Here is a 137,122-nt window from a genome sequence, read left to right as displayed (position 1 = left end):
AAAAACCGGGAGACTGTCAGAGAAGGAAAGACACTGTAACCTCTCCATGGTTGCAAAACAAATCCTTGGGTCTCTCTGCCAAAGAGAATGTAATGGTAGGAGCGGCAACCCAAATAGTCGGGGCAAGGCTGAACTCTGCATCTAGACAGGGATTGCATCTATTTTGCAACCATTTGTCTGATTTAAGCCCTCAAACTACAATTTACTTCCAGGAACTTTAAGACAAAGAACCCCGTGTCACTAACTGGGTCTTGAGGAGCAAGACATGGAGAGAATTGTCTGGATAATTCGGGTGGAAATAATTCTCCTGCTGTGTATTTGTACGCTTATACCATCCAAATGAGCTGTGTATTTGCCCTTGGCTATCCACCCAGTTCGACTCCACTCTGACCTGAACAGACAACAGCCAGGGTATTTAAGGCAGCTAAGAGAGAGCGGGCGGGAGATGGGCCCGGCCAGTCCCGGTCCCGTGGATGCTAATGCAGCCGGAAAGCCGGAGCGCGATCGATGGCTCAGACCCAGAGCAGAGCAGGGACCGCCAGCTCGATCTACGAACAAAGCAAACCCCTGGGACCTTGGGTTCCGGACTGGCCAGAGCCCCCGCCCATCCTCCCCGCCATTACCAGGAAAGCAGGAGCTGTTCTTGGGCCCCGGGCCCGCGCGGGAAACGCACCCCGAAGCCCCCAACCCTCTCTGCGCGGCGGGCACATGGAGGCGCCGAAGGGTCCGGTGTAATTGGGGGCGGGGTGGGCTGCAGGCGGCGGATCCTGCAGCCGCGCGGACGGCCGAGCCTTAGAGCCCCGCGGCCGCCTTCCGGCGTCTGCCTGGGTCGGGACACAGCTGCGGGTTTCCCGTGGAGAGAAGCGTGCGGCTGGCGCCCGCCGACCCGAACGCCGCGCACCGCTGCAGCCCGGCGCCGAGCTCGCGGTCGCGGCTCCCGGGGACGCTCCGAGACAAAGGCGCGGCGGCCGCTGGTGGATGACGCGGGCGCCTGGAGCTCCCAGTGGCCCGGCCCGCTGGCGAGGGCTCTGGGAAGTCGGTCCACTTCGCCGGCCGGCCGGGCCCCGACTCCGGCCCGCTGCAGGGTCCCGGGGAGAGGGGACCCGGCGCGCCTCTCAGCCCCTGCTGCTCCGCGCGGCTCCCCGCCCGGCAGCGCCAGCAGCTCTCTGGTCGGCGCCCGAGGGCCGCCGGGCCCCCGCAAAGGACGGGATGACCCCTGCTGGCGGGAGCAGTGGAGGCTGCCGAGCCCCGCCCCGCCCGGCCGCCCAGCCCCGAGCACCCTAGGCCCGGGGGCGCCCCGCGAGTTTGCGGGAGACCTGGAAGAACAGCCCGAGTTGGGGCGCTGCCGGGCGGTGGGAACCAGGCCTCTCTGCTAAGTGCCCTCCCTCTGCTGGGCACGCGGCGTCCCCACAGCGGCGGGCCGCCCTCCCGCTGGGCTTCTCACCGCCAGCGGCGGAGATTCCTGAAGCCCGTGCCTCCTAAAGGAGCCGGGGAACTGGGCTTGGACGAGCCCAAACGCGGCGGACCTTTAGCCCGTGTGATCTAGCCGGCCGCCGGTGGGTGATCCGTCCTCTCTGAGCCAGAGCCACTTCCTGGAGACTAGGAGACAAGCCTTCACTTTGTCAGTTTCCACGTCCCGGAGTGGAGAACTTCCTTCGAGGACAGGTCTGCGGTTCCTGCTGGGAGAGCTCCCTGTGAAAGATGCAGGGTCCGTATGCGGGGCGTGAGAAAGAGGTTTCAGACAATGCATTCTCGGCGGTACTGCCAACGTAACCAACATACTGGGATAGTCTAAAATGCACACATATCTATATTATATGTACATACTCGGCATGGAAAATATGTTTCTCTAGAAAATATACATACAGAGGCACTTTTATTTGGACGGGATAGCAACCTTCTGGGAAAAGGTTACACATAGCATGGATGAACACCACGTGTAAAGATTCATTTACATAAACAGTACACTCGCATATCTATCCTACACAGGGACTACACAGCCCCTGCATCTATTTAGCTACATAGATGTACACACTCCATAGGACGTATAAAATCATGCGTGGAAAATGCATCCAGATATTAATGCGGCCACATAAAAAGTACATGGAAAATGCATCATTGTTGTATATACAAATTGAATGTCTACCCGATGCATGAAAAATATGTCCTGTAAATTAATTTGTTTACATGGTGTGCATGTACCAAACACAAGGAAGTAAATTCTTTGAGCTCATCTGTTATTGTATTTACAATACACGTTTATTTGGCTATCTTACAAACAGTGGCTAGAGGAAGCTCACGCTTTGTCAATGACAATCTCCATCAACTGAGCCTCTTTTCTGTCTTTCTGTTCTTTTGTTACTTCCATCTTCCAAAAACCCCTTCTATGTCTACATGGATTATTTGTGTAAGTGGTCTCCGATCTCTATTTCCCTGTTATACCTCTTAAAGTCAGAGTCTATATTTAGAATCTTAAGTCCTGTTTGCAGCAGGGTCTGACTGAATAATCACAGCCTGTATGGAATTAACATTATATAATTAGGTAAACCCTCCCCCCCTTCCCCCTGCCGTGTGTCTCAGGATTTGTTCTTTTAGATCTAAGGTAAATATATTACAGAGTTACTCTAGGCTGCCAGTTGAGAAGGTGGGGGGGTGGGAGGCGCAGTGACCTGATAAGGTGTATAACAGCCAGGTTGGGGTAACAGGCAAGTTTCAGGTGGACAGTGGGCACACAGGGTTCCTGAAAGCCAAAGTCTGTTTAAATTTTTTAAAATTTATTTTTAAAATCTGGAGTCTGGAGAGACAGTCTAAAGCAATGGCTGGACCTAGTCTTTCCTTCCTCTCAAACCCCAGAGCAGCTCCACTCCCTCTCAGCCAACCAGGAAGAAGATTCTGGCCCACCTAGCCCCTCAGCCCCGCTTCCCATCCCTAAAACTGGCCAGGTCTACACAAGCAGCAGGGAAAAGTTACTGCATAGCCCAAGTTTTCTGCAACAAAATCCACTCCTAACACTTTCGAAGAGGCAGTAACCGCTTAAAACGTTTTCTGACACTGAGCTAACTCTGTTTCCTCCCCGGAAAAATTAGTCCCACTTGGGTCTTTCCTTAGTAGCGAAAAATCCGCTACTTGACACACGCCTGTGGAAAAATTTTTTGAGAGACAATGCACTCACACCCCGCAGAGATATTGTTTATGGGTTCCGTGTAGACGCTGCCATATTTTACTGTCCGAAGAAATCAATTAATTAGTGCCTTGCTAGTCCCCGTGCCGGCCGATGCTTGGCTGAGCGTAAGCGCTGAGATAGATGTGCGTGGCCAGCTCGCTGGTCTTGTTAACAAGCCTCGTCATAAAGATGGAGATGATAAGGAGAGTGAGGAAGCCCTGGCGGCCGCGAGGGGGGGCTTGGAGGCCCCAGCCCACGGTGTGTAGGGCAGCGGTGGCCCGGAATCGGAGCCAGGGCCAGAGCCCGGTGCTGCTCTGGCATCCGCACGCCTTCATCCAGTCTTCTCCCCTTCTGGGGCGTTCGTGCTTTGACCTGGAAAACTCCCTCTCCTCTCCACTCCCCGAATTTTCCCTTTTCTTCAATGAGCCCCAAATTTAAAATAATAATAACAATAACAATAATAATAATAATAATAATAATAATAATACGGAAACCTCTGTCTGTGAGTGCCTGTCTCACTCTCTGCCACGTCTATTCTGGGACCTGCTGCCTCCTCCTTTCCCTGCCTTACTCCGCGTGGTTCCTTTTCATCGCTGTCTGGAGCTCTCTTCCCTCTCTGGCTTCGTGGTTGCTTTTTCTACCAGGTTGGTGCTGGCACAGGCCCCAGTGAGCTTGTAAAAAAAAATAATAATACAAATAACCCCTGGTTATTTGCGGCAGAATGAACACCCCCAGATAAGCCAGGCCCCATAGGGAAAAAAAAAAAAAAAACCCTTGGATGTAATTGCTGGTTTGGGTTGCAACACTTAATTCTGTTTATTCTCACCGATGTGCATACTTAACGAAGAGATATTGATATTAAAGGGCAGGGGGGAATTAATTTTACTTTTACAGTCATCTATTAAGAGCACAAGATGATCTGAGTCTCCTTTAAAGGGACCAAAAGAGGGGGGGAGGGAGAGAGAAAGAAAGGGAGGGGGAAGGGAGAAATATGACTGAAGGAGAACAAAGATCTTTGCCTGAAGAAACAATGTAACACTAGACAGAACTATAAAGTCTGGGAATGTAACAACGCAGGACCCTCTCAACTTCCCCCCTTTGGAATCCTGTCCCCTGTGCTTCCTGCTGAAATCCCAATCCTGACGACACAGCAGTATTCAGGGAAGAATTCATGCAATTATCCGGATAACTGTAGGGAGGGAGAGAAAGCATTTCCCTTTTATTGTCTGATCCTCTTTAGTGTCAGCGCGGGGGGGCGGGGGCGGGGGGGAAGAGCTAGGTAGGATATAGAGGAAAAGGAGGTAGTTGGGTCTCCCAGTGTCACCTTTTCACCCACGCCATGGCTACACCTAGACCAAGGAGGTCCTAGGCAGAAGCTTATAGATTTTTAGAGATTTCGAAGGCCTCAATGATCCAGTTTCATTTTTCCAAACTACTTTTCTGGCTTTACTTTGTCTGTATAGACCTGCCTCATCTAGTATTGTAATTATCACAAGTAAGCGAATAATAGATAATTATAGGGGTGTTGATAATATCATTTATTTTATAGCCACACAAGATATGATTAGAGTTAATGTCGGAGGCTCCGCTGGAACTTGGTAGGCAGCAAGAGGCAAGGTAGAGAGGCCTGATAGTCTTTCTCTTTCCTAGTTTTACATGAGTGTGAATCTCCAGAAATCCCTAATTCTTTCAATTCCCTGTCCAGATAGATGTCTTAAGGGAAATCTCTAAGATTTTAGGGGTTGGGAGCTCAGAGAAGGGCAAACAGCTATTTGGGACTTAAATCTCCCCTTTAGTCTCAGAAGCAATGGTCTCTGCTCTCCCCGTATTTCCCCACAATGAAGGGCTTCACCCTCAGTTCAAGACTACTAGGGTCACAGAGACTTGGCAGCTTAGGCCAGTGGGGGGAAGACAGGGTCTTACCAAAACCAAGTTCACTGTCATCCTCAAGTGGGCACTGGATCCAGAGCAAATCCCCCTTTGATCCCAAATTGGCCTTCTTTTCTAGACCTCTTCCCCAGGGACACCTGGGTGGGGGGGCAGAAGCCAAGCTAGGGCTGTGGAGGTTGGCTGGGATGGGGATGGAGAAAAAACTGAAAACATGCTTTATTGTGTCTGGTATGCAGAAGACCAGAAGGCTGGCGGGGGGCGGGGCGGGAGGAGATGGTGACAGAGAGCCAGGCAAGAGGGAGTCAAAGGAAACCGTGAAACTGGAAGGCAAGAATAAAAGGAATGAATGAAGGAAAAGAGCAGGAGAAACCTTGGGGGGGGGGAGGGGAGAAGGAAGGAAATGAAAAGGAAAAGGTAGAAAAAAGAAATAAAAGGAAGGAAAAAGAAGGGACATTTGAAAAGGAAAGAGAAATCTGGAAGAGAAAGAGAGGAAACAGGGAGGCAGAGGGCAGGGTCGGCTGGCCGGGCACTCGCTGCATCAGGCTGCCTGCAGCAGTCTGGGTGGGCGGGGGGCGCCATGACAAAGTGAAGGTCAAGTTAGCATCGTACCTTATAAGGAAGGCGTCGTTCCTCCATTTCAGCCTTTCTTTCTGCCAGGTCGTGGCTGTAGCATTTCTAGTCTTGTAAACACCGGACTCTTTGGGGCCTTAGAAAAAAATAAAGACCCCCTTCCTTCCTTTATTGGGAGTGAGCCTTGCCGGCTGGGGGAAGCAGCAGACAGAGAAGTCAACTAATGAAGACTCCGGGAAACTTTTCTCTCCTTTTCTCTCTCTCTCTGGCTCTGCTCCCGCCAGCTGGGGCTCCCTCCCTCCCACCTTCCCTCCCTCCCTCCCTCCCTCCCTTTCTCCCTCCTCTCCCCAACCAAACGCCTCTTTTGCTCTCTGTATCTCTCCGTCTCCGGTCTCCTGTATCTCTCTCGCCACTGTCGGTAACTCTGGGCTCCATCTCCCCACACCCCCTCCCCTACTGCAGACTTCTAAATCCTTTCCACTCCACCACGACAAACAGCAGGACGTAAGAACTCGAAAGAAAATTAGCCATCTCAAAGAAAAGTTCATTTACAGCCTGTGTCTATTAAGATTTCCTTCTGAAAACAAGGCGGTTCGCTCGGTAAGGAGGAGAAGTGAGGCAGCGCCAGTGGGGAGGGCTGATGAGGTAGGAGACTCGGATTTATTTATTTTTCAGACCCAGAAGCGTAAAGAAAGGGGGAGACGCAGGAAAGCGAGGGAGAAGTGTTTGAACCCGGCAACTGGCAGGGAAGGAGGCTGCAGCCCGAGGGGTTGGGAGCAAAGCGCGCGACCAAGGAGCTGGTCCTCCCGCAGCGATCCTCCAGCCTGAGCCGGCTCAGCCGAGGCCTGGGGCGCGGAGAAACGAGTATAGCAGATATTTGTTAGCCTGGGAAGTGGGGGAGACGCAAGGACGGAGGGAGGCAGGGAGAGACAGAGGCAGGCGGCGCCTCAGCCGGCCCGCCGGAGGGAAAGTGAGTTCCCGACGTGCAGCCGCAGTGGCGACCCCGGCTGGCTGCCGGCGGGGGTCAGCGGGCTGCTCAGCCAAAGGCGAGGGCGCTGGAGAAAGGAACCTGAAGTGGAGTCCTCGAGCTTCTCCCTGCAGGGTAGCACTGAAAGAGAGAGAGAGAGAGAGAGAGAATATAGCATAGGGGTGTCTGTGAAGGGCTCACCTCTTTTTTCCTGGACCTGACAGTTTGTTTTCTCCTGCTCTGCACCCACAGAGCCCCTTTTAGGGCTAATCATTGCTTTTTCAATGGGAATGCTAATGGCAAGGGAAAGGAGGGATGCCCAGAAAGCAATGCTGGAGGCTTCTGTTTCAATCTGGTGCTCCACAAAGTCCTAATTTTGTCACCTCTGCCCTTCTCAACTGGAAGCCAGCCTCTAGGATCAGTCCCCTCCCACTTTACCTACCTGGCTAAGGTGCTTAAGGGCCACTGGGACCTGAAAGAGGGCCTGGGACCCTGGTAGGGGCAGCCAGGAGCCCTGAGGATGGTCAGTGGAGCTCCAGGCCAGGCCCAGTGACTAGAGCCCTCCCACCCTGCATTCTGATAATGAAAGACAAAGGGGGGGGGGTGATTTGATGATTTCTGACGGTGTTAAAGGATCCAGGCTTTCAAAAACAGACCCTGACCCTGAGATCTAAGGTGATAGGCATCTCTCCTGCAGACACTTAGTCTGGGCAAATGTCCTACTGCCTGAGCTCAAGAGGCTGAAGAAGGTGGCCAGGCTGAGGACATTTGCTGCCAGAAAGCCCCAGAGAGGGAGAAGCAGGCCCACTTTGGTAGTATCTAGAGTTGTGTCGAGAGTATTTAAAAAGGTCAGAATGAAATGGGGAGGCCCTTTCCGATGTCCCTCTCAGCCCTGGGAAGGGGAGCCCCAGGAAGTAAGAGTTTATGAGCTGGGACAGTTCCCCCTAGTTTGGGAAAGACAGAGATAGCCAGACCTCATCTTGCAAAAATGTGTTTCATCCCCGTGACAGAAAATTGGTAGCCACTTCTGGACTTTCAGGGAGTAGAGCGAAGCCAGACGCTCTGGTAAAGGCAGGGGCTGAGGTGTGGTTTAGGGTAGGTGGAGGAATCTGAGGGAGCAAGACTAGAAAGGTACCACCTAAATCCGTTCCCTTAAGAGAAGCCAAGCACGTACACAATGGGCCCCAATATTGAAAAACGCCAGATGATCTGCTTCGAAGGGACATAAATAGGCCAAGCGGATGCAGGTTAATAAAACCTGCAAAAACCCAGACAGGAACACTTAAAATGCCCCAGAAACAAAGCACACCGTGACAAATTCTCACCCAACACAAAAGTACATGCACCAGAATGTTCCCAGGCACAGAGAGACCCTCCCCACCCTGGACCTCCCCCACTTGGACACCCAGGTGTACCTGCCCAGCCCCAGGAGCACACACAAATTTGTGCACTTTCTAAAACCTACCTCCCCAAAACCCTCCGGGGCAAGGGGCAAGCACTCAGCCACACACACACACACACACACACACACACACACACACCCCACACAGAGCCAGAGCCATGTCTCCTGAGCCTCAATAATGCACGATCCATACCCGGAGATAAAAGTCTAGACAATAGATGGCTGTTTATGACAACGGGGCTCTCCAAGTTTGGAGCCAGGCGATAAATCTCTGGTGAATCTTCCTGTAACTCAACTTCTAGCTGCAGTGACCACGAAGAACCACGAAGACCGCAGAGAGAAAAGCAGCAAAATGGGAGAGACTTTTAAAGCGTGAGCCGAAGGCGACTTCCCCGTTGGGGCAGGAGAGTGCAGGCGGCCACACTCGCCCCACATGGTGCGTCCACACTGTGGAAGCTTTCGGATCAAGCTTCAGATCACAGGCGAGTCAGGTTTCCTGGCCCCCCGGATATCGGAGCGAAGTGTGCAGGCAGATGGCGGGGCCTGGAGGCTGGGACAGACCCACACACCACTCCTGCTGCGGGCAAAGGGTCTTTTTTTTGTTGGTGACCAGAATCACCTGAATTTTCCCCTCACTCCCCTCTTCTCCCTATTTCTCCCTCTCTCTCCTCTCTCTCTCTCTCTTTCTTCCCTCTCTCTCTCCTTTTTCCTTTTTGGATTGATGGGCTGTTCCCTTTTGCATTTTCGACCCAGGCGTCTGATTACAAGTAAAGAGCCGCTGAAGTTCATCTCATAAAAATGCCGCGAGCTCACTTTGATCTGCGCGGACTGGGTCGGAGCCTAAGTAGGCGCTAAAGCCAGGGAATGGCGGCTCTGGCCAAGCCAGCCTCCGCTCAGGGGCGGCCCGGCCAAGGAGCCGGGTCGCCCAACGGGGCACTCCCACCCAGAAAAGGCATTTCTGTGCTGCTGCGACTGGGTTTGGATACCAAGGTCCAACGGTGGTGGCTCCATTTCAGACGGCTTTTAAGAGATTTCGCTCATTTTAGAGCATTTGGTGAGGGGCCCAGTGAAACTGGCTCATAAAATGGGACTTTTATGGGGAGAAATGGGGTCGCGTTGCTAGCCTCCTGGGACAATCCCTCAGTGGAGGAAGGTGGGTGGGGCTGCAGGGGCGGAGGAGCTGCCCTTCTCCCTTCCTCTATCCTTTCCGGGAGCCCGAAGAACCTCGGAGCAGCGTCCGCCGGCTCGGGTGACCTGACTCGGGCCCCTGGCCTTGGGGCGATGGCCAAGGTTGAGAAGAGGTGGGCGCCTAGAACCGGCAGTCCCACCGCTTTCTAATTCTCTGGCTGGGGGTGGGAGGTGTCCCGGGTGCAAGGTAAACTGCTCGCCTGAAAATCTGCGAGCACACTAAAGGGATTATTAAACGCCTCAGTATTGCTCTAAGGGAGAAAAATTCACACAGAAGGTCCAAGCCGATTTCTAATGGAGGCTGCCTCATCCTGGCCGGCCAAGCCTCCAACCACTGAGGTTGTTCACGCGCCCATTGCTTATCTTTTACTGACTCCACATGGGACTGAAGTCAGGTCAAAGCTCACCGGGAGGTGGGCAAGCCGAAGGCCAGCCAACACTGTCTGCGGGGTGTCCCAGGTGGGAATTGGGAATTCAGGAGATACTGCCCCCTTCCGAAGGCGCCTCTGGTGTCCGTGCGTGGACTGGAACATCACTGGAGTCTGTCGCGGCCCCGGTCGGGGTATCGCATCAGCTGCCCAGACTGAAGCTGCCTGCTAGGCTGGAGGTGCTGACTGAGGCCCCCAAGAACCGGTGAGGTAGGCAGAATGGTCCTGCCCTGGAGGATTTCGGGTGAAAGATGGAACTCTAGGATTGTGGAAGGACCACAGGCACCCACGAGGTGGGGGAGGGGAAGCCACTTCCGCGCCAGGGAGCGAGGCTTGCCAGGGCTCTTAGGAAGTGATTTGAGGCCACAATTGAGTCTCATGTTGGGAGACGCACCCCTGGGGTGCAACGTGGGGCAAGCAACTCAGTCTACGCTTTGGAGTGGGCCTGGACCTAGGGCTGGGCAAGGAAGGGGTCAGCCCACGCCATGGGCATTCTTGCCAATCAATGCCTTGCTGACCTCAGTAACTAGAGCCTTCTTTCCTTGACCCCAGCAGCAACCTCCAGCTGCTGGGATCTTTAAAAAGTTGCTGAAAACTTACAAGTCAGACCAAGACCAGAAAAAAAAAAAATGGAACTTCGTGCCTTACTTTTAGGGGGAAGAATATTAATAATTCTCAGAAGCCTCTGTTGGGAGACCCTGGAGTTTCCTGGACATCAACTTCTTGAACATTCTTTCTTGCCTTCGTTTTTTGTTTCAAGGAAATAAAGCTGCCTGTGGCTCTTTGCAGCCGCCTTGCTCACTTTTATGGTGGCCCTGGAATAAACTTTGGTGGTCAAATTCAAGTGCTCAGGCCCACAGCTGGCTCCTCGCAGGAGGCGTACCCCCTCCCTACAGTCGGCCCAAGCAGAACAGAATTTGCCTTGGGGGCTTAGGCCCCACAATGCCCTGGAGACCAGGATGGAGAGGGAAGCATGGCCCTGGGGGAACTGGGGAAAGCCGAAGCTGAGACTCGGATCCCTTATCCATGCCTCTGCAAAGGATAGGGGTACCTCTCACTTCCCTCTTGCTGGTTCCTATCACTGTTTGGGGAACATTTTGCCTCCAGTAAACTTGAGTTTAATGAGGTCAGCACGAACCCCATAAAAGCCATAGTCCATAGTTCCCCATCATTATAATTAAAAATGCTAGCCCCAGGTCACCCTATAAAAAGGGGTAGAGGAAGGAGGAAAAGCAACCGAATTTTCTTCTTGCAGTCCCTCACTGACCGGAGAAGTCCTCCACTTTAGCAAAACCCCAATCTAGTTCCTCTTTACCCTCATTTAAGATCTGGCTGGGACTAAAGAAGAGCTCCGGAAGAATGGGCCAGCAATTAATGGGTAGAGGGGTGCTGGGGGTCTATCCTTGGGTGTTCCAGAGCTACCCCAACAATGGGACCCGTGGTCAAGGTAACTCCACCCTAGGTGATGTTCTAAAGGCTGAGCAAATCTGGGGAGGCGAGAGAGTTGAGAAGGAATGGATTTGGGGGATTATATTTGGGGACAGGATGCAATTTTTTGTGTCTTCTCCATCTGGTTTTGGGGTCACAGTACCTCACCAAGATCAGCAAGGAAAATAAAATCCAAATAATATTTTTAAAATAGAAATCAATTTTAACCAAGAGTCAGGGGTAAAAAGAAGAAGAAGAAGAAGAAGAAGGAGGAGGAGGAGGAGGAGGAGGAGGAGGAGGAGGAGGAGAAGGAGAAGAAAGAGGGCTTGGGCCATTTCTGGCTTTCCCTGAGTCCTTGGGGACTTTGATCCTCCCCTCTTACCTGAACAAATCATGCCCTGGCAGTCCTTCCTTGGATCCAAGGGTGCTTTCTGCTTGTGGCGATTGCTCTGGCCCCCCTGGATCCAGTCCAGAACCTTTCAATAAAGTGATTCACAGCTGCCTAACTGTCCCATGGTGCCCAGAGGGATGACAGGCAAAGGGAGAAAGAACCATTGAGCCTACCTCTTGGGGCCACAGCTATCTAGGAGGCTGGCAAATGTGGATGAGGACAGGGAAGGGCTGAGAAATGGGAAAGAAGCACTAAGGCCTGCCTACAGCCCCCCTGGGAGCAGGGCTGGGGGCCTCTACTAGGGAGAGGCCCCCAGCCCTGCCCTGCCCACCCAGGTTCCTCAGCTCCTTTCCACTGCCCTGCTGGTCTGTCCAGTAGACCCACATCTGGCCCCAGTGGCCACCTCCCAGCCCCCAAGTCACTCAAGGATAGGAGCCGCAAGCCCAGTTCCCCATCCTGTCCTTCCTGATCCTGACTCCGGGCTTCTTTTCAGCCCCCAAGCTGAGGCTGAGCCCCAGACCCAAAGGACCTGGGACAGAGAAAATACATAGATCTCATTTCAATCTTTATCTTTGGGGTTTGAGATTAAAAAAAAAAAAAAAAAGATCCACAGTGGATGTAGCTTTCTGCACATTGATTGACAATAAAGGCAGGCATGAAATATTCACCCAGGGCCACTCTCTCATACTAAATATTTAACACAACATTAGAGAAGGTTTTTCCCAGACTTCGCCAGGCACCGGCTGGGCGGCTGGCGCACTGCTTACCACTCATTTATGACTAATCTGAGTCCCTAGCCGCCGGCAGCACAGTGAGCCAGACAAAGTTGGGACACTGGCTTGCTGCTGGGCTGCCTCACCTTTGGAAAACTTCACATACTCTTCTGGGGAGTCTCTCCAAAGGGGAAAAGTAGTCTTGACATACAGCCCTGGCCAAGAAAAGAATGGACTTCTTCAAACTCTTGTAAACAGGCACTGACCCTCTGCGGGTTGGCGGGGTAAGAGTCCCCGAGAGTTGGGGGGAAGGATTCACATCCCTTGTGTGGGACCAGACAGTGGGGCAAGAGGTCTTCATCCCCACCTCAATCTTGGACTCATCACCGGGAGGAGGCAAGGACCCCCCCCTCACACGTGGGAGCCCTCCTCCTTCCCCCAATCCTGGGGGGGGGGGAAGAGCAGCGACTAGAAAAAAAAATTACAATTACCCCCTCCCAGCCACCACCCCAGCCCATCCCACCGCCCACCCCACCCCAACCCTCTCTCTCCTCCTTTGCTCGCTCTGTGGAATGGAGAGGAGGGGAGTGACGGGAGAAAAACGAATACAAATCTGCAATTGATTTTCATAATGTTTCTGCGGTGTTTGCAAACCAATCGCCTGAACGTCCCCATCTTACCTAAGAGAGAACCCCTCCTACGTCTGCGAAGTGCTCCGAACTGATATATGACAATATCTACTTTGGATCACGTGCTCGGGGAGAGAGACTAAGACGGATAACGCGTCATCTCGCCTTCCCAAATTTTCCCCCCTCGCTAGATCGGGTCCAAAACCTCCATCTGGAGCCGGCAGGAGAAGAGAACGATGTTTAACTCGGTCAACCTGGGCAACTTCTGCTCGCCGTCGCGCAAGGAGAGGGGCGCTGATTTCGGCGAGCGAGGGAGCTGCGCCTCCAACCTCTATCTGCCCAGTTGCACTTACTACGTGCCCGAGTTCTCCACGGTCTCCTCCTTCCTGCCCCAGGCCCCCTCTCGTCAGATCTCCTATCCCTACTCAGCCCAAGTGCCCCCGGTCCGGGAGGTCTCCTACGGCCTGGAGCCATCCGGCAAGTGGCACCACCGGAACAGCTACTCCTCCTGCTATGCGGCGGCCGACGAGCTCATGCACCGGGAGTGCCTGCCTCCTTCCACGGTCACCGAGATCCTCATGAAAAACGAAGGCTCCTACGGCGGCCACCACCACCCCAGCGCCCCGCACGCAGCCCCCGCCGGCTTCTACTCCTCAGTCAACAAGAACAGCGTCCTGCCTCAAGCTTTCGACCGTTTCTTCGACAACGCCTACTGCGGTGGCGGCGACGCGCCTGCCGAGCCCCCCTGCCCAGGCAAGGGCGAGGCCAAGGGGGAGCCTGAGGCGCCCCCGGCCTCGGGACTGGCGTCCCGGGCTGAGGCGGGGGCCGAGGCCGAGGCCGAGGAGGAAAACACGAATCCCAGCTCGTCCGGTTCAGCCCACTCGGCGGCGGCCAAGGAGCCGGCCAAGGGAGCCGCCCCCAGTAGGTAGCAGCGGCCGGGATACAGGCGGGCAGCGAGGGAGGGAGCGGGAGAGGGAGGGCGAGAGCAGGGGGGAGGCGAGGGGAGCGGGGACGGCCTCGTGTTTTGGGTCAGTCCGATTTTATGTGGAGTTTTATAAGCATTCAAAGGATTTTATTATAACCTACAAAGCCCTCTCTCCCAACGACTCGACTTTTTACGATGGAGAAGGGGTGGGGAGGGAGGGAAAGGGGCTCTTTGGAAAAGCCGGGTGAACCCCCCTCCCCGTTATCTCCCTCGGTCTGTGAAATTTTTAAAAGCGCCACCATCGCGAGCGATATTAACTTTGATCGTGAACTTAGAAGAGCATTTAAGGAAGGATGGGGAGCCGGGCTGCCGGGGGGTGGGACAGAGGGGAGGGGTGGAGGGGGAGAAAGGGGAGGGCGAGGGAAAGACCGGGAGAAACTCAGAGAGGGGGAGTGGTGGGGGAGAGGCAATGGAGCAGAACCTGAGACCGGAGAGGCCGGCCAGGAATGCTCTGCTTCTTTTAAAAACTATTTTTGAAATGTTCAAACTATGTGTTCACGGGTCCTTGAGCTGAACCCCAGCGAGCCAGGGGTCCTGGCAGCAGGGGGTGGGGAGAGGCGGCTCGGGGCTCCCCTAGGCTCCAGGCCTGGGTCTCGGTGTTTCACCGCGGTCCGCGGCCTCTGCGCCGGCCTAGCCCGGTAGCTGGGCAGGCGCGGCCCCGCCGGGCGTCCCGGGGCGCCAGGGCCCCCGGAAACGGCTCTCGGGTGTCTTTGGTGCCTGCTCGCTCGCTTCCCCTCCGCCTCCCGACTGCTCCCGCCCGACCTCACTTCTTCGCGCCTGTTCTCCGCGGTCCCCCCAGATTTCTGGGGGAGGGGTGGTGGGTTCTCGGAGCCACTAGGAGGGCAGCGCAGGAAGGGGCAGAGGACCGCGGTTGGGCAGGCGCCCCCCCCCCCGCCCCGGGACGCACTTGGCCGGGGCTGGCTTCCTTCTCCCCCAGACTCCGTCAGCCCAGGCGCTCGCCCGAGGGGAGGGGCGCCGACCCCGCGGAGGCCGAGATCCGCCGAGCCGGACCTGGCGGGGGTCCGGGGCGGCCCCGGGCGAGGAGAGCCGGCTGGCCCGGCGGGAGGGCTGCCCGGCGGTGGGGCTGGGAGAAGGGCCGCTGAGCGCTCAGCGGGCTGAGGTCGCCCGGGTCTCACGTGTCTTTCTCCCCTCTCCTCGCACTTGCCCCCTCCCCTCCCCTCCAGACGCCCCCCGCACCCGCAAGAAGCGCTGCCCTTATTCGAAATTCCAGATCCGGGAACTCGAGCGAGAGTTTTTCTTCAACGTGTATATCAACAAAGAGAAGCGGCTGCAGCTGTCCCGGATGCTGAACCTGACGGACCGACAAGTGAAAATTTGGTTTCAGAACAGAAGGATGAAAGAAAAAAAACTAAGCAGAGACCGGCTGCAGTATTTCTCGGGAAACCCTCTGCTGTAACCGCAGACCGAGCCCTTTGGGGGGTGGGGTGGGGGGAAAGGGGGAAATTATTTTATTTTATTTTTATTTTTTATTTTCTGACTCGCCTTCTTTCCGCGGGTGGAAAACTGGACTGTGGCCAGGGCTGGCCCCCACTGCCGTCGCCCGCGCTTCTTTCTGGAACCTCCTTCACCTTCCGTCTGACTCTCGATGTGGGACAGGGACCGAGCCTGGAAAGAGGGTGAAGGGAAGTGTCCGACCCACGGCGAGTGGACATAGTTGGCGCCGAGGCCAAGACTCTTTATTTAAAAGAAAACACACCTCCTCGCGACAATGTCTTGCTGCTCGGATTGGGGGGGGAGGGGCGAGAGTCGTGGGCGCCTGAGCGAACAATCCTTGAACCAAAAGCCTCCCCTTGCCCAAGTGAAAAGATCTGCTAAGACACCGTGTCTGCGAGGGGAGACATCGGGCTCCCCGCTCCTATCCCACCTCGCCCCACTGCTAGGGGGCAGCTAAATGTGATCCCGCCTTGCTGTGAAATTTCTGTACCTTCGACCTGGTGTTAGGTGTGCAAAGCCCTTGTCCTACCTCCGTCTGCGCCCAGGCCCCGCCTGAGCCTAGTTGTTCTCCCCGTGAACGTGTAGAGTCCTTTTTTGAAATTTCTTAACTGGTGCATTGAGGTTTCCTAACCTATTTCCAAGCGTGCCCCACTCCATGGATTTATAGCTATAGTCTATGCAGTTGTTAATTCCCCCCCCCCCGCTTTTTTTAAGGAAAAAAAAAAAAGATTGGGGTGGAGGAAGCAGTAGGGAGGTGGGATTGGGCGCCTCCCCCATGCTGGGGCCTGAATTTTTGTAAATAAATTTCACAAGCAGTTGCTTTCTACCCAGAGGGGATGGGGTGGGGGGAGGACTCGCCTGGAATGAGATTCCAATCACCCATCTCTCTCCATGTGCTGAGTGCGCGTGTACGTGTGCAATCCCCACCCTACTCCTGTCCCAGAGGGATTGCTGTGAATTTTTTTTTTTTGGTGGCAAATAAAGATATTTCATTCTGTTCAATATTATGATTTTATTTGACCCTTTTATTAGCCCCTCTCCTCTTAAAATCCTCAGTGCTCCCAAGGCGGAGGAGGAGGAAGGCGGGGAAAGCCCAGCTGGTGAGGACAGGCCGGCGATGGTGAGGCAGGCCGGAGCTGGTGGGTCTGCACCCTCTCTCCGCTGGCTGGGGCAGAGCCTGGCCGTAGCTTCCTCCTGCTCTCAAGCTGAGGACATTCCACTGCTACTCTTAAAGCTCTCCTTTCTCTCCTGTGGCCCGAGCTGCGTCCAAACGCCCAGCAACGCTTTCCGTTTAAGTACACGTTTGTTGTGGAGTTAATTGTAACCATCATCGAATTTAAATTTATAGGAATTTTCTTGGCTCCACCGCCCTCCCGCCAGATGTCTCCGTCTGTCGCAGTTAAATGTGCAGGGTTGAGGGTAGGGCTTTCATTTTTTTTTTTTCCTCCATGAGAAGACTGTATTGGAATTTTTATATACAGTTTTGAAGGAGGGAGGGGAGAGGAGGAGAAACCAGCCCCCTCCCTTTCTTCGCCAAGACTGGCCCCCGAGGGTGGGAATGTAGGGCTGGGCCCCCCTCCTCTCAAGCACAAATGGCCAGGCTCCTCCAGACACAACAAGATGCTAGACTGGGGCCACCCTGATGTTGATACATTGGGTCTCCCAGAGTAGGAAGCCCCAGAGATCTGTTGCTTCATGTGGGGCACTGGGTAAGGAGGTGACGTGAAGGACATTCCCCACACCCCTCTATTTTTGTTTTTTTTTTTTTTTTTTTTTTTTTTTTTTTTTATTTTTCCACAGTCCTTTCACGTGCTTTCAGTGAGGGTACTCTGGCAATCTCTGTTCCAGATTCATTATTTAGGGGCAAAGATTTCGAGCTCATTCTCTCATCGTTTCCCTCTCTTCGGAACTGTTCTTGTGGAAGTCAAAGAAAATGTTTTTGGCAATATAACTCTGTGGAATGAGAGACAAAAGCACCTTGATCACCGACAATCACATCCGGGCTCCGTCGTTGTTTTTGATGACTAGGAACCACCATGCAGCTGAAGTATCTGAATCTGTCGTGTGTACGTGTGAGTCTTCAGATGGAATTTGAAAGCTAGGGTATATAGGCAGCCCCACAATTCCCTTATGTGCCCACACACAAGTATTTTAAGTCAGTGTACCTATGGGTGCACAGGAGAAGGACAATTGTATGTATGCTTTCTGCTGTAGGATGGAGTAAACCTGACCACTGGCACATTAAGGGCTTGTGTCCTCTGTGGTGTGTGGCCACTGGCGGTGTTTATGAGTGCCAGCAAGAATGCAACTGAGGTCCTCTGCGTGTGTGTATGTGTATGCACAAGCCCCCTCTAGCCATGCTGTTTATGCCCCAGTCGTATGAAGGAGTACTGTTGGCCTGCTGGTCATGTTTCCTACAAAATAAAATGGAGATAACTCTTCAAACGGATAGTGATTTTGGAGAAAAATATTTAAAACCTACAACTACCACTTTCCCTGCAATATGCATCCCAGGAAAGACCCCTGGCCCCAGAAGGGATTTCAGAAGGCTGTGTGTGTGTGTGTGTGTGTGTGTGGTGGGGTGGGGTGTGGTTTGGTGGGGGTGGGGGTCATAGTGAAAGAAAAACAAAGGCTTCTGCGACCCGGTCCCAGGAAACTGCCAGTCCTTGGCAACCCTCTAAAAAGAGAAAAAAGGGGTCTCTGTCCCCCAAACAAACCCACCTTCTTGCCCCTAGGACATCCAACCCCCCTTGCCGGTCAGGGGCACTCTGGGCTCAGCCTCTCCGGGTAATCCCCTCCCAGCCGAGGCGCTGCCCGGGAACAAAAGATCTTCGTCTAGACGCCGCCATAAAGCAACCCCCCCACCCCCCGCGCCTCTAAACCCGGTTTCATTTCGCCCTTAACGACCCAGTCTGGCCTGTGTTAGAAAATGCTTCCGCTCTAAATAGTAAACAAACCCACAGCGGATGGTCTTGGCTCCCCCAACACACCCCAGACCCCCACGCCATTACCCTCTTGCCCCGCATTTTCCCCCTCTTCTCTTCCAGCTTTTCTCAGCTCCCAGCTCCCCAGCACCCCCACCCCCAGTAAATAAACCCGAGGCCGAGTTCAAAGTTTCTCAGAGCTAAGGAGGAATGTTGGTTGTAAAAATCCAAGTTTATAGCGCACGTGGGAGTTTACAAGGGTATTAAGTGGTGTGGGCTGAGAGAGAGCACTCTGGGCCCCTCCCCCTCTCACTCTGGGCGTTAGGGGTGCAGGGGGAACTTTGGGGATTTGCAAGGAGAAATAGGTTGGGGTCAGCCTTGCGCTGGGGTTTCTTTGTCCCTCAGACCCCTGAGTTGCTGAGGAATTGGGATGCAAGGGCCTCTTGGAAGATAGCTCACTCAAGCCCCACTAAGCACCTCTGAGAGAAAGCCCACAGGTTCTAGGTGTCCCGGATGGAGAGGACGGGCAGTTCTCGCTTTGGGGAAGCGAGAAAGTTGCAGACCAGGTGTCTGGAAGGGAAAAGGACATGGGCCTACCTACAGCCAGTTCTCAACCAGTGGGAGAAAAACCACCTGGGGCTCATTTCTCGAGTGGGCTGAAGCCAGAGAGGGATTTTCTCACCGGAGCAAAGAAGAACTTTGAACTTCAAGGAGTCAAGGGCACCACCCCTTCCCTCTCCCCGCCCCTCTCAGGAATCTGCAGGGCAATTCGTTTCTGGGCCAATATTCCCTCAAGGGGGCAGTCCCAGGGGTTTCCTGGTGCCCCGGGGCTGGAGAATACGGTTTACTGAAGCTTCTCTACTCGGAGCGCCGGAACCGTGTGCACGCGACTACACTCTTTATTATTCATATAAACCTTTGGAAAAGGCAACGCCCTGGAAGTTTTTATAACTTCGTTTGGCGTAAAAGTTTTACACGATTCCTCCTTCCTTAAAAAAAAAAAAAAACCTTAAAGTTTTGGTCATGCCATGGCATGAAATTTCGGGATATTTGGGAGGTTGTGGGGAGAGAGGTTTTGGGGCCCCAGTGTGAGAAGTGTTGGTATCTGAAGTTGCAAACCTAAGGCAAAACAAGGCTTAGATTGGAGTCAATCTCCCCCTCTCCCAGACCCACCTTGAACCCAGCTTTGGGGGCTACCGGCTGACAGAGGCTGTGGGCCTGCAAGAGAGTCCCGGCCACTCTGCTCTTGAGACAGACCCTCAAAGACCCTTAAAGTTTGGGCAATGTCAGCAGGACCAGACCTTCCCCATCATACCCTCTTGTTCTCTTGCAGGCATTATGCTCTCTCTCTCTCTCCCTCTCTCTCTCTCTCTCTCTCTCTCTCACACACACACACACACACACACACACCCCAAACACTCCCTCAACCCACTGCACAAAGTAGAGACCCATAACCTTGACTCAGACCGCCGATTTGGGAGAGTCTACACACATAGTCTTGCATCCCTGTTTCTTGCAAAGTCCACGGTGGGTTTGAAGAAAGAATTCAAAACGCCAAGAAATTCCTGCCCTCAGGTTCCAGTGGTTGCAGTGGCTGCAAGACTGAAGGAGAAGGAAGGCCAGCAGGCTGCAGTCCGGAAGCTCAGAGAACAAAGGTGCTCATGTGGGAACAGGCTTTGGGCTGCTAAACCCACCGGTGACCCCTTGGATCTGCCCCCCCCCCAATCTGGGACTGACAGAGCCCCACTCTTTCATTTCCCCGGACTCCAGCCTTGGGGATGCCAGTTGGGCTCAAATCAAGGCTATGTTACTGTTCAGCTCTGGAGGTCAGGACAAAGAGGGAGCTATTTCTCCAAAGACAGACCTGGTGGACGAGAGCCTCCTTTGCGGTGATGGGATTGAAGATACCTGAGCCCTGGAACCGAGGGCTTCAGGGAGCGATGGGAGTCAGTAGGAACGCGCCCCAGCGCCCGCTTTTCTTTCCCTCTAATGGCGACTCCTGAGGCCTGGCCACTGACCGCCGGCAGCTGTACACTTCGCCTTGTGAGGAGCCGAGTTATTAAGGCTGAAGGCAGGAGAAGGTCAACTCCAAGCCTGAGCAGTGAGGCTGGGGAGAGATGAGACCGAGCATGGTGCTTTCCCCTCCCTGAACCCTGCACAACAGAGAAAAACAAGGAAGGCTGGGGTGGGGGACAGAAAGTCAAGGGGGAAGGAAAGGCCTTGAGGAAGGAAGAAAAGAGCAAATAACAAATCGTGCAGTAAAGGAAGAAAAAGGGAAGAAGGAAATGAAGAAAACAATGAATTAAGAAAGAGAAAAGATCAGGGAAAAAATGAAGGAAAAAATAAATTGCAGGGGGGAAAGGAAGGAAAGAAAAATAAAGAAGCAAATAAAGAGAAAGAAGCATGAAGAAAAAGGAAGGAAGGAAGGAAGGAAGGAAGGAAGGAAGGAAGGAAGGAAGGAAGGAAGGAAGGAAGGAAGGGACAAAGAGGAAAAAAGGATGGAAAGCAGAAAGCAGATCTTCGAAAAGGAATTTAGCCGGTAAGGGAGGAGCGGGGTTTTTCTCCGAAGCAAGGCGGCCCAACCACAACCCTGACTTCCCGCTGGAAACCCAATCTACTGGGGCAACTTGGGAGCAAATCACTAAAGTGGGGGGCAAGGCATCCCCGGACCAAAACATACTCCCCTCTGTCTCCTTGTCTCAAAGCTTCTTTCCAAAGTGTTTTTTTGTCTGGTTTCGATTCAGGAGGCAAAGTGAAATAACTGGCCAGCATCGGCAAAGCAAAGACTGCAGTTGTGCTGGCTCAGGTTATGAGACTTCAGGATGTGGGGATTGCAGGGAGCATGTGTTTTAGGTAAAGGTGACTATTTGTGGCTGTGCGCACATGATTAAACGCAGTGTAGACAAGTATGGGAACGGTAAATTCCATAGCATTTGGGTACGAATGTGTACAACGTCCAGTTGTGAGAGGTACTCTGGCGGCCGGGCTGCCAGGGTGGCTGTGAGATCCGGAGTAGACTAGAGGCCCCTCCAAGTGTCCTGGGTCTCCCACATCTCTCGCCAACCTGTTTGAAAATCTCTTTCCTGGGCTTCTGAGCATTCTTCAGTTTGCCCAGGATGTTGCCCGCTCCTGGGTCAGCCCGGGCCGAGCCTTGTGTTAGTGAAGTCAAAAGCAAAATTTTCCTTCAAGTTTTGGGATGGGAATGACATAGCTGTGCCTCCAAAACAAGAGGAAAATCTGCCTGCAACTTTCACCACTGGGTGATTTTGTTTTCCATTTCACTTGAAGAGATCTCTGTACACGAACTTTATTATTATTTTATTTTATTTTATTTTATTTTATTATTTTACCCCAAAGGGAGAGCCGCTCTTCTGTTGTTCATTTCACCCCTGGAATTCCCCAGATGAGTTCCTGAACCTCTTTGGGAACCTCTCCTAATTTTCCTTGGAAAAATCGGGGTGTTTCTGGGGGCATTTGGAGGGCTGGAGCCTGGAAGACAGCCGCGGTCCCTTTCTGTTCGTTGAGCACTACGTTTTCCTTCTTCTGTTTTCACATGGGGACCCCTAGTGCCCCAGCCCTCAGCCTGCCCTCTGGAACCGCCGATCTTTCTGGAATATGCAAGGAGCAAGCAAGGAGCACCCTTCTCTGCTCCCTTGCGCCCAGTCCCATAGGCCCAGCCCCCCATCCCTGCTGCCCTTCCAGGTTCTGGGTACCGGGAAGAAGCGTACACAATGCCAGGGTTCTCGGGGTGAGTGGGATTGGTCGACAAGTAGGCACAGCCTGAGCCCTGGTCTGGCCTGCAGCCCTTGGATTTTCACATCCCCAAATTGAGGCAAGAAGGGGAGCCCCGGCGTCAGATATAGGCACAGGTCTCTCCGCACTCCCAGAAAGTTTGGAAAATGGTCTAGTAGGGTGAATACAGCAACACAGGCTTCTCTTGACCCCGATCCAGTTCCCGGGGGCGCAGGCCTGAGGGTCTTGGCTCTGTGGGGTAGGGCCGGTGGGTGCCTTGCGGGGCAGCGGCAGCAGGCTGGATGGCCGTGGCAGCCCGAGTGCCTTTGAACGCCAGGCCCGGACAATAGGACGGAAACGGCCTTTGCTCGTGGCCTCGGGAAAGACCGAGCCCAAGGGGGCAGGGCTGGGACCCACACCCGACTGTACTTTCTTGGACCCGCTCAAATGCTCCCCTCACCCCATCCTCACCCTCACTCCTTCCTTTCTTTCGCCTCCACGGGGGCAGAATCCCAAAGTCTGCAAAAACCCAACAAGTTATTCAAGTCTGCGTCCGCTCAGGGTCTCCTTTAACAGCTCTGGGTTTGCGTTTATCCTGCGTAATTAGAGGCAAACGTTTGTCCCACCGGGGGTCCCACTTAGGCTGATGAATTTGATTTCTTTTTTCATTAATGGGCCGTGTTTATCATACTTTTAATTATTTCAACTTTAAACACTATTCGTTCTTGTGAGGAGGTGCGAGCTGAGGCGGGAGGCTCCTTCTCTGGGGGGGAGGAGTTTATTTCCATTGATAATGGCAAGAATTCTGAAGCGACTCCTACCCCTAACATGGCTGAGGTAGGGAGTGAGTTTTGGGTGGGTGCCGGGCTGGCAGGGAGAGCCGGTCCAGAGGCAGAGTGACTCCTCTCCCGTTAGTTCTCCAGATTACATCTTGGGGCTGGCTGTTTTTGAGAGGTAATCTGGAGTTTGTCTTCTTCACCCTCCGCCACCTCCCTCGCCCCCTCCCAGGCTGGGCTCCGATCCTTCCCCTGAAAGGCTCTTGGCAATCCCCCCCCACCCCAGCTAGATCCCAGGCTGGCCGGGGCAGAGGCTCCGGGCGCCCTGTCCCGGCCCCCAGCTACGGACACCAAGACAAAACCCAGGAAAAGCTAAGGTTGGCCAAGCGGTACCTGGGTGTGACGGAGAGAGCCCAGTAGACCCCAGAACAGGGGGCAAGGGCAGGGGACTGGGACGCCAAACTCCAGGGACAGGCACACCAGGCGGGAAAATAATGGAGATGTGAAAGAGGGGGGAGGGAACCCCCCAAAGCCATATAATTCTCAATTGCTTTGGTCTTTAATTTCATCGCCCCATAAATGAGGAAATATCAGTTCCCATACTAAATTTTTATCCCCGGCTGATAAATATGACGGGGAATTTTCGTTGGGTCCTCGTAAAAGCGAACAGTTTCGATCAAACTGGTGGGGAAAGACTTATGCAGATAATACAAACAGAGTGGCCATAAAGTCTCTGCCGTTTCCCGCGGGGTGGGCGGTGGGACAAATGGCTCCCTGGATTGAGTGCCGCCCGGGCTGTCCCAAGTCTCCTCTGGGGCCTAAACAGCCTAACCTTGCCCCGGCCAACCCCTGCGCTGAGCCCACGGCGACCCCTGCAAATGAAAACACAAAACCATTTTTAATCTCCCCTGGCTGGCCCTGCCACCAAGTCACACATTACACATATTCTTCCAGGATTCCCGGGGTCCAGGCACCCCTCTGCCTCCTCTCTTGCCCCCTGGATGAGAGAGAGTTCGGCCGATTTCTTTCCGAAGTCCTTTCCTAGCAGCCGCTGGCTTGGGCCTCTCCAGAAGCGATCCAGCCTCCACACTCCACGCCAGGGCGCCCTGAGCACCGGTCCTTGCCCGGCCGGGGCTCCGGCCCTTTGGAAAATCGAAACAGGAGGCTTCGTCCGGGGGGGTGGGAAATGCGGGGCGACCGGAAAGACAAGTTATTCTCCAGATTCCGTTTCCTGAGGAAGGGGTGGAGAGTTTAGTTCGCTTTGGGAGAAAGGCGATGGAGAAACGGAAAGAGCTCCTTAAAACATACCTCGTTCCTTATTTCGCGTTTCCCTTTCTTAAAAAATAAAAACCCCAAAAACAAGCTGGTTCCTCTTCCCCATTGAAAAATGCCCCCCCCCCATCTCATTCGCTCTGTAAAGGACACGTCTCTGGGTAGGATTTTGTCGCGTCTGGTGTCCTAGTTTCCCGTGTGATACGTGACTCCCCACAAACCCGCGGAGGCCCCGCAGACTCCCTCTTTCTCTCTGGGAATATTCCCTGTTTTAGTGGGGGGCAAGGTCAATTGGAAAGCGAGGGCCGCCGCGGCCTGCAGCAAAGCAGCCGAACCGACTCCAAGGCCAAAGCCTTCCAGCCCCTGAGACGGTGACCCAGGAGCCACCCACCCTGCAAAGGCCAGGCTGCGCTCCCGGGGTCTGGGGTCGGGAGCCGGTGCCTCTGGTCTCCGGCTTCCTCCTCCCCCGGATCCCTAGATCCGCTGCAAACCTCCTTTAGCCTCCTGAAGCAGTCCCGAAGTGATGGAGACCCTCTCTTTGGTCCCCTCCAGACACTGGAGGCTCCCCCCCTCCCCCCGCCAAACCCCACAGGGCACTTCAACTCAACCAGCTTTCATGAGCTGAGGTCCCGGAACTGAGCTCCCGGGCCAAGCCCGGCGAACCGGGACGCAGGAGAGCAGAAAGTTTAGTTCTCTTTGGGATTCCTTAACTTTTTCTCCCTTATCTCCGCCCACTGGAGCCCTCCCCACAAACTTCACCCCGCACGCATCCCAAGGGAAGAAGCGGGGCCGAGGGGCCAGGAGAGGAAAAGGAGAGGTGAAGAGAAGGAAGAGGTACCTGAATCGCGTCTTGACCTTTTACTTTGAATTTGACTGTTTTGAGCCCCGAGTTGCCTTGCTCTCTCGCTCTCTCTCTCTTGCTTTCCCCCCCTCCCCGCCCCACTTTCCCCAAGAGTTACAGGCTGGTGCCCGGGTAAACAAACCCCATTCTGCCTAGAATCTCCCCCCCCCCCCACCTTCCTCCACCCCTCTCTTGCCCCTGCTGCCCCGGGGGCGCTTCCTTTGTTCGCGGGGAAGGGCTCCGGCGCCCCTACCCCAAGGCGGCTGCTAGGTGGCGCTGTTACTCCACGCTGCGCGCTCCGCCTGCCGACAACTTGACCCCACTGACGTCACGGCCGTCTGAATCATCAAGGCCATTTTCAAATCCCATTGGTCTAGCCGTCACATGGTGAGGACCGAATGCGCGGATAATTATGGAGCTGATATTTCCCCCCCCCTCCCCTTCTTTTCCCTCCCGCCCCTCCAACCGCCCCCCCTCCCGGATGGGGAAAAAAAAAAAGATGTCAGCTCCTCCGCTGTAGTATTGCTCCTTAAAAACCCCTCTCTCTGAAAATGACATGCCCTCGCAATGTAACTCCGAACTCGTACGCTGAGCCCTTGGCTGCGCCCGGCGGAGGAGAGCGCTATAGCCGGAGCGCAGGCATGTATATGCAATCTGGGAGTGACTTCAACTGCGGGGTGATGAGGGGCTGCGGGCTCGCGCCCTCGCTCTCCAAGAGGGACGAGGGCAGCAGCCCCAACCTCGCCCTCAACACCTACCCGTCCTACCTCTCGCAGCTGGACTCCTGGGGCGACCCCAAAGCCACCTACCGCCTGGAACAACCTGTTGGCAGGCCGCTGTCCTCCTGTTCCTACCCACCTAGTGTCAAGGAGGAGAATGTCTGCTGCATGTACAGCGCAGAGAAGCGGGCGAAAAGTGGCCCCGAGGCAGCTCTCTACTCCCACCCCCTGCAGGAGTCCTGCCTCGGGGAGCACGAGGTGCCCGTGCCCAGCTACTACCGCGCCAGCCCGAGCTACTCCGCGCTGGACAAGCCGCCCCACTGTGCCGGGGCCAACGACTTCGAAGCCCCTTTTGAGCAGCGGGCCGGTCTCAACCCGCGCGCCGAACATCTGGAGTCGCCCCAGCTCGGGGGCAAAGTGAGTTTCCCCGAGACCCCCAAGTCCGACAGCCAGACCCCTAGCCCCAGTGAGATCAAGACCGAGCAGAGCCTGGCGGGCCCCAAAGGCAGCCCCTTGGAGAGCGAAAAGGAGCGGGCCCAAACCGCGGACTCCAGCCCGGACACCTCGGATAACGAAGCGAAAGGTAAGGCCGCCTGGGCCGCGGCCCGGCTGGGACGCTCGGGCACTTGGTCTTCGTGGCTGGGGCGGGGGCAAGGGGAGGGTTGGGCCGAGGAGGCCCTGGACGGCCCCGGGAATGCGATCCCGGCTTGCGACTCGTGTCTGCTGAGCGCCAGGCTGGTGGCGCGTCATTTGGCTAAGGAAGGTAAGCGGCGGAGTGGAGGGGCCGGGCCGGCAGCGGCCGTGGGCGCCGAGACCCGGGAGTCGTGCGCACCGCGGGCAGCCTGCAGGCGCCTTGTGCTGCCCAGGGCTGATGACGGCTCCCCGGCGCGTGCTGGCTGTGGTTTGCTTGCTCTACGGTGGTGACTGGGGGGCTGATGTCCCCCCATTCAGGTCAGAAGCTTGCAAAAAGCTTAAAATGGCGATCTTGGGCCAGGGACTAGGGAAGGCTTGAGAGAAGCGGGATTTCGCTTTACTGCGTTTTCCCAGTTGAAAATTGTTCCCTTCGAAGCGCGATTTGTTGTTTGTGAGTCTGATCTGTGCCTGCGGTTTGGGCTCCTGCAGTTTGGGCTCAGCCGGGGGGGGGGGGGGGGGCTCAGGCCTCGGGGCTGGGGCGGAAAGAGGTGGAGGTGAAGGGCTGACCGCCACATCCCTCCCTCCCCCAAACGCCTGGCCAGGGGTTAGCGTTGGGACAGGGCATTTGGGATGTTGCAAGTTCCTTTTTTGTCTCCCCTGTTATTTTTTTTTTCCTTTTCCTTTTTCTAGTTAAATTTAAAAAAAATTTTTTTTTCGTTGTTTTCCTAAAGCAGCTTACAAATGAGTGGTTGCGAAATTTCTGCGTGCGTGGCAAGCGGTTTTCTCCTGAAAGGGAATGTTGCTTTAGTTGGATTTCATTGTGATTTTGGTTGGAGAGAGAAAGCCTATCCAGAGTTCAAGCTCAGGGTTCAAGATTCATTTCTGCTGCAGGAACAGGGGGCCTCTAGGACCTTTCTCTGACACCTGGAGAAAGAATGTGGAGGAAATGGGAGCCGTGGAGGGAGCCTGAGGGGGCCGACTTGCCCTGAAAAGTTAAAGCAAAAACATCAGAAAAGGCCCAACGGGGAGGAGAGGAATAAACCTGTTTCCCATGGCACTGGCTCCTGGAGGCTGTATATAAGTGGGGCTCCTTGGGTGTAGACCAAGATGAAATACTGAGAGCTGAGCAGATTGGGGGCGGCCTGGATCTTATGGTGCTTTGTATATGGATGCGGCGCACACGCATGCCTGGCGGCGACCCGTGTCACACTCACACACACACACGCCTCTCGCATGCTTCGCACACACTCACGCATGCCCGCTCTCTCTCTCTCTCAAACACACACACACACACACACACACTGTTTTGGCAGGCAAGGGTAGAGTTTTACCCTCTTGGGTCTCCTCTGCAAAGGTGGCCTTGGCAAATCAGCCTATGGAGACCCCAGCTGGAGGAGGAGCGCGGGCGTGTTCATGAGGCTGAAGGAGAGAAGGAGGTACACACACGCACGAAGGCTTCCCTGTGGCACACGTGCAGCAGGAAAGTTTAATTTTGTGCCCTCTCCCCAAACCCTGAGCTTTGTTGGGACACAATTTTAGGAACGGAAAAGCTTCGTCCTAACCCCCACCAAAAGCAAAGTCAAGGTTAACAAGTCTACCTCCTAACTCGGACTGCCCCCATTTGGGTAGGCACCCCTTTCTCTCTTGCCCTCTCTACAGCAAACCTAAGCCCCTCCACCCCCAAGTAATCCTTCTAAGTCTGCACTTTGCCTGTGCCCTTCTTGCCTCCACCCCCCCCATATGGTGCCTTGACCAGGCCACAGCCAAGAGGGCTTTTGGCCAGACTTCCTCATTTGTAATTTCTCCCATCCCCCAAAACCTAACAACCCCAATAAGAAAATAAATAGGACAGGGTTAGATGTGGAGAGCCTCTAAACAGTTTGGCAAGAGGCTGCAGGTGCAGAGGCCAGAGCAGAATTAAGGACATTCAAATGTCTTAAACTACAGCCTCAAGTTTGCTTTTTTTTTTGTTTTTTGTTTTTTTTGTTTTTTGGTGCCTCTTGATTCCCGTAGGGCCCATGTCCCACTCCCCATCGAGATAAGAGAGAGGAATCTGGCAGTTTCATTTGGCAAAGCGGGGAGATAGAGCACAGAGCCAGCAGCAGAGTCCTTTGCTGGGTGCCCTTCTTGAGTGTCTGGACTCTGGGTTTTTCCCTAGAAAAGATGGCCAAGGTCTCTTCTGCTGCTTGAGGAGCAAGGCTGGTCCATCCCAGCAAGAATGTGTGCCAAGGAGAGAAGCTGTCAAGAAGATCATGAGAAAGACACCCTATGTCTGTAGCATCTCCTTATATAAATAGACACATGTGTCCATGTCTATGCGTGTGTGCATATGTGCAGCCATGTGTATCTCTACAGGAATTCACATGGACATAGAGCCATACATATCTCTAGAGACTAGGTGGAGATTTCCAGGAGGCTGCATTTCCTCAGGATATCTCTCTCCCTTGACCTTAGGTCCCATGGCTAGGGCAGTTGTCTGAGGACCCCTCAGCACGCCCCAGAGCCGTTGCCCCTGACCTCTGCCGCCTGCGCCAACAACCCTGCTTCGGCTACTCACACCTGGGGGCAATGGCCAGGAGAGGAAGAGCTGGCAACGGGAGATTGAAAGGGGCAGAGTTGCTCTGTGGCACTCCAGGTGGGAACAAGGGCTGGGGGTCTGGTGCAGGGACAGCTGCAGTGGCCTCTGGCCACAGAGACTAAGGCGACATCCCTCCACCGAGTTGAAAGGGGTCAAAGCTCTCTGGGAATTGCTCTAGGCAGCAGGGGGGACCCTGCAACCCAGTATGGGGCCTGGGAGGTGCTTTGCCTTCCAGTTAGATTTTTCCAGAACCGGAATGAAATGGGGGGGAGTGGGGGGTGCTGGTGACGTTGAGATCGCGTGCCAGGGTCAGGAAGCTGAGGGAGAGTGGGAGTACTCAGAATCTGTTAAGTCAAGGTGGATTGGGGTAATTTAATTCATAAATGCTCTGGAGGCAAGAAGTGTCTGTCTTTCCCCCCACGTAAGTCAGGACCCCCAGAGAAATTCTAAGAGCCCTGAGCCCAAGAGGACCCCACCAGCCAGGCCTGTGGGGGTGAAAACAGCCCCCCTGTGCTCCCTCAGCCGCCCCCACAGCAGGCTGGCAAGAGGCCGCAGCTTTCTGCGAGGGTTTGCCTCTTCAAGGGATACTTATGTAAATAATGTTATTTTTAACAGAGGAGATAAAGGCAGAAAACACCACAGGAAATTGGCTGACAGCAAAGAGCGGAAGGAAGAAGAGGTGCCCCTATACTAAACACCAGACGCTGGAATTGGAGAAAGAATTTCTGTTCAATATGTATTTGACTCGAGAGCGCCGCCTGGAGATTAGCAAGACCATTAACCTTACAGACAGACAAGTCAAAATCTGGTTTCAAAATCGCAGAATGAAACTCAAGAAAATGAACCGAGAGAATCGGATCCGGGAACTGACCTCCAATTTTAATTTCACCTGAGCGCTCGGCCTCCCCTCCCCCTCCCCCCTCTCCCCGCTCCTTCCTTTCCCCGCCCCTCCTCCCTTTGTGCCTGGTGGTATATTTTTTTTCCTCCCTGAGTATAAATGCAACGCGCCTGCAAAAAAGGCAAAGACCTCAGACTCTCCTTCCAAGGGACCTATGGTTCGTGCTGCGAAGATGCGTCCACCTAAAGCATGAGAAATGGGGTGCCGGGGCGTGGGGTGTGGTGCGCCCTCATAGACGAGGGTGGGAGTGTGGCTGGTGTGTGTGTCAACCCCTCACTCACCCACGCACTCACACACACCATCCTGTCCTCCATGCAAAGTTAAGGTCGAATCCACCCGATCATAGGGGGGGAAAGAGGGGAAAAAAATCAACCAGAGAAGGTCTGTAATCTCGCAGAGCACAGTCAGAATTGCTCCTTCCTCGCTGCATTTCCTCCTTAGGATAATAGACGTTTTGGAAAGTTCGGCTAGTGTTTGTGTGTTTGTCGTAGCGCCCAGCGCCTCCACCAAACCCTCTCCGTGTCTTTACCTCCCAGTTGCTCTGAGAATCTGCTTGAAGTCTCGTATTTGTACCGCTTTCTGCTTTTCTCCCTTCCTCCCAGCGCCCCCGCATCCCCCCGCCACCGACACCTCAGAAATTCCATCCAGAGGAATACAAAAACATTTAAAAATTTAAAATAGAACATAGTGAAGCAAAGACAGAATGCCCCCCCCCCCCAAATATCGCCCTGTCCCTGTCTGGGAGTTGTGTTATTTAAAGATATTCTGTATGTTGTATCTTTTGCATGTAGCTTCCTTAATGGAGAAGAAAATCCTAATAAATTTCCAGAATCGTAATCCTCAAATGGGTGGTTTTTTGTTTTTAAATGTTTTTTAGCAACACCCCCACCCCCAAAGAGGCTGAGTGTGTGGATGTGTGTGTTTTGTGTTTGACTCATCTCCTAGAGCCTTTCTAGAATGTCTCTTGGCGGGTTTAATGTAAGTGAGAGACCATAACGTTGATTTAAATATTATCCAGGTGACCACAATAAGTCAAGGTCATAAAACAGTAATGTCAGGACGGTCTTGGTGCGCGCGAGAGGTGGATTTTATGATCTGCAAATATAATGTGGTGCTGCAGTAAAAGATGCATTTAAAGGTGACTGGAGGAGGGAAAGAGGCAGAGAGCAAACTGCAATCTTAAGGAGCAGACGGATCTGATTGCCTGGGGTGCTGGGCCAGGCACACCCCACCGCTGCTGGGGGAACCCCAAGAGCCCCCCACCTATCCAAGGAGAGGAATAAACTTAACCGCCGGAGGGGGACGAGGAGCTCAGCCACCACCACCACACACACACCCCCCCCCCCCACAGCAGCAGCAGAAGCTCGGGCAGAGGCAGGAGGAGGAGGAGGCGGCGACAAGGTAAGAGAAGCGGTTTCTTGTTCTTCTCTTGGCGGCGGAGTGGGGACTAGTGGCGTCCCCAGGTGCCCGGCGTGCCGCGGGCACAACAGGGAGGAAGGTGTTTCGGGCGTCTGAGCGTGCTGAGAACCCAGGCTTGCCTTGTGGCCGCTCGCAGTGGAGGGCAGTGGCCGGGAGCTCCCTCTCCTCCCCTCCCCGACCCGCTGCCTTGGGGTTCGGCGGTTAGAGGGGTAAATTGGTGGTTTTTGGCTTCTTTCGCTACACGGGCACTTAGGGTCGCCTTGAGGTCGACACATGGGTCTAGATGTCGCTCAGTCTGGTCGTCGGCTGGGGGAAGCAGGGGGAGGGTGGGCTAGAGAGGGCTGGAGCTTGAAGCTTAGGTTTCCTGCTTTCTGCTGGTTTGGATGTAAGCCTTATTCAGGCTCTCGGTCCCCACGCTCCCGGCCGTGGGGCTTTGCCAGGCAAGTGGCCTGATTGGAAGAGGCTCTGGAGCACAGGCGCCTTGGTTCGGCCACCCATAGATGCAGGGGAGCGAAGCAGAGCAGGGAGAGGGAGAGGATCAGAGGGAATCCAGGAGGAGAGCACAGGAGAGCCAGATGGACAAGACAGGGGACCCAGCTCAAGAGTGGAAGGACCCTCCAGCCTCCCCCAGGGCCAGGGCCAGAGGCAGGGGAATAGCTCCACTGCGGTGCTGGGGGCGGGGCGGGGGTTTGGCGGCTGGAGGTCCCATTTCACCACAGTTTCCCTGAGCAATTTGCTTAGACCAGAAGCTGATGAGGCAGTCAGACCCCCTACCCACCCAGCCACCCAAAGTCTACTCTCTAGTCCTTAGGGAGGTTGTGGGGGCGGAAAGGGGGACGGGGCTGAATTTCTTCCTTCCCCAACCCCCTTCCCTTCTCCTCCCGAATCTCCCGCCCTGCTCGCTCAGCTGATCTGTGGCTTAGGTAGTTTCATGTTGTTGGGATTGAGTTTTGAACTCGGCAACAAGAAACTGCCTGAGTTACATCAGTCGGTTTTCGTCGAGGGCCCCAACCCACCTACCCCGCTCCTTCCCTCCCCAGTGGGACTGCCCCACAGCCCCCTCCCAGATAGGGCAAAATGGGTACAGACTGATGGGGGCAAGCTGTGAGTGGGGCCACAGGACAAGTCTGGAGAGCCCCGTTTTATACTGTCCACCCCTCAGCCTGTCCCAATCCCTGCGAGTGGGGGAGAGGAGTTTTTTCCTGCAGCTATTGTTTCCTGGGCCCAGCTGACGGAGACAGACAAAGAAAGTCTAGCCAATTCCAAAGAAATTCAGGAATTTGAGTAAGAGGTGGCCTGGAGGGCCAGCTCAGTTGGGTAGCTGGGTGGGGCAGGGTCAGTAGGAGAGAGGAGAGCACAGAAAGAGAAGGGATTCTCTGGAAGGGCTAGTTTCTCTCACCTGCCACCTCCAAGGACAAAAATCTGGCTGTGGTCGGCTAGGGCTTGAGCTTCCCCTTAGAAAAGTGGGGTGACTGATGGGGGGGGTCCCAAGAGTTGGGGAACTCTGAGCGCCAGCTCTACCACCTCCCCTTCCCTTTCTACAGTTCCATCCCCAGTGAGAAAGGGCATATATTTAGGGTGTTAGTAGGTTAGAGGAAAGCCATCAAGTCCAAGTAGAAACCTCCCCCCCCCACACACACCCTACTGGGAAACATCAGGGCAGGAACCTGGCTCTAGTGTCCGTTTAGCTGTCCCATAGGCCTGGGTCTGTTGTGTCTGTGGCTGTCAGGCAGCTGCCTGTCTTCGCGCTGTGTGGAAATGCCTGGGTGAATGAGGATGCCAGCGCCCACCATTGCCATATTGTTGGGAAGGTTGTTGGCTGATGCCAGGGGGAGGAGGGGAGGATAACGGAGTAAGGGAGAATCTGGGCAATGTGAAACTTTGCAACGCTTCTTTCCCTCCTTTCTCCACCTGGTTCCTCCATCCTGGCCCTGGTTGCTAGAGAGAAAGCCCTCAAAAAAAAAAAAAAAAAAAAAAAAAGGCTTCTCTGCCCGCAGAGAAAAATGGGGCGGGGGGGGGATCGGGGAGAATGGGGAGATACACCCCCGCTCTCAGAGAGACTGGGAAAGAGAATGCCAAAAGGAAAAGCACAGGCTGTTGGTTCTCTTACTTTGGAATTAGTATGGTTATTAACACATTCTCAACTTGGAGACAGGAATAAAATTGTGTCCTGTCACAAAATATCTACTTGGAGTTCTATATTCTTACAGTGGTCTGCTGGGGGGATGTATCTACCCTTGTATGGGTGTGAGTCTCTGTTTCTGTATCTCTGGCTCCTCCAGGCACTCTCAAATCCCAAGTATATTTTTATGTGAATACTTCATGTATTTTCCTCTCTCTCTCTCTCATACAAAGAGATTTCCTCTGACCCCAGGGAGGCTAGAGGAGAAAATGGGATAGAGCCTTTCTTCTCCCTAGACCCCCCCTCGAATCCTCCCTAGAATTTGTTAGTCTGTCTTTCTGTCTGTCCCCCAGCCCTTTGTGGGGGAAAATAATCTCTCCCCTTGAAGGAAAATGCTCAAATCTCTCTATGGCTCCCGGGGAAATAGGGAGGTTTTCAGAGAGGAAGGCCAGCTGGTGCGAGGCAGGCAGGGGCTCCCCTGGTTTGGGAGACCTTAGCAGCCTCTGAGTTTTCAAGCTGTCAGAATCACAGGGCCAGTTGGAGTGAAGGGAGTCCCAGGCAGGGGCGGGGTGCTCAGGAGTGCCTGGCTTGGGGAGACCGTCCCTCATGGGCCGAAATTCACCAATGAACGACTTTTGCGCTTTGGGTCTCTCTCTGCCCCCATTTCCGTTTCGAAGCTGGTGGGCTTATAGGGGGGTAGCCACAGAGCCATGAGTCTGGGGTGTCCCCCTCCCCAGATCTTGGGGAATGGGGCGAGTTCTCACCCGGCCAAGGTGAGGGCCAGCCTGGTGGCCAGAGTCCACCCCGGGGCCCTGGGACTGTAGATTATGGCTAAGGCGATGGTGGTTATTTATTCGCTTCGCTGGAAGGGAGTCTTCAGAAGAAACAGCGTGAAGAGGAGGGAAAAAATTATCTCTCTCGTCTGCGGATATTAAGATGGATTTTTATTTCTTAAAGGACCCTCCCCGCCGAGAGCGCATAAGCGTAAACTTAATATATGCTCCGCAGCCCAACTCCAGAAATCGCAATAAAAGTTAAAACCTCCCCTACTGGTTTTTTTTAATTATGATATGGGAAAGAGGAGCAGGATTTATAGAGCTGAACTCTCGGCGTGTGAGTGTTTAAGACTTGCGGGAGACGGAGGAAAACGCAAGAGCTCGCCAAGGAGAGAGCCTTGGTCTCTGAGATAATCTCGCGGGCTGCGGGGGCTCGGGCTTCGCCCGGCGGATCTTCTGTAGCCTCCCTGGGACCTCGGCTCCCGGTTCCCCCGGCACCCTCCGCCCAGGCCCACGGCCTTGCCTCGGCTCGGAGATGCAGCCTTTCTCGGGAACAGGTGAAGGGCAGCAGCGGCTGGGGACTGGGGTCTGCGGCTGAGAGCGTCAGGGCACTGGGCTTTTGTGTGGGTCCCGTGCAGGGGAGGAGGTCTGCAGTCCCGGGCAGGGCCGTGGGCCGCGTGTGGCCCGGCGGGCGCCTTGGCTAGGAGCGGGTGTCCGGGCCCGGCGCGAGAGCACGGACAAGGTGGATGGTGTGTGGACTTTGGCCGCAGACGGAGCAGAGCGGGCTCCCGGGCGGAGGCCAGCCTCGAGGCGGGCAACCGGATGTTGAGTCTGTAGGAAGGACCTTGAGGTCTGTTTGGTGTTTGGGCTGCCGGGGGGCGGCGGCCCAGAGTGTGGAGCGCGCTGTGCGAGGGGCGCGGCGGGCCGCGTGGGCGAGGCAGCAGGCCGCGCACACCTCTGCAGCTGCACGGCCGCGTCCAGGGCGTCTGATCAGAGGCCGGCCGGTGGTCAGAGCTTGGAAAATAAAAGCGGTTGAGGGTCTTTCTTTCTTTCTTTTCCACATAAGAGATCCTTTTCTCTCTCTCTCTCTCTCTCTTTCGGAGATACCTGGATTTGGTCCAGAACAGGTTGCCCGCGGGAGGGCCCCGCGAGCGGCAGCGCGCGAGGGAGGGAGAGAGGGAGGGAGGGCGAGGAAGAGGGAGGGAGGGAAAGGAGGGCGGGCAGCGGCGGCTGCGGTGGCCGGGGCTTCCCTCCCCCGGCGGGAGGCGGCTGCCCTGCATCTGTGGCCGTGGGGAGCCGAGGAGCAGGTAACGAAGGCGCTTCCCGAGGCGGGATTGGACCAAGCCAGCGGGACCGAGTCTTCCGGGTCTCTGCCCAACGCCCTGGAGGGGAGAGAAGGTAGGGAGATCGGCGCCCGCCCGGCCTGGCAGAGAGGCCTCGGGAATGTTGAACCTGTATTTGATTTTAGGCTCACACTCATGTTGTGAGTCTGTCTGCCTCCGGAGTCGCGGTTTGCCTGCCTGTCTGTCTGTCTGTCTGTCTGAGATGTCCCAAACCCTAGGCTCTCCTTCCAAGAGCTGGGGGGTGGGGAAAAAAACCGGGAAATTTCGTCGGAATGTGCACTTTCATTCATTGGATCCTCTGCAACTCAGCGGGGCGGGTTGCTGCGCCCCCAAGTTGGAAGGGAGCTTTCCTCCTGCGTTCTGGATGCCGGATCCTCTGGTTCCCTCCGCCATGGGCTGAGTTTCCGGCTCCAGGTTCGCGGGTTGCCCTGAGGTTTGAGGCCAGACAGCTCCCAGTCTGGCAGGGAGGGCGGGGGAGAGACTAGCGGCTCTGGCTCCTTAATTGTACTTCGGACCCGTATTGTCTCTCCTTTCGCCACCTCCGCTTGCTCAGTCTGGGCTCCAAAGTCACTGCAAATTTCCTTGCGACACACACACCACACAAAGATCAGGTAACAAGGCGCCCAGAGCCCCCGGGGGCTTCGGACAGAGGGCACCCCTAGTTCGGGGGCCGCTCCTCCTTCGGCCACTCCCCAGGCTGGGAAACCCGGCCGGGCTGGGGGAGCCGGAAACAGCCCCGTTTGCTGCGGGGCGGCTGGGCGGGGGGCCGGCGGGAACGCAGGCCGTGGCGTTGAGAGGGCCACGTTCACAGGCCCTAGGGGTTTCGCTCCTGCTGGGCTTAGGGGCCTGACTCCTGGCATGTAGGGGTCCCGGATACCCACCTGGGGTGGGGGCAGGACGCGGTCTCCTCGCGGCGGGCCAGGAGAATTCAGTTTCTGCTTCCAGCGCAGGCCTTAGCCAGGAGGAGTTGTGTGTGGGTGTGTTTTTCCCAACAAAGAGGGACCCGGAGCGAGAAGGGGGGAAAGAAGAGGGGAACCGTGGAGGGGAGGGGAGGGGGAGAGGGCAGCGGAGAGGTGAACCGAGCCTATTTCAGGGGGAGAAGGAAAATGAAAGCAAATGGAGCACGGCCTCCTCCGCGCGGGCGGGTGCCGACGAGCCGGGGAGCGGGCTCCCTGCCTGCGGCGGCGGCTGCGGACCTGGAGAAGCCTGTTTTAAATTTAATCCGAACTTGACGGTGTGGATTGAACCGGAGGGAATTGAAATCCCCGAGAGGGAGGTGCAGAGCAAGGGGAGGGGATGACGCTAACCTGTCTGTCTGTCTGTCCTTCCCACGGTGGCGCTAGCTTGGTTGTGGTCGCAGCTGTGCAGGTCTGAGGTGATGGAGTAAAGGTGCCCCTCCCCCTTAGGGGGCTCTCCGGTGCCCAGTGTAATCTTTGGGGGTCGGAGGCAAGCTCTAAGCACCAGAGCGCAGGCAGAGCTGCCAGCTAAAGCTGGGGTTTCCCCCCCTCCCCAGCAGGGACTCCCAGTGTCCTCCAGTCCCCCGGGTTTGCCCCATCGGTGCTGAGGAAAATTGAAGGCAGTGGTGGGGGTGAGAGGGAGTCTGGGAATCTGGCAAGAGATTCAGCAGGAGTGGGGGAACCTGGAAAGAGGAGCGCGTCCTTTCTGGTGCCCCCCACGTCCTTTGTGCCCCCACGTCTACAGGCCTGGATTTGGGGGTGGGGGGGGCGCCTGAGGTTCTGCTTCAGAACCCTGACCCGCCATCCCACCTCCAAATGCAGAGACTAGGGGTGCAGCCCACATGCAGCTGTGGAACCCGAGGGACCTCGGCCTGGTGAACTCAGGGGCTCCCAGGCTCTTTCAGCCCCCTCCTCAAGGCCGCTGCTCTCCGCAAGGCCTAGGCAAGCCGGGGCGTTGGTGGGGAGGGGGCTGTGGGCGAGGCCTGCTTCCTGATCCACAGCTGTGCCTGTGCCTGGGTGGGGAGGGTCTGAGTTCATGCTCTCAACCGAAGGTGACAATCTCCCCTCAGTTGCACGGGGAGTTTGACGGCAGGAGGGCGCCTGGGCTGGGGGATCCCGGCTGGCCCGCTGCTGTCGCCTCTGCCGGGTGGGCAAGCAGGGTGGGCAGGCAGCTCAAGAGTTGAAAAGAAGGCAGTGGCCAAAGGGGGTAGGAGAGAAAGGGGCATCTGTTTACAGCCACTGTCTGAAGGGCTCTCCCAAGTAGAGGCCCCGTGAAAGACGGTCTTTAGGGGCGCCTTTCTTTCTAGGAGAACTGAGGTTGGGGCAGATGGGCCCTGTCGACTGGCGAAGACGAAAAAGGAGGAGCGGGGCGTGAGACCTTCTCCTTCGCCATGTCTTCTTTGCTCTTTGACTCGAGCGTGGCTCAGCCCCACAGCCGCCTAGGTGGCTGCCTGGGCGGAGATGGGGTTCCACATCCCGCCGGAGGCCTAGTGGGCCCACCCCAGCAGGTCGCCCGGGAGGGGCCAGAGAGGAGGCCTCTTCCTCCTTTGTGTCCGGACAGAAGTGGCCGCCGCGCCCGGAGCTGGTCCCGCGGCAAAGGCCCGGCGAGCCAGCGGACTGCACAATGCCACGGCTGCTCCCGGCTCGCGCCCTGCCCCGTCCTGCCTGCCTCTCGCCGCCCTTCCTCCCTCACACTCTCTGCATGCCTTCCTCTCCCTGCTCTCCCATCTCTTTTCATCTCGGCCCCCCCTTTCCTTTAATGCTCCCCTCTCCTTTTTATCTCAACCCTCCGTTTTCTTCTCTCTTCCCCTCCTTCCTTCCCCCTCCGTGGGCCTGGCGCCGCATGTCAGTTGTTGTGTCTCAGGCTCAGTCTCTCTCAGGCTCTGTCCCCTGATGTCCTCTAGGTCTCTGTCTGGCCCCGGGCCCGCTGAAGGCTACGTGTCCTGCTCATTGCTGCCAGCAGCCGCCCAAGAGCCAGGCAGGGTCCCCAGCCTCCAGGGCTGGGGGAGGTGCTGACGGTGCTGGGGATTTGGAGAAAGCCTCGGCAGGGGGACGGGAGGGCACCTCCAGTCTTTTCCTTGAACTAGTGAGGGAGAAATTTTGATTGACAGCCAACCCGACTCCATCAAGGCCAAAGAGATATTCTGTTTCTTGCAGTAATTTGGATTTCCCACACCAGTCCAGTCCGAGGGAGGGGAAGACAATCGGAGCTGAGGGCGAGGAGACTGAGGCCCCGGGTTGTCTGTCCCCAGCCAGGCACTCCTCACACACCCCCCGTGCGTCGAAATCGCAGCCCCGCTAGACCGAAAAGGGAAAGAACCCGAGAGGGGGAGGAGCAGGGACTGGGGAGGGGGTCTGGAAAGCTGGGGTCAGGGCTGTGGGCTGTAGATCTCCCCTTCCCCCCTCAACTTTCCTCAGCCCCCCAACACACATGCTGCGCCCTCTGGGACACGTCTCTCTAGCCCTTCTCCACCCTAGAGGAGACAGGTCGACAGAGATGCAGGAGAAAACCATCCTCCACCCCCCACCCCTGGCGTTTGGTCCCCTCCTGGGGACAGGAGTGGGAAAGAAGGGCAGGCGTCTCATGTCTGGGAATCCTTGTCCTTCCCTGCTGCCTCAGAACCTGCATCTCAGCCTCAGCTCCTGCCTATTTCCCATAGCACAAACTGGGACCCTTCTTTTCTGACCCTGAAATTGCACCCCTCCTTCAGACTCACTCTGCCATGCCTAGGGTGCATTGTGTCCCTGGGGACGTCACCTGCCCTTCTCCCTTACCCCCAGCCAACCTCCCTGCCCCCTCTCTTGCACCCACACTGAGAATTTCCTGCCTGCTTAAAGCCCACCTTTACTAAGCCACCGTGGGGCAGTCTGATGGAAAGCAGAGGGCTGGGCAACAAACCCCAAATTCAAGGAGGAAGGTAGCAACCAACTTATTGGGGGGAGGAACCCAAGTTGTCTGATCTTCCCTACAATCACACTGCCCCCTCCGGAATTCCTGCGTCCGACCCCAAAGAAATTGCTCTCTCCCATCCCTCCGTTGCTTTTTTCCCGTTCCAAAAACAGCCTACAATTTTATTTAATGAAAGACACATTTATGAACAATCAAATGATCCTCATAAAAATTTTATTGAAGGACGTAAAAACAAGCTACTTGCCCACGACCGAGGTCGCTCTCTCTCGCCTTGCCCGCACTCACCCTGGCTCTCTGCAGACAGAGCCCTGGAGTGACTTCTTTTGGGGGGGCAGGGTGTCGCAGAGATGGAGTTGGGGGCAAAGGAGGGTGAGCAGGAAGACGGGATGGGGACGCCCCACTTAACTTGTGCTGATCTCTCTCCTCCACTTCTTCAAGCTGGCAAAGAAAGATAAATAAGATATAGACAATAAATTTAAAATAAAGGAGCTTGCGTATCTGTGCCAAAGCAAAGAGAGGGCTTCTGAGGATAAAGGTGTAAGAGGTCCCGAGGTCCTACCCCTCCCACAGGCGGACCACCTTCCCCAGGCTGCCCTACCCCAGATTTGGGGGGCTGAGTTGGCCAGTGGCAGAAGGACGCTCCCCTTTCCCTCCTTCCCTCCCTCCCCCCAGCCTCCCCAGTCCCCTCCCACCCTCCCTCCCTCGCTGCTGCTGCTGCTCCTGAAAGAAATACATACATACACACTATTTAAAAACGCATTTTTAAAAGCCACGTTCCGAACTGACAATCGCTGATCTCGGCTCGCGCAGAGACTGCGGGAGCGTCGGGGCGACAGAGACGGATTACGTCAAGAAATAGTTCCTCCACCTACCTCAGCCGGCCTCTCCGCCCCTGCGGGGCTCCCGCGCCCAGCTCGGCCCTGGGGGGGTCCGGGAGCCCTGGCTTCGGGGACTGGCATTTTCACCCCATTAAGAAATCCTCCAGGGTGTGGGGGGGGGGGGATGCGGGAGGCCATCTGCTTATGGGTGGACATGGGCAACGGGGTGCTCTGATGAGATACGAGTTGTCCTGAGGGGGTGGCCGATGCCTTGGGTCCAGAGTTCCGGACCCCCAGGAAAACGCAGGTCGCGGGGATCAGCAGAGAGAAGGGGGTGGGAGAAGGGAAGGGGAAAAAAAAAAAGCAAGGAAAAAAAAGCCCCTGCGCATTGATCCGCGCCGTATTTTTGGGTAAATACGATCACGTGGGGGCCCGGGAACCAATGAGCTGCGGGGAAAAGGCTGGAAAAATAATTACCTGCCTTGATTGTTCTGTGAGCAGATAAAAAGTACATATACAGTTCATACAATAATCTTATGTATGTAAAACCCTGTTACGATGTCGGCGACGGGGCCCATCAGTAACTATTACGTGGACTCGCTCATCTCTCACGACAATGAAGACCTCCTAGCGTCCAGGTTTCCGGCCACGGGGGCTCACCCCGCCGCCGCCAGACCCAGCGGTTTGGTGCCGGACTGTAGCGATTTTCCGTCCTGTAGCTTCGCGCCCAAGCCGGCAGTGTTCAGCACGTCGTGGGCGCCCGTGCCCTCGCAGTCGTCCGTGGTATATCACCCGTACGGCCCCCAGCCCCACCTCGGCGCCGACACGCGCTACATGCGGACTTGGCTCGAGCCGCTGTCCGGCGCCGTCTCCTTCCCCAGCTTCCCGGCCGGGGGCCGTCACTACGCCCTCAAGCCGGACGCCTACCCCGGGCGCCGCGCCGACTGCGGCCCGGGCGACGGCCGCAGCTACCCGGACTACATGTACGGCTCGCCCGGGGAGCTGCGCGACCGCGCCCCGCAGACACTGCCCTCGCCCGAGGCGGACGCACTCGCCGGCAGCAAGCACAAAGAGGAGAAGGCCGACCTGGACCCCAGTAAGTTGGGAGCAATTTTCCTTTACAACCGGCGCGGGAGGGGAGGAGAGGCCGGGCGGGGGGGAGCCGGATTACAGCCCCTCGGAGCAGCGCAGGGAGCGCGGGAGAGGGGCGAGGGCGAGGGGGCGAGGACTCAATAAAAGCGAATTACCTTGGGGAGCTTTCAGGGACAGGAAGGTCTGAGAAGGGAGCCCAGGGAGCCAGGTTGGGAGAGGGCTGAGGGGGGCTCCTCTCCCTGGAGCTGGCTTTGATGAGGGACCCCCCGCCCCCCACCCCCAGCCCAGGCTTTTTGGCTCAGTCGCTACTTTCTAAGAAATGCAGACAGGGCCAGGGGATGGGGTAGGGTTGAGGTTCATTTTATGGTTTGAGGTGGGACTGGGAGGGGGGGGGAGAGATGAGGAGGACACTGGGGACAGAGAGGAAATACCCCAGGGAGAAAAATCACCCCTACATCACCCCTACCTCCCAGCCAGCATGGGGAGTCTCACCCCACGAGGGATTCATTAAACAGAAGGTGCATGGACTTCTTCTATCCCCAGGAGCAGTAGGTGAGGGGTCTAGGGGATTTCACAGCCTGGGAACTTGGAGAAATCAGGACTTACAGAGTTGGGGAAGAGAAGTGGGGTCCCAGTCTCCTTAAACTTGAGAGCCCTCTTCTGAGGGTCTGCAGGAAAGAGGGTTGAAAACCCGGCTCAGGGATGAGGAATGGGGGGGGGGGAGTGGAGGCATCTGCCCAGATTAGAGAATTATACACACACACACACACACACTCACACTCACACTCACACAAACACACACTCCCCATCAAGGAGACTGGAGCCTTCTGAGTATTGCAGAGAAGGGCAGGGGTAGGTGTGGGGGGGCTGGGGGGGCAGGTGGGAGCTGCTGGGCCAGAGAAAGGGGAAAGAAGGGGCAACAGCAGCGTAGGGGGTGCAGCCCCTGGGTGTGAGGAAGTGTCTGGGGGAGTCCCAGGAGGGGGCTGCAGGAAATCCTTTCCTCCAGCCCCATAAGGGGCCAGGGCCTAATTATACCCCTCTGAAGGCTTCCCTCCTTGCCCTCAGCTACTCCCATAAACCTGAAATTGGAGGCTTAGCTCCTGCGGAGCCTGTCCTGGGGCTGGCAGGAGGGGGGCACTGGAAGCCAAACAGGGGAGCTAAGATATGGGGGAGCCTGTCCCAAGGCCAGCAGCTGTCTGGGGAGAGGAGAAAGGCTCTCCCCATTCCAGCATCACTCTGAGAATTCGCCTCAGCAGGGTTGAACTCCGGGAGCAGAGACGGGGCGCTGAGGAGGGTGGTGAGGGGCTCAGGGACCTTCAGGGTCAGGAAGCAGAACTGCTGAAATTTCAGGACTTGGTCGTGGGCTGGGAGGATGGGAGGGGGCAGAGGAGGAGGGAAGTGGGGAGGAGAGAGACCTTGCTATAAAAATAAAAAACAAGAGAGAGAAGCGTTTATGGGCCTATGAAACAGTTGGGAATTTGGACTTTTTATGAGCATATTCTCGAATTACTGCTCTTGAAGCTGAGGACCAGACTGTAGGGGCTTTGGTAGCTTTGATTTCCTATAGTTTTAGGTGCTAGAAACTGAAGAGGGGGAAGGTGGGGAGAGGGCAGAACGCAAAAGGAGTCAGGGAGAAAATTCCAAAACCAAAACGTGTCCAAATTCAGGTTCAGTCATTGCATCTGGGGAGCCTGGCTCAGCCTAGGGGTAGGGTGTCAGGGGTCCTGGGCTAGAAAGGGGCTGCGCTGACCCCTGCCTGTGTTTGGCCCTCCAGGCAACCCCGTGGCCAACTGGATCCACGCCCGCTCTACGAGGAAGAAGCGTTGCCCCTACACCAAGTACCAGACGCTGGAACTGGAGAAGGAGTTTCTCTTCAATATGTATTTAACCAGGGACCGTCGGTACGAGGTGGCCCGGGTTCTCAACCTCACCGAGCGGCAGGTCAAAATCTGGTTTCAGAACCGGAGGATGAAGATGAAAAAGATGAATAAAGAGAAAACCGACAAGGAGCAATCCTAAACCCTGCCCCAGCCTGCCGCCTCGGCACAGCCAAGGGAAAAACAAAACAAAACAAAACAAAAAAAAGCCCACAAAAATACCCCAACCCAGGCGGGAGAGAGCACGGAAAGAAAAGGAAAGAGCAAGATAGAGAAAAGCCCATCAGCTTAAAAAGAGGGGAAAAAAAAAAAAAAAAAAGGAAGGGGAAAAGGAAAACTCTTGCGATTTGGGAGGGTTCAGTGTTGAGAAATTGGTGTTTTAGAGTTAGTTCTACCCAGCAAGGAGGAGGAGGTGGGGAGAGAAACCGCGTTCTCTTCTCCCAGCGCAACTGAAATAAATGACACACACAAATGTGATTTTTTCCCCCTCCTTTCTTCAGAGAAGCCAGTACTTGAATCGCTATATTTCTATTTTTTGTTTCTGTATCCTATTTGGTCCGAGCCATCCCTCCCCAGGCCTGGGGTGCTCTGCGTGCAGATTTTTGTACAAAAAAAAAAAAAAAAAAAAAAAAAAAAAAAAAAACACAATAACAATCCCCAGCCCAGGAGCTGAGGGGCGAGGGCCCGGACCGTGCCGCAGGCTGGGTCCGGCGGCGCAGGCCAGCGCCTCGGGTGTGNGAAGCCAGTACTTGAATCGCTATATTTCTATTTTTTGTTTCTGTATCCTATTTGGTCCGAGCCACGTCTCCCCAGGCCTGGGGTGCTCTGCGTGCAGATTTTAAAAAAAAAAAAAAAAAAAAAAGACACACACATACACAATAACAATCCCCAGCCCAGGAGCTGAGGGGCGAGGGCCCGGACCGTGCCGCAGGCTGGGTCCGGCGGCGCAGGCCAGCGCCTCGGGTGTGTACATAGCAGTGTTTCTTCTCATCCCCTGCGTCCGTCCTGTAATGTGCTTCTGTTTGTTATGGTAGAACAGCTCTGTGTTAATATATCGAAGTCACTTAAAAAACCAGAAACCCAACTGCATCCAGTTCTCGTTATTTCTCCTCCCTGTGGCTCCCAGGCTGGTGTCGTGGAGGAGGAAGCAAGTGCTCAGGTCCTTTGGGGGGAAGCTGGAGCCAGGGAAGGGGCTCCCTCTACCTCGGAAGGGCAAGTGCCTGCCATTGCTCTCCAGGCAGGGTGGGGTGGGCCTGAGGACTCCAGGGGTGGGGTGGGGGCTGCTGAGGCCCGGGCCCAGCTCGTGCCTGCCCCGGCTGGCTGCCTGTGAGTTTTCCTGGGAGCTCCGACAGAGTCCAGAGGGGTGGGGGCATGGCATGAATGGCTTTCCCTGGCTGTAATTAATTGTAATAATTTATGAGTACATGAGATTGGAGGGAAGAGATAGGTGAAGATGAAAGTTGGGTGCTGGGTGAGGGCCCGGGCTGGATTCTTGCCTGCCTGCATTGGTGCTTCGAGGGATGGCTGGGAGGGAGGGAGGGTGTGCGGTGAGCGGTGAGGAAGAAGGCTGAGCAGGCCTCAGGGAGCAGAACAGGCACTGGGGAATGTGTTGCGAGTGAAAAAAGGGAAAAGAGAGAGAGAAACGGAGAAGAGGGAAGGCGAGAGGGAGAGAAGGAGGGAGGGAGGAAGTAGGGAGGGGAAAAAGGAAGGAAGGAAGAAGGGAGAGAGGAGAAAGATGGCAAAACCAATACAATCAGAACTAGATCCAGTTTCAACTTCTCAATGCGTTCTCAGCTTCTCTCTCCCTCTCCTAGTTCTCTTTTCTTCTCAGTCTCTCTCTGGTGTTTAGTTTGAATGTTGGTTTGGGGGTAACGGGGTTATGATGAGTGGCTGCAACGTTTCTGGGAGATGACGTGGCCAAGGCCCAAGGAAGCTGGTTGGGGATTAGCCAGGGGCTGGGGTGTTCCCTGATGGTGGGGGGGGGGACCCCAGGCGCAAGGGTTAGGGGGCCATGTGTGTGTGCAGCAGCCGGAAGGGGCTGGTCAGTTGCACCGCACCCCAGAGCGCCTTCCCCAGAACCGGCAGTTTTCATCTGCTAATCAGAAGCAGACACAAGTTGCTGGGTATGCTTTGGGCCGGCGCCCCCTTTCTCGGAAATCCCCCAATCTGGAAACTATTAAACTCGGACTGCTTGAAATATAGCCCTTTAATATCTCAGGCTGCCCATTCTGGCGAGGGTGCAGGGTGTTGTTCTGAATACTTGGGGAATACCACCGTAAAAGAAAATAATTGGGGATCCCAGTCCTTCTGCAGCTTCCTCCATCGCATCGCCTTACAGGATTGGTGAGGCACTTGGAGGGACCAGCCCCTTCCCGATCATTTGAATCTGCTGCCCCCTCCTTCCATCCAACAGGCCAGTTTGGGGGGCCGGAGGAAGGTGGGAGGGCACAAACATTTTGTTTGGGTGATATTTTGAGGGGGGCCGTCAGAAGTCGCAAATGCTGGTTTTCCCAGGGGCTGATGCACCCTCTCCTCTTCCCCACTTAAGGGGACCTCCTCCCCAATTCCAGAAGCAGTTGTTCTCTTGGTCCTTTTGAATGGTGCTTTGCCTGTAGCTTTCTCTCTTTTCTCAAATCCTCACTCTCCCCTTTGGCCACTGCGCTGTTCTGGGACCCTGGCGTCAGTTCCGCGCGGGGCGGAGGCCAGGGCGTCCGTGTCCCTGGGTCCTGACTGCCGGTCCTGACTGCGGGGATTCGGGCTTTTCTCCCAGCCCGGTCTCCGCGGCGTTGCCGGGCTTCCACCCCGCCCCTGCTCCAAGGCCCTGTCGCCTCCCCTCCTCCGTCAGCGCGGCCTGCTTCCTGCAGCCCGCCCGAGCCGCCTCACTCCGGGCAGGAAGGAGGGCCGCAGGGCTCCGAGTGCCCTGGCGAGAGCGTGGGATCCAGAGCCGGCCCACCCGGCCCAGCCCACTGTTCAGTTCCAGCTCAGCCTCCAGTCTGCAGGTCAGGATTGGATTCGATTTTTATTTCTTACAATGCGTGAATTTAAACCACGACGCAACACAACCCACATCTAGGGAAAGAAACGAAAGCTGGGGGAACGAGGGGCTAGCAAACGCCCTCCTGCCCTGATCTTCCCCTCCCACCTCTCCTCTGCTCCTTTGTCAGAATCACAAAACCCTAAAGGTTGTTCCACTTGGGAAGGCAGCGGATAGGTACATTTCCGCAGCCCCGAAATGCCACTTTTATGGCGCTGTTTGTCTCCCTGCGCAGGATTCTGAATGGGGCCGAACAAAACAGCAGCGCGGAGCTGGCTAGACGTCTGGGCTTAATTGTTTTATGGTTTAAATAAGGTGGACACTCTTTCCTTTGAAATCGGATTATAGGAATGTTTTGTCTATGGCCCACGGAGAACGGGACCTCACTGGCTGGGAGGGAGAGGTGGAGAAAGAGCGCGCGTGAGAGAGAGAGAGAGGGATGGGCTACAAACCAGGGGGCAAACAGTCGGGAGAAGTCAGAGTCCCACCCAAGTCCTGCAGGCGGCGGCGGAATAGGCAGTGCGGACCCAGCGGCAGGGTAAGAGGAGCGAGGAGTTTAGGGTGCGCGCCGCGGGCAGGAGGTCGCAGGAGCCTCGGAGCGTGCATCTGCGTGAGCGGAGGTGTTCCGAGCCCAGAAATGCGCCTGAATAGGGGGGGCGGGGGGGAGCCGGCAGCAGTTCCTTTGCATCGTGTCTCTTAATGCGGGAAGGGAGGGTGACAAAAAGAGAAATTTGTGTGAAACCTCAGGCAAGGTTTATTTGGAAAACAATAGGACAGCGGTCCCGGGGAGACTCCCTTCTGGGGACCCCCCCCCCTTTCTCTCTCTCTCTCTGTCCCTCTCGCACCCATTTGGAAACTCCTTCATCTCACTTCCCACCTTTGGGCCAAGGCTGGGACCTGCTTGCTCTATCTGTTGGCTTTTTCCTGGCCGGACTGCATTGGAGCAAGTGGACGCGAGGTGGCGCTATTGCTCAATGTTAGAGGCGGCGGCAGTGTCCCTGGCCGGCCTGGCCGCACTGACATTTGAGGCCCAGCCCCGAGGAGCGGCGGGGAAAAGGCCCCGCGCCCCGGCCCGGCCCGGCCCCACTGGCTCTGAGCAAACCAATCCTCTCACCTGCGAGGTGTAAATAAATCGCGAGTGGCGGCGGGAGATGGGCCCTAGCTCTGGCAGCCGGCTCGAGAGGCTCAGGAGGGCGGGCGTCGAAAATAATCGCTTTGCGAAGGAGATAAGCACCAAGCAGGCAGCGCGTAATTAACACAAAAAGGCAGAATGACCCGGACGAACGAACATAAATCCATGGTACCTAGGAGGGCGGAGCAGGCCTCGGGGCGAGGGGCAGAGACGCCCCAGCGAGGATGGCTGCTTGCGATTCCCTTATATCCAAGCTCCGGGAGCGAAATCAAGCAGATACGTGTAAAAGAGAAAAGGGGGGAGGGGGGAGGGAGTAAAAAGGGGGAAAAAAAGACAATCAAATGAAAAACAGAAAAGGCAAAGAACTCCCCCCCCCCTCCAAAGTGGAAATCGAGTCCAGCCAGGGGTTTCAGGACTGGTGGGCTCTCAGAGCAGACGGTGGTGGCGGCACACTCGGGGCAGTCGCATTCCAAGACACAAAGGCCTGGAAGAATAGCTCTGTGGCAGGGTTTTCGCTGGACCATAAAATGTCGAGATATCCCCCCACCCTCTAAAAGATAAGGCGCAGGCCCCAGAGCGGATCTGGCCTGCCGAGCCTCCTCTTTCCAGGCGAGGAAGGGAAAATATTTATGACAGTCCCCAATGACCCAGATGCTGGGAACCCAGAGCCCATCTCCTTCAGCTTGGTACTCTGAGGCTCAGAGACCGCAGGGCTGGGACCAAGGCTGGAGCTGGCTCTGGTCGTGAAGGAGACCCCTGTCATGCCCCACAGTGTCCTGGACCCTAGGGAGGCCTGCTGCCCTGGTGCAACCCTCCTCTAACCCTCCCCTCCTGCTGCTCCAGGGCCAGAGTTCCGGATGGTGCAGAGTTTGGGCAGCCCCTAATTCAGGTGCAGGTGGGTTCCTCCAAATTCAAGGGATCCTGGAAGTGTCCTTTGCTGGGGCACCAGGGGATGTCCTTTGGGAATTTGGCTGAGAGTGGCCATTTCCCCAGCAATTATTTAGATAATAGAGGGACTGGGGGGGGGGGTGTTTCTACACCATCCTTTCCTGCACTGCCATTCCTTCATCCATCCCCAGAGCTGGGCTCCAGGTGGGAAGGCAAAGATCCGGATTTTTAACAACCTCCTTCCTCATCCACCCGGGGAACCCCAGGATGTGGAAAGAAAATAGGTAGCGATTTTCTTCATGATGCGAAAAGCAAAAGATGCATGTGCGTCTATCAGGTCTTATTTTCCTATGTGCCTGAGTGCAGAGTGTTTGAGAGGTGACGGGGCGCTTCTGGGCAGGCATGACAGTTTAGGGAGCATGCACTCGGTGTGTTGCAGGGTGGAAGGTAGCACGTACAGTATGTGTGTATCCTGAGTGTGCCCCAGTACCGCCCTGTGTGTAACAACCCCGCACAACCGTGGAGGGGGAAGACCGGAAAAATCCTTCTTGTTCCTCTTCCTCATTCGTATGCACACAGCACACGTATCCGCAGCTCTCTCTCTTCTCCCTTTTCTCCCTTTTCTCTGTCTGTGTTAAGCCCCACGTAACTGTACACACTTACAGCCAGAAAAGGGTGCTGATGGACTAAGGTTCTTTTATTCGTTAGAATTACCTTGAATTTACCCAGTCTGGGGGTTGGAGGGAGGAACCCCCTAGAGAAACTGTGGGTAAATATTTAAAGAGTGTCTGTTGACAGTTCCCATCCGCATCTTGGCCTGGGGAGCCTGCTTGGGGAAGTAGGGGGTGCAGTGAAGCCAGGGGGCCCCTCCAGGCTGAGCTGGCATTTCCTATAGGGTTAGAGTATGAGAGGACAAGTCAGAGGCCTGCTCCAGTCCCCTCCAACCCAGACACAAATAGGCTCCTGAGAAGAAACATCCTGGATCATCAGCCCAGCCAGGGAGCCAGGGACCGTCCAGCTGCCCTGTCCCCATAAACTGCTTTGCTGTCAAAGCCCCCAGCCAAGTCTCGGGCAGGAGCTGGTGTCTGAAGGGGCAGTGCCGCCCTGACTTGGGTATGTGGAATGAGCCCCACCTCCGGCCCTCTCCCCTACCCACAGCAGACAGGCAAGAGAATCTTCGGGATGGTGGGAGACAGGGCGGCCTCCCACCCCAGGAGGGGCAGGAGACTCGGAGGGGGGAGGGTCGGATGCCAGAAGTATTGGGGGATCTGATGTGTTGATGTGCTAGCCCCTTCTGAGTGCCAGACTTAAGGACCCCCTGGGGAGCCCATCCTTTGGGTTAGGGGACCTGCTCTCTCTTACTGGCATCCAGCCTCCTGGGGGGAGAGTCTTGTACCTGTTGAGGTAACCTGAGTTGACCTGCTGGCTCAGGTATCTCTAAGAGGAAGGAAAAGGGAAGGGGGGAGAGGCACCTTCAAATCTGAATGCGCACCTTGGAGAAGCTGGCCTCAGCCATTAGCTGGGGCTAGCTCACCAACACCCCCCCCACACACACACACATACACCACACCCCCTCCCTCCCCCTTCCTCTCCTCCCCTTACTCCAGGTCCCCCCAGCCCTGAACCCCTCAACCCCCCGCCACCACCATCCCTCCTTCTCCCTCTCTCTCCCTCTCCCTTTCTCTCTCTCTCTCTCTCTCTCTCTCTCTCTCTCTCTCTCTCTCTCTCGCCTGTCTTCATGTCGTGGATTGATGAACGCGAATCGCGTGTAAGCGCCGCCACCGCCGGGAGTCTGAGGAATTCGCCTGGGCTGTTAAAGGAAAGAGCTAAGTGCGAGAGCGCGAGCTCTACCTACCGACAGTGAAGAGAGCCGCCGCCGCCGCCGCCGCCGCCGCCGCCCGCCGCCCGCCGCCCGCCGCCCGCGCCCGCCGCCGCCGCCCGCGCCCAGCCCCGGGAGCCGCGCCGGCCGGGCCCGGCACCCAGGCGCCCCCCACCTGCCCAGCCCAGCCCCGGGGAGCCGGCCGGCCCGGGGTTCGCTCCCGGGGGGGAGGGGACTTTCGGGGGTACCGGGCGGGGGAGTCGCGAGCCAGAGGGGAGGGGGCGGCGGGTTTTCATGTGCCCAGCATGAGCTCCTACTTCGTCAACCCCCTGTTCTCCAAATACAAAGGCGGCGAGTCCCTGGAACCGGCCTATTACGACTGCCGGTTCCCTCAGAGCGTGGGCAGGAGCCATGCGCTGGTGTACGGGCCCGGCGGCTCGGCGCCCGGCTTCCAGCACGCCTCGCACCACGTCCAAGACTTCTTCCACCACGGCACCTCGGGCATCTCCAACTCGGGCTACCAGCAGAACCCGTGCTCGCTGAGCTGCCACGGAGACGCCTCCAAATTCTATGGCTACGAGGCGCTCCCCAGACAGTCCCTTTATGGGGCTCAGCAAGAGGCGAGCGTGGTGCAATATCCCGACTGTAAATCCTCCGCCAACACTAACAGTAGCGAAGGACAAGGCCACTTAAATCAAAACTCGTCTCCCAGCCTCATGTTTCCATGGATGAGACCCCACGGTGAGAAGCCTTTTCTCTTTCCCCCTTGGTCTCCCGCGCTCCGGGGTCTTCCCCCCCTCCCTCGCCTCCTTTTTGTCTGCCCTCGCCTTCCCTCCTGGCTTTGGGGTCTCTGCGGCCCCACCCCCGGGGCCTGAGTGGGTCTCTCGAGGTTGGGAGGTTCGGCTGGGGGGTGGGGCGCGGGGCTCGCCTGGGATATTTGGGGGACTGGGGTGAAGGTGGTGTCCGGGTGCAAAGGGTTAAAAATCGTTTTCTCCTCCACTGTCTGTCTGTCTGCCCGTCTCCCCCCTCTGTCTCGCTCCCTTGCCATCTCTAAAGTCAAAGTTGGGGAGGTGGCTGGGCAGGGGCCCCTAGGACCCTGAGCTTATCATCAGCCTCTGGAGCAAACCAGTCTCTCCATAAGGCAGCGAGGAGCCTCAGTCCAGAGCAGTGGCCAGGCTTTCTGGGGGCAAGGGGAGACCCCTGCTTCCCTCCCCTAGCCGGCTCAGAGGGTGGCAAGACCCCAAGGGCAGGTGCCCCGGCTCTCTGGGGTACCCATTGCCTCCTGTCAGAGAACTAGCCTTAGGGCCACCACCCCAACTTTGCTTTACTTCCCTCAGTTGGAGAGAAGAGAGGGAGCCAGAGAGGAGAGAAAAAGAGTGCATGAGAGGGGGCCATGCAGATTAGAGGGCTCTGGGCTCCAGAGGACCCAAGCCCAGCTGCCCCCAGTCAAAGGTTTGTGGGCTTTCCTCGAGACCTTCAGAGTGGCTCAGGCCATGAGCCCCTCCAAGGGTGGCCCCTCATGGCCCAATTTCGAAGTAAAAGGGGAAGCGAGAAAGCGACAAGTTCCAGCGGGGATGGCCCGTGATTTATTTGCTGGTCTCCAGTTAGCAATCAGGCCAAGCAGTGATACATTCCAGGAGATCAATTATTTTCCTTCCTGGCAAGGCATTAGGCAGAGAGATTCGAGGAGGGGGCAGTGAGCAGAACCCCTCTTCTTCACCCCCAGACCTTTTGCCTTTCTTTTGGAAACAGACTTGTCCCCAGCTCTGCTCACCAAATGCCACTCTGCACTTGTAAACAAAGCTGCAGGGGCCAGTCTCCGGAGCCTGCAAGCCTGGGGGGACTCTGCAGTGCTCCCCTGGCCCCTGCCACCCCCCAGTTTCCTGCCAGACCCCAGTCCCTGCCCCCACCCCCACCCCACCTCCCAAGGTGAAACCAAACCAAACAAGCCCCCAAACTTTCCTGCCCTTGCCTGCTCCCTGCTCCCTCGCCTTGTCTTCAGGAGGGAGAGGAACTGAGGAGATCAGAGGGGGGACTTTTGGGGAGGAAGAGTGGCAGGGGAAAGCCGAGCCCCCACCCAAACATAACCAGACTGGGGTTCTATTCTGTCCAGCTCCGGGGCGGCGCAGCGGAAGGCAAACTTACAGCCGGTATCAGACCTTGGAACTAGAAAAGGAGTTTCTCTTTAATCCTTATTTGACACGAAAGCGCCGGATTGAAGTCTCTCACGCCCTGGGACTGACTGAGAGACAAGTGAAGATCTGGTTCCAGAACCGAAGGATGAAGTGGAAAAAGGAGAACAACAAGGATAAACTGCCCGGAGCCCGAGATGAAGAGAAGGTGGAGGAAGAAGGAAACGAGGAAGAAGAGAAAGAAGAGGAGGAAAAGGAAGAAAACAAGGACTAAGCAAAAAAGAGAGGAACCCCCCCCCCCCCTTAGCAACTCCCTTGAAGTTTCGTTTTATGGTAGCGGATAAATTGAGAAGTTTACGACTGTCATTTGCTTTTATAGAGAATAGAATGACACTCACAACTCTAACTACCTGTCAGATACTTGCAGCTCTGGTTTTATTACCTTTGGACTTCCCCCGATCTTTATTTGTTTGGGGGCTGGAGGGGGGAAGACTGAGACACAGCGAAAAGTTCGGACTCTGTCTCAGTCGTTGCCCCAACACACACACTTGTCCCTACCCCCACCCTTCGGAGTACTGCCTGGATTTTGAGGTCTGAGACCTGGCCTCTTTGGCCCTCTCACCCCTTCTTGCCTCTCTCCCACCTCCCTGCTTCTCTGGTATTTATTTTAGAGGGGAGCCCTCTCAAAATGCAGAAGAAGACCTGAGGCTTTGTTTTTATGCTAGGGTTAGTGTCTTCGATTTACTTTTTATTTTTTCCAAAGGAGAAGAAAGAAAAGTGAAGGAAGGAAGGGAAGGAAAGGGAAATGTTTAAAGAAATGGTAAAAAAAAAAAAAAAAAAAAAGATAGCAAGGAATATCCCTTCCCCCTCCCTGGGGCTCCCCCACTTAGAAAGACCCCCTTGACTTTCTCTAGAAACCTGATGGAAACCTGAAGGAGTTGCGGGTCTCTCCCCTCCCCCCTCCCCTCGGGGTAGATAGGAGCCTGCAGCCGCCGTTAAAATCCTACCTAGCCATCCCATGGTCACTCGGGCCCATGCCTTCCTCCCCTTCGCTGTCTGATTTCTGTCGTTGGGCCCAGCTTCCTCTGAGCTATACTAGTATTAGTGCTCAGAAATCACCATACTCATGAAAATAATAAGAATGATAATAATAATAATAATAATAATACTGATAATAAATCTTTAACATACTACCTAAAGGGAACCTGCAATAATCTTGAAAAAATAAAGACATTTTTGAAAGTCCTAATATGCAAGAAAAAAAGAGAAAAAAATTAAAATTAAAAAAAAAAGAAGGAAACCTCCGACGTATTTTATCACTACCTATAGAGAGAAATCCTGCTTTGAGAGTATTCGTAATGCGGTTTTGTTGTCGTTTGTTGCTGCTTATTTCACTAAGAAAAACCCCAACAACTAAGACTGCCTAGCCCGCCGGTCCCGTGCGCTTTTATTGTGCTTCTAACCCCAGTAGAGTAGAGCTAAATTGCACTGAATGTATAGTTAACTCTGTCTTGAATTCTCTGTTTATGCAATGTGCTCGAAAGAAAAAAAAAACGTTAAAATATATCTATAATAATAATTTTTGGTCATTTGTCTTTATGTCCAGCTATGAATGTAGATTTTGTGTCCCGGCAGCCCTGTTCCTGGTCCAAGTACTTTGTATTGTATACGTGAGTCATAATAAAAAAAAAAAAGGAGAAAAACATATCTGAAGCTGGAATGACTTGCTCTTTTCCCAACACCCCCTCCCCCCCAATTCTGTTCTCCTCCTTCCCTCCTTATCCTCCTCTGCCAAGCCTGTGGAAAAGGTCTCTGCCACTGATCTGTGGGGTGGGGGAGCTCACGTGGAGAGGCGCCTAGGAGTGGAGAGGGTAGTCTGGGCTGGGAGGGCAGGTGAAAGGTGGGGGAGGTGTCGAGGAGGAGGAAGAAGAGCAGTTTGCTCCAAGTGTGATCTTGGGAGAAACTTGGCTGCAAACACAGTGGGTTTCTGGGTCCCAATGGGAAGAAAGCGGCTCCCCACTTACTCACCTTCCTCCTCCTCAGCCTCTGGGCTGGGCCCAGACAAAGAATCTGTCCCCATGCCCCTCCCACAGCTAGGCCCTTTCCTTCCAGGGACTAAGGATGAGGCAGGGGGGTCCTTTCTGATCTCCATGTGCCCCTCGTGGCCAACCCTGGGCACCCAGCACCCAGCACTAGAACAGTGAACAGGGTGGGAACAATATGAGGCTCAAGGCAGCCTGGAGGACTTGGCTGGAGGAAGATGGCTAGAGGAGGGGAGGAGGAAGCTGAAGCCTTGGGGTGAGGGAGAGGAAAGAAGAAGGGGGAGGTGAGTGAGTTGGTACACCCAGCAGCCTGGGTCCAGAGTCTGATATTCAAATTCTGCCAGCACAGAGCTATTACTGTCACCCAGGCTGCTAGCATCTACTCCAGCCTCTGTTCTGGCTGTTTCAAACTGGCCCCTGGCTTCACCTTGGCAATTGGGCGGTCTGACCTGACCTTATAGTGTGGGCCATTGGCCTGGGGGGTGGGGAGGATGGACCTGCTGAGTGGACAGTCCTCCAGCCTGGCCACAACAGGGTAAGGAGAGTCTTCACTGGACTCCTCATTCCCCCAAATAAGGAGTTGAAGGCTAAGGGACTCAGGGGGCAAAGGGGTCTCTCACTCCTCCGTAGAGCGTCCTAGATAGAGAAATCTGTTTATGCCAGTAAGATTCTGGTGAGGTAACACCAAATTCCAGAGATACAAGTCTTCTGACTCAGTCAGGAGAAGGGGGAAAGAGAAGGAGATGGGATCTTCTGGTCCTTAAAACCAGATCCCCCCAAAGACTGAAATATTTTTGAGACCACATCTCTCTCTCTCTCTCTCTCTCTCTCTCTCTCTCTCTCTCTCTCTCTCCCTCTCTGTCCTAGTCAATTATTTCCCCATACTTAGGCCCAGGCTGACTGCTGGTTTTGTATAATTCCACCCGCATCTGGGTCCCTGGCCCCCACGCAAAGTGGTCTTAAATACAGGATTGGGTCAGGCATCCTTGATAGGGGACTCCTGCGGCCGGAGAGAGGCTGCCGATTAGAAGCACAGGCTGCAGGCAGCGGGGAACAGCGGGGAACAGCTCTGGGGGAAATCTTTCGAAACTTGGGGTCCCTGCTGCGAGCCGCTGCGCCAGCCAGGTAACCCCGTTTGCTGTGCGAGGCACCGGCTGCCCACCGGGGAGGCCCGATAAAACAGCGTTTCGCTCCGACCTCAGGCCTTCCCAAGGGCGCCCCTTCCAGACTCCGAGGGCCGGCCGCGGGCTGTTTTCATTTTTTTATGTGTAATTATGATTGCTTTTAATAAACATCGCCGGCCCCGTAGCCAAGTTGCTTGAACCCTCCACTAAGTGGCTCCGAAGAACCTTGCCGAATTTCCCGCACACCCAATGCCCCATTCAACCCCTGGACTGCTCAGCAATGCCCGTGGCCCCAAGCCGGGCGTCGGAGGGCGGGGTGCGTCTGGCGCCCGGCATCGCTCGAGACGCAAAGCCTCGGGTGGGCCAGACCGTGAGAGCTCCAGCCGCCCCTCCGTGCAGCACCCGCTCCCCCACCCCTCTGCCCACCGCCTCTTTTTTTCTCGTTTGGAGAGAAAAGGAGGTAAAACCCGTTTTATGGGGGAACTTAATTGTGAGCGGGATGCGCTCTCTTTAGAAACGCGTCCTCCCAAATGCTCCCGCCGTCCCATTACCGGAATGGAGACCATTCGGCTGCAGCAGATAGGACTTTCTCCCATTCTTTACTTTTTTATTAGCCAATCAAAGTGGCTTCCGAAAGCTATTTGTGATTTGTGAAAAATAGTATCTTTCGAAATGCTGAGTTGAAGCATCTCGCTCATTTCGCCTTGAATTTATTATTCTAATCTCAGCCGTAGAGACGGGATAATGCAGCTATTAAGTTGGGGGGTAAATTCGTTTCTCTGGATTTTTTTTTTTTTTAATTCTCGTCATTTTATCTCCCCTCCCATTTCATTGCAGAGGCCAAGGGAGGTGTGGGCCTGCAGGGGACCTGGGGGGGGTGAGGGGGGCAGTGAGTGCTCTAAAGGGCTTTGGGGGGGGGGACCCTAGGATGAGAGAGTTGACTGGCCTTCCCTAGCCTCATCTTCCTCAAATGAGCTTCCCCACTGGCTGCTTGGCGGCTGCAGAAAGTTACCTCGCCCCAATTAGAGTGAACTCGGGACAGGTTGGGCCACAGACTAGAAGTAAAATTTCCGGTGAGTGGCCGGCAGCGCTGTCCCATTCTCCCAGTGGCCCATTGTGAAAAGCTGGCCCAGGGCTTCCTCGTCGTAATTTTTAACTACCTGTTATAAAATTTATGGGTGGGTTTGTAAAAGAAACTAGGTCTCTGCATCCGGCTGAGGGAACTGCTTCCCTTACTGAGGGAGGAAGTTTGGGGAGGGGACGAGGGACCCCCCATGGGTTGGGGTGGGGCACCCAGCCCTGGAAGTCCCCGTGCCAGCTCCAAGCGCCATGGAGGGGAGAGCTCTGGGCCTTCAGATCTCCAGCTGGTGCAGAGTGTATGGGCTGTGGCTGGGCTGCTGCGACTGGTCGGCAAATGATCTCTATGGGGGAATTTATCCTGGGCTCCCCCACATTGGACTCATCGCCAAAATTAGGGGTCTGGAGAAAGGTGGGGGGACACCTTGGGTGCTTGGAACTTAGCACAGAAGGTGGGATTTGGGGAAGGATAAGTTTCTTGTTTCCTGGCCTCCAAGGTGTATTCCAGCTGTTGGGGCACCAGAATTTTTCTGAAAAAGGCAGGTGGGTGTGGGTCACCTGACAAGACAGAAAAGGCTTCAAACTGCCTTACACTCAAAGGAGAAAAAGATAAACAAACGTGGGAACCAAGATCTTGGACCTTCATTTTATTTTTAATTCTAAAATGATTGGGAATAAGCTGCCATCTGAACCTGGGAATTGAGGACAGTTGACACTATGGATAGTCTTTTAGGAAAAATGTTTGAAGGAAAAATGTCATTTTCTCTGAGAAAGGAGCCTGAGGACGACAGGCTCTTTGGGGGTGCTGGAGGCGGCCCCCAACTCTCACCCCTCCTGCTGCCTCCGCAGGGCTGCCCAGTATGGGTCTAAACCCTCGCTCTTCAGACCACGGCCAAGTCAGGCTTGGTTGGGAGGCTTCAGCGGGCGTGTCCCTCCTGTTCCCGTCTAGGGTGGAGTGGGGGGCTGCCGGGGCTCCCCACTGGGAAGGATGTAGTTCTCTTGATAGAAAAAAACCGGTAAGAGTAGGAAGCGCATCCCTGCTCAATCGCGTCACCCGTCACTGCTCCACCAATGCCACAACCCTTTGCAAAGCTTCGCTTTCCCCAGATCCAACCTTAATACCCCATTTATTAAGAAAAATATTTAAAATTTGGTATGGCAAAGGGAGGCGGCCGACTCAGCGCCAGAATCCTTCCTCGCCTCCTCTCGCGTCCCTCCTTTGCCCTTTCTGCGCTAGCCTGGAGCTGCCGGGCCCGTGGGGAGTGGGAGGTGGGTGGGGGTGGGGTGGGGGTCGGGGGATGCTCCCTCTCCGGGAGAATTGGGTAAACATGGCGACCGCGGCGCCCATTTGCACACGCTACACAAATGCATCGCATTCCCGGTTGTTTGCAGAAAATTTACAGCTGAGTAATAAAAGTTTACGATCGACTCACAAGTTGGATTGGCCACAAGAAGTCATGTGGATTCCATCCATGAACGTGAACTTTTTATTGTGGTTTGTCCGTTCGGAGCGCTCCGCAGAACAGTCCTCCCTGTAAGAGCCTAACCATTGCCAGGGAAACCTGCGCTGGGCGCTCCTTTCATTACCAGTATATTTTTTTTATTAATCTGATTAATAATTATTTTCTCCCCCCATTTAATTTTTTTTCTCCCAGGTGGAGTTGCCGGAAACTGGGGGCACCTGGGGAGGGAAGATGGGGGGGGAAGGGCAGGAGTTGAGGGCACCTCTCTCTCCCTTCCCGATCCTCTAGCCCCCCAAGGGGCAGGAGGCCTGCGGGGGGCAGGAGTTGAGATAGGGAGCTGCAGACGCCTCCGCCCCTCCCCTCCCCACCTTTCCCTCCTGCCCCCTTCTTGCAACTCTCCTTAATTTTATTTGGCTTTTTCATCATTGGGACTATTCTTTTTTATTTTTACATTTATCTAAAGTGTACATGTGTGTGTGGAGCTGAGACAGGCTCGGCAGCGGCACAGAATAAGGGAAGACGAGAAAGAAAGAGTGGGAGAGAGAGAGAGGCAGAGAGAGAGAGGGAGAGGGAGAGTGACAGCAGCGCCCGGTAAGTGTTTCCTTATTGGTTCAAATATGTAACTAATGGTCCGTAGCTGGGTGGCGGTTTCAAGATAAGGACAGCAGCGTCTTGTCTTGGTTAGAGAGGAGAGGGGGGCTGGCGAGAGGGTGGGCGTGCGGGCAATTAAGGGGAGGAAAAGTGGGAGGGGGGGTTGGGTTAAGCCGTAATATGGTAGTGTGGGAAGTGTGTTGTCCTGATGTCACTGTGCGCCGAAGTTGGGGGTCGGGGGGCAAGAGGACTGCGCCCGTGGGGCTCAAGGCCGGGGTCTAGTGCGCTGACCGCTGCCTTATGCCCACCCTGCCCTTACCTATTATAGATCTGCGGCCTCTTGGCTAATGGGACTGGGATGGAGGGGGCCGGGAAGCTCAAACTCCAGGGCAAGAGAGGGAACCTGTAGGCTGTGACCATGGCCCCCGGAGCGAAGTCAGCCCCCCAACCCCCAAACAAACTTTCCGGAGCCCCCTCCTTGCTCGCAGCCCCCTCCCTCCCGGAGAGCGCCGCCGCTAGAGCTCACACATGCGCAGTGCGGGCCCAGGGCCGGGCTGCGGAGCAGGAAGAGAGCGCTGCTAAGCTGACGGCGGGGCCTGTTAATTGGCAATTAAGGGGGAGGCTGTTGGCTGGTGCGCGTCAGCGGAGGGGAGTGCGTCTGCCCACCCCCAGCTCCCGCCCCCACTCGAGCGGACGGAAAGATGGGAGGTGCCCTGCACTGCGGGTGGATGGGTGGGGGTGGGGGTGGGGGACGCGGTACTCAAAAGCCATCTTGTGCTTGGAGAAAAGGGGCCAATCTGCCTTCTCTCACCCGGCCCTGCGTCCCCCACCCCCTCCCGCGGCCACCGCACCAGGAATACCCACTGGGCTGCTTCACCCCCTCGCCTGGCTGCTCTGAGCTAGGATCTGCCTAGTCTGGGGCGGAGGTGGGAGTTGAGAAGGCCCCAGGCTGGGTGGGGACGGGCCTAGGTCTCGCTGGCGGGGCTTCTTGGGTGCCTGGAGGCAGTGAGGACTCCAGGCGCGGCTGGCTCCTGGGGTAGGGACGTCAGAATTGGGCGGCCCGGAGGGTCCTGGGCGCTCGGGATCTTTCTAATAATTGGTGCTAATGGCGTGTTGTATGGTCTTAACCCGACACATATGGTTTCATAACACAGTGGCTTAATTTCTTCCAAATGTACGTGGCCCTGAATGTGTTGCAGTTTGATATATGACCCCGCCCTGCTGCCTGGCCAGGGTCCGAGGCGGCCTCTATATGTGTGAGCTTCTGTTTATAAAGGGCGATGCACACACAAACGCTTACACACCCCGGCGGACACACCCCGGCGCTGGGGGAGGGGAAGCGCATATTCCTGGAGAGGTTTGAGAGTCTGGGGGCCAGACTCACCTTCGATCCGAGCTAAGAGCTGCCCCCCACCTCCAGTCCTCTCTCGAGGCGCGACTGGGCTTCTCCGCCAAGCCGAGTGGGGGAGGGGAACGCTCCTCGATTTCCTGTTTAAACCCTGACCCGTCGCCTGGGGGTCGGGGGTGGGAGGAAGAACCTGTTTTTATCAAATTCTTAAAAATATAATTCGACTGCATTCAAATCAACCCCCTTGGGTCCGAGTTGATGGTGAATCTTCTCTCCCCTCCCCCCACAATCCCCTTCCCTTCCTCTCCTGCCCCCCCAAAATTCCCGTTTCATATCCGACATAAAGGCCTCTGAGGTATTCTCCCGGGGGAAGAAATGGCATTTTCTCTCCCCCTTTCACTCCCCCCCCCCCCCTCAATAGGACTTGTGTGTCGGCAGAGGCGTCTGCCGAGGGGCTAATTTCGCGTTCCTTGTTTACGATCGAGAAAAGCGCTTGGCTCTCCCCAAATGGGCCCAGCCCGCCGCCGGCTCAGGCTGCCGCGCGCTCTCCCGCCGCTCCAGCTCGGCCCTGGGGCTCACGCCCCGGGTAACCAGGCCGCGGCAGCGCGGCCCCGTGCCGGTGGGACCTGAGAAGGGCAAGGGGAGTGCAGTGGGCCCATGGAGGGGCCCTGGAGGCCTGAAAATGGGAGCGTTTCTCCTGGCGTAATGTGGGAACCGCCGACCGGTGAGGCCTCTATTTCTCTCTTTCGCGTGTATTTTGTCTGCCCCCGCTGTCTGCCCCCCCCCTCCGCCCCCGCCGATGGGAGCACCGACTGTGGGGGGGTCACAAGTCTCCTTTGTTCGCCCCCGACGAAAACAGTTTCCGGAGAAGGCCACTCAGGACAGTGGGGATTCACCTGGGATATTAGAGGGGCCCCCTCCCTCCGGAGGGTTGGGCCTGGGTAAGGCTGGGGTATTTATCTCGGCCCACAGGGATCTAAACAGATGTGCTGCTGGCGAAATTTCAGGGTGTTGGGCTCATGGGTGACGGGTTAACGGCCGCATCCTGAGGTGTCCTTATATGATATTTTTATCAATTGATATGTAATCAATTTTTTCTGTCCCTTCCTGGCTAGGGTCCTGCAGGGCCCCCAGTCCTTCACCCCCTAGATCCTCCTCGTGAGACAGAGGGATGCAGAGAAAGCTTAGCAGCAGTGACTGATCCTGGTTTTCCAGTTTTCTAGTCTGGCCAGGGGAAAAATCCAACCCCAAACGCCAGCCCCTTCCTTCCCTCCTTACTTTCGATTTTCTTTCCCTTCTTTCTCTCCCTCCTGGTGCTCAAACAGAAGCACCAGAAGGGCCACCAGTGGCAACCCTCAGCCTCCTCACAGGCCAGATTCCCTGTAAACGTGGTCCTTAGTGCAGGAAGGTGCTGGTGTGATTCTCTAATAATAGCCAGGGCGGCTGAGAATAGAATCTGGCTCAGGGACTCCGCACACGCCCAGGGCGAAGGCTGGGCGGAGGCACTGAATCTGTGGGTCAGGTTCTGACAACGCTCCCTGGAGCCCAGGGCCCCTCTTTGGGCACCTCAGGCCTGCCCCTTCCAGGCTTTGTCAGCCCTGCCATGGACTGTATTTCATGCACCAGTTCCTAGCTAAGGAGAAATGGGCAGAGCAAACCCTTTCTCTCCCTGGGTCTGACACTTGTGATCCCCACGAAGAATGCACCCTTGTTTGGAGAAGGCGGCCTTGTTGGGTTGGCTGGTGTGTTCCAAAACCGGGCTTGGTAGCTTTATACACTTATTATATATACAGGCTCAAATGTACAGGCTCTGACTTATCCATGAATATATACAGACTCATGTTTCCTCAGTGGTTAATTGTGTATTACCATGCTTATACTCGCTCAAACACCGTTTTATGTGCATGCAAAATTTTGTTAGATGGGATTGGGCTCAAGGAGGCACTGGGTGCACCAAGAAGGACCTCTGGGCGTGCTCTCCTGGAAATGTGGGCGTGCTGGAATCGGAGTATGCGGGTTCCAGTAACCGACGGATGCCACAAAGGCTTTCTCAGACCTTATTGCCTTCATGGTCCAAGCAGCTGGGCCAGGGAAATATTGAATCCCTTCGGCTTTCTCTCCACACCTCCCCCCAAACTTCCCCAACTCAGAGGCTGTTTACCAGGGGAACGCTGTTGTGCTGAAAGTGAGAGTTTTGTGGGAAATTCTTTCCATGTTTTCGTGGCTAAAGTGGACGTTTGAGCAGTTCTGAGCGGTCGGCTAGGCCCTGGTGCTTGAAGCCTTGCTGGGACAGTGAAGGGGCTCCGAGGGCTTCATAAAGTGGCTTCTGGGAAGTCGTCTGGGGCAGCTGTTTGAAAGGCTGGTGGAGAATGCGAGACAGAACGGGTTAGGGGTGTGATGGACATTTATCCCCGCTCTGCCCCTGCTCACCGGACCCCAGATTTGCCTGCGTTGTCTGGGGGGCAGATTAGGGGCTCTCCACACTTCCCAAATACCCAGATCTGGTTACTGGTGAGATTTCGTTTTCATTCTCTCGGCTCCCGGAGCCCAGGGGAGAAGGCTAACCGGGCAGTGCCAGAGAAGAAGCGGGGTCCAGCTGCCTGTGGGCCTGGAGCACTGAGTGTGGCCCGGGGCTGGCGATGAACAGCCTCCTTTCTTAGCCTTTCTCCCTTCTGGGGCCGCGAAAAGACAGAGCAGGGGAGAAATATAAATGTCTGTGAAAAGCTCCCGAAAGAAGGTAAAAACAGGAAAGGGTCTAGTGGGGCTTTCCTCCACTCCCTCGGCAATCAGGTTCTTCCTAAGACTTTCCTGTCCAGACACGCTGCGGGCTGCGGGTGCTGCGGGTGCCGGGTGCCGAGGCTTGCAGCCTTCTTCCACCTTCTCCTGCCGGCGCTGGGGGCAGCCTTGGGCCTTTGGGCCTCCGCCACCCGTGGGTGCTGGGGTGACATTACCCCCAAACTGTGCCCCTTCCGCGGGCCCCCCAGCCTCTGCCGCTGTGGCTGCAGCCGCCCCTGTTTATTGTGTCTGTGAGTTGTTTACTTGTTTTGTCTGCTGCCACCCTGCGTCAGAAACCCGCCAAACCAGCAAACTCACCCAGGAGAACAAAGTGCGGCGCTACCCTCTGCTCCCTCCCCTTTCCGGCACCCTGCTCCAGCCATCACCTCTTCCCTCCCTCTCTCTCTCTCTTTCCCAGGGGACGAAGCAGAAATCGTCCTAAAATAGGGCAGCTGTTTATAGGGTTGGGGGAATTGTGGGGACACCATAAACCTCCGGGTGTCCTGGTGGTGGAGGGACTTAGAGCTGCCCTCCCCTCGCCTCCGGCTTTTCTTTTTTCCCCCTGGCAACTGCTTGGTTAGGGGGGCCACAGTCATTGAGGAAGCTGAGCCCCCCCTACCCCACTCCTCCACTCCTTTCTGCAAGAGTTTTCCTTGAGACACAGGTTGTTGGGTTTTAAATCAGGGTAATGTTGGCGGATTCATAAAACTAGATAAAGCATGTCACTCTCCCCTCGCCCTCCCTTCTCCTCAGCCCCCCAAAATAGCAGTGAATTTAAGCAAATCCTACAAAATTAAATTGCCCCTTTGCTAAAGATCCTATAAATCTCCAATCCCGCCAGGTGTAGAGTCGGAGAGGCCGCTGTTCGCCTCTAATTTTGCTCCTGGCTATCAAATCTAAAAGAGTAGCATCCAAGTAAGTAATATTCTCGATTCTGAAATTAATTCCCCCCCTCCCCGTCTCCCTCTCTCTTTTCACCAGTGCAGATTAAATGGTTCTCAGATCTGCAAACAATAAAGGATAAAATTATTTATAGGGAGATGAGGACGATGTTTCATTGTTGGCTTATTGTTCCAGAACATAATAACATTTTATTTTCAAGTGGGAGAACTTAACGCCAGGGGAAAAGGGAAAAGGAAAAAAAAAAAGTGAGGAGAGGCAGGGCACCCCCCCCAAAACTCCTACTGTATATAACTTGTATGACATTTACAATTTCCTCATGACAACTCACTGTGACGTCATAAATGCCATGCTCCTGAATTTTATAATGCTCATAAACCTCCAAAGTGGGTCTGAGCAGTGCTTGGTGGGGAGGGGTATACCAGAAGCCGGGAAGTTGGGGATCCTTTGGGATCCATTCTGGGGGGCAAACGTATTCTTAATATTTCAGATTTTCACTCTTCCTCCTGGGCCAAACTGGGCCACTTGCTTTTCCTCTCTGAAATGTCACTCAGCATCTGGGTTCCCTCCCCATGCCCAGTGGGGATGAGATACTGTATCCAAAGGCCCTCTCCTCAGCTGGTATTCGGCTGCTTGGGGGCAGAGGTGGGACGTGGGGGGGGGGGAGGTCAGGCCCCTCAAAGCCAGAAATGATTTCTTCCAAAGGGAGCTCACAGGGGCTCAGGGCTGAGTGGGATGGGACAGAGATGCTTGGGATCTGTTTTCCTTTTTAACCTTCAGTTAGTGAAGTGAATTGAGAAGCTAAACAAATGGCATTGTGGGAGCCTGTGTCTGCTGAGTGGAGTGGTGGTAAAGAGAGGTCAGTAAGAAATCTGGAAAGAGAGAGGGAGGAGAGAAAATAGGATGTGAGTTAGCAGTGGCTCTCCATGTGCCTTTCTCCTCTGCTTAATTGCAAATAAAGCAAAAGCAGCCTGCGCGGCCTCTCAACCCCTTAGCTCAAAAGAGGAATTGCCAGGCCAGGCCTCAGAGGTGTTTGGGGGCAGTTCTCAGGCACTTGGCATGTCCCATCTGGCCCCTTCCTCTTTCCCTCCTCCCTGCTGACCCCCAACGCCATTCAGCTGGCCAGCCTGGGCCCTGTCCCCAGAATATCAGCACCCCCAAACGGGATCCATTTCTGGGTTGGATGTGTCACATTTCGCCTTTCTCCAAGTGTCTCCACGCCTGAACTTTGAAAGCAGAGGAACATTCTGTTTTGGAATGCAGTGTGCGTACGTTTGCATGGGGAGGTATGCGCCCAGATAGCTTCCCTCAGCATATCTGCGAGAAACTGGAGGCTTCTTGGGTGAGCTCTGCTTTGGTGTCCCCAAGTGGACCCAGGTCGCCCGCATTCAGGTTCTCAGGCGGACTTGGAGACCCTCTTTGCAATCCTTTGGCTCTGGATTCAGTGGGAGATCAAAGGAACTTAGACGCAAAACACTAGACATTTGGGGCAGGATTTATTTTTTAATGTTTAAGTGTAAAGAAATCTGATCAGAAGCCAGTCGGGCCAACCGAGCAATCGCTCTAGAACAGCAAAGCCTTAACCAAACAGTGCGATTGTAAGGTGAGCTGAACAATTATTGAAGCTGGGCTTTCTCTGCAAGAGGGATTTCAGCCCTTGCTCAGTGGCACAGAAGGGGCTGGTGGGGCAACTGCTCCTCCCCCTGGTCTCAAAATTGAGAACTGGCCGGGGTGGGTCCGGCAGCTGCAGAGGTTTTGGGGCAGCCGCGCGCGCCCAGGCCGAGCGCTGAATCCTGCGGCCCCGGTGTCCAGGTCCTTGAGCATCCTCCGGAGGCGCGAGCTGTAGTTGTGGCGCGCGGGCAGCCAGCAAGGGAGTGTGTGCGTCTGTGTGCAAGGCTGGGTGAGTCACAGACATCCGAGCAGAAGTGGGGGGATCTAGGCAGAGAGAGATGACTGGCAGAACACAAACTAACCCAGGACCTCTGGAAAAGGCTGTCCCCCATTAAAAATTCCAGACCTCATCCCTCTCCCTTCAGATACCCTTCCCCAAGAAATTAATAGATTTCCTAGAGCGGAGTGGAATGCAAAGGCGGACAAGAGGAGGCCTGCCCACGAACCCCTTCCCAGCCAGAGTCCAGTGACACCCATCCTCTCCCTGGTCCAGAGCTGCATCGGCCCCCAGCCTCTGGCCTGGAGCAGGTTAAGGCTGGGGTAGGAGCGCTTGACTCCTGCTGAGAAACCTTCAAGTGCCCAGCCTCCAAAGCACCCCTTAGCCTCTGGGACTCCAGGCCCCTGACTGCCCCCCATGCAGGCCCGTGGCGCCTGCAGTAAGTCTCTCTCCTATAATTAGTGCTCATGAAAAGCATGTGTTTTGGACTGGGGAGATGGGGAGACTGGAGCAGCGAGCGGCAGCGTTCCCCCTTTATTCCTGTGCTGTGTATTTTGAATTCTGTTTTGGAATCCACTAATTACAGCTCCGAAAGCGAAAATCTGTTCTCGCCGCCGCCAAACCCCCTCGGAATGCCTGATTCCGGAGGCCCAAGGGGCAGAGCAACTCGGAGACCTGCGGGCCTGATGGGGGTGTTCTCTGATTGCTCTAGGCTTGTTTTATAGAAACAAAGAACAAGTCCTCCCCCCCCACCCCTCCCAGGACTTGTGCATATTTACAGAGCTCAACTGCAGTTTTAATAAAACATCTGTTCTTGCTTCTGCTGATGAGTTTCCATAATTGTTTTCAGACAAATTTAACAGGAAAATATAAATATATTTAGAAAAACCCAAGTTCCAGCTCTCCCCCCATAGACAGTCACTGTTTCGCCAAAAAAAGAAAATTAACGTAAGATGAGAAAAGGAAAATATAATCCAGTGGAGGGAAGATCGGGCTCATCTGACCTGCTCTCCCCCCTTGGAGCGAATCCTTCCAGCAAATTTCAGCTGCATAATTAAAGATCTAACTGAAAGAAGAAGGCTGCTTTTCTCAGGAATGGAAGGTAATGGGGGAGAGTATGTTGGAAATTGATTTTGCTGAAAAATCTCTAAGCAGTGGGGGAATTTATTTGTATTTCTGCTTCCCCTCCTTTCCCCCTTCTAGCATTTCTGCCTTTTTTCCCCCAGCAGCTGGTTTCTGTTCATTATAAATCGGCGAGACCTTTCAGTCTCTGCCCTCTGTTTAGGGACGTAATAAAACACTTAACTTTCCGGGGTTGAGACTTACATTCTGCTCCTCAGGTCGCCCACCCCCGCGCCCACTGCTTTTAGGCCCCAAATGAGACTATCCCCAACTTTGGGGCCCCTCTCCCCTCCAGACTTTGTTTAGGAGGGGCTCAAGGAAACCCAGGCATCCTTGCTGGGGAGCTGTATAGCACATGCTTCCCCAGGAGACCCTTCTTTCTTCCAAGGTCCTTTCTTCCCCCCACCCCCCCCACCCATAAAAGAGATTTAAAAATATATAGAAAATCAACACTCATTGAAAACGAAACCTCATTAAGACATCCTATCTTCCATCATTCAATTTGTTGTACATTGCAACAATTTAATATCTTGAAGGAAATATCACTGACATGATTTATCCCTCTAGCAATCTCTCTCTGAAATGGGGGGAGAGGAGGAGGGAATTTACTCTCTCTTCCGGTCTGTTCTATGTGTTACACTGCTACCCTTAGGGCAGAAAGGAGGCTGGGAACTCTGGGAGCCGCCACTTGTGTCCAGGGGTGCACTGACTTGTTTCTTAGCTCAGCCCCTTGGGTCTCCCCCCCGCCCCCCCCAGTTCTTTCTCACTCTACCTCTTTGCCCTCCAGGGGGCCTGGAGCCCCAGCCAGCTGTTGGAAAACCTCTGTCCAGGCATGCCATGAATTTGAGGACAGCTGGATTCTAGAGCAAAAAGCAAGACACGCTGGTGTGTTTATGTACCTGGCATGTCACCCCCAAATTGTGAGACAACCCCCTCTCACAATCTCTCCCTTACTTTGGAACCCTCCTCCACCTTTTCACTTTTATCTCCTTGGGTAGAAGAAAAGTATGGTCGACAAGGGGGAACCTTGATAATATAGGGACCTTTCCCTTCACCCTTTTAAATACCAACAAATGTCCCTCCTTTCTGAAGGGTTGGGGCTGTATTTTTAAGAGCCAGCACAAATTGTCAGACAGGAAGACTCTTCAATCCCCTAACGAGGCTCATGTATTAACTAACATGCTGTCTCCACCAGCTCCTACACACTGTCTGCTTTTGGGTTCGAAACTTTATTTTTCCCCCCTAGCGACACTCCAGGGAAACCTTAACGTTACAGAAGATGAATAAACGGGTTTTTTCCCAGCATAGTCCCGTTTATGGCTTTATTGCTACCCATTGATTACTCCGCTTTGTTACACAGAAGGAAAAGATCATAAAATCCGGCGACATCCGGGTTCTTGTTATAGCCACCCCCCCCCCCAAAATGGTGAAGAGAAAATATGAGCTTACACTGCTGCCTTCGCCAGCCCCACCGCCCCCTCTTTGTCAACTCAAAGCATTTTCAGCCTATGTCACGATATCAAATGAAGTTTGGATTAATCAGGAGAAAATCCACATCTGCACACCTTCCGCTGTTTCAGTTCGCCCACTGCGGCTCGTGCTCAGCTGCCTTTTCCTAACCTTCTCTTCCTTTTTCTCGGCCCCAAGGTGGAAAGAAAATGGGGGTAGGGGCTGCTCAGAGGCCCGGCTCCGCCAGGTGTGGCTGGCCCTTGAGTGAGAACTCCCCAGGAGCCCTTTTCTGGAATCTCCCAAGCCCCAGAGCTCAGGTCCAGGGGTGCCTCCCTTGGCAGGCGCAGGGGGCTTCTGACCTGTGTAGGGGCTTGAGCCTGCAAGACGCTGACTGTCCTTCAGACCCCCACCAGCCTTCTCTGTCTGCCTGGATCTTATGTGAATTACCCCACCGGCCCTCGCTGGCTCCAAATCATAAATTCTCACCAACATAAACAGGAGTTGATGTGTCTAGAAAGATTCTCAGAGTTCTTTCTTCTTCCTTTTTTCCTTTCTGTCTCTCTCTCTCTCTCTCCCACCTTTTACTCCTTTCTCTCTCTCTTTCTATTGTATTCTCACACATTTTCCCTTTTAGGCCAAAATGCTGCAAGAGTTGCCCCCAGAAGGGGGGTTCTGAGAGGCAGAAGGGGGCTAAGAGGAAGAGGAAAGCAGATGCATGGCCCCTTTGCCCACTTCAGCTCCGCCACTGTATCCTGAAGTCTCATCCTTTCCCCTTTAGACTGACTTACTCCCTACATCCCCCTTATACCTAAGACTATCAGCCACATTCTCCTTCCTCTGAGCACCACGTTTTATGGAGTTGCTTTCTACTTCTGATTTTTTAATTATGGGGTGGGGGGGAGAGTGGAATACTGGTTTAGTGATGAGGACTCACTCCATGGAGGGTCAAACCAGGATTTCCTGCAGGATTTCTGGGGATTCCCCCCTGAGCTGGGAAGGGGCTCCTCCCATGGAGAAATCAGAGTGTACTTTTAGAAGGGGGAAGAGATAAAAGGTGAAATCAGATCGAAAAATAGAGGGACCTCTCCAGCCCTGGCTGTAGCCACAGCGCAGTAAAGTTAGCTGGGGCTGAGAGATTTCCTAGCAGTGTAGCTCCTCTTTCCTGGGCCCCAAGGCCCTGCTAACGCCTGTTCACCCTTCCCTCACCTCCAAATCAGTTCCCCAACATATATATTTTTAAAAGAAATCCAAGTCTTACTTTCAAAGCACACACTTAGTCTCAACTAGGGAATCAACAGAAGCAGAAGCGATTTTTTTCCCCCTTCTTGACATCTGGCTTGCGATTGGCTGGAAGAGGGTCAGCTGACTTTGTCATTTTGTCTGTCCTGGATTGGAGCCGTCCCTATAACCATCTAGTTCCGAGTACAAACTGGAGACAGAAATAAATATTAAAGAAATCATAGCCCGACCAGGTAAAGGCAAAGGGATGAATTCCTACTTCACGAACCCTTCCTTATCCTGCCACCTCGCCGGGGGCCAGGACGTCCTCCCCAACGTCGCCCTCAATTCCACCGCCTATGATCCAGTGAGGCATTTCTCGACCTATGGAGCAGCCGTTGCCCAGAACCGGATCTACTCGACTCCCTTTTATTCGCCACAGGAGAATGTCGTGTTCAGTTCCAGCCGGGGGCCGTATGACTATGGATCTAATTCCTTTTACCAGGAGAAAGACATGCTCTCAAACTGCAGACAAAACACCTTAGGACATAACACACAGACCTCAATCGCTCAGGATTTTAGTTCTGAGCAGGGCAGGACTGCGCCCCAGGACCAGAAAGCCAGTATCCAGATTTACCCCTGGATGCAGCGAATGAATTCGCACAGTGGTGAGTTTTACAGCTCCGAGATATAAATTAAATAAACTGAACTGGCTTTATGACCGGCTTCCCTAGAAGAACGGGCGGAGAGAGTTTTTTATGGCCCCATAAAAACAATCACGCTCGTCTCCTCGCCGACGCCGAGACAGGGCCCCCTCTTCTGCCCCCTCTGCTCGCCTCCCGCCTGCTCGCAGGGGCCTGGCCCCCTCGGCCCCTGACGCATTGGAGGGCTCCAAGGCAAGCTGAGGGGGCAGGAACAGGGCAGGGTATGAGGGGAGGGGGCACAGGGTGGGGGAGCCCCCCAAAGTCGAGTCAGGCTGAGGAGAAAGGAGGGGGAGAGTAGGAGGCAGAGAAGTGGGGAGAAGTTTCCAAAGAGCTAGGGTGCTGGGGGAATTGGGGGAGCCCAGCCCTTGAGAAATGGGGCCCTCATCCCCAGTGTTGGGGATTTTTCAAAACCCAGTTTGTAGACTTACAGCTTTCTGCCTGGTTCTTGTGCCCCCCCCTCCTCTTTTCTTTGGGACACTCACCCACCCACATGTGGTGGGGGAAGTGAATGAAGTTGGGAACCTGGCTGTACCCCCAGTGGGGGTGGGGCAGGGCGAAAGGGAGAAGGGCTGGAGTCTGAGGGGGCCCGTTAGCTGCTGGCCAAGTTGGGAGGGTCAGGACTTTGCTAGGCTGAACGGTCTGCGGAGGATGCCTTGCTGATCGTTTTTAGTGTGTTTTGTGCCCGGATCTCTAGGGGTCGGCTATGGAGCGGACCGGAGGCGCGGTCGCCAGATCTACTCGCGGTACCAGACCCTGGAACTGGAGAAGGAATTTCACTTCAATCGCTACCTAACGCGGCGCCGGCGCATCGAGATCGCCAACGCGCTCTGCCTGACCGAGCGACAGATCAAAATCTGGTTCCAGAACCGCCGGATGAAGTGGAAAAAAGAATCCAATCTCACGTCCACGCTCTCAGGGGGCGGCGGAGGGGCCGCGGCCGACAGCCTGGGCGGAAAAGAGGAAAAGCGGGAAGAGACAGAAGAGGAGAAGCAGAAAGAGTGACCAGAACTGTCCCTGCCACCCCACTCTCTCCTTCTCCCTTGCCCCCCCTCCAATTCCCTCCTAATCACACCCTCTGTATTTATCACTGGCACAACTGATGTGTTTTGACTCCCTAACACAAAATTAGGGAGTCAAATATGGACCTGAAAGTCAACTCTGGACCCCCCTCCCTCACCGCACAAACTCTCTTTCACCACGCGCCTCCTCCTCTTTGCTCCCTCGCTAGCTCGTTTCTCGGCTCCTCTGCAGGCCCCTTCCCGCCCCACCCCCCAGGCCTTGGGGGCTCCGTCCCTGAACCTCGCTTCAGCTCCACAGACCTCCCTTCAAATGAGGACTTGGCCTCCCACCCCCTCGGCGCCCCCACCCCCGCCCCTGCGCGGAGAGCTGGCTCCCGAGCCGGGGCCTCCGCTCCGGGGCCTCAGGGCCCGGCCTGGCAGCCAGGGAGGGCGGGAGGCCCAAGGAGAGCACGTCGTGGCCCCACCGCAACCCCCAGGGCCTCCCCGCAGCCCCTGCCCGGCCCCTCTGCCCCAGGAAATGCCCAGCCCAGGCAAATTGTATTTAAAGAATCCTGGGGGTCATTATGGCATATTACAAACTGTGACCGTTTCTGTGTGAATATTTTTAGCTGTATTTGTGGTCTCTGTATTTATATTTATGTTTAGCACCGTCCGTGTTTCAATCCCATCTTAAAAGGGGAAAAAAAGAGGGAAAATTACAAAAAGAGAGAAAAAAAAGTGAATGACGTTTGTTTAGCCAGTAGGAGAAAAAAAATAAATTTAAAAAAATCCCCTCGTGTTACCCTCCTGTACAAATCCGACCTCTGGATCCGTTCTCGAATATTTAATAAAACTGATATTATTTTTAAAAGTTTATATTGGGATTTCTGTGGATTCGCTCGCCCGCCGGCCTGGGGTGAAAGTTGCAGCCGGCTCCGAGCGCTCCCGCGTCCGCCCGCCGCCTGCAAGCCCCCAGACCCTTGCGCTCGCCTTCCCCGGGAGCTGGGCGCGCAGAGCCGGGGCCTCCCCGTTCTCCCGGTGAACGTGCTGGGGGGGCGGGGAGGCCTCTCTGGGCCTCCCCGCGGAACAACACACTGATCCCGCAAAAAAAAAAAAAAAGGCCGCCTAGGATCTCGGTGGGGGTGGGGGGAGAAGCCCCGGTTGCTCGGATTGGTCTCCAGCCGCACACAGGCCTTTCTTCCGGCCTGTGGTCGTCTGGGGTCCTCGGCTTCTGAACCCCGAGCCCCCAGGGGCCAGAAAAGCAGCGTCCTCCAGGCCCCAGGGCCTCTCCCGTCCGCCCCCGGGAGTGAGGAGGGGGGCGCCGCGCGAGCAGCCCCCCCCCCCCCCCGGGCCCGCGCCAGGCCGACTGTTGCGAAACGTGGCGGAGGCGGAGAGCCGAGGGGAAAGAGAAGACCGCGGGATTTGAGCCCTTCCGCAGGGACTGAGCGATTCAAGGACATCTCGAAAAAGAAAGCCTGGAAACTGAGCCTGCTCTGGGACTCCTGACAGGGCTGGGACAAAATTCCTGCTTCCTTACAGCCCCAGTCCCCGTCTGCTTCCTTCCTTCTTCTTCTGCCCTCAAACTCGGCGGGTGAGGAGCGCAGCCAGACCCTACCCTAACCCTTCCCCAGCTCAGGCCTTCTCTCCTTAAGCCCAGACAGAGAAACCTGAGTGGACCTAGGGGGCGAGGTAGTGAGGGGGTCTCCCGGAGGGAAAAAATCCGCCAGAGTTTTCCAGACCTTCCAGATCCCCGCCAGCGCCCCCTCCAGCGCCTCCGCCAGCGGGGGGGGGCAGGCGGGGAGGGGGGCTTCTTCTGCCAGGGGCGGGGATTTCCTGGGGAGAGGCAGGCAGGAAAGAATAAGACTTGGGGCTAGGGGAGGGGGTTCGGAAAGGGGCCGAAGGGCTGCGGAGCCCCTGGCCGCAGGCTGTGAAGGTTGCCCAGGCGCCTGACCTGCCCGCCTCCCCCATCCCCACCCCCAGCCAGGTCCTTTACAAGCCTCCAGAGAGCTCAGAAATTGCTCTCCTGTGGACCTTCTGCATCTAGGTCCCTGGAAAACCTGTTCCAGAGGCCTTTTCCTCTGCCGTGCTCATACATTTGTGGAAGCTTGAATCTTGCTTCTCCATGCCCTCAATTAACATCTATTTTCTATCTCAAATATCTGGCAAAGGTACCACGTGAGGATCATACACACGGATACAGAGCAGTCCTCCAAGCCCATTGTGTCTGGTAAAATACACACACACACACACGCACGCACGCACACACACACGAGAGAGAGAGAGAGAGAGAGAGAGAGAGAGAGAGAGGGAATTGTCTTGTTGCCACTCTGGGGTCCCAACATGGTGAGGTCTACTCAACTGCCCCTGGATCCTCACCTTCCAGGCTCATCCCAGAATCCCCACGACTCTCAGCTTCGTGACCCTCCCCCCATCTAGTTCTGCCCACCCAGGACCCCTCCTTCTCTGGACACCCTGTCCACCTCTCCAAGGACTGGGTTCACTTCCACATGCTGACAGTCACCTCCTCAGCAGTAGAAGGATCTTGGGGCCTCCAAAGAGAGGGACTTCGACACTTAGTTTAGAGAAACTGAGATAAATCCCCTGAGGTCTCCAGCCAGGGCAGCAACTACCCCCCTCCCCCAATCTCCTTCCTTCAGCCATTTTTGAAGCTTGAAAGGCTCTGGGGGAGGGGAGGACAGGGATATCCCTTAGTTTTTGCATCCTAAACGAGGCCTCATCTTTTCTTAAAACTAAATACAATTTAAAAGGCCATTTCAAGGGTTTGTTGCAGCAACAACCAGCTTCTCCTCTACAGGGTAGAAAATCCAGCGGTCTGAAGGCGAGCCGACAAGCCAGGATGCAATTCCTCCAAGTAGGCACCAGGTGTCGCTGTGGGCTCGTTGTCCCGGCTACCCCCCAATTCCAAGAACCATTTTTTTTCTCCCCCTTCTCTCGCTCTTTCTCTCTCACTCCCTCTCCCCCTTGGTTGGGCTTTGCCAACATATCAAGATGCGTTTCGCCGGCTTCCATCACTAACCTCCCGGAGGTCATCAAGCCAAATTTATGAGTGGCCGCTCCAGTCACGTGACTCTATTTAAGGCTCCCTTATTTGGGAAGAGCGCATAGGATAAAGAAAGAGATATCTCCACCTATAAATTGTGCACTTTGGAGAACAAAAAACCCCTCAACTTCAAAGAGTCACAAATCACCCTTAATCAAAAAGGGTGCAGAAATTTTTTTTGGGCCCTCCCCGCCATGAGCTCCTACGTAGCCAATTCATTCTATAAGCAGAGCCCCAATATCCCTGCCTATAACATGCAAACTTGTGGGAACTATGGATCGGCCTCAGAGGTGCAGGCATCCAGGTACTGCTACGGTGGATTGGACTTAAGCATCACTTTCCCACCGCCTGCGCCTTCCAACTCTCTCCACGGGGTAGACATGGCTGCCAACCCCCGGGCTCACCCCGACCGCCCCGCCTGCAGCGCCGCGGCCGCTCCGGGACACGCTCTGGGCAGAGATGAAGCGGCTCCTCTGAACCCCGGGATGTACAGTCAGAAGGCGGCTCGCCCAGCGCTGGAGGAGCGAGCTAAGAGCAGTGGGGAGATCAAAGAGGAGCAGGCGCAGACAGGGCAGCCCGCCGGACTGAGCCAGCCACCGGCCCCGCCACAGATTTACCCGTGGATGACCAAACTGCACATGAGCCACGGTAAACTTTAGGACTTCATTTTGCGCGCTCGGGTCCGCCTGGGTTTTATAGGCCATGCGGGGCAAATAAAGAAAAAAAACCTGCGGCCATAAATTTTACGATCCAGGCATCAATGGCTCGTAAAACTGTCCACTAAAAGGCTTAGAGGCTGTGTGCGCCCAAATTTACGACGACATAATTGGATCATAGGAACAAAACGTGTATAAAAGGCAATATTCAATTTTTGGGGGAGAGGGAGGGAGTTAAAAAAATAGAGGGATCTGAAGGGTGAGGAGCGCGGGGCTCCAGAGCGGGGATCCCCCCGCGGCTCCCTCCCTCCCACCCCTGTGGAGCCGGCTCGGCCGGCGCTGGCCGCTCCGGAGGATTCCAGCGACTCCGGGAGGGGTGGGAGGGGGGTCCCCGGTGCTCGGATCTCGAGGGTGCTTATTGTTCGGTCCGAGCCTGGGTCTCCCTCTCCCCCCAGCCCCCTCGGCCCCTCCGGCTGCTGAGTGAAGGCTGCGGCGGAAAGTTTCCTGCCAGGGCGGAGGCGCCTCTCCCGGGGCTAGGCTGGGCCGGGCCGGGCCCGCCTGCGGCCCTCTGGGCCTCTCCTGCCCTGCTCGCCTCCTTCCCTCCGGCCGCGGGTGGGGACCTGGGCTGGGGTCGGGACGCTGGGGCGCTGCACGCTATTCACCCCTTCCTGGCTTGGGGCGGGGGGATTTATATTCCAGAGACGGACGGCAAGCGGTCCCGAACCAGCTACACGCGCTACCAGACTCTGGAACTGGAAAAAGAATTCCACTTTAACCGCTACCTCACTCGCCGCAGGCGCATAGAGATCGCCAACAACTTGTGTCTCAACGAGAGACAGATCAAGATCTGGTTCCAGAACCGCAGGATGAAGTGGAAGAAAGATTCCAAAATGAAAAGCAAAGAGGCCCTTTAGAGGCAGCGGGGAGGCCCGCAGCTAGCGCCCTGAGCCCGCTTTGCTCCCTGCGCCTTTCCTTTTCGGTTTTCCGCTCTCTATATTTTTTGGGGCGAGGGCGGGGGCTGCACCTCCGGCTCCGGGGCCTCACAGACAAAAGCGCTTTTCCTCGGCATTCCGCATCCCCACCGACCCCAGGTTCCCTCAGCTCTGCTTAGCACCGGGGGGGCCCAGGGCAAGCTCCGCAGGGGCTCCCCAGAGGGCGGTGGAACCCTGGCCTGGGCCGCCTTTCGGGCTTCCAGCCCCAGAGCGGCCTGCAGGCGTTAAGGTCGGCCTTGCGGGCTCCCCAGGCCCCGCGCCCCGACCCTCCAGCCTCCCCTCTCCTTTGTTCCCGGCTTCGGCTGGCCAGGCGGCTGCGGGCTGGCGAGAGTGGCTGTGCCCGGCGGAGCCCGGGCGCCAGACTCGGGGTGCTCCGTCGTAGCGACTAAACGCCTAGTTCGGTTTTTAAACGATTTGCATATGAAAGGGGGGAATGACTGCAGGTCCGCCTGGGGTCCCCTCGGTTGCCCTCGGCTCTCCAGACCTTCTCCCCCATCCCTAAGCCCGGGAACCTCTCCAGCCTGCGCCCTCTGCATGTCCTCTCAGGTCCTCCCCCACCGCGCAGACCATTAGCTAGCTCAACTTTTGGGGTTCCTTGCCACTGGACCCCAGCAAGCAGTCCCAGAGGCTCCTGGCTACCCACTAGTCCCTGCCATGACTTTCTGTGCCCTCCTGCCCCATCGCTGATGTCCAACTATTTATTGACTCCAGGTCTTTCCTGAAACTATATTTTGTCATATCAAATAAAGACAAAGAGAGAAGACGACCAAAGGTGCAGCAGTGCCTCTCTGTGTGGGGCATGTTTTGGGTAGAAGTGTCTAAACAGGCATTGGGGTGTAGGGGAGGCCCACAGCCTCTCAGCCTCCTTTTGAAAAGAATTTTTAGGAGCTTCTAGGGGTGTTGAGAAGAGGAAGGTGAAAGTGAGCTCCTCTCCAGATCGCCGGGTTTCCCAGAAGGGCCTCTGGAGAAAGGGGAGGGCACCTGGGCACTCTGCACTGGCTTTTCCCATGCTGTGACCCGCCATGGCTTGTAGGCCTCTGCACCCCATTCCCACCTTGGCTGGATAGAGCTGAGGCCTCTAGACCGGCAGCAGGCCCCACTGCATGCCAGAGCTAATTGGCAGGGACCGGTGGCTCCGTGGTACCTCTGAAGATCTCTCCCATGGCTAGGTGGTCCCTGAGGGGCCTCCCCGGACATAGAGGGAGGGCTGAGCCCTCGGCCCAGGGGCTCACTTGGTCCCAGGAAGAGTCTCAGAAAGAGTTGGTACTGCTTGGTAAAGGGGTGTGGGGGAGTTGGAGGAAACATGTCTTAGCTTTTTAGGATACTGAGGGAGACAGGAGCAAGGAGGGCAATCTACAGTGTACCTGTCGGGCAGGAAACCTTCAGACCGCCTCCCCACTTCTAGGGCCTAAGGCTCCACAGGACAATTAGCTGGGAAAGGAGCTGCATAGACTGGTGCCTGAGTCCTGTCTGTTTGCCATCATTTGTCTCAGTCTCTGGGATTTTGTGTGGAGGGGGAGGGTGGGCTAAAGGGACCGAGGAGGGGGGGGAAGCCAGATAATTCAGGTGGTGCCCTAGGCTGGCTGAGGCCCAGGCTCTGCTCTGCCCCAGGCTCCAGGGATGGGATGGGGGAGGAAGTACTTTATAGGAGAAACAAATGTGGGAAGGGTCCATAAAACTTTACTGCATTTCCTCTCCCGCCTCCCACAACGGGGTGATTTCCTGGAGCCAAGCCTAGGCCCCCCACACTGGGGGAGGGTGTGGTTCAGGAGCTGGGCTAGAACGCCTCAGGAGCAGCCAAGAGGGAAAGGGAGCAGAGACTCTGGGGAGGGGCAAGGGGAATATTTATGATTATTAATGGTGATGCTCCTTGGATTTATTGTAAGGACTGACTTCTCTGCATCCCACTGCCTGAGCTATCCGTCTTTTTTTTTTTTTTTTTTTTTTTTTTTAACCCAGGAGCCTTTCCTCACCCCATGCCCAGCACGTAGGAGGTCTGGACAAATGATTATCGAACTGCACCTATCTCTATACCCTTCCCTTTGCACTGCGCTCTGGCCAGACTCGCACACAGCAGCAGTCAGCCCAGCCTAGCACCAACTCGGCTCCTCTTCTCTCAATCTCTCTCTCTCTTTCTCTCTCACTCTCTGTCTCTCTCAAATAAAATGTGTAATTTTCTTCAGGGAGTTATTTTAATTTTTTCTCCATGCTGAGGAAAACTATTGGGCGAGCGGTGAAGCGTGGAGAAGCACTGGCGTCTCCAGTGGGTAACAGTTAACTAAGAAAGGGGCCGTGGCACCCACCACCACGCGCCCCAGCATCCCCCGGCTGCCTGCCGAGGCCCTGAGCTTCCTCCCCAGGGGACGCACCGCCTCAAGGGTGGAACCAGGGCCTTGGCCAAGGCCAGGGCCCGTGTTCCTCAGACCCGCAGGGTAGGGCGCACCGGCCCCACCTTGCTCTGAATGCCTTCTTCCGGCAGGGCTGGGTGCAGGCCTCTCTTTCCCTGGAGGGGCTGGAGGACTAGCCGAGGTTGGCCGGGCTGGGGTGGACGCAGCAGCTGCGCCTGCCCGCCCCCCGCCCCTCATGTCAGTCTGCAGGCCTGCGCCCAGGCCCCAGCCACAGCTTCAGCGGCGCCTGCGGCCACCACCTAGCCAGAGGCCTCCGACGCACTCCCCTAACGCTGGGAGTAGGTTCGGCCCAGGCCCTCGCTTTCTCTCGGAGCGGAGCCTTCTGCTTTGAAGGCTGAGGTGGTTCTCCCACCGGCCAGCCTCCTGGAACAATCTGCACATACCGGGGTTTGGCATTGCTCTGGGAAAGTTAGTGGAGGGGCTTCTGGGTCCCCAGCGGAGACCATGGAGCCTGCCTCTCCACTTTGCCCTGAAGCCCACCCCCTCTGGCAGCGAGAAAAAAGGGCAAGAAGCGTGACTTACCTTCCCGGGGGAGTGGGAAGAGGGGGACACGGCCCACTCTGAGCAATTAGAGGAGAGAGGAGGAAAAAAAAATAGGAGGAAAAAAATATCAACACGACCTCGTAGGCGACAGGTCCTTATGGAAATAAGTAAGTAAATAAATAAATAAATAAATAAGGATCCACCCTCTCCCCCCTCCCCACCCTGCAAGGGGGGTGTGGGGGTGGGGCAAAGGAGCAGCACAAGGGCTTTTTAGTGTAACTGAGCATTAGAGAAATACGCACGGCTTCTATGTGAATTTAGGAGTTTGAAACTTTTGGAGGTTATTTATGTGAATGGCCCGAAGGCAAGCCCGTGAGTGGCTCTTGGGGGACCACGTGATGTCATTAAACCAAGTTTTATGGTGTAGGGAGAGCTGACAAACCCACAATATATTTACATCATATATAATCTTAACTGTCCAGCCACGCAGCTGCTGGTGAGGTTTAATGCTAGGACAGAGGGCCTGGCAGTTAGAGGGGATTACGGCGCTGGGGATGGTGGTGAGAGTTACATCTTCGCAAATGAATCCCAGGCGAACGCTGTAAGTTCATTTTCTCTCTCTCTGACCCTTTCTCCCGTTTACCTAATCCTCCTCCCCAAGACGGGAGGCAGTTCGAGCTCTTTAAGGGGAGGGGAGGAAGGCCTCCCCAGGCATTCCCAGGCTAGGGTGGAGAAGAAGAGAAGGAGCCGCTGGGAGGTAGCAGGATGGGGGAGCTCGTCTCCTCTGACCAGCCCTCCCCTCCCTGCCCTTTATTCCCTCCAGCTGCAAGTCAACTGCGGTAAAGAGAGGCCTGGGTTCTTTAGAGCTTGACCAGGTCTTCCTGGCCCCCTCTCCCTCCTCAGTTGGGAAGAAAGACGACGGCTCGCACAGGGGTGTTGGGTGCTTGTGGGAGTGCGTAAACTCTAGGCGCAAGCGCAAAGTGCCCCCGGGGGCCCTGGGCCAGGGAGGGGCCGGTGGCTTAGGGTCCAGGCAGGCCAGGCAGCTGGAGAGGGAGGCCGGGAAGGAAGGCTTTGGGACTTCTGAGCCCACAGGCTGCGGCCTGAAATGGCAGAAGCATCTTAAAGGTGGCTGGTTTGAACCCAGGGAGTCCCAAAGCATTTTCTCCTTTCTCACCAACAGGCCTGGGGCGGGGGGGGGGGGAGGAGAGCAGGGGTGGGGGGCAGCTGTCCCAGTGCCTGTAGTCTGGGGTCTTAGTCCGCCTGGGACCAGTGTGGTTTCATGCCTCCTCCCTCCAGCCCTTGTCTGAGGGGTAAAAATAGGCCGGAGGCCTTAAGGTTCTGCTGTGAGTGGAGTGTAAATGAGTCGGAGAGTGGAGGCAATGTCTTTACTGGGCTGACCAGGGGAGATCCCAGTGCAGAGGAGAGAGTGGCCTCGGGGGGGGGATGGAGCCATCAGGGCGCAATACGGTTAGTGATTCCCTGGGGCTACCCTCAGGCTGGGGCTCCCTAAAGGTTTCTAGGAAGGAGCCGTGAAGGCGTCGGGCATGGGAGACACGTGTCCTCCGCACCTGCGAGTGCGTACCCCTCCCCACGCGTCACCCAGAGCTAAGCCAGGATGGCGAAGACATGGAAACTCAGGCCCACCATTTCTCTCCTATCTCGAGGGATTCCGAGGCAGGGCGGAAGGCGCCTGGCCTAGGCCAAGGGAAAGGGGAGGAGAGGGGATAGAGCGAGCCAGGTCAGAGCCCACCCAGAGGGGAGGACTGCCTCAGGGCGCGAGGGGGCCTGGACACCGCTTTGTGGAGAAGTGTGGTGGGGGGGCAGGGAGAGGACGCTGTCAGTGTGTCCCTCCCAGCCAAAGGACCGAGGGAGAAGCAGAGACGGAGAACCCAGGCAGACTCCGGGAGGGGGAAGGGGAACAGCGACCCAAAGACGCCGGTACTTGAGCCGATCCTGTCCCTGGCTCTAGCGGGCTCTCGCCTGCCTGCGTGAGGAGTGCTGGTGCGGGACAGGGGGACCTCCCCCATGCCCTCCCTCTGGGCCCTCTGTCCCCGGCCAGGATTGGGCCTCCCCACCATCCCCCCGCCTTCTTTATTTCCCAGGGAAGCATGAGGATCCCAGAGGATCTCCCCAGTAGCCCATTCAAAAAGTTAACTCTCAGGTTCTCCCTTTCTCATAATCTGCCCTTTCCATTCTCTCTTCCCTACCAGTCTGTGATTTTGAGGGTTTCTGGAAACCTTCTACTCAAACCTCAGGGAGACCAGAGTTTTCCTCAGTCTCTAACTTGACTCTGCCCTTCCTGCCGGCCTCTATAGATAGGGCTTTAGGGAGAGGAGCGAGTTTAATGGCCAGAGTCCCACATGCAGGCAAACTGGCCTTCCCAGACTCCTGGCCAAATTGCAGGCCATTCCTTTCCAGTCCGTGGAGAGGGGGGTGTGTTTCTGTTTCACAGATTTACACAACGTCTGTTGGCAGTTCCAGGACTTCCTGATCCCCCTTTCTGTGTCTTGGGCTCAACAGTTCCATTTAAGTATCACCCCCTCTTCCTGCCCCAGTGGTAATAGATCGTCCTTCCTCTCAAATCCCTCGGCCAGTTTATTTTACTGTTTTGTAAGACAAATACACAATACGCAAATGAAAGAAAGACAAATATCAATTGGGCCTGAGACCCTTGGTTTTCCACCCCGCCCCCCACACCTGATTTTGGGGTCTTCCTGCAGCGGAGAATGGGCAATCAATCAGGTGCCAAGGTGCCCCAGTCAACCTGGGAAGCTTTTAATTTTGTTCCTAGGTCTTTAACCCTAGAAAAGGTCAAAGAACCAATCAGAAATGCGCTAAGCAGGGTCACATGGGCCCCACGAACCAATCAGCCAAAAAGCATTTGGGTCTCAGTATAGCTTTTCCCCTCAACTCTTCTTCCTCTTTCTCTCCCTCACCACCCCTGGTTAGCTCCTGGGTCCGCCCTTTCTCAGCTACAAATGGAACAAGCGTTGCTGAGACTATTCTAGCCCCTCCCTTTGTCCCTGAACTAGTTCTTTGGCTTGCGTTCTCTAGTTCTAACAATATGCCTCGAGATCAATATCAGTTGTACAGGGATCTGAAGTCGGAGGCTTCCTCTGGATCATTCCCATTTTCCCCGCGGGAGGTCCTACCCGATTCACTGGGCTTTATAGATGTGGACTCGAGATTAAGGTGTACAGTAGGTGTGAATATGAACTCTAGCCCTGAATTCAAATTCTGACCGTGATGCTTATTCCCTAAACACTTACGTTGTAAGAGTTTTCATTCTCTTCTGATCCTTCTGGGGGCAGGTGGGGGTGATTAGAAGAGACCTCTTTTGATTTATCATTCTGGAAGTGTCAGGAGCCATTAGGTTTATCAAAGGACCTCTGAGGTGGTTGGGGAAGGGAGCAGAAGTGGAGATTTTTGCAAATTGTGTTTGGTATCTTTAGTTGGTTGAATAACTTTCGAGCTGGTTGAAAGAGGGATTTGGTAAAGGGAGTGAGCACAGGAAATCAGGACCCTCCCCTGCTATATTAAACAGTTGATGAAGTTAAGTCCCTTTCCTTTCCATTCTTTTAGTAAGACATAATAATATCAATATACAATTATTATATTATGTCATTAACAATGATAATAAACTAAGTGATGATCCCGTGTCCTCGCCAATAACTATCAAAGGACACAGCCACCGAAAGTGTGGATTTCTGTGTTTGTGGTTAGATGGATCAAGTCAGAACAAGCAGTGGGTGAGAAACTATTTTGGAGTGAGAGCATCAGATGGCACAGAAACTGGCTTGTGTTTCTGGGCTGGGCCCTGAGTCAATCCAGTCGTGAATCCAGTACCCTCCAGGCTCTAGGGCTTTGTTTCATGGTTAATTTTGTGGTTGAGTTCACCTTCTTCTCTCGACCTTCTGCCCTCCTTGAGCTGACTGAGGGGCAGGAGCTCTGATGGCCTGTGCCACTCAGACTTCTAACCCCTCTTTAGGGGCACCCCGAGTTCAGGAATGGAAGCAACAACCCAGTGTGAGCTGGGCTCTGACAGCACTACTCTGCTTGTTGGTCTTCTGGGTGGGCCTGATTTGGGGACAGTGCCACAGAACCAGAGGGGAGGGATTAGAATAAGAAGTCAGAGGGAGGGCAGCTCTTCTCAAAAAAACCACAGGACTCCCACTTCTCAAGTCTCCTTCAACCGCACTGCTCCACTGACCTCTTTCATGAGTTTGAATTAAAGCACGCACATTTATTTTTCCCTGGTAGATGGTGTGGTAGTTGGGACCAGCTTTCACCTCCAGTGTGGATTTCTCACGTCGGAGTTTCCAGATCTCAGGAAGGGCGGAAAAAGAAAGTTGGGAGCTTGCTTCTGTCCAAACAGGCACTGGGAAGAGATTTTATTGCTTCAATCCCTTCTAATACCCATGTGAACTTTTTCTGTCTCTTTGACTCTCCTTTTCTGTGTATAATTGCTTTGGGCTGACTTTTTGAGCTGAAACATCATTGTCCTAGGCTTCCATTCTGTGTTTTCTTTTGCTGGGGAAAAAGAATTGCCCGGAGCCTCCTGCTGGTGAGACTGGAGACCCTGGAGCCCTTTCAGAAGGAGAAGGGAGACAATCCAGATTTGAGACCCCAAGCTAAGGCTTTCTGGGTTAGAGATTCCATTTAAGGAAGGAACTAGATTGCTGGAGGGTCCAGAAAAATCACATTCCCTTTTATTGGATCTTTGTCACCCAGAATAGTATATCTGTATATCTCCCTTGGCTGCTTTGAGGGAACCCCAGAAGCCCAAGGAGCCTGGACTGAGGAACTGGGGTGAAAGAGGTCTCTTTGTCCTTGAATCCTATAGAACCCCGGGATTCATCTTCCTCTGCCATTACTAAGGCTCACTGTGGGGGCAAGAGGAGAACAGATTACCTGGGAGGATTTGCTGAGTGTGTGTGTGTGTGTGTGTGAGAGAGAGAGAGAGAGAGAGAGAGAGAGAGAGATGGGTGTGTGTGATGCAGTTTGGGACTTGGGACTTGGGAAAGTTGGACTAGATAATCAGCCTCTGGTGACCAGGCCTTAAGCCCTACAATGAGAGGTTGAGTAGGTTTATGCAGGAAGGCAGCTACTTCTCTACACCTGACACACATACAGAGAAAGTTCTACCATGATCTGCAGCCCCACACGGGCAGGATGGAGTGTGTGGGCTCAGCTACCTGGTGTTCCTTCAGTACTGCAGGTGTCTCAGCTCTCAGAGAGGTAGAGCAGGTTGGGTCCCACCCTTGAAAAATCCCCAGCCCCAGGCCCCAAACAGCACACCAGATCCTATAGCAGGGTATGCATGTGTCCAGAGAAGCCCAGGCAGGAGCACAGTAAACCAACCGACCTGAGCCAACTTTGCACTCATTGTCCGGCCCCATTTTCCCCATCGGTTCAGCCTGAAGATCATTTGTCCTCCCCTGCCTGCCCCTGCCCCTTAAGCCCTGGGCAACTGTCAAGTTTCCCCTCTTCTGCCTCCCTGGAAAACCGAAACCCTGGTGCAGCCCCCACAAATGGTGGCAGCCAGACTCGGGGTGACCTTTAATGTCTTGTTAGCCTGGTGGGTTGTGAGGTGTTGAAAGGCATTGTGGGGACTATGAGACCAGACCCTTATCTGATCAGATCCTCCTTTCACTTGCCATCCTAGGCTCAAACTCCAAGACTCCAAATTTCTCAGGGCTGCTGCTTTGGTCCGTGGGGGAACATTTTTGTCTAGTAAATACTTCTTTAAAAAAAGTCAACTTTCTGGAAAACTCAGTGGTGTGTGTGTGTGTGTGTGTGTGTGTGTGTGTGTGGGTGGTGTGAATGAAGGGAGTAGGGGTCAGGTCCCTCATTTTAGATTGTGTCTCTCCCCCCTTCTCTGGGTGGAGGATGGGGGCGTGGGCTGAGGTTTTATTGAGGGTGCTTTTCCTGTTGGGAGTAGAGATGGGGTCATAAAAGCCTAGAGGAGGCTGTTTTGATCTGGTGACTTCTCAGGAAGTAGCATCTGAGGTTTTGCTTTGTAAATCACTCCCCAACCCCCCCAGCTGGCCAGCTAGATTGGATTGCACTTCCAGAAGCCCACCTGGGGCCCCTCCTTGCCTCCCTTTCCCCAGTAAACCAAAGTAGAAAAAATAAAAGGAAGTCCAGGGCTTTCCAAATCCTATGCCTCCAATAAGAAAAGGGCTCATTGGTGAATTTCCACCCCCTCTCAAAGTTCCATGCAACCCTCTCATTTTTGCTTTTGCCCACACAGACCTTGGTGTCCCCAACCCTCCAATTAAAAAGGAACTGACATGGAAAGCAATCAGCTTTTGAGCCTGGTGGTTGATTCCATGACTCTGGGGGCTCTACCATGACTTCTGGGTTTGCTCTCTCCCTGTGACCCCTTTCCTGAGGCCAAACCCCTTCTTGACAAGAGGGGACTTCAGAGGTAGAAAGAGAGAGTTCTTGAGAAGAGGCATTGGGAGTGAGGCATCTAGAAGAACTAGCACCGAATGAATGGAGAAAAACATCCACAGTATGTAACTGGGGTTTATGTAATTAAGATGGGTGCAGGTGTGTGTGTGTGAAAGCCCACAGCCTTCTGACATCTCACCGTAACTGAGCTGTCTCCAAACAAAATCATATTTTACCTGAATAGCTCCATTTTGTAATGTTAATGAGGCTTCGCCTCCAGAAGACACCCCACCCTCCCACGGGTTCCCTCCCCTCCCCAGCCCTGGGCTTATGGAGCTGAAGGGAAAGGAAGAAAAGAGCTCTCTACCTCCATCTCAGTTAGGGCTATATCAAGTCAGGATGCTTTCAGGCCCGGGGATCAAGGCTCCTCTCCACTCCAGAGAAATGCCCCCATACGCTGGAAATGAGGCCATAGATTATGAGTTCCTGGGCCTCTTAACACTTGCACGGGCTCTAGTTTACCCTCATTTGTTTCCCAGAGAGGTCTGGGCGAGGACATCCCAGACGCACAAGCACTAGGACTCAGTGCAAATACACATATCGTTATAGAGAGCTGAGCAGTCCAAAAGCTATACGTGTGAAAATGTACTTACAGATCGATCTATGTCTATATAACAGGATGTATGTTTTATATCACTTTCTACTCCACATTTAAATGCAGGTATATAGATCTTTAGATTTATAGATCCACAGTGAACATACCAGTCCTCTGTCGAATTCCTGTGTGCACGTTACCAATCTTTCTGGAGTGTTTGGATGTATACGCCGGGATGTATTGGTACAGTCTCTCTAAACATCTAGATGAATATTTGTTTTTTTCCCTTCGATCGGAAAGAACTATGTGTGCATTGCTCAATCTCTACTTTGAAAAATTTATCTAGATTTATGCAAGGGCCCCAACCCGTAAAATAGCTACATGTTGAGGCTACACATTTGGAGATCTTTATGGTCTTTGTAGTTTTGCTACAAACTCAAACATTTGAACATATGTTTAAAGGGGTTCCATAATGCATCTATCTATATGTAGGGGCATAGCTCTCCCTCTGGAAGGATTGAAACTTACTGCATCTCTCTGTCTATCTCTGTGATCAATGAGATATCAGGCAAGTGGAGATGGGGAACAAAGATCTTTTGGATGTTTTGCTTCTTAAAGTGAGCGACTCTGCTGCTATCTCTAAGGCTGTCTCCAAATCTAGTCCAACTGAGTCATCTGCCCCTTGAAAACCCACTCTAGGGACCATAGCCTCTCTCTCCAGGCTGTCCCTGGGCCAGCCAGGCTCCCCGTCCTCAGTACCTCTCAAGGCAGGCACTAAGGAAAATGGGAGAGAAGGGGAAAGCCCTTCAGCCCGGGCCCCTCTTGGTTCTCAGGGCGGAGAGGCTGACACAAGCAGGGAAGTCTTCCCCGACCCTACCTGGGCCTTTGCCATTTGGGAAAAGGGAGTTCAAGTCCCCGGCTATTTTGGTAGAGTACTCAGATGATGCCAGGGTCACTGCCCCGACCCCTAGGTTCCCCCCCTCCCCAACTGTTCCTGGTGCCCGGGGCCCAATTAAGCCGCCGCCTCGCTCCCGGCAGCCGCGCTCTTATCGGCCGGGATTGATGCCTCCGCGGCTCCTGTATATCATTTCCAAGATTTTTTCTGTCCAACTCCTCGGCTTCTTTGGCTTCCGCGGCTTTGACTAATGATTGCTACAGATGCCAACGTCTCCAGAATCCTAATAGCCAGGCAGGCGGACTCTTATTTACCCGGCAACATTGCTGCGGGGTGGGGGGCTGGGGGAGGGGATCCAGGGTTGGGGTGTTGCAGGTCGGGGGACAGGGAGAAGGTTGTGACCAACTCAAGTTTCCCTGAACTTCTTCCCCAGTGGGAAACGCATTCCCGAGTCCCTCCTCTCCCTGAGGGGGGAAATATATATAATCATAAAATACTGCTAATAGCAAACTCATTGCTTGCCTCGTTGGAAGGGATCAAAGAATGAACAGGCCGTGGGAGAATAATCAGAGAAGTGTTTATTAGTTGTAAATGGATGAGAGGGTAAGCGGAAAAGCAGCGGTTTGGGGAGGAAAGAGAGTTCTTTTTCTTCCGCAGACGGGGAAAGGGGGCAGCCACGGTGGGCGAAGGGGCCCTTGTCTTTATTTCACGGCTTCCCTCTCCTCTCCCCAGCCCAGACCCACACTTCTCATACATGAAAATTCCTCCCCTCTTGCCCCGTCCGTCGCCTCACCTTCAGTCCCGCCGGTGAAGGGGCTGGCGCCCGGCGTGGTCCTGGACGCAGGTGCCCGCGGCCGGGCCCGGCTGGGGCTGCCAGGGCGACGGGCCTCCGTCCGGGGCCCGGGAGGCAAGCGCAGACTCCACGACCGACTGCGGGCTGGGGGCCGCGGCCCTGCGGTCCCGCCCGCGCTCGGTGGCGGAAAGTTGCGCCTGAAATTGCCCGTCCCGGCGCTTCTCGCCCTCCCCGCGCGGGGCTGCTCTTTGCGGGGAAAGCGGCCCGAGCTCCCCGCGGAGCCTGGAGCCAGGCGTGGTGCCGCCTCGGGTCTCCATCCAGACCTTCTAATAACACACCCCATTCGGGGGAAGAGAAAACACAAAAACGCGGAGCAGCGCAGCTCCGGGCCCAGGCACGGAGTGATAACTCAAACATGGAACATTTTTCTATCAGAGGATAATGGAGCACAAAATAATTCAGGAAGGCGAATGGGCAGGACCCGAGTATCAGAGCCTGGCGGCGTGGGGCTGCTGCAGCCAGGGCCGCGCCGAGCACCACCGTGGGAGGACCATTTCGTTGGCGTGTAGGGTGAGGCAGCAGCCCGGACCCACCGGACCCAGGCCCCCCCCCCCCCCCCCCCAGGGGCAGTCTCTAAATTACAGCCCGTCAGGAGGACTCGGAAACACAGAAAGGGAGCCGAAAGATTTAAACAGTCGGAGGCAGAGGCGTCCCGACGCGACCAAAGCGAAAATCAATCACGTAATTAAACCGGGGAGAGGGCGAGGCCCGAGGCTGGGGGTCCCGGGTTCGGAGGAGGCGGCCAAGGTGCGGGCCGAGGCGGGCGAGCGGCCTGGGGATGGGGCTCGCCCGCCGCGGCCAGAGCGCGGAGGGGCTGCGGGCAAGTTTAGATCAGATCGCAGTTGATTCCCGCTTGGCTGGGAAGAACAGGCTGCGTGTCCTCTCCCAGGCTGGCTCTTGAAGCAGCCGATGGCCCCTTATGGAGCTCCCCCTTTTTTCTGGAGCTGCGGTGCAGCGTTAAAGGCTGCTCCCCGTATCCCACTGGTGCCAGGGATGTGTCTAGGGAAGGGAATACGGGAGCCCAGGTGGCACCAAGATGCTGCCTCTGGGTTTGAGGGGATAGAGGGAGGTGGCACCCTAGTTTCTGCCCTTACGTATTGTCCTGGGCCTTCACTCCCCCCACCCAGGAATGGAGGCAAGTCTTTGGAATGACTCCCATCTATGTATGGGCCAACGCTTGGAAGGGGAGCAGAAAGCGGGTAGCCTTATTAAAGGAGAAACTTGGGGCTGAGCAAACTGGGCCCCTTTGGGCAGGGAAGGAGAAGGGACAATTCCTGCAAGAAGAAAATCAGGCACACTGGGAGCTCTGTTTCGTGAGGGAATGATGCTCTTGTTATTATAGAGGTTAATAATGGTAATGATCTTGAATGGCTGGGTCAGTCCAGAGAGACTTAGCTCTCCACAGTCCTTTCTCATGGAAGCTTTGCTGGAGAAGTCAAGGGGTCCCCAACTTGGTTGTGGTTGAGGAGAATAAAAGAAAGACCTTCCCTCTCTTTCCCTGCCCTTTCCTCTCTGACTCCTTGAGGACTCCAGAAAAAAAGGAACCTTATAAAATCCCCCTCACCTTCCCCACCCCCAGTAGTTTTCCTCTGCCCTTTCCAGTTCACAAAAATGCACTGTCTTTGGGAGGTGGCTTTCCTGGGGTGCCCTTATCATGAAGCAAGCCCTTACCAGTCCATGTCCCCAGGAATTCTGTCTCTGACCCTGGAGGGGAGAGACCCAGGATTCTCTTGCCTGCTTCATGGAATTCTCCCTCTATCCTTAGCCTTTCCCAGTCTGCCTTCCTTGGTCCTGGGTGCCTGATCCCATGGGTCTCCGGCAACCCAGAAGCCAAGAACAGCCTGGGGCATTTTGAGATGCCCTCATCAAGCCCCTATCATTTCCTTAATGCTGGGTTCCCAGCCTCCTATAATTTCTTTAATTCTGGAAGCACCAGGCCAGGGAGCCCTCCATAAGCTATCCTAAAGCCAGCCTAATTCCTAGAACTTTCAAAACTGCATTTCAGCTCCTTTAAAAGTAAAAGTCCTTTCCCCCTCTAACAGGAAAGTTTAGGTTACAAATCTCCAGCAGCGCAAGCTTCTTGAAGCCTAAGTCAGAATTTTCAAAAGCAACAACAATATTAATAAGAAGAATTAAGGCTTGCATCAAAGGGAGAAAGGGACACCCCAGCTCAAGTTTTAAAGGGGATATAATCCAGCAGCCTTAGAGGAGAGTGGGGTGGGGGGGTCAGTGAGGCCAGGATGAGCAAGGAAGGGGGTGGGGAACCCAACCTCTAACTAACAATTTCTCCAGCATAAAAATGAAACATCAAATTCGTTAGCCCAGGGCCTTCATTTTTCCCCTTCCACATTATAACTAGTTATTGAACTCGCTGGAAGATCTAAAGGCCATTTGCGAAGAGACAAATTTCAATGGAGTTTCCCCATCAATAACCCCATGGCAGTGACCTATTGGAACAAGTCAAACACCCGAGGTGAAATGCAGGTCACTCTGTCTAACCAATATTAAAATGCGGCCACTTTTTAAAAAGCCACTTTAAACGAGATTTGAGGAAAATTGAATTCCAAGGGAGGCCAGGCAAGGAGGGGGAAATCCACGAGAGGACCTTGCCTATGGTCTCTCAACAAACAAGAGAAATTCATCTTTAATATTTTAAAGGGGGGCAAATTAACATTCCATGATTGCTTTTCTTTCTTTCCTTTTTTTTTTTTACTATAGGCAATTCCAGGAGGGGAAAAAAAAAAGGTTTAGTATTTTCTGGTGACATGTCCGGGTTATTAAAATCATTTTAGACCAATTCATTACTTTTACTGACAAGAGATTTAAGAAAAAATCAATTAAGCATTTGCATATTCTTTTGCATACATTACCTCTGCCTGCTGGCATTAGAAAGGGACAAAAACACCCATCTATACGTACACGCACCGCAAAAAATGTGATAGAAGCCTTGCTTTAGTTTGGGGTTTTCAAGTTGCTTGGAGAAAAAATAAAAATGAAATGAATTACTTGATTGCATACCATCTGAAAGTCCAAAGGAAGAGGAAAGAGATGTGTTGTGATTTTTAATCTCTAAAACAACAACAAAACCACACACACACACACACACACACATACACCCCCCACACAGTCCTGTACTTCTGAGAGTAGGAGAGGGAATGACCCTCATTTTCCTTCTCTTTGCCCTCCAAATCCTGAGTGGGCTCTCCCATTTATTTTTCTCCCTAGGAAAATCTAGGGAGTGTGAGAGGTGAGATTTTAATGCAGCACAGAATGTGTGGAGCCGCCGAGGTCCCTCAGCCGGCTGCTGGTTACTGGGGAGGGGAGGAATATGGGTTATCCAACGGTCAGTATGGTAATCCGGGCACAATAAGGCCTCGCACACAATGGACACATATTTTTCTTCAGTGGTGTCAGAAGGGAAGCGCTTTGTACTGAAACATGTTTCCGAAAGAGAAACCAGATCGAGATTTAGAAAGGAGATGGGGAGGGGAGGCATTCAGAGAGTGTTTGGAAGCTGGCAAAAGGTGGTCAGAAAAAATAAAAAAGAAATAAAATTGGGGCAGAGAGAGGTGGACGGCAGAGCAGGGGTGGGGGGGGTGGAGACCCTCGGGCTGGCAAGGCAGGGACAGGAGGAGGGCAAAGCACAAAAGGAGACAGGACCGGATACAAGGGCTCAGATACACAGGCAGGAGCGGCTTCAGTACCCCCCCCCCCATAAAGCCAATGATAAGTGCATGAGCTCTCCAGAGGGGTTTCATTTCTGTGGTTGTAATAATATCCAGGTGAAGATGTTTGCATGTATGTGTATGGTGGAGTCTCGGCTGGCTTGCTGTTTTCCCTTGTGATAGGCGACTTTCTTGCTATTAAGCTATAGGCACCCAGAAAGAGTTTCATGGCGAATGCTGTAGATGAGTGTGGGCAAATTTGGGGGAGTCTCCCAGATTTCACTTTCTGGAGGTGCATGTTGAATTAGCCGTGCAAGTGTGGAATGAGAACCCCACATATTTCTGGCTGCATAAGGAGGCATCTAATGTATGAATAAGTGTCAGTAGTATGTATGCATATATGTGTTTTAGCAATAATAACCAAGACAGACTTGACATTCAGCTGGAGGCAGCTGAACTCTCTGTATCTACTTGTACATACTGGCCCAAGGTGGGTTTTCTGCTCCCGCTCCTTTGACCCACCTGCAGACGCTCAGAATCCTGGGGAGTAGGGGTGTGGGACGGGCAATGCCTTGGGAAGAACTCCCTAAGAATCTTGAGAAGGTGAAGAGATGGAAGAAAAGAGGCTTGTGGCGGGGGCAGGGCTGGTAGAAGGTGAATCTAGAGGAGCCAGGCCAAGACCTCACCTTTCCAAGGTGGGGAAGAGAATATTCCGGGCCAGGACTGGGTGGGGCAATGCTATCCGGGTGCTGGCCTGAAAGGGAGGTTGGGGGTGGGGCTGGAAGGCTTCCTCCTCCTTCAGCGACCCTCCCCCACCCTACCTGAGCTCCCTGGAGCTTTGACTCTCCCTGTGGGGCAGTCTGGGGCTGCGGTTCAGACCCTATGTAGGCAGCATTCAGCACTGGTTTCCCTTTGCCCTCTTCCAGCAACTTATGATTAACCCGCCCTACCCCCAATAATGACGACAAACAAAACCCCCCCCGGACTCCGCACCACTGTCCCCCAAGCAGCAGCCTTCTCCCCCTCACAGTCTCGCGGTCCCCTTCCAGCCAAACTGGCCAGTCCTCTCCCGCAGACGGTCCCAGACAGGACTGGGCAGAGGTTCTCAACCCACTTGGGAAATGTGGGAACTCCTCGAAGAGATGGTGGACCTTCAGGGAATTCCTGTTTCCTCACCCACCTGGTGGGAGGGGGGCAGAGCACTGTCCTCTCGGGGAGAGGGGACCCAGGGGCCCCCAAGCACTGGTGAGCCTGCGGTGAGGGGGGACTTGGCATGCCATTGGAGGATGGAAGGTGGCCAGCGGGCCCAGGCGGTTCTCATTCCTGCCCTTAGGGTGAGCCCTAATTTGGAAGTGGGGACCCCCCTCTCCGGCATCCCTAAGGCAGTGAGAGATAGGTGGGGAATCTCCTGCCTTTGGTCTCCCTCTCACGAGAGAGCTTTATTTTTTTTTTTCTCCCTTTCCCCTCCTCATTCCCTTAATTGCAGATGTTCTAATTAAACCCTCAAATAGTTGTTATGCCGTTTTAAAAGGTACTTATTCAAGTGTCAACCAGGCTGGGCTGGGAGGAGGCAGCGTAGGGCGGCGAATTAAAGGTAGATTGACTAATCACGGCGGCGATCATAATAATAAAATCAGAGGGAAAAAAATCACATTACGACTTTTCGTGGAAAGGAGGGAGCAGGCAGCCAGCGGCCGCCAGCCCTGCGCCGCCGCCGACACAAAGAGTGCGGGCGATTCCGCGAGACTGATTTATGACGTTTTACAGCCCTATAAAAGCTGGAGCGACGAGGCAAGCGCTCCTACCACCGCTGGCAGATTTAGTCTAATAAATAAAACATAAACAGTTAACTTTATGTGTCACTTTTATTGTTATCAAGTAAAATATAGCCGAGCCCCGGCAAGCTATGATTTTAAACTATAATTGTTATCAAGTACAACAAGGGGACCCAGCTCCCTCCCTGGGCTCTCCCTTCTGCCACCCCCCAACTCTGAGTTATGGGATCAGCTAATTGGAATTGGTGGCACGGCGTGGCCACCCCTGGCTGAGGGGGGGGCGTCGGAAAAAAGCTGCTGTTGCTTACCCCCTCCCTCCTCCATGGCGCTGCCACCCCCGCCATCGGGGTGTTCCTGTGGGTGGGCGGCAGAGCTGGGGGAGCGTGGAGGAATGGACTGGAGGCCCCCAAGGCCTGCCCGGCCTCCTCAGCTTGGTGAGCTCACCCCTCAGCTTTTGGAAGGCAGCCTGGAGCTGGCCCTTGGGAGTGTGTGTTTACATGTAAACACATGTGTTACATGGATACGATCCCTGGCCGGAAGCAGGCTCTACCCACACAGGCCTCCCTCTCAGTTAGGTCGGCCCACTGTGGGGACGAAGAAAGAAGAGCTCCCAGGGCCTTGGCTGGGCACTTTCACGGGCACGGACTCCTGGCAGATCCCTCTCCTCCTCGACCCAGGTCCGTAGGAACCAGTCCTGGAGGCAGTTGGAAGAAAGCAGCAGGCCAGACGGAAAGAGCGGAAAGAGAGTGGAAAGAGCCGCCAGCCAGCGGTGGAAGAAATCCTCTGCTCTGGGGCTGGGCAGGGAGGGTCAGTGGGTACTAGGGGAGGAGGGCAAGGCTTCTGAACTCTGCTTTTGCCAACCACTTCCTGTCTCTCTTCAGCGGGGGCTCAACCCCCCAGACCTCCAGAAATGACGTCAGAATCATTTGCATCCCGCTGCCTCTACCTGCCGGTCCAGCTGGGACCCTGCCTCGCCGGCCCCATGGCCAGAGGGTTGGGTGAGTGTGTATGGGGAAGGGGGGCTGGACTCTGGTATCCTTGGATGGGGGGCACCTCAGGCTCTCCAGCCTCCTGGGCCCAGCCTGGGCCCCTCCCCATCCAACCTCCACTCCAGTCCTCCTCATTCAACTTCCTCTTCCTGCAAAAGAGGGGCGCTGCCCGGTGACCTACACAGACTGAGACAGGATCGCCATGAATGGAGGAGACCTCTGGAAAAGCTCAGGAGCCGAGGCCCAGGGGGCCCACCGGAGGCCCAAGGGGAGACCCCGGGAGGGGGCTGAATCACCGCCTCCCGACGGCCCCCCAGTGCCCGGGCTTTGGAAGGGAGCTGGGGGCTTCCCATCTCCTTTCGCAGGGGAGGGTTGTCAGTCGGCGGAGTGCGCACTGGGGGCACCTCAGCCCCCGCCAGCTAACCCCACATCACCACCACCACCACCCCCAGCACCACCACCACCACCACCACACACAAAAAAAATTGGATACATTTTGAATAAAGCGATTCGGTTCCTTATCCGGGGACTGGGTTGCTCCGTGTGATTGGCCGGCGGAGTCACATGGTGAAAGTAACTTTACAGGGTCGCTAGCTAGTAGGAGGGCTTTATGGAGCAGAAAAACGACAAAGCGAGAAAAATTATTTTCCACTCCAGAAATTAATGATCATGAGCTCGTATTTGATGGACTCTAACTACATCGATCCGAAATTTCCTCCATGCGAAGAATATTCGCAAAATAGCTACATCCCTGAACACAGTCCGGAATATTACGGCCGGACCAGGGAATCGGGATTCCAGCATCACCACCAGGAGCTGTACCCACCACCGCCTCCGCGCCCTAGCTACCCCGAGCGCCAGTATAGCTGCACCAGCCTCCAGGGGCCGGGCAATTCGCGAGGCCACGGGCCGGCCCAGGCGGGCCACCACCACCCCGAGAAATCACAGCCGCTCTGCGAGCCGGCGCCTCTCTCAGGCGCCTCCGCCTCCCCGTCCCCAGCCCCGCCAGCCTGCAGCCAGCCAGCCCCTGACCATCCCTCCAGCGCCGCCAGCAAGCAACCCATAGTCTACCCATGGATGAAAAAAATCCACGTTAGCACGGGTAGGCAACTTTGCTTTTTGCTCTCCCCCTCCCTCCCCTCTTCCCCAGCGCTCCCCACCCTCCCCGGCCCCCTCCGGCCCCCGTCCTCCTTTCTCTCCTTCCCCCTCTCTCTCCAGGAGCGACTCTGGGTTAGCACAATTGAACTGGATTTACGAGCGAGAATGGGTAATTACATCCCCCATAAATTTTATGGCTTAGCTACTCTGGGCAGTCCGAGCCATGTGCTACGATCTGTTATGTATGTGTGAAAACTATGCTCGCTTTCTAAGGGCGCATAAATAATTCAGTGTCGTTACAATGAGGATTCCCCTCTTATTACACTACAAAGTCTCCCGCTTCCTTCAACTTCTTTATAACCCATTTAGCTTGATGACTTTATTTCCACCACCCCCTCCTCCTGTTCCACGGAGCTGAGGATGGGGTGAGGGTGGGGGGCGGGAGCCTGCTGCCTCTGAACCCCACTATTTGCTTTTCCCCTCCTCCTCCCCCCCAGTGAACCCCAATTATAACGGAGGGGAACCCAAGCGCTCGAGGACAGCCTACACCCGGCAGCAAGTCCTGGAATTAGAGAAAGAGTTTCATTACAATCGCTACCTGACCCGAAGGAGAAGGATCGAGATCGCCCACTCGCTGTGCCTCTCTGAGAGGCAGATCAAAATCTGGTTCCAAAACCGGCGCATGAAATGGAAGAAGGACCACCGACTCCCCAACACCAAAGTCAGGTCAGCGCCCCCGGCCGGTGCTGCGCCCAGCACCCTCTCGGCGGCCACCCCGGGCACTTCTGAAGACCACTCCCAGAGCGCCACGCCGCCGGAGCAGCAACGGGCAGAGGACATTACCAGGTTATAAAACATAACTCACACCCTGCCCCCACCCCCATGCCCCCATCCTCCCCTCACACACAAATTGACTCTTATTTATAGAATTTAATATATATATATTTTTGGTTCTTTTCTCTCTTCCTCCCACCTTCTCCCTTGTCAATTCCAAACTGACGAAACAGATAAACAAGCCCTCTGTCCTTCTCTCCCTTCCACTGTTAAGGACCCTTGTAAGCATGTGATATTATCTTAGCATGGTACCTGCTGGGGTTGTTTTTTTTTTTGTTTTTTTTTTTTTAAGGCCAATTTGGGGGGTTATTTATTTTTTAAGGAAGAAAGCTGCAGAAATTATATATTGCAAGGTGCGATGGTCTGGTTTGGGTGAATTTCAGGGGAAATGAGGAAAAGAAAAAAGGCAAGAGAGATTTTTAAGCCAATTCGCCTCCTTCTCCTCCTCCTCCTTCCCCCCTCTTTCCTTAGGCCTTTTGCATTGAAAATGCACCAGGGGAGGTTAGTGAGGGGGAAGTCATTTTAAGGAGAACAAAGCTATGAAGTTCTTTTGTATTATTGTTGGGGGGGGGCTGGGAGGAGAGGGGTAAGACAGCAGACAAAGCTAAATGCATCTGAAGAGCCTCTCAGAGCTGTTCAGTTTGAGGAGCCAAAAGAAAATAAAAATGAACTTTCAGTTCAGAGAGGCAGTCTATAGGTAGGAACCCCCCCTCCCACCATCGTGGTTATTGTGTTTTTGGACTGAATTTACTTGATTATTGTAAAACTTGCAATAAAGAATTTTAGTGTCGATGTGAAATGCCCCGTGATCAATAATAAACCAGTGGATGTGAATTAGTTTTACGTCAATGTCTGATGGTTTCTTTTTATCCCCCTCCTCCTTCTGGCCTGGTAACGTCCCACCTTCCCTATAGTTGCCTAAGTTTACTCTAAGCAAACACACACACATCTTAACTCACAACTCGGTTTCCAATGTCCTTAGAAAGCACCAGCAAGGGGGCTGGGGCAGGGGATCCTCAGAAGAGGGCATATGGAGGGCTGATCTCTCCTGTCCCTTCCCTGAGTCTGCAGAGGCCAGACTCTTCTGGGGGTACTTAAGAGTGGAGCTGGGGGGGTCTCACTTCTCTATAGTTAGGCGTGGTGTCTTCTTTTTTTGTGGCTCTCCCTCTCCCCTCTCCTCTTTTCTCTCTGCTGAGTAGGCCTGCCTGATTTGCAGACAAGAAGGCAGGTTTAGGGAGTAGTGACGGAGAAGAGTTTTCATCTTTTAGGACTCCTTGGGGATGAGGGGTTGAGGAGGATGCCCCCTCAGCATGCGTGTGCTTCTCAAAAGAAGGAAGATTTTGAGCTGGTGCTTCTGTAGCAGCCAAACGAACTGTCAGGGTGGCTTCTCTGTTTGTTTAGACTTGGAAAGCAGGGTGAAGTGGAGGCCAGAGGCCTAGGAGGCCCCCGTGCATGGGTAGGCCTCAAAGCCTGATGCCTGGAGATAATGAAGAACTTTTATTTTTCTCCATAACTTTTATCACGGACCTCCAGGTATTGAGAAAAGACACAGGGAGAGGCAGGGACCACCCCTTTTCCTGTAACCTCCCAGGTCCTGGCAAGGCTTGAAGTTAGCTGCAGCAAGACTCTCCGGCTGTTAAAAAAAATTTTTTCCCCAGTGGTTTCCCTGAGGCTAAAAAAGAGAAACAAACAAACAAACAACAACAACAACAACAACAACTGGTCCGGATTACCCGAATAATTAATTTAAACCAAAGGCTCCCAAATAATCCTGATCTTGAAGACCAGGCCCTAAGCAAGGCCTGCTCCAATTTTTGCTGGTTTTTTGGGAGAAGAGGGGGTGGTTGTTGGTGAGCTTCTCAGATAATGTATCCAAATTTCCGAAGAGAGGGCTCCCAGAAGTAGAAGAGAGAGGGAAAGGAGGTCTGGGATTTGTAGAGACGCCAGGGGACACCCCTGTCCTCTCTCCCCAAATGTTGGGGTGAAAGGTGACAATGGGACCAGTTGTGAAAATCTGTTGTTCGGTGTGCTGTGGATTTATTTCCTCTTGAACCACTTGCTGGCTGGTACTTGGAGTGGAGCGTGTGTGCGTTGCGTGTGTGTGTGTGTGTGTGTGTGTGTGTGTGTGTGTTGGGGGGAATCACTTGGTCCGGGAGGTCTACTTTCTCCTCCCTCAATGGTGCCCTGGAGACAGCAAAACACGCTGCCTACAGTGTGAGGAAACGAGGCCAACAATTATCTGGAGTTATTTTATGTGATCAAGTGAATTAGGAGCCAAATCTGACTGTAGCTCCTATCATCTTGAGGCAATTGACTTTGGGGCAGGAAAAGGGGGTCTCACTGTGCTTGGGAAAAGGGAAAGAAGGTCTGTGCGGGGGGGGGGGGGGGGGGGGGGGGGGGGGGGGGGGGGGGGGGGGGGGGGGGGGGGGGACTTGGGTGTCTTTTCAACCCTGTAAGGAAGTTTAAGTGGAAGGGGGAGGCGGGGAGAAAGAAAAGGAACTTAAGATCCACAGTCTTTCCTAACTTTGCTTCTTTGGTTTTAGAGGAATTTAATCCCCTCTCTTCCCAAAAGTGGAAGAGATGAAAGCAAGGAGGAGAAAAACTCCTACCTTTTATTTCTTAAGCTTCTTCCTGAACTTGCGGAAGGGACACTGTCTGGCTCGGGAAGGCATCCGGAAAGCATCCAGAAAGGATTGGGAGTGTTCTTTTATTTCCCCTTCTTTAGGGGCTTCTCCCTCCTCTCACACATGCTGTACACATAGTTGTTCTCTGTCCCTCTTGGTCTGAAAAGGGGAAACATTAGAAATCCGTAATTCTTGACCAGTGACACAAACCAAAACCCCCTTACATCTCTGAGTTTTTGAAGATTTTGGCCTCTGGCCTTCCCTCCAGTGGGCTCCATTCTCTCTTCTTTCCCCAAAGCTCTCCTTTCCTTGGACCTGAAAGCCCAGAATGGGATCAGGGTGCCGAAGAGGGATGGGGAGGGGGGCGGTGAGGGCCATGGAGGGCTGACCCCTGGGCCGGGCGCCCCTAGCTCCAGTGGTCTGGGTCCCTGCTGCTGCTCCACTCAGAGCTGCTCCAGCCTCACTGGGAAGCCGAGGGCTGGAGCTTTTATTGAAGTTGGGTTGAGCAGAGGGGAAAGGCTGCCGGTTGGGGGGGTGGGCGGGGGTGCGGGGAGGACGCAGCCCAGGTTCACGGGGAGGACACAGCATTTTCTCTCCCATCGCCTTTATATTCGGCAGCGCCTCTGACCTCTCCCCCACCCCCATCTCCGACCCTCCCAAACCAGCCCTCGCTCAGCCCCTGATCTCCAGATTAGGATGCCACTGCTTTTGTAGGGCTGGAGATTTCTTGCCCAGAGTAATGGGAGAGGCAAGGCGCATGAATGGCTGCCAGCGCATTGTAGCTCTCTCTCCAATGGCTAAGTTAAAAGAAGACGGGGTGGAAGCGGCAGCGCCAATCTTCCAAGGTCCTTCTCTCCAAGCACCAGGAGATCCCCACAGGTCCAAAATCCCCTTGACATGTAAGTAGTTAGCACTCGATCTGCTCAGGGCAAGGAGTACAGCACTTTCCACTCTCTCTGTTTGCCATTCAGTTTTTAGCTCAACTCCCGATCTTGGGGAGTGAAGGCGGGAAATCCAAGCCTGAATGGAGCGCTTCCGCTTGGGGAAAGTGGAGTTTCCTTGCCGAGTCGCGTACCTAGGGAGTGAAGAAACTTCGTTCCAAAAGGAGAAGGTGGGGAGGGAAAGTGAGCCTGGGGTGGGGGAAGGACTGGGGAACTTTACTGCTCCGAGGGCCTCTCTGCTGTTGCTTGCATGAAGTTTCCTACAAAGTTTTCTCTGCAATCTGTGCATCAGCTTCTTTTTTTTCTTCCATGCGTGGACTTAGCGGATTGCCGTGCAGAGCCGCCTTCTGCTGTGAGATGGATGTGTATGTGTGTGTGTTTGGAGGAGTGGTAGGGAAGATAAAACAAGGGGTTCTCAGAGCTTGGGGACCAGGGTACTCTCTTCTAGGCACCATTTGTCTGCTTGTCCAAATGATTAGGGGAGACGGACTCCGAAGGGAGCCCTTGAGATGGAGGGTGCTCTCATGGGAGGAGCAGCGTGCGGGTGCAATTCCACCATCTTTTCCTCTGCTTTTTGCCCAGTCCTGGGGGAGTACGGTATTGCCCTCACAAAGCTACTCCTTGTGGTTTTCCACAGCTTCTATCTGGTACCCCAGCTTCAAAGAGCTAATTCTAAGAGACCCTTTCCAGGCTTGGAGAAAGAGACAGAGGATTCCCCCAACATCAGTGGCCACCAGAGCAGAGGGGATATTTATTACCTCTCTGGATATCATTATCTAAGAATACAATTTTATGAACTTCCTAATCTGTTAGCTTGATTTATCTGATGGGCAGAAGCCCAAAATAAACATTTGGGGGATCTGGTAGAAAAAAAAAAAGAGTCTTTGCCTCTGACCAATCTTTCTGATAGAACTGATCACTCCCTACCAACTTGGCCTGCTTCTGCTGCACCCCACATAGCTAGCCCCATTTTAATTTTTCTCTGCAGAGCCTGGCTGTTTAGGATATCGGAGTTTTAGCTGCCTCTTGGGCATTAAAAATGGTAGGGCATGCTGTGTGAACCAGAGACCTGAAGGGGTCCCCTAAGCCACCTTAAAATCTGTGTAGCTCCAGGAGCTCAGATCCCTTTTGGATTTGATAGCAGGGAGAAACCAAGGTCTGCTCATCTGCCCTCTAGGTCAAGGAGCCCCTTCTCAGACCTGGCTCTGTCTCCACTCCTCAAGATTTGTCTTCTCTCTGGCATCAGCTCTGTAGCTTTTTTTTTTTTTTTTTTTTTTAAGGGTCCATCCAGAAACGGAGCCTAGATCCATGCAAACAGGGTCAAGGGCCTCCGCAGGTCCATCTTCCTGCCTCCCGGTTCCTGCAGACCCAGCTAGCTGATAAATTGGGAAGCAGGGAAGACAAGGATGGGTAGGGAAGGTCTCCCATGTCAGGGTGAATAGGGTTACAGAGTCTAATAAATGGAAAGAACTATTTAAAATTTCCAGTCCCCATCAGCAATTGCCAGCTTTCCTAAAATGTAGGGTTCTCGAGGGTCTGTTCTGCCAGCCGTGATGGGTATGGGTCAAACCCAAAGAAGTGTCACCTCTGCTCATTCCTCCTTTCTGACCCTCTCTTCCCACTTCCAGAATCAGAGAGGGCAGTATATTTGAACTTCCGGGGGAGAAGCCTTAACACCGAGGAGCGTGCGGGAGGCGCTGCCAAACAGTTCGATCCTCGGTCCCCGCTGCCTGCCTCTGGCCTCCCAGGCAGCCTGTGCGAGAGTGGGGCACAGAGAGCGGCTGCCGCCACCGGGGGTCCCAGCTCCCTTCTGCAGGGACCGGGGTCCTGAGGATGGCGAAACGGGGCCGGCCCGGGCAAAGGTGAGGTGCGAGTGGCCCGCAGCGGCCCGGCGCCCCCTCCGGGTTCCACTCCACGGCCGCCCCGGGCGCCGTGTCGCCTTCGGCTGGGTCATGACCCCGGGCTCTCGGACTGTGGACAATAGGGCTCTGGGCAGGGGCCTCGGGCTGCCTGGCCGGCGGAGCGGGTTCACTGCGCGGTGAACTCCGCTCCACCTCCAGGGTCTCGCCCTTTAAGAGCCCAGGCTCTCCCTTTTCTCTCCTCATTTGGCCTTCATTTTTTTTTTTTTGGTGGAAAATTGAGCACACTCTCAATTGCTCCTCGACCCACCGACCAATACCCCACAGTTACCACCACCGAATAAGCTTTCATTTTCTCTAGAAATGAATGCATACTTTTCTCCCAGTGACAAGGGTGGGGAAGTGGGACCCTCTCAAGATTTTTGGTGGATGCGTAGAGAGAAGGATCCCAGGTCGTCAAACCAGCAAATGGTCTCCTCCATCACAGCAATTCCAGGCCATGAATGGGTCCTCCCGGCACCTCCACCCCAACCCACAGGAAGAATTGCTTCCCTCTTCCGCTGGCCTTTGTCTCTGGGCACCAGATTAGGATTAGGGCTCTTATAAAAGGGGGAACTCGCTCTTAAATCTGACGGGGAAGGGACAGAGCTGGGTGATCCACGGAGGGGGTGTGTGTGGGTGCGAAGGGAGTAACTTGGGAGATATCCCCCAACCGGCTTTATCCCCCCTCCCTGACCTCTCCCCATCTCTTTGATTGTCTGGCTCTTGTTTGTGTCTCTGTCCCTTTGGTCAGTTGCACGGTGTTTGTAACTTGGCGCGTGTGGAGTCCTTCCTTTCAGCTAGAATAGACCTTGAAAAATATGGTTGCAGAATAGCGGTTGGGTCTAGCTGGAGGCAAAAAAGGAAGGCAGTTTGGTGAGAGGAGAAAATGGGGGAGGTATGGAATATTCCCCATGTGCATTCGCTCCTGTCTTTCCCCAGCTTCCCACCTCAAGCCCTCTCTTGCCTGAGCAAGCTCAAAGGTCAGATGGAGAGATGCCCTCCCTCCCACTCGGAAACCTTTCTTCTTGGACTCTGTCTCTCTGCCGATTTCGACCCATTTTGCAATGTGACTGCCTGCAGCCCTGCTTGTTGTTGCTCCGCTGTTTCAAGGGCTCTGCCTGGCATCTCTACTGCTTTCTGTGCTCCGGGTGTCCTCACAGCCCTGCTCCTCTGCCCCTCGCATCATGCAGCAGTCAGCCCCAGGGCTCCTCGTAGAACTCCCTTCCAACTGAGAAAGCAGAGAAGAGGTACCAAAAGGTGGGTGGGGGGAGGGGGAGGGCCGCAATCTGGAGGGACAGCTGAGGTTCAAAGGTTCCTGGCCGAGCCTCCAGTCCAGGCCACCTCAGGGGCCGATCTGACCGCTCCAGAGCCAGCAGCAAATAGAGCGAGGTTTTACAGCCTGGGCAGATGTCAGCCTAGCCAGCTCACTCGGATTCCCCTTTATCTCCTTCACCAAAGAGGCTCCAATCCCCACTATATCTTTGTTCTCTTTTCTTTCCCCCCACCTCCCCCTCCTCTTCCTCCGTTTGATCCTGCCTTTCCCCCTCAAATTATTTCTTTAGATCTGGAAGCATCTGTTCCTGCCTGCCCTTCCCCCCAACACCCTCCTTTCCTCCTTTTCCTCCTCCCTCCACTTTTGGGAGTCAAAGAAGCCCCCAAATGGAGGGCCTCTGGCTTCTAGCTGGCTCTGCTACCCCAGGGCCCAGAGACCCGTGAGGCCAAACCTTGAGAAGCTTCCCCCACCCCCAGTCACTTGCATCTCACCCTCCCAGCTGGAGAGGGCCCTGGAATGGCGTAGTCTGAGTCCTTCCCCCAGGGACCAGGCTCCTCTCTCGCTGGGACAGCTACCCATTAAATGCAGGTAAAAGCAAGGTGTTTGAAGTCGAAGAGTTTGGTGCAGGTTTTTAAAATAATTGCCCCAGTTCTCCGGGGGCTGTTTTGGGCTCCAGAGTTTGAACGTATCTTGATATCCTGACCACAGAGGGGAGGTGGCCTTTTCTAAACCTCTCTGCCTGGTCATTCTTTGTCATCCTCTTCTGTCCCTTCTTTTGATGGCAGACTCATTTTCCGAGCCATTAGAATGCCCCTCAAGAGCTCCCAGAATTCCATAGCCCAAACTGAGGAGACCAAGGTGAGGTCCACCCTGTGCACCTCTTTTCTCTGCCTTCCAAAAAAGAAAAATAGAAGAGAAAAAAATGACTCCCTTACATCCTCCACCACTCATATGCAGGACTATTTGGTCTCTTATGGAGAGCATGGTAAACCCAGTCAGGGTAAACAATAGACTGTCTTTTCCTCTCTTTGTCAATCCAGTTGGGTCTCAGTCCAGATAATTCAGGCCAAGACTCTTGAACTCTGCCTGGGAGACCTGTCTTTAGCAAGAAGCCACTTTGTATCCCAGAGCGCCCGACTGGAATAATCCCTAGGTCCTTGCCCTAGCGCACACAGTGGAAAGCTGGTAGAAGAGCATAAGTCCCCTCCTCCCTTCCTTCCCTCCAGCTCCATCCTGAGATATAGCCCTGTCTGGCATCCTGCTCCCTCCTCTGTCCTTGAAGACCAGTGGTTGGCCAAGAGCCCCAGATTCATGCTCCCCATGGCTTGCCACTCAGTTTCCATGGCAATGAGAGGCAACTGAACTATTCCCCCCTGTCCCTCAACTGGTTGGATAGACCTATACCAGCCAGGGTGTTCTCTGGGGGAACTTGACCCAAGCAAGATACAGGAGGTGGGAGTGTGTATTTTGTTGTGGAATTTTTGCTAATTAGGACGGAAGAGGAAAGCCTGGGAAGCGAGTCCCTCCCTCCAGCCTGTCATTTCACACCGTCCTTTCTCTCTGCACACGTGAGACACACCCTCAAAACACGCCTGACAGATTCATGCTAGGACCTCAACACATTCGTTTCTTCTGTTCCTGCATGCGTGCGTAGGTGACTTTGTGGAAGGTGTGTGCGTGTGTGTGTGTGCGCGCGCGCGTGTGTGTAAAGGTGATTCGTGACAGACAATGACATCCCACCTAGAGCGCCTGTGAAGGAGATTCTTTGACTTATCCCTGGTAACAGAGGCTTTTGCTGTCCCCTCTTCCCCACACACTGCTCAGATAGGCTTGCTCCTTTACTGAAGACCGTGTGGCCTGAGGTCTCACCCTTGATCCTGCAACATGGCCCCTTAGGCCTGGGGTGGAGTCAGAGGTCTTAGGACATCTGGTTTCTCACTAAATACCTTCCCTTCTTCAAAGTTAAATCAAAACCACAAACATTTATCTCACCCTCCAGACTGCACTACTCTGCCCATAGGCAGGACCTAGGAGACCACCGCCACACAGACAGCTGCAACTGCAGAATAGCTCTCTCCTGGGGTTGCTAACTGCCTCACGGCGGCGGCGTCGGGGGAGTAAGTGGGTTAATGTATGAAAAGCACTTCGATGAGTGCCTGGTATATAGTGAGCTTTCAATAAGTGCTATTCTCCTCCTCTTCCTCCTCCTTCCTATGATTATGATTATTATTATTGACAGTGATAACAAGCATTTTCTTAAGTGCTTACCATAGAGCAGGCACCGTGCTAAATGTGTTACCTCACTCGAGCCTCACAACAACACCGTAAGGAGGCTGTTGTATTCCCGGTCTATACAGGAGGAAGCTGAGGGAGGCCCGGGAGGCTATCTGGGTCAGACTTGCTGGACTTCTGGAGTGGGTGCTCTGAACTCGTTCAATTCCTTGCTCGTGATGGGCCTTCAGGGTGGCATGAGTTTGGCAGGGAGCACTGGTGAAGGGCAACGCCAGCCCGAGCACAGCCAGGGCCTACAGGAAACTGGCTTTTGCCACTTGGCTTGTTTTGGCAGGTTCTTGTCATTAACGGCAGGCCCTAACCCAGTGGTTCTCAGAGTTTTTGGCCCTTACACTCTTGCACTCTTTATACTCTTAAAAATTATTAAAATCTCAAGGAGATTTGATTTTATTTTAATTTTTTTAATGTTTATCCAGCTTTGAGAGACAGAGCATGAGCGGGGGAGGGGCAGAGGGAAAGGAGACATAGCATCCGAAGAAGGCTCCAGGCTCTGAGCTGCCAGCACAGAGCCTGATGTGGGGCTTGAACCCACGAACCGCGAGATCATGCATGACCTGAGGTGAAGTCAGGCGCTTAACTGACTGAGCCACCCAGGCACCCCTAGGCAAATCTCTTTAATGTCTGCCTGAATAGACAAGTGGGTTCTCACGCCTGTGTCCGCATTCAATTTGCTGCAATACATTGTTTTGGCTGAAGTATATGAAGTACATAGGCTCACACAGATAGGTAGTTGAAAGAGGAAGGACCTCTCTCAGAGCTCCTGAAAGGGGCTTCAAGAGCCCCCAGGGATCCTTGGACCACATTTTAAGAAACACTGATCTAACTGACTGAGCTAACCAGTGGAAGCCACTTCGTAACACTTGTACTGGACACCATTTCAGCTTAGTCGTGGCGCTTCTGACTCTAAAACCTATCATCATTTCACTATCCCATGTTATCTCAGGACTGTGTTATCTTAGGCAATTGATTCCATTTTTCTATCCCATAGATTAGATGAACAGATATACATGCGTACACACATACATGCTATGTATGTCATAGATACATATTCATCATTTTTAGTATGAAAATGTCAGGCAAAATATGAACTTATAGACAAACAATTGCCTTCTTGTGTTTGGCATTGTTTGAGACGGACAGCTTAGCTACAAATATCAGTCTTGTGTTTCAAGAGGAGAAACTAAGCCTTAGAGAATGAGGTGACTTGCTGAAGACCTGTGCTCTGCAAGAGGTGGAGAGTAGACTAGAACTCCTAGACCTGCACTTACCTACTCAGAACTCCCCTCTCTAGAGAAAGGGCTGTATAACGGGTGTACAAAAGGCGGATGTGTGCCATGCACAAACTGTTTGTGCAAGCATATGTGACGGTTGTATTTATCTGAACATACCTGCGTACGAGAGGAGAGAACTATCTCGTGCCTGCGTGCAGAGTTGCAGTTTTGTCAAGAGGTGGAAGGCACCAGTCTGACAATGTTTTTTCTTCCTCACCGAACTCTCCATGTGTCTCTGGTCCTGGGCTGGATCCATCCGTTGTTGGGAACGTTTTGTTCTTCCAGGTCCCCCGTTGGAACATTCTCACTGGGGGTATATGAATTGCTCAGATCTTCACAGGAGCACATAGAACAGATGTAACAGTCTGATCCCCTTCTTCCCCTCCCCCCACCCCGAACACCAGTTCTAACGCATCTTTTCAAAATAAGTGATCTACAAGCGTACAGCCATGGAAAGCATAGCCATGTGAACAGCGGTGTGTATATGTCTCTGAAGATGCAGGTGCGGAGCCCTTGGGCATCCGTATGCTCGTCTGGGTCAGCCTCGTGCAAATGTGTAAGCAAGTGGAGTTTTAGTTCTTTCATTAACGTGCTAGGTATTTTATTCACAAATTCTGTATTTCATGGCGGCATGAGGGTCACGTTTATGCAGGATCTAATGAGAAGAACCTTGGGTAAGAAGTCAGGCTGCCTGAATTCTAGTCAGACCTTGCTGCTCCCAGTCGCCTTAGGCAAATCCCTTACCCATCGAGAGCCTTTGCTTCCTCATCCGCATGATTGGGGGGGGAACCAAGTGTAGTCTCAGCTACATCTCTGGATGGGGAATGCAGTGGGAAAACAGTAGATGCCTGAGTGGACATGATTGTTTTTCTGTTATTGAGAAGTCCAAATACAATAGTACAGAAAGTGATATAAGCAGACACTCATTTACCCATCACCTTACTTTAACAATGATCAGCCCATGGCCAGTCTAATTTTATCTAGATCGAAACCCACAACACTACCTCATGTATTTTGAACAAATCTCAGACATCATGTCATTTCTTCTGTGAACAATTCAATGAATATCTCTAAAAGATAAAGCCTTTTTTAACAACATAACCACAATATCATTCTCATAACCACCTAGACAATTTTTAGTAAAATTAGTTAGCTTTTAAACAGTGGAGAAAGGGCTTTAACAGCTGGCTCCCCTGTGCCTCATGCTCAGAGTTGACGAAGATCAAAGGAAAAGGCAGAATGGCCAGGAAAGGATAAAGTCTCCTCATTTATTCCCATCTTAAAGTCCCAGTTCACCTTTGGACACTACCCTCCACTCATTAGGTCCAGTAAAAAATGGGCTGAGAGGGGACCGTGGAGGTCTAGAACTGGTGGAGGCTGCCAGAAGGGGCCCTGGAAGACATGGCAGACCTCATTTTTGAAGAACATAGTTGTTGAGTCAGAAGGAATCTGAGCAGAGGGCCTGCCTGCCCATCCTCCAGCATCAGATTTCATCCTTGGCTTGCCAAGCACAGACTTCACAATGTCTGAAGTCCCGTGGAGCTACCGATCTCCAGAGATGTGCAGATCTATACATGTAACAGCATCCTCGTACAGAATCCCAAAAGGAGCTAAGGACAGAGGCACAGGCAAATCCATGCACAGGCCACGTCCAAACACATGCCGACGCTCAGAGACAGATGCAAATGTCCAAGTACATATCAGTGGACTTAGCCATGTGGGAAAACGCAGAGACACAAGTCCAAACTCTCAGACATATGTGACTATGCAGGGATACAAAGTCCCGGTACAAAAATACAGAAAGTCAAATACAAGAGCCGGGATGCATGCAAATACACGTTGGGTTGCTTTTACTCAGGACCAGTCAACATGGCCAAGGTCCATTCTAGCGGGCTCCTTCCCTCTCATCCCATCAAACAGGTCACGTATCAGCCAAAGCTACAATCTGTGTCATGTTCATGCAGACACGCCCCTGAGATAGGTCATCCCAAAGTCTTCCCACTGCCCCTGACAGCACAAGTTCTCTATCTCCCAGTCCTCTCTCCTCAAAAGACAAGATGGAGAGTACTGTGTGTCCATATGAATGTATATTTCTTGTCCTAAGAAGCCAGCTCAGTAAGAAGGGGGAAGGACAGTGGCCCTGTGCAGATTTTAAGTCAGCTCAGACTGACAAAGGAACATCGCTTTGCCTGCACCGTGCTACAGGTATTGGTTGGACTGATTTTTCACTGAATTGGTTAACCCAGGTGGGTGTGTTGGCATCTTTTAGACATTACTTGAGAGTGCTTTCTCAGGGCCTGAGTGAGGCTGTGTCCATTGTCATTGTCTGGGCTTGACTCTTTTGAGTGAATTTACCAATCCCTTCAAAGAAAAAACCCATTCAAAATTCATTGACCTGCTCAATGGATCAGATGGTGGTTGACTAGGCTTTGCATGGCCACAGAGTGATTCTGAATCAAAAAGGATGGCCATGAGGCATCTGGGTGGCTCAGTTGGTTAAAGTGTCTGACTTCAACTTGCGTCATAATCTCACAGTTTGTGGGTTTGAGCCCCACATCTGGCTCTGTGCTAATAGTGCAGAGCCTGGAGCCTGCTTTGGATCCTCTCTCTCTCTCTCTCTCTCTCTCTCTCTCTCTGCCCCTCTTCTACTTGTGCTCTCTCTCTCTCAAAGAATAAATGAATAAACTTAAGGGGGAAACATGGATAGCCAGAATCCCACAACTTAAAAATAAAATCCATCAGTTAAGCAGAGATAAACCAGTGGGGCTATGTGGCACTAGGTTCACCAAAACCAGTCAACTGACTAAAATATCCTCATTTCAACCAATTTTTTTGTGGGATGCAGCAGCAGCCACAGCATCTGAGTCAGGGGACCCAAATACGTTTGCATCAAAAGCGGAATCTATTCTGGCATTTTGGCTGGGGAACGGGTTGTGTACGTGACTGTACAATCTTGGAAATATAACGTGGTGATGCCTTATTTATAAGGGCTGTGGGTGTGACTGGATGACGACATGTATCTGGAACTGTGCCCACTTACAACCAACATCAGCGACGGGAATGCAAACATAGTATAAGCGGGGCTTTCCCTTTATGTGGAATCACAAGATGTTAGGTATCAGGGGGACCTTTGGGCTCATGTGGAAACTGAGGCTTGGAAAGTTTTAAATGTCTGAGATCACCCAGCAAATCAATGGCTGAGACATACTTAGACACTGCGTTAGTTTGCTAGCATTGCCAGAATAGTAGCACACGCCAGGTGGCTGAAACAGTAGCATTTTATTTGTTTGGTTGGTTTTTTGGAGTTCTTGAGGTTTAGGAGTCCAAGATCACGGTGTTGGCAGGGTTGAGTTCTTTCGGGGTCTCTCTCCTTGGCTTGTAGACGGTCTTTTTCACGTGGTCTTGGCTTCCCATGATCTTTCCTCTATGTCTGTGTCCTAATCTCTTCTTAGAAGTGCACCTGAAATACTGGATTGGGATCCACCCATATGACCTCATTTTACCTTAATTACCTCTTTAAAGGCCCTGCCTCCAAACATAGTCACACTCCGTGGTACCGGGGGTTAGGATGCCAACCTATGAATTTGGGGAGGAACATAACTGAGCCTGTAACAGACACCGAGATTCTGGACTCCCGGGCCAGTGCTGCTGTGCCCACATGAGCCTGATAAGGGATCCGGTGGATTTTGTTCCTGAATCGGTTCAATTTTGTGTGGTTTCTCAAGGATGCGGAAGTTGTGGAGGAGCAACGTGAGATTTACAACTGTTTCACAATGGGAAACTGAGGGAGCCCTGCCTGAGGAATCTAAGATTAGACAGGCCACCAAATACTGGGGAAAGTAAGCAGAATCTTTAGACGGGAAGGGACCGTGTGATGTGGGGGAGAGGGGATGAGAATTTCCCCGGGGAGTTCCGAGCTCGAAGTCGTCAGAAGACTCTCCTGACTGGCAAGTTCTCTCTCCTGCAGAATCTCTCTCTTGCTGCTCTTCAAGCTCAACGCCCTTCCCTTGCCGTCGGGATTGGACAATGAGACAGTTTCTTCCCTTTGAAGCTTTAAGACGGCTCCGACAGCATGTTAGGGAAACCTCTCTATTCAGAGCAGCCTCTTTCCTCACATGAGGCTGGTGGGAGATGGGGGGAGGATCGGAGGCAAAAACGTTGTGTTTACCCATTTGCTCCCTGCCTGAGCCCTTCAGCCCCTCTGCAGGCCCTGGCCAGCTCTGGGGAGTGGGGCAGAAACAAGGGGAACAGAGAGACCCTCTAACCTCACAGAAATCGCAGATGGGCTCCAGTGGGATCATGGGGTACGGTGTGGGTATGCCGAAGCCTGTGTCCCGAAGCGGCGGCCCTCGGGCAGGAGGGCTCCGTCATTATGGTGGTTGTTGGTGCCTCTGCTCTCTGCCATGGGAAGGAAGCTTGGATCCTGGGGTGTAGGGGGAGCGATGAGAAAAGTATTCAGCTGAAGTGCAAAGAGAGCCTGATGCGGCATGGCTTAGAGATCAAATTACCTGGGTTCTGGTGTCTGCCTGAGCCTCAGTTTCCCTTCCTTCACAGTGAAGTGGTTCAGTTAGGACATCACTAAGATCCTTCCAGCTCTGAGCAAAAACTAGAGGATGCTGGGGGGCAGGGAAGGAATACTCTTTGTAGAAAATCAAATGATGGACTATGTGTCTCCGTGAACCAAACCAGGCACAGAAAACTCTCCATCTTCATTCCAGAGTTGGTGGGGGGTAGGGGAGAGGGGGTGTGAGCTGTGGTGTCTCCTCGTTTGACAACTCAACCTTTTCCACAGGGCCCCTGCAGGCACACCATGGGGAGCTGGGTCCCTTAGGGACCCTGCCCCCCCACCCCCCACCCAGGGGAGTGAGGCAAAGGCAAGATGGGGCAAGACAATGGCAGGGTATCTGCCTGGTGCCAGCCATCAGGTAAAAGCAGAGAAATCAGCCCCCCGTCTGCTTTGTTTCAAATATCAGAATAAGGGATCCAATTTTATAGCTTTCATCTGAAGTTAATGGATAATGAGATGCAGGATCAGCCTTATGCACTGATGCAGTTTAAAGCCCCTGGGAAGTCTCTGTTTCCCCCTCCCCAATTATCTTGCCACTGAAATGCCGTGAGCTCCACCATTAGAGCGCGCGGTGTTAAGTGTAGTCCTCTGCAGATCACATCTTTTCAAATACAAAAGCACCGCTGGGATAGTTTATCAAACAAGGATAGAACCAGAAAAGCAGCGCTTGGGGCTGGGGGCGGGGGTGGGGGGATGCTCAGGGAGTGAGGGGTTCTGAAGATTAATCTCTAGATACTTCTCCGTTTCACATTGGCTGACCCTGGTGAAAAAGTGAAAAAGTGGCTGCCTGGGGAAGTGGAAAGTCAAGGGGTCCCCTAGAACCCAGAGGCCTCAACTATGGGAAAAGGGTGGACTCCAAGTGGCTAGGGTAGTCATTATGCTGAGAAATCACAGGGGCTGCCAGTAAAACTGAATTCAGAGAGATAAAGATGCTAATAGTGTACATGCATTTGGATTGGCCACTGTAGAAGCCAGTGTACGAGCGGGCCCCCCTCTGTATGTCCATAGGACGTAAAACTATTTTTTTTAACCCGTTTCATTTCCATGGTTATCTGCTGTTTATCTAACCCAGGAGGCATGACTTGGAAGTGTTAAAACACAGCAGATGGGGAAACCTGGTTCAAACCTGGCTACGTGACCTTGGGCAGGTGACTTAACCTTTCTGAGATTACATTTCCTCATCAAACGTAGTATAAAGCACCTGGCCTATAGTCATCTTCTCTAAATGGAAGCGATTATAATTATGAGTATTGAGGGGGCTTCAAGACACTATCCACAAATTGGAACTACGTCATGGAATGAATGACCACCATGTTCAGAACAAATCAGAAGCTCACATCCTGACAATTTGTGCTGAATGTTCTTTTTAGCTGGATGAATCCCATTTCTTCCCAACTGAACTTTCTCTCTCAGGATCTGTACTCAGTAATATTACTGTAATATTACTTTATCAGTAATAAAGATGCAGAGAGAGTTCTGGATTCCTCTAAGCAGCCTGGAAACCTTGGGTTTGGGGCAAGGCTAGTCTTATCCACAGAGAGGATGGACGGCTGCCTCCATGATAGGGACTTAAAACAAACAGAAGCTACCCTCACACAAATGTCTATCATGCCACCTGCCATGGGTCTGAAATCCCATCATTATGGCTATTTCCTTCCATCTGGGTAGTGGCTCCTGGCGGTGCTCCAAAAAGCACGCCGTTTTCCCAAGAGAATGTACATGTCAACACTGGTGGGGCCTCCTAATCTGGTCATCTGATTGTGACCCAGTAGAGAGTAGACTGGGATTCGGACAAGAGCGTTTTGATAGAACTGGGGATACGAAAGGGCTGACAGTGGAAATTACAGGCAGCAGAAAGGCATGAAGGCTATATAAAGAGGAAAAGACACCAAATGGGCTAGGGGACCCGTCAAAAAGGTCAACTCTGCCGCCTATGGCTTAGACAGCTAAGAAGTAGATTCAATCCTGACTCTTCCAGTTCATCTTTATACTGAGTCTACTGGTTTTTTGCATCCTCTAGTCTAGGCTTGCTTCTTCCCGGGTGCAACTGCGTACTTGGGCAGAGAGGTGGAGGCTGACCTCAGTGTCTGGGTAGTCCGGGCAGCGACACCCGGCATCTCAGGGACGGGCCAAGCAGCTCCATCTGTGACCAAGACTCTCATGACATTGGCTCTAGTTCTCCACTCTGGGCTGGGGCTGGGGAAACGAGCAACAAGAAGTGTGCCCTGCGGATCCCTGGGACTCCAGGCTTTTGATGTGGTCCAAGAGACTACTCAGAGTCTGCCATCCAAAAACATGTGTCTGGTTTGTGTTTTCTGTATAATCTCTGAGAAGATATGAATTTGTATTTGAAGCAGAAGCAAATGAGTATTTTAAAAAGTATAGCCATCATCATGCTTATTTGCTCAGGAGAAAATGTGCGTGTGAATATGTATGCATATACAAGCGTGTATATGCACATATTCATACATATGAACATATCCCCTTCCCTCCCCTCCCCTGCCTTCCTCTCTGCCTCCCTTCCCTCCTCTCCCCTTCCCTTCCCTTCCCTTTATTCTTTTCTCAATGCCAAAAGAGACCAGTGGGATAGGTGGGCCCGGCATCTCTGAGGTCTAGCCTGAACAGTCTGAAAGCCCCCGGTACGGATGTTACATTTGCAGGATCAGCCATTCTCCTACACTTGACTCAGATGATCTGGTATCATGCAGGCACCCATCCCCTCTCTACCCCAGTCTGCCTCTAAACCCAAAGGAGCAATCAGAGAAGTAAGAATCCGGGTCCCCTCACATCATCCTAAACATTGCTGTGAATCCCGGGGAACAATATTAAGACCTAGAACTCTCTGGGGCTCAGCCACTCTCCTCCCCAACCTTTCCTCCCTCAAATTATGGGGAAAATTCCCTTAACAAGGATGGGAAGAACTGGGAATGGGAGAGGCGAATTGGAAAGGGGAGACTGTGTTAAACAGGTGTAGACAGGGGAAGGGTTGTGTAAGTGCTCCGTCTCGGAGAGGGGCACTCTGTGGATGGGAGGAGGAGGAGGAGGAGCCAGAGGGTGGTAATTAGCTTATTATTGTTTCCCCTGGGTGTTGTGAGAATTCCTTAGGAGACACTTGTAAAAAAGCAGAGGGAAGACAGTAAATACACATCTAATGATATGCTAAATAAATTATTATTGTTATTATTATGACTATTATCATAGCAATTGCAACTTGGCTCCTTGCATCCAAGTTTCCACTAGAGATGGGAATTAGTCCCCTTACAGCCAGGGCTCCATGCTGTCAATATGCCCTCAGGATCCCTCCCCGCCCCCCCCCCCCGCCCCGCCCCCCACTCCCAGAGATGAGTGGAGTAGTAGGGCGGTGTAGACCAGGCTTCAATTAACAGCCACTCTCCTGGTTTCTGCAGCAGAGCCGATTGGGAGCTCGGCACACACAAGGCCTGGTGCCCACTCTAGTAAAGGAAAGACGGAAGAGAGCTAAGAACTGCCTGCCTCCTACATGGAGGCACTCAGGGAAGGCCAAAGCAGAGGGAGGCAACTGGAGACGGGTCACAAAAAGCAAGGGAGACTCAGTCCCCGAGATCACGGCCACCGTCAACAACACTGTGGGGGTGCACATTTTGGTGGGGAGAGGGCGGATTGTTTTTATCTGCTTCTCAAAGAAGGCTGGGACCCAGAAACAGCCAGGAGCCATTCCAGCCCAGGTAAAGGGACCCAGGACTCTCTAGGATTAATGATGTATGGCCAGGATTTCTCATCTCCTGTCTTTTGGCCACGGACAATCATTGTCTGAAGCCGCAGGTTCTGAGGTTGACAGCAATTGCCAACCCCCCTCCCCCAATCCCCAGCCCGATTCTGACCACAGTCCAGGCACCTGCCCAGAGTCCTGCTTAGGCAAATATATGTAAATGGCGGCCCCTCCGTTCTCCCTCTCAGCATTTCTTTTGGGAAAGGACCCACCAGCTCTGTGGGCATTAGATGTTCTGGGGAGGGAAGGGCTGGGTGTCTAGGAGGAAACTGTCAGAGTCTGGGGCTAGAACTGAGGGTCCAGGTTTAACTTAGACCCCTCCCTGGACCTTGAACCCTCACCCAGACACAGGGCAGATTGCCCCCAAAGGACTCAGGGAAAAAAGGAATCAACTTTGGGAGAGTCTTCCCTGCTCCAGGCCCTGATGGAAGAGGGAAGGCTGACCCTTCCCTGAAGGCCAAGAGCCTCACTAGACAGAGAAACTGCCGATCTCAACCCCATACACTGACGGTGACCTGCCTTCTCCAGACTCTGGCACCTATTCTGCATAGACCAAATCTATAGGGAGTGATGACAACTTTAAAAAGAAGGGTGCCCAGGTGGCTCAGTCAGTTAAGTGTCTGACTCCTGCTTTCAGCTTAGGTCATAAGCCCGCGGTTCATGGGTTCAAGTTCCGCATGGGGTTTTGTGCTGGTGGCTCTTTGGTGGTGGCGCGAAGCTTGCTTGGGGTTCTCTCCCTCTCTGCCCTCCCCCCCAAAATAAATAGATAAACTTAAAAAAAAAACTATATGAAACAACCTAATTATGGGATATTACTGAATCAGAAAATTTATGAGTTTTGTAAGTGAAAAAACTTTTTAAAATATTTATTCTGATGCATTTAGTAGTATCCCTGGAGCCCGGCTGAGGCCTTTCCTTCCACCAGGGTGGCTGTCTCGTGCTGATTTATTTTTTGTTTTATTTATGTATTTCTTTTTTTTTTTTAATGTTTATTTATTTTTGAGAGAGAGCAGGGGAAGGGGCAGAGAGAGAGGGAGACACAGAATCCGAAGCTGGCTCTGGGCTCTGAGCTGTCAGCACAGAGCCAGACGCGGGGCTCAAACCCACGAATTGTGAGATCATGACCTGAGCCGAAGTCGTCGGATGCTCAGTCGACTGAGCCACTCGAGTGCCCCTATTTATGTATTTCTTAATGGACCAAATGGTGGCTTCTCTCTGGGTCCCTCAGGCTGACAGGCAGCTCCTTCCCAGCCCAAGCCTCAGTTCTGGCTTAGTTTTCATATACTTGGGGGTCTGGAGAGCCAGGAGGCTGGAGAGGGGAGCAGAGTCACAGAAGGTGAGACTCTTTCCACCAAAAGCTGTTGCCCTGATCACCATTCAGCTCATCTTCACAAGCATGTATCAGGCCACCCCTCTGTGTCAGGCAGCAGATTAGAGTCCTTGTCCTGGAGAAGCTCCAATCCCGTGGGCAGGGGTGTGTGGAGGGTGGCACTTGGCATTTAACCCCAGCCCGGGGGGGTCTTCAGTTGCTTGCCAGAATCCTAGAGATCTTGGAAGCCTGACCAGCCACTGATCACAGGGAAACTCCCAGCAAAGAGGTCTGTGACTCCCTGGTTGAAAAAAAAAAGAAAGATAGAAAGAACTGTGGCCGGGGGTGGGGGGTAATGTCTTTTCTCCTGGGGTGCTTGGTGGCAGGGGAAGAATTGTGGAGTCTGGGCCCGGCTGGCGCCTGGAAGGAGGCTGGAGGGAGAGCCAGGTAGATGTGAGCAGGAGAAAGGAGGTCTAGAGGTGCCGATCCCTGTAGATCCCTCCTCGCACACATTAGAGTCAAATTCTCCCCATGAGGCCCAGGGCAGTGCTGGAGGGTATAGCCTTCCGGGTGCCCAGAGGGGAGGGGACCGCAAACTGCGGAGCAACAGAGAAGGAGTGACCCAGTGAGCAGGATTAAGCTTCTGAGGCCTGGGCCTCCAAGAAAGGAGGTTGAGCAAGGCCTCCTGAAACTCCCATCAGAATAAGACCAACATTTGAAAATTCACCCCTCGATCTACCAGACCCCTACCCCACAGCCCCCCAGGGGTACAGGAGGCTCCCCCCCGCTCCCCCCCCCCCGTGAAAGCAAGCTTTATTTGGCCACATTCCCTGGCTTTCCCGGCCCTCTCCCCAGAGGCAGTGAAAGTGCACCCCTCCTTGTCCTGTCCCTGAATCTCTTCACCTCTGAAGCCTACTTTCTGAGACACTGAAGCTAGGGTTCAAGAGAAATGTGCCAGGAATGCAGAAGCGGCTAGGTGGTAGTTGACCTTCAGTGCATAAAAGCCGACTGACGGCTCCCACCCAGTCTTCCCTTCCACTAGACCCGCGCCCATGACCGTCCGCACCCGCCCCTCACAAAACCAGCTACCCATCTTCAGGTGGGTGCCTGGTGTTCACCCCTGTCCTCCCTGAATGTTCCCACCACACCCCGGTCACCCTCCGTTTGCCCCCTCTCCTTGGGGCTTCCTGTGTTCTGTTTACCTTTGGTAACTCCATCCCCCCCATAAGCAAAAAACTCCGCTAGCTGATTTCCTAGATGGCCAGACCGTGCCTTTCGGTTGGCTCTCTGGAAATATTTCTGTGAACAAGTCTCTCTCGGCCCCGACATATAAATATGTCTGTACAGAGATAGACTGGCCTAAGCCCCAATACACACACATCACGAGGTAATTACACCCTTATATACATACAGATATCTCTACAGAGTTATATTCACACGTGTCTATAACTCTGCAGAGAGATAGCAGCATGTACATATAGGACTATAATTACTTATGTCTATTTTTATAACTATGTAGTTATAAATAGATATGCCTATATATAGTGCTAATAATATAGAAATATCTCCATCGCCATATACGGCTCTAAGTGAATGTTCTAACTACTCTATATCACAATCAATAAGTATATATCTCCTGATACATAATTCTAACGATATACATTTATCTATATAGCTGCTCAGAGATATAAATCTGTCAGGATATCAAATGTCCATAAAACTGGATGGCTGTAAGAGAGTCGTATATTTTCTCATATATAAATCTGCTTCTATAACTATTGTATATGCACAAATACAATAGAAATAATTATATTTTCCTCAAGCATAAATCTGTAAATACAAGCACAGCACATTTAGGTATGGTTAGAGATAGAGCAATATTTTCTAGACATCAGTCTGTCAATAGAGCCACCAGTGCCTCCATACAGGGAGAGTTATGGTGGGGGTTATAAATAAACTCTCCAGATGGGAGCCGATCAGTACAACTAGATGTAAACACGGCTCTAAGCCACCCTTTCTTCTTTTTCCTCTTCTTCGTCAAGATATTCCTGAAGTGAGCAGGTCACCCATCACAGGGTGCAGAGGAGTCTAGCCACTGATATTTGCCGCCCCCCCATCCAGAGTTGGAGGGCGCTAGACTTTGGGGGAAACAAACAGGAGGGGGTGGGGGGTGGCCCAGAAGCCCCGGTCGTGTCAGTCCCCGGGGTGGCTGGGCAAGTGGAGAGGCCTAGGGGAGAAAGATGGAGAGTCTGGCTTGAGTCACTTTGCCCCTTCTTAGGTCCCAGATCCTCGCGCCAGGGAGGCCCGGCCAGGCATCCGGGCAGAGAGCGCAGGCTGCCTCCAGCGGAGGCTGGAGAGAAGAGGGCCGCGGACCGGGCTGGGGAGGCCGAGACCGAGAGCGAGCGGGTCGCCAGCAGGAGCCCAGGCCCGCTCGGCGCCCCCATCGCCCCGAGCAGCTGCCTGGCCCCGCGGCCGCCTGGAACCGAGATCTGGCCTCTCTCGCTCGCCCCGCGCTCAGCGCTTCGCCCGGTTTCATTTTATTTTGTTGGTATTTTTGTCCGACTGGTTATCGGTATCCTCCGCCTCGAGTGGTGTTCAAATGCAAGGACGCCCCGGGTTCTCTTGCGAATCTTTGTGTGTGCACCTATCTTAAAGAAGTGACTCGGTGGCAAGTGTAGTTCTCCGTCCCTTTCAGACCAGATGGGTCACCCGGCTGTTGAAAAAGAATCAAAACCTCTGAAAAGGTTTGTGACTTAAATCTTTTAAAAGTTCTCACGCGTGTTTGCTATGGTCATCCCCCCCCCCCTTTCTTTCCTTTCTCTTTTAAAAAGTTGGCTAATGTGTGCTTTTTTTTTTTTTTATATTTCCTCTTCGATTTTTTTTCTTTCCCTTTTTGGGGATACAATTGTTTTTTAAAGGGAGGGGTGGTTGGTGGTGGTGGATTTCGTTAGACCCGAAACTGCGGGGCGGCTTTCTCTCCGGCGAGCGCCATACCCCCGTACCCCGGCACAGCTGACTCCCCAACACGCGCAATAAATACATTGATAAGATGATCAGAAAATTGTACCTGGAGAAATGAGGCAGATGTGGAAGGATCCGGGATCGCGGTCTTCTCTTCCTTTATGGAAATCCGCTTGCTCCAAGACCGCGATGGAAGGAAAATTCGGCGCGCCTCAACCCCTCCCTTCTCCTCCTTTTTTGTTGTTGTTGCTGTGGTGGTGGTTGTGTTTGTTTGTTTGTTTGTTTGTTTGAAAAGCCCCTGGAAGGGGAACTTTCCCTGGGCCTACCGGAAACCGGCCTTGCTCTCCCCTCTCTCGGGCGAGCGGCCATCAGTGTTTTTCTGCTTCTGTCCATACCCGGCGGCGGGTCCTCCCGGGCACCTCTGTCGCCCGACCGGCCTGGACTCCGGCTCTGGCTATCGCCTCATCCATCTCTGGCCCCTTGCCTGACCCCGTCCACTTGCTCTCCTCCTTAAGACAGGGCTCCAGAGACCCCAAAGCCACTAATCACCCCCATATGTGGGGTCCCTCCCCTGATCGCACAAAGCAAAAGCCAGAGTAAAAGAGGCAGGAAAGAGTGACCTCCTGGCTCCCCGTCTCCTCCTCTGGCCTGAGGACCTTGTCTGCAGGGGGGGGTCCCCAAACCCAGCCCCCCAAGGGCATAGGAAGAAGCTAACTTCCTTCCTTCCTTCCTTCCTTCCTTCCTTCCTTCCTTCCTTCCTTCCTTCCTTCCTTCCTTCCTTCCTTCCTCCCTTCCTTCCTTCCTCGTCTTCCCCTCAGATGCTGTGATCATGACTCCTTCCTCTGGCCCCTCCTCAAAATATCTCCTCTTGCATTTTATTGTTACCCTGCTAGGGAGGGACTGTTAACTACTGTTTTATTGTTATTTATTATTTAGTGTTATCATGGCTGTTGTTAGAGATTTGTTCACCGGGGTTCAGGGGACAGCAGCCAGGCCCAGAGGGAGGCCTGCTTGTCACACAGGCACTTGCATGCACACACACACACCTAGCCCACTGTGCACACTCGCGGGTGTGTGCCCGCAGATGCCTGCTAGACGCAGGCCCCTGCACAGCGATTCACAGGAGGCAGGCGCGCTCCTAGCCCAGCCGCGAACAACACGCTGCCCACGCACGCCAGCCGCGTTCAGGGGCACCCCCCCCCAGTCCCAGCCCTAGCCCAGTGCCGAAACCCACACACCCCGAGCTTGTAAGGAAAACAAAACACATAAGAACCCACTTGCAGAGATCCCTTCTCTCCCACAACCTGGAGGGGTGAGTCAGGCCTCTGTCTCTTTCCCCCAGTCTCTCTCTCTCTTTCTCTTTTTTTTCTCCTTGTTTACAGCTTCAGAGAGCTCAAGGCCCATAAATCTTGAGGGGCCTAGAGAGCGCAGAGCACATTTGTATGCATCGTTAGGACTCGCTAATACCTAAGCCCATTAACGAGCGTGTATGCGCGTGGTTTCCGGTGTGTATTAACTTATAGTTAAATTCTGGAGGAAAGGGCATTGTGAATTAACATATACCAAATCCATCACCAGCTTTTGTCATATCTTATTAGTCAGCCGTGGGTTTGGGGGAGCTGATTGCCTCGGTTGGGGTGTACCCACCCTCCAAACTTTCTGGGGCAAGTCTGGGGGAAGGCAAAACACCCCTACCCCAGCCCCGGTCATTCAGATGCCACACAGGCTGGTGGCTGCACACCTGAGGGATGGTGGAGGGGCTGGGGACCAGTTAGGGAGGCCATCTCAGCGGCGGCGGCGGCGGCGGAGGGTGGCGGGGGCTGGGGGAGGAGGCCCTGTCGGTGGCAGGCCCGGATTTTGCTGGGGCCGCTTGGCCCATGGCCGCGGGTCTGTCTGGTTTCCGCTTTCGGAGAGAGGAGAGAAAAGGCAAGTGGAGTCGCTCAACTTTAATTAAACCGGAGAGAAGACGCTGGGGGAGGAAAAAAACGATCGGAGGAGGAGGAGGAGGAGGAGGAGGAGGAGGCCGAAGGCCAAGGAAAGGAAGCGAGGCCGGCGGGCTTGGGAAGCCTGGAGATCTCTTGCACGGGGCTGAAAGCTGGGCTTCCCCCCCTACAACCTCCACCACGCCTACCCCGCCCGCACCGAGGTTGATTCTAGCCCTCTTAAAAATAGACAAATACATAACATTTAAAACAAAAGAATTTTTAAGGGAAGGGGGGAAAGGAAAAGAAAGACAAGGTAACGAAAAAGAAAATCCTTTCTAATTATGGCATGTTTCAGCCAGGTGTTCTTGGACCCAATGATTCAGATCCTGTTGGAACCCCAAGGATCTGTATAATTGGGCCCGTATAGACAGAGATGAAAGATGCCAGTTCTAGAGAGAAAAGGGGGAGTGGAAGGTCTATCTCTTGGGGTCCCGCAGAAAATGCCAAAGACAAGCTAAATTATTGTGTCCGTGTGGATCCAGTTGCCTACTTGAATACAGCGAGCGGGGCGGGGTGGGGGCGCCGGGCCCAGCGGCCGAGCAGCGAGCGGGCGTCGGGAGAGAGAATGCTTCCCCCCCCGCCCGCCTCCCCTGCGCGCGCGCGCGCGAGCAGCTCCGGGCCTCCGGGCGGGCGAGGCTCGCGCGGGCCGGGGCTGGGGCCGGGCGGGCCGGGGGCCGCGGCCGGGGCCGGGGGCCGGGGGAGGGGGAGGCGGGGGCGGGCCCTCCCCGGGCGCTGTGAACTTTAGCTGGGCCGCCGCCTGTCAGCCCCAGAAAGCGTTAAAGGTGCAGCAGCCCGCGCCAGCCTCCGCAGCCGCCTTTGTACGCGTGATTTATGACTTCAATCTTGGTTCACCGAGAGTTCACACGGCTTTCGCTGCTGTTGAAGGTTAAAAGATGGTCTTCGCTTGACAAGTGGGACTATTGAAAATTCCTTCTTCTTCGTTTTTTTTTTTTTTTTTTAAAGAAGCGAGAGCGGAGGCTCAGAAGAGAGAAAATTTGGGGGGAGGGGACAGGAGTCGCAGGTGGGGGAAGATTAGGTAGAGCAGGAAAGTTTGTTCCCCTACTTCAGGATTTTTTTGTTGGCTAGGATTTGGGAGTACGTTGGGGAGGCGGGCGGAGAATAGGAGGAGCTAGGGAAGGGGTTTAATGATCTCTGGAGGCCAGAGGAGTGGCGTTTTAAGAGAACGCAAGCCGTGCTTCCACAATTAATTATCTGGGTAATTTGGATCACGCCTAACTGATCCCCCTCTTGAGACCAAAAGTGGGGCCAGGGAAGGAGCTTGGAGTGGAGGGTGGACGTGTGGTCCCCATGGCAGGGTATCCAGTGGGTGCGCTTCGCTGACCATCCACCTTGGCCGGGAGCAGGTTTTCAAGCACATCCTTGTACCCACGGGTTTGGAAAAGAGTCCTTTAGGTCCGCTTGTGCCCGCTCCCTTCATCCTGAAATGGAGCCTCACGTGCGGATATGATGCAACCGCTGAGGCTGATGGGAACATCATAGATTTGGGATTGGAAACTCTTTCTAATGCCAGATCCTCTTGGCCAGCGGCCACCTGCTCCTTCTTCCTTATAGAATTTTGAAGAAGGTGGTTTCCACAGCAGAGATGGTGGTTAAGGATCTCCGAATGGCCAGAAGATAAGGCCCCTTTGTGGTCTAAGGCAAGGCTTTTTTGGAGGAACAAGAATCCTCCTTCTTAGATTCCCCTAGAGAGAGGAGATTTGGAGCTGCAAGGGTCTGAGTGGCCCTCTGAGGTTCCTTTAAGAGATTTAAAAAGTGGGAATTTGGGATTATGGGTGTTGGAAAGGAGAGCGGCAGAGAGCTGGGTCTGGTGGGGGACATGCCTCCTAGGTCCTGGTTAGGCCCCTCCACCAAGACTGATGCCATGTAGATGTCTTCTCAGGAGGTCAGAGTCAGCCCCTCAAACCCAGACCCTGGAGCCAACAGTATCCACACTAAAAGGGGTGCTCCCTGTTTCTCTTCCCGCCTAGAACTGGAAGGCCTCATGAGGGCTCCTAGGCAATCCCCACGAGAAGGAAGGAGAGAGAGGGAGAAGAGCCAGAAAGATGGGACACCCATCTTTATATCAAAAGCACAACAGGCAGCAGGGGACAGAGGGACCCCAGAAATCCTGAGTCCAGGTTCTGAGGTCGCTTTGGCTGGGATGACCCTCTGGCCTCAGGAAGAACAGGGAGGAAGTGTGGCCCTATGTTTAGAAGCTTGAGGGTGGAGGGGTGGTTAGCTGTGAGGGGGAATCTGCCGAGGAAACTCCTAAATCTCTTTCGTATTCTGGGTGGAAAGCAGAGGAGTGAACTTAAGGGCCTCTAGAAGTAATGGCTGCAATGAAGTCTCCGTCCCCCCTCTCCAACTGAATTCCTCCCTGGGAAATAATTTCAGCGGGCTTGTGCTTATCTGCAAGTCTGGAATAATTATGAATTATTAATTCATAATTAAGACTGTTGATTGTGGCCATTGCTCTCCAGTGGGCTCATTTATTTCCTTCTCGTCTGTGAAGCACAGGGCAGCCCTCTGTTAGCCGCTGCCCTCAGAGCCAGCAAACTGAGGCCTGGTCTTCTGGAAGGCGGCCCTTGAACTCGGCCCCTCTGTGGAATGGTTGCCTCATTACCAGTCGGCTCAGGTGGCACCTCACAGAGGCTTTGCACTCTGTGCACCACCACCTACCCAATGACTTCAGATTTCAAAGTGCTTTGTAGGCTTGCCTCCTAGAAAGGTAGCGTGGAGGCTGTGAGTGAGACTCCAATGGGAGAAGCAGGTTGGCCAAGCTCCGTGTGGAGATGGTGGTGGTGGTGGGGGGAACGGGAGGGGAGGGTGAGGCCTGGTTGCGGACACCCAAGTGCAATAACCCAAGTGATGCTGGTCTCCCTCAGCCCCCTGGAGACCCCTGCACACACACCCGGCTCCTCTTCCTGGCCTCCCTCTCCTCCTGCCCCGCTCCCTTGAGGCGGCAAAGGCTTCAAGATACTTCATGCTCTTGGACATTTGGGGGTGGGGGAGTGGGATCTCCCAGCTGTTTCACATCTGTAAGGGCCCAGAGAGGGAGAAAATTGTATCCTGTGAGATAATTTCCATCCAAACCCCTGCCTGCAGCTCACCTCTCCCTGCACTATTCCCTTCACCCCCTCTTCTCTCCTTCCCTGCCCTCTGAGAATGCTGACTTCGGGGGGGGGGGGAATAGGGGGTGGCGGAGGCAGCTCCCAGAGTCGCATCTAGAGAAAGGCAGAAGGTAGAAAATGAAGGAGGAGGGGTTCACACCTCCGATTTCCCCAGACTCTTACCTCTAGGCCTCAAACCCAGGTCAACACCCCAAGCCCGGGGTCCTCCCTCCGCCTTCCCCCAACTCTGCCTCATGGAGGCAGCGCTTCCCTCAGGCTGTGACTGCTCTAAGAACTTTGCCCTGAGAACACCGCCACCTTTCCGAGGACATGGGGGGATCCATACCCCACGACTCTCTCAGTGCCTGGTCCAGAGGGATCCTGTGGCCCAGCCGGCCTATGGCCATTCCATGCCCTAGTGGAGCAGGCCTTGGGGGCATCCCAACTGCCATCCCAGACCTCAGCTGCTCGGTCCCCCAGCCACTCCGGCATCCTCGGTCTCCCAAGCCAGGAGGCAGGTAGGGAGCCCATCTAGAGACTCCCTGGGAGTTGGCGAGCATATTTTAATTTACTGTTTGATGGCGAATAAAGAGACCTTGGGAAAAAGGGAAGGAGCGACTGCGCCTGGCGTCTTCCCCACCAGCCCCTCCTCTGGACATTGGCTTTCTCGATGAAACAGTGTGCTGTTGTTCTTGGACCACCATTCCCCACCATCTCCGTTCGAAGGGTTTGAGTTTCACCCTCCGTTCACCCCCATTAATCACCCCAGCCGCTAAACATCACCCAGCCCCCTCTGGCCCTTTCTCTTCTTCTTGCCCTTAGTATTCATGGCGGGCATTCCTCATCGCTGCCTCACAAAGACCCCTCCTCTGACACGAGGTCCCTCCCCCTCTCTGGCTACCAAGTCCTCGGTGGGCACTACTCACCTTTCCCCACGTTCAGACTGCCAGCTCCCCGCTCCTGACCCCCTTGTTCCCGTTTTCTGTTTTCTCCGCTGCCACTGCCCCCTTCCCTCGCCACACTTTCCTCCTGGTCCCTCCTGTCATCCCCACACACTCCGGCCCCTCCCCCCACAGCCCTCCGAGCTCCAACCACACGCCCCCTTCTTGCTTCTCTTGCCTTTCCCTTCCCCAAGATGGTCCCCAGGGCCCTTCCCATACTAGCTTCGAAGCCCTTCTGGCACTGAGAATCTGGGAGGCTGTGCGGCCCCGTTAAAGCACAGGCTCTGAATTCAGATCCCAGAGCTGTCACTTGCCGGTTTGTAAAACCCGAGGCAGATGACTGGACCTCTCTGAGCCATCCATAAAATGGACATACCCACTGACCTCACAGAATTGTTGTGTAGATCAGATTAAATTTTATTTGCATAGATCCGAGCATTCAGCAGGGGCTTGATAAATGGTAGTTATTAATATTAGAAGCTGCTTGTAAGGAGAATAAAGGATGCTCCTCCGACTCCAATAAAAGCTAAAGGGTTGTCCCCTCCACCACCTGAAAGGGAGGGGTAAAAATGTACATAGTCCTGTGGGCTGAGCAGGCCCCCCTCACCAGGGAGCCATACTCTCCTGTTAGCCCTCAAGGCTCTCATCTGTCGCTGCCCATTGGAGTCCACAGGGGAGCTTTAAAAAATACTGGTGCCTGGGTCCCCCCTTCAGAGATTCTAATTTGTCTGGTCTGGAGTTGTGCCCAAGCATCTGGTTGGAAAAACTCTTCCGGTGATGCTAATGTGCAGCCTGGGGTTGAGGTGTGTGCCCTAGGAGATAATATGGGAGGTGAGAGGCTGCCAGCTGAGAGCTCTTCCGAGTGTGGGCATTCTCTCAGCCTCAGCCCGCATTACCTCAGTGGGGGAAGGTGCCACCTAGGATTGGCTTCTCTGAACACCTCAGAATTTTATTTTATCTATTTATTTTTAATTTTTTAAAGTTTATTTATTTTTGAGAGAGAGTGAGCCAGGGAGGGTCAGAGAGAAAGGGAGACACAGAACCCAAAGCTGGCTCCAGGCTCTGAGCCATCAGCACAGAGCCTGATGCGGGGCTCGAACCCACGAACTGTGAGATTGTGACCCGAGCCAAAGTTGGACACCTAACCAACTGAGCCACCCAGGCACCCCTAGACACCTCAGAATTTTAGAGACTCTCATCTTTTTCATTTCCTCCCATCACTAGGATTTTGAAAAGGGCCACCTCAAGAGGACACAGGGGGATGGACAGATTGACCTCGTAAAGGCCCCGCTCTCCTCAGAGAAGCATCCGGTCCCAGACCACCAGTGACAGAGGTGGAGGCAGCGAGTAGGAGAATTTGTAGTTCCATAGTAAATGGAATTTCTACCTGGTTGCTACAATAATAGGCCAAGCAATTAGGATACAAGTTTCCAGGATCTTTTCCTATATTTCCAAAAAGATAAATCACCCCCAGGAACAGAATCTGCATATTGTAATTAACTGATAAATATTTCATGCCTGGCTCAAACTTTCTCCTCTTCTATTTAATGGCCATAAACTTGAGCACAGAGGGATCAAGGGAGTGAGGAGAGGGAGGGAAGGGAGGCTCCCCATTGGCTTTGGGGGAGGGAGAACATGTCTCCACTCCTTCTCTATTTACTTTCTTCCTATTCCTTTAAGGAAACATTGCTCACCTGGAGAAAATTGGGTGGCAGGTGGGAGAGGGTGTGACCGGTGTGGTTGGCCACTTCCCCGACCGCCCCCAGGTGAGGCCAGTTTCTGGTGACCCCTGGGGTCAGCGGGGGCAGTAGGCTTGGGAGTCCAAGGGCCCACTCTTTGAATGTAAGCTCCCCTTTGCCATTTATTAACCGGTTGGCTTTAGGCCATTTACTTCACTTGTCTGAAACTCAGTTTCTTCATCTGTGAAACAGGCGGAGCAATCTTTTCCTGGTAGGGTTTCCTGTGCCCAGCACGTTCTCAAGTTCCGGCTATTATCATCAGCATGAACAATTTACAATAAACAGTCACCTCCCCCCGCAGCATCGCACCCCTTCCTTTGCCCTAGTCCATCCACCCCAGTGTTGAGGGCACTTAAGCAATTAAATACTTACCCTGAAGGCAGTGAATGCCTACCTCATTTAATCACCAGAACCACCCTATGAAAGGAGTATATTATTATCTCTATTTATTGTTTGTGTTATGCAAATGAGGGAGCTGGGGCTTGTAGAATGTGCTGTCTTCCCAGGGTGACCCAGCTGAGTGGCAAGGAGCACAGACTGTCTGGTTTTCCACTGGGGCTCGGCTGTTCAATGAATAGCTGTAGATGCAGCGTAAGCTACTTAAATGGACCAAAGTCTCAGTTTCTACATCTGTAAATTGGAAACGTTCATGGTACCTACTCAGAAGGTCATTGGGAGAGATGCATGTACAGGGACCAGCTCAGTACTGGCACACAGTAGGCGCCCAATAAATAGTAGCCAGCATCTCCATCATCACCATGGTCATCACCAGCACCATTATACCACCAGTGGCACTCGTGGTGTTTGGGGTTGTCGGGAGGTCGAGTGTGTGTGAGGGTTCTCCACAGGCCACGGAGCAACTCTCTCATTAACTCCCCCACCCCCCACGCACACTTCAGTACCCAGGACTTGGGAAAAAGGACACTAAACCGATTATGACTCCATTTCGGGAATTAAATCAAAACTCAAGACTAACTCAATTTGGTTTCTGACGAGAGAGAAAGGTTAAAAGGGAGTGAGGAGGCGTCTGGGTGTGCTCTCAGAATTGTAATTGGTTCTGGATCCTTGCCCCTGGCCCCTCTGCAGGGCCAGCCCCCCCCCCTTGGGGGACCCCTTGGGGTGGAGGAGCGGAAATGACTTAGTGGGTGAGGGGGCTGGGAAATTGTCCTGGGACATTTCCCAAGAAGGATCCTCTCTCCTCGCAGCCCTGAGTCAGCCTAGCCCTGGATGGAAGGGGTAACCCTAGACAGGGTGGGGAATGGGGCTTAGGTAAGTGGGTGGGCCTCAGTAGAGTGGAGGAAGGGTCACCTCCCTGGAGAAATATCCGTGCTGCTCGGCCACTCTTTAAACACATCTAAGCAACGCTGACTGCCATCTCTTACTTTCAGATCTATTTATTAGACACCCCCAGAACATTATGACACGTGTACGTGCATAAACATATGTTCTGTGTGTGGATATCCATCCAGCTCTCATTCAGCTTGGTACATGAGCCCACATTATTCTAAGCACTGGGAACTAAAAGTGAAAATCAATTTCAACTTAAGGGAGAGGGTAATTTTCCTCCATTATCTTCTCCTTGGCTGTTAACATTCTCCATCCAGGTGCAGAAAGACCTTAATTTCCCATTATGCAGAAGGAGAAACTGAGGCTGGAGACGAGTGAGTAGCTTGGTCGGAATCACAGTTGCAGCGGAGGACCCCAGGACGATTTCATAACGGAAACCGAGGTCTCCGAGGGAGAGAGGGCAGGAAAAGACCCCACCTCAGCCCTGACCCGAAGGCCTCAGGCCTCCCCAAAGCCGAGTGGGTTGGGGGCCGCGCCGTGGAGGAGGGACTCCCGGACTCGCCAAACAGCCGGGCCTCGGGCCTCGGGGCGAGAGCGTCGCCAGGGCGTCCTCATTCCGCGATTACTGTCAGGGGACCATCCATCAGCGCCGCCCGGGACGCTCAGCCCAGACTGCCCGCCGCCCGCCGGGTCTCTCCAGATCGCATTAGCGAGGGGCGAGGGCGCGCTTCGGCACCACTGCGGGCGGGGGACCTGGGCAGGCCCCAGGCTGCTCTGGGACCCTCCCCTCCTCCCAGCTCCCACCATGGAGTCTAAGGGCGCTGAAGGGGGCGCTAGAACCAGCGATTGGTGGGGCGGAGAACCCCAACACGGAGCTCCAGGGAGGGGCCGGGGCCTGCTGGGAGGCATGGCCAGAAGCAGAAAGAGAAACACCTGTAAAGGGGGAAACCGGAGCAAGTTGGCCGGCGCCGGTGAGGAGAGGCACTGAGCAGGGGTGCAGAGAATGGGGGTATGTGGGAGAGAAGGGTTTGCGGGGGGAAGGAGAGGATATGCACAGGGAGAGAATTTGGAAAAAAGAGGAGAGCAATCAAACAGGTTGTTGGGAACCTTAGAGATAAGCTAGTGCAGCCCCCTCACATTACACATGGAGAAACTGAGGCCCAAACAGGGGGGAGCCCGGATCCAAGGCTGACTCCAGCTGCTGGCTGGACTAGCTTTGGCCCCTCTGCTCATTTATTCAGTCAACACATGGATTTTGAATATCTGCACTATGCTGGGCCCCGGGGCTGCCTAAATGATGCAGGACTGTCTCCTGCCTTCCAGACGCTGCAGTCTGTCCTGGGCCGGGGGAAGGGGCCTGACCATCCCGAGCAGCCCCCTCACCCACAGCCAGGAGGGGTTCCAGGAGCCCCTCCTCTTCTGGCCACTCCACCCCCCTTGCCCTCTGCCCTTCTTCGTGCATCCTCACGGCATGTGCAGCTCCAGAGAATAACCTCTCCACGTGCCACGGGGCTCCCCAGGGGCTGAGACAGGTGCCCAAAAGTTTGGCCAACTTCTTTTGCCTCCCGTGGCCCACAGACTAGACCTGAAAGCAAGGCCCTCATTCCTTGCTCAGCTAGTCTTCTGGGGGTGGGCAGCACTCCACACTGCAGTGAGATCAAAGCAGGCTGTGGTAGGCAGAACTGACCTTGTACATGAAGGAGTACTTCCGGGTTCCACAGCCTGGAATCATTTTTTGCCGGGACTCTAAAAGCCGCTGTCCTTTCCCGAGCACGGGGCTGGCACCGTCTTCCGGGGAACGACTTGTTCTCTTCAGTCAGATTTTCCAGTGCCCAGCATGAGGCTTCGTGTAGTTTCGAGAGAACCTTGTCCCTGTCCTGGGGGTTGTGTTCTAGACACAGAGGAGCTGACCTGTCCCTGGTTTCTCCACAGTCCCTGCAACGTTATGGGATCCCCGAATCCTTTGCAACCTTAGATCATCTCCTTCCTCCTGCCTCCGGGAGAGCTGAGTGGTTTCACTCAGCCTTAAGCCTGTTCCCCAACAAACAGGTTGTGTCTCCCTCTTCCCCACTGTCCCTCGTCATCGCTTTGACTTGACTTGGGATTCTGTCATGACCAAGGTCGAAGCTCTGCATCTTTTCTTTTCAATTTTTAAATGTTTATTTATTTTTGAGATAGAGAGAGACAGAGCATGAGGAGGGCAGGGGCAGAGAGAGGGAAACACAGAATCCCAAGCAGGTTCCAGGCTCTGAGCTGTCAGCACAGAGCCCGATGTGGGGCTAGAACCCACGAACCACAAGATCATGACCTGAGCTGAAGTCGGAAGCTTAACCAGCTAAGCCACCCAAGCGCCCCTCGGCGCATCTTTTCTACAAACATCCCTCCCTCCCCGTCATTCTCGACTGATCTTCAATGGCCAGGCTGGGAGTGGGGACAGCCTCCCTCCAAGAGCTCTGGAAACTTCTTTCCTCTATCTGAAACAAGCTATTATGCTCTGAGGTTGTGGTGGTTGTTTTAAAGAAGGGACCAGCTTTCATCCACAGCTCAGGTTAGATTTAGAGGGAGGCATATGTGAGGGTCTCCAGTTCCCGAGTCTCAGCCTCTGTGCCAGTCCCCAAGGTGGGGTGAGGCTCCGGAAGGGAGGGAAATGAGCAGACCAGGACATGAGCAGGGATGGGGCCCTGCGACGTCAAGAGAGGTGGACACTCCTCAAGTTCTAGACTAAAGACCCCTGTTCCAGACAGGCGAATTTCAGCAGTTTTCCTTCCTTCAGGCAAAGTGATCTAGTCCAGTGGAAATGCCTGGGAAAGAGGCTATTTCTGAAGCCCCTGACACTTTCTCCAGAGAAGGATGTCAGGAGCGGTGTTAGAAGCAGGGAGATTGGGAATAGACTGAAGAAAGTCTTCCAAGGGCTGTAGATGAGGAGGTAGAGGGTCCAGCCCAGCAAAACATCCAAGGAAGGAGGCCTTGGCAATGACTCCCTGTGTGTCTGTACTAATTCCACACACATTGCCTCGTGTGATCCTCAGGGCTGGGTTCAGCACCTGGCACAAAATACATGCTTGTTGTACAAATGGATGAAACGAAGCGCCGTGGGACGAAGGTCACGATCCATGATTATAGATGAAGGAATAGAGGCACAGAAAGGTTAAATGACTTGCTCAAGGTCACATGTCTTGTCAGGCGCAGGGCCAGATGGCAGTGGAGAGCCACTTTGGTGGTCGAGAGAGGTGGAGAGGAGGGAGGCAGGAAGGGAGGGAATAAACAATTAGATACACATGGAGGGGAGCAGGAAACAGGAGAGCTCCATAAAGACGCGACCCTCTGAGAAAGATGGCATTTAAGACCATAAAGACCATGCACCTTTTAAGATGCCTCTTTGCGGGGCATCTGGATGGCTCAGTTGGTTAAGCATTTGACTTCGGCTCAGGTCATGATCTTGCAGTTTGTGAGTTCGAGCCCTGGGTCATGCTCTGTGCTGACACCTCAGAGCCTGGAGCCTGCTTTGGATTCTGTGTCTCCCTCTCTCTCTGCCCCTCCCCCACTTGTGTTCTGTCTGTCTCTTTCTCTCTCAGAGATCAATAAGCTTAAAAAAAAAAAAACACGTAAAGGGGTGCCTGGGTGGCTTAGTCGGTTGGGCATCTGACTTTCGCTTGGGTCATGATCTCGCGGTTCGTGGGTTCGAGCCCCGCGTCGGGCTCTGTGCTGACTGCCGGCTCGGAGCCTGGAGCCTGTTTCAGTCTGTGGCTCCCTCTCTCTCTGACCCTCCCCTGCTCACGCTGTCTCTCTCTCTCCCAGAAATTTAAAAAAAAAAAAAAATAAGGATGTCTCTTTGAAGGGTGATTTGTAGCATATACACAGCCCTGCAAACAACATGGACAGGTCATGGGGGAGAACTGACCATTGAAGACCAGGAGAGAAAGCTGACCCTGCCAACTTTCCAGATTCTGAACACCTGGCTGCAGCCCCTTGCTAGCGTCTAAATGCTGTGTGACATCGGACGAGGCACACCCCTCTCTGGACCTCTAGAGAATGGAGATCCCCGATGAGGAGGAGGGTGCACAGGGGCCAGGAGGGCCGGGTCAGGGTCCTCAGGGTAGCAGTCGCAGGCATTAGGCTCCCACTTTTCTGGATCTATGCTTCGTCATTACTGTGGCTCTTTTGTCCGATTGTAATTATTTTATGTTTTTTGAATAGGAAATACATGCACAGGGTTGAAAACTCAAAAGGCACCAAAAGTGATACGGTGACAACTAAGTCTCCCTCCCATCCTCGGTACTCCCAGACCACCTGGGTCGTCTCTCCCTTTATCACCACACCACCCACTCTCTCGTATGGGTCTCTGAAGATATTTTCTTCAGTTTCTGAAGTTACCACAGAGCTGAGCATGTCGACTGGTGGCGCCCGGGGTACCAGATACTGTCAGTCTCTCCTCGCACGCCAGGGAGCTGGCTGCACTCCCTAGGAGCTCAGAAGCCTTGCAAGTGTCAGGGCAGGCTGGGGACAGGCAGAGGCAGGGCGCTGCTCAAGGCTCTGGCCTTCCCCACTGCCATCCCGTGGCCTCGATGGCCCAGAGGGTCCTCGGCATCAGCCCGGCCCGCTCAGGGTTCCCAGCGCACAAGGCTCCACACCTTCCCTCTCCCACCTGTCACACGGTCGGCAAGTCTTTCTTGATGCCTCGCTCCACTTCCTTCTACTTTAGGTGCAGCCCAGGACCTTTCCTTTTGCCCTCAGTGGACGTAGATCATCCGGACAAGATGACTTGGTTCCCTCGCCCGCCCCCCACACCCAGTCTGCCACCCTCTCGCCACCTTGAAGGCCTCTGAATTCCTGGTCTAGCCCTCATTTCCAACCAGGCCATGCCTGCTTGGCACATCCCTTTGGTGTTATTCACCCAAATTACACTTTGGCCGTGGAGTTGAGGAAATCCCAACCTAAAGCCAAGACTTCCAGCAGGGGGGAAACCCAGGCCGGTCCCTTTGGCAACTGATTCTCCCCCGTTTTTGGTGATGCGCTGGCCCAACCTTGCACTTGTGCCCGTCGCCTTGATTTCCAGATCCTCACACATGGCCTGTAGTGAGATAAGGCACACGTTAACCCCACACCTAAGATGGTGTCCCCCTGTCTTCCTCTTCAAACCCTCCCCTGGTTAACCCCATCCTTCATATTTACTCACTAAGCAATTATTATTGAGCACTATTGCAGGTCCTTGGTATGCATCAGTGAACAAAACAGAGAAAGAACCCTGCCTCGGGGCGCCTGAGTGGCTCAGTTGGTTAAGTGTCCAACTTTGGCTCAGGTCATGATCTCATGGTTTGTGGGTTCGAGCCCCGTGTCGGGCTCTGTGCTGACAGCCAGCCCAGAGACTGGAGCCTGCTTCAGATTCTGTATCTCCCTCTCTCTCTGACCCTCCCCTGCTCACGCTTTCTCTCTCTCAGAAATAAATAAAACATTAAAAAATTAAAAAAAAGAAAGAAAGACCCCTGCCTCTGTGGAGTTTATATTTTAGTAGGAAAAGAGACAGATAAGATAATAAACGATATATTTATTAAATAGGTAAACTATATTGTATATTAGAAAGTGATAAGGGGTATAGGAAAAAACAGATCAAGGGAAGAGGGGTCAGGATGGTGGAGAAGTCCAGGGGCCAGAGGTACCTGGGTGGCTCAGTGGGTTAGGTGTCCGACTTTGGCTCAGGTCACGATCTTGCAGTTTGAGAGTTCGAGCCCCTCATTGGGCTCTCTGCTATCAGCACAAATCCCACTTCAGATCCTCTGTTCCCCTCTTCTCCTGCCCCTCACCCGCTCGCCCTCTTCCCCTGCTCGCCAGCTCTCACTCTCTGTCATATTCTTGCTCTCAAAAATAAATAAACATGAGTGGCACCTGGGTGGCTCAGTCGGTTAAGCGTAGGACTTCAGCCCAGGTCACGATCTCACAGTTCATGGGTTTGAGCTGACAACTCAGAGCCTGGAGCCTGCTTCGGATTCTGTATCTCCATCTCTTTCTACCCCTCCCCTGCTCGCACTCTATGCCCCTCTTTCTCAAAAATAAATAAACATTAAAAAAATGTTTAAATAAATAAACATCTAAAAAACCAGGATGGTAGAGAGGTCTGCAATTTCAAACATGGTAGGCAGTAGGCTCTCATTGAGAACATAGATTTGAACAAGGACTTAGAGGTGAAGGGATAAATAAGCCCCACAGATATTATAAATAAGGGTATTCCAAGCATAGGGAGCAGCTGTGGCAAAGGTCCTGGGGCAGGTGCATGCCGAGCAAGCGTGTGGAACCTGGAGGCCAGGGTACCTGGAGGGGCGTGTGCAAGGACAGTGGGGGAGGATGACAGCGGCACTGAGGGATGAGATGATGATGCAGGAGCTTAAACGCTGTCTTAAGGACTTTGATCTTCATTCAGTCTTAAGGAAGCCGGGAGGAAAGACATGCTGGGACAAGTTATGGCCTTCTGCCTTTTGTACTGGGAATGGTTTGCACAGGGCAGGAGAAGATACAGGGGGCTTGTGGAAAGGTTCCGGCACCAGTCCACGCGAGAGGCAAGTGGCTCGGACCAGGTGGCAGCAGTGGACACGGCAACAAAGGTTCTGGATTTGGTGAGCATTGTCTCTGCCTCGGCTTCCGTCCTTTCGCTCTATTCACTTTGTCTCTTTTTTTCTAGGTTGTGTGTTTTCTCTTTCCTGGACGACTGAGAGCTCTCTGAGAGCGGGGCTTGATTCCTGCCCCCAGGATCTGCCCCGGCACAGCCCCCCCCACCCAGGGGCAGCACCCATTCAAGGGCAGATGGCCCAGGGCTGACAGGCTGGGCAGCCTGGCAGCCCGCCCCGGTCCCAGGCTCCCTGAGCCGAGGGGAGGAGGCTGCTGTCTTTAAAGAGGATGTGATGGACAGTTATTGAAGGCGCTCAGCTGGGGGCTCTACTCTAGTCTTAATCTGAGCCGCCCTCAAGGAAATCATAACCAGCTCTTAAAAACATGTTAAGACCAAAGCTGGTGTGTGTGTTTGAGCAGAGCTTCAGACAGCTACTTAACACTGGGGGCCTCTGGGCCTTTGATTCTTCTAGCCCTCGCCTTGCCCTCTCCCCCCAGCTGCCTGGTGTTTATCGGCCAAGACGTTGTTTAAATCACACTCGCTTCCTATAAACATTTCACTTGAAATGCCATCCGCTGCGCCAGAAATTCATCCATCACCAGCTCGGGGGTGTACTCGCGGAGCCTCGGGGCGACGGCTCCCCATCTCTCTCTCCTGTCCCCCATCATCCCCTCCTCCCCTGACCCACAGGCTCAGGTTTCACACTGTAAGAACAACTTCCACTCGGTGTAACAGGGCACTTAGTGCCAGGATTATTTATAACAGCCGAGATGGCAACAGGCTGTGGGGAGCGGCCCAGCCCGTGGATGCCTCCTCTTGCAAAGCTCAATAAATGGACCTGGAACGCTGTTTACCACCTGACGTCTCGGCCTCTTGTGTGTTTCCTTCTGGCTCCAGGGGGACATGGAGTTGGGGGAACAGGGTCTGGATCAGGTCGAGGCTGCCCTCGGAGCTTAAGGGCTTTATAAAGCTGGGCACCCCTATTCCCTGTCTCTCATTTCTGGCCAGGTGCTTCGTCGTGGAAATCAAGAGTAGCTTGGGGGGCTTGCTCTCCAGCAGGGAGCCCGCAGCCTCCCCAGGAGAGCTGCCTCAGTCTCCTGACACGGTGGCAGTGCTGGGAGTCAAGCTGAGGAAGGCATGTGAACTGGAATGGGGCTCCAGGTGGCTCCGGGCGCTCTTTTGAGGAAAGGTGTGAATTGGCTCAACTCCGGCTGGAGTGGAGTTGGAGCTGGATGAATTCATTTCCGGACAGAAAGCTCTCTGACCATCCTCTTCCTCCTCGGTCCTAGCAATTCTCTGGTTGTCCTGATTGGAAGGCTCTGCCGGCTTGGGCCTGGAGGATGGTAACCTGTGTAACGGCTCCCACCCCATCTGACTTAGCGGCCAAGGTCACATTAACAAAATGCACCGTCTGACCTCCTAGTCCTCCCCAAAGGTCTGATCCAACCCTCCCCAGACACGGGGGCACCTCCACCTCCTTCCTGAGCCCACTCACCGCCTGCCAGGCACTTCCTAGGTGAGATCAGGAAGAGCCTTGGTGAGAAACTTCTAGAAGGTAGAGAGGGACCAGGGAGAACCTAAGGCGGGTCAGGCAGGGGAGACTTCCTCATCTTTGGGGGTCAAGTAATGCTCCCTATACAAGCCAAATGAAGAAAAAAAGTTCTAAGGGGAACATATGACTCCATAAAATAAAGGGACATAATTGGGAGCGATATCTAATTTATCTATTGAATGCCTCCTACGTACTCTTTTATCACTTAGATGGACAGAATATAATTGGTGTGCTGAATGCCATCAATCTCAGGGCCTGGGCTTCCTGTGCTGGCTACACCTATTACTGTCAGATTATGACACTGTAATACCAAGATCAATGACATTTTAAATGTGCTCCAGTTATGGGCAATTGCTGACAATAAAAACAGTGACAAATTGATGAAACTTGGGCAGCGATGATCTGGTGTCAAAAATAAACCATAAATAATCTGCTTTCCAAACTGGGAGAGGTGCCTGGGATGCCGGGGAGGAGAGAGCCTATCCCCCCCATGGCATCTTGGCCACTCGGGGAAGCCTCACTGGCTTGGGGGAGCTCCCTCCAGGCTGGGCTGCAAGGGCCCAGCAGGGAAACGGAGAGGCGGTCTTTGGTCAAGACCCGGCTTCCCTTCAGAGAAAGTTCCTCTTGCTGAGACTTGGGGGAGCGCCTGCGTGTGGTTGCCAAGGCAGGGGCCGCACAAATTCACCAAGACGCCGGTGGGTGGCCTTCCAGGATGCTGCCTGAACTGAGGAATTAGGGCTCACCGACAGAACCACAGAGTCGCACTTAGCTAACATTAAAGCCAGGAGAGACCACGAAAGTCTCCCTTAGAGGAGTGACTGGTCCTGTCCGCGAAACTGGCTGCCCCCCTCTCTGCCTGCCCCAAGCGTCCTTTCCGGGCCACCTGCCCATCCGTTTCTGGGAGATGCCTGGTATCTTTCCTCCAGGAAGGACTTACCACCCATGAAGTGTTCTGGGTGCTGGGCACCAGTGCAGGCAGGAATGGGTTGGAGGAGTGTTCATTTGGGGATCACGGAGAAGAGATAGAAAAAAGACCGTGAAAAATGAAAAAGAACACGAGCTGTGGCTCCTTCTCTGGTTTTGACTCCTGGTAGAGGCTTCTCAGTGAAAGGGAGCTCCAGGCCTTCCACCGGCTGCACTGTTTTGGGGATGCCTCAGGGCAGACCCTTGCCCAGTTTGGTATTTTTAAGCTCTGGCCTTACTTTATAGTTTTGCGCTCACACGTTGCCCTCATTTTGATAACCACAGTATGGGTACTACTGCTACTAGTACCATTACAAGGGTTACTACCAGCGGGAAGCATTTCTTGAGTAGCTACTACATGCCGAACTCTGTTCCAGGTATTTTATACGTATTATTTTGAATCTCGATAGCAGCCCTGTGAGGTGACAGCTCTTTTCCACATTCTAGGAGGGAGGAAACAGCGGCTTAGAGATTTGGCGAGCCGCCTGGGGTGATACAGCCAGGAAGCAGAGCAGGAGAGGGATGGAAGATGTTGGCTCTTAGGCTCATCTTTAGTCCAGTCCCTTTCACACGCCTTTTCACCCTCTTTAATAGATGAGAACCCAGGGGCCAAGGAGCTCCCTCGAGAACCTCTAGCTAGCCAGGGACAGAGCTACACCTAAACCTGACGCTTCTTATATTCCATGCTCTTTCTACATCTGTACCACAATGATCTCCTTCCCGCGGAGGCTGCTACTCACTTAGCCAGGGGCTCTGG

At 54.0% G+C, this 137,122-nt stretch overlaps 7 protein-coding genes and 1 long non-coding RNA gene across 11 annotated transcripts; all 8 read left to right on the top strand.

Moving 5' to 3' along the window:
- The first annotated feature begins 13,005 nt into the window (after nt 1-13,005).
- On the top strand, nt 13,006-15,171 carry HOXC11 (homeobox C11). The gene is made up of 2 exons (XM_039255025.1): nt 13,006-13,690; nt 14,939-15,171. Exons 1-2 carry the CDS (start codon nt 13,006-13,008, stop codon nt 15,169-15,171), a joined length of 918 nt encoding a protein of 305 aa, XP_039110956.1.
- Nucleotides 15,172-25,305: 10,134 nt separating this feature from the next.
- On the top strand, nt 25,306-29,657 carry HOXC10 (homeobox C10). Its single transcript, XM_039255116.1, has 2 exons — nt 25,306-26,056; nt 29,300-29,657. The coding sequence occupies exons 1-2, from the start codon at nt 25,306-25,308 to the stop codon at nt 29,575-29,577; spliced, it is 1,029 nt and encodes a 342-aa protein (XP_039111047.1). The 3' UTR covers nt 29,578-29,657.
- Nucleotides 29,658-40,436: 10,779 nt separating this feature from the next.
- Nucleotides 40,437-43,195, top strand: HOXC9 (homeobox C9). Its single transcript, XM_039255113.1, has 2 exons — nt 40,437-41,023; nt 42,794-43,195. Exons 1-2 carry the CDS (start codon nt 40,486-40,488, stop codon nt 43,036-43,038), a joined length of 783 nt encoding a protein of 260 aa, XP_039111044.1. The 5' UTR covers nt 40,437-40,485; the 3' UTR covers nt 43,039-43,195.
- Nucleotides 43,196-50,074: 6,879 nt separating this feature from the next.
- Nucleotides 50,075-52,624, top strand: HOXC8 (homeobox C8). Its single transcript, XM_039255115.1, has 2 exons — nt 50,075-50,510; nt 51,883-52,624. Exons 1-2 carry the CDS (start codon nt 50,075-50,077, stop codon nt 52,173-52,175), a joined length of 729 nt encoding a protein of 242 aa, XP_039111046.1. The 3' UTR covers nt 52,176-52,624.
- Nucleotides 52,625-58,059: 5,435 nt separating this feature from the next.
- On the top strand, nt 58,060-71,476 carry HOXC6 (homeobox C6). Of its 2 annotated transcripts, XM_039255032.1 has the most exons (3): nt 58,060-58,198; nt 69,341-69,566; nt 70,297-71,476. In XM_039255032.1, exons 2-3 carry the CDS (start codon nt 69,413-69,415, stop codon nt 70,602-70,604), a joined length of 462 nt encoding a protein of 153 aa, XP_039110963.1. In that variant the 5' UTR covers nt 58,060-58,198; nt 69,341-69,412; the 3' UTR covers nt 70,605-71,476. The 2 variants fall into 2 exon arrangements, with proteins under 2 accessions (XP_039110963.1, XP_039110962.1); XM_039255031.1 differs by lacking the exon at nt 58,060-58,198 and having other exon boundaries at nt 67,051-69,566.
- Nucleotides 71,477-73,855: 2,379 nt separating this feature from the next.
- Nucleotides 73,856-75,231, top strand: HOXC5 (homeobox C5). The gene is made up of 2 exons (XM_039255117.1): nt 73,856-74,309; nt 75,017-75,231. Exons 1-2 carry the CDS (start codon nt 73,856-73,858, stop codon nt 75,229-75,231), a joined length of 669 nt encoding a protein of 222 aa, XP_039111048.1.
- A 17,672-nt stretch (nt 75,232-92,903) lies between these two features.
- HOXC4 (homeobox C4) lies at nt 92,904-96,143 on the top strand. Of its 3 annotated transcripts, XM_039255034.1 has the most exons (4): nt 92,904-93,148; nt 93,261-93,377; nt 94,096-94,470; nt 94,964-96,143. In XM_039255034.1, the coding sequence occupies exons 2-4, from the start codon at nt 93,290-93,292 to the stop codon at nt 95,317-95,319; spliced, it is 819 nt and encodes a 272-aa protein (XP_039110965.1). In that variant the 5' UTR covers nt 92,904-93,148; nt 93,261-93,289; the 3' UTR covers nt 95,320-96,143. The 3 variants fall into 3 exon arrangements, with proteins under 3 accessions (XP_039110965.1, XP_039110964.1, XP_039110966.1); XM_039255033.1 differs by having other exon boundaries at nt 92,904-93,377; XM_039255035.1 differs by lacking the exon at nt 92,904-93,148 and having other exon boundaries at nt 93,335-93,377; nt 94,026-94,470.
- Nucleotides 96,144-101,888: 5,745 nt separating this feature from the next.
- Nucleotides 101,889-134,703, top strand: LOC120247266. The gene is made up of 2 exons (XR_005532248.1): nt 101,889-102,013; nt 133,923-134,703. It is a non-coding gene; the product is annotated as an uncharacterized LOC120247266 (long non-coding RNA).
- The last annotated feature ends 2,419 nt before the right edge of the window (nt 134,704-137,122 follow it).

Source organism: Hyaena hyaena, unplaced genomic scaffold, assembly GCF_003009895.1.
Source record: "Hyaena hyaena isolate Hyena2069 unplaced genomic scaffold, ASM300989v1 scaffold_510, whole genome shotgun sequence".
In the NCBI taxonomy this organism is placed as follows: Eukaryota; Metazoa; Chordata; class Mammalia; order Carnivora; family Hyaenidae; genus Hyaena; species Hyaena hyaena.
The sequence above is the reverse complement of the archived record's forward strand: the minus strand, read 5'-3'. Positions and strand labels throughout refer to the sequence as shown.

Coding starts and splice junctions, on each gene's coding strand:
- HOXC10 (XM_039255116.1), top strand. CDS start 25,306: ATGACATGCCCTCGCAATGTAACTCCGAACTCGTACGCTGAGCCCTTG. Junction 26,057..29,299: donor CTCGGATAACGAAGCGAAAG/GTAAGGCCGCCT, acceptor TATTTTTAACAG/AGGAGATAAAGGCAGAAAAC.
- HOXC11 (XM_039255025.1), top strand. CDS start 13,006: ATGTTTAACTCGGTCAACCTGGGCAACTTCTGCTCGCCGTCGCGCAAG. Junction 13,691..14,938: donor GGCCAAGGGAGCCGCCCCCA/GTAGGTAGCAGC, acceptor CCTCCCCTCCAG/ACGCCCCCCGCACCCGCAAG.
- HOXC8 (XM_039255115.1), top strand. CDS start 50,075: ATGAGCTCCTACTTCGTCAACCCCCTGTTCTCCAAATACAAAGGCGGC. Junction 50,511..51,882: donor TCCATGGATGAGACCCCACG/GTGAGAAGCCTT, acceptor TATTCTGTCCAG/CTCCGGGGCGGCGCAGCGGA.
- HOXC5 (XM_039255117.1), top strand. CDS start 73,856: ATGAGCTCCTACGTAGCCAATTCATTCTATAAGCAGAGCCCCAATATC. Junction 74,310..75,016: donor CAAACTGCACATGAGCCACG/GTAAACTTTAGG, acceptor TTTATATTCCAG/AGACGGACGGCAAGCGGTCC.
- HOXC6 (XM_039255031.1), top strand. CDS start 69,167: ATGAATTCCTACTTCACGAACCCTTCCTTATCCTGCCACCTCGCCGGG. Junction 69,567..70,296: donor GCGAATGAATTCGCACAGTG/GTGAGTTTTACA, acceptor CCGGATCTCTAG/GGGTCGGCTATGGAGCGGAC.
- HOXC4 (XM_039255034.1), top strand. CDS start 93,290: ATGACGTCAGAATCATTTGCATCCCGCTGCCTCTACCTGCCGGTCCAG. Junction 93,378..94,095: donor CCCCATGGCCAGAGGGTTGG/GTGAGTGTGTAT, acceptor CTCCATGCGAAG/AATATTCGCAAAATAGCTAC. Junction 94,471..94,963: donor AAAAATCCACGTTAGCACGG/GTAGGCAACTTT, acceptor CCTCCCCCCCAG/TGAACCCCAATTATAACGGA.
- HOXC9 (XM_039255113.1), top strand. CDS start 40,486: ATGTCGGCGACGGGGCCCATCAGTAACTATTACGTGGACTCGCTCATC. Junction 41,024..42,793: donor GAAGGCCGACCTGGACCCCA/GTAAGTTGGGAG, acceptor TTGGCCCTCCAG/GCAACCCCGTGGCCAACTGG.